Here is a 121,896-nt window from a genome sequence, read left to right as displayed (position 1 = left end):
GAGATAAGCAGAATAAAGGAACGACCCTGTGAAATGCCAGCATTACTATCTCTCCGGGGCAGGGGAAGCAAAGAGGAATGAAGTTACAGCCCCGAGAAACGGCTGCAGTGATCGTGATCAGGAGCAGCACAGCTCCAGCCCAAACCGGAGAACCCTCCGCCGCTCTCGCCTTAATGCGCCCGTCCCGCAGTGGGGGCCCCGGGCTGGCCCACCGCCTCCCCTTCCCCATCTCGATGGTGCCACCCTCTTCCTCCTCCTTGGTTTGCTGCTCCCCCATCTTCAAATGTGCGTTTGGTGATTTTAACTCCCGATGCATTAGCATATTATTAGGTTATTTCATCTGGAGTTAAAAAATATTAACTTGAGCGTTAGAAATATATTCTGGAAACCCAAGCACAGTTTTTCTAACGCTCAGATTATTGCACCAGCCCCTCTGCTTTTGGCTTGTTTTTTCTTTGCTGCAGACAGTCCCGCCAGCAGTCACAGAATGATGACGCGCATGAAAACATCAGCCTAGACAGCAGTCGCAGAGTAATGACGCATGTTAAGCAGCAGCCAATCAAGTGGCAAGAGGAGCAGGTCAATAGAAGGGGACGGTGGCTGCAGCCTGCAGAAGACGAAGATCTCTCCCACCTCGAGCTCATAACCAAGCAATTAACTTTTCTTATCGAGAAATAAGCGATTGCAGTGAAGCTCAGCCCCGGAGGGTAAGCGGTGCCTTTCCAGCCTGTTCTCTTCCCGGTGTCCCTGTGACATTTTCTAGCAGAAGCAGCAGCGCTGAGTGTGAGGAGCTCCAGGCAGGGGGCTCTGCACAGGGAGCAGGGGAGGGAAAGCAAAGCGGGCTCAGGTCTCTGATTCGGAATCTCAGCAGCCTCCCCGCCCTGCATTCAGCCCTCCTCATGAGCTGCTCTGATTGCTGCCCAGAGGTTTCCCATAAATTTGGATTTAAAAAACCTGAGCATTAAAATGTTAGGATTTAAGGGTAAAAGCTTTGCCAAGAAAAATCCCCACAAGACCAGGTGGCTTGAATAGGAGCTGAGTGAGGGGCTAAGCACCACCCCGGGAAAGAGAGAAGAGGGGAGTTAGCCCAGGAGAGGCTCCTCTCAAAGCTCACAATTTTACTTGACCTTTGTACTTTCTGTAACCTGTAATTTTACTTTAGTGTTAATAATTTCTAGTTTTTATTACGTTTTTCAGTTTTTATATTCCTTATTTGGTGAGGGTCTGTCTGTACATTCCATGTGTGATTCAGGTGAGGGATTCACCTAATGTGTAGTCTTTGTGTACGGATCTGTACCAGTCCTGCTTGTTTTGTTTTATTTATTTATTTAAAAACATTTATATACCGCTATTTGGATATAACCATCATACCGGTTTACAATTTTACAGATATCAAAAACAAACAAATAATGTCTCCAGTGATACGACAGATTTTTTTAAATATATTTAAAAACATTTCTAACTTACATATGAGAAAAGCTCATTGTATAGACGCTTTAGGGTAGTGGTTCTCAGCCATTTTTCTGTCGGGACATACCTGACAGATGGTTCTCATATGTGTGACACATTGAACACATGATTGTCATGGGGCTAAATGTAAACAAATACTCTGTATCTTACAGGATCCATCCTGACCCCCCAACAATGGCTACAGAACAGAACTAGGAAAATGTCGTCATGCCTCTGAATCGCTCCATGGTGAGACCGCACCTTGAATAGTGTGTACAATTCTGGTCGCTGCATCTCAAAAAAGATATAGTTGCGATGGAGAAGGTACAGAGAATGGTGACCAAAATGATAAAGGGAATGGAACAGCTCCCCTATGAGGAAAGACTAAAGAGGTTAGGACTTTTCAGCTTGGAGAAGAGACGGCTGAGGGGGGGATATGATAGAGGTGTTTAAAATCATGAGAGGTCTAGAACACGTAGATGTAGGGGGCACTCCATGAAGTTAGCATGTGGCACATTTAAAATTAATCGGAGAAATTCTTTTCTTTTTCACTCAACGCACAATTAAACTCTGGAATTTGTTGCCAGGGGATGTAGTTAGTGCAGTTAGTGTAGCTGTGTTTAAAAAAGGATTGGATACGTTCTTGGAGAAGTCCATTACCTGCTATTAATTAGGTGAGCCAGTTGATATAGTGTATTTGGATTTCCAGAAAGATTTGATGAATGTCCCTCATGAGATTCTTCTTAGGAAATTTAAAAAGCCATGGGATGGGGGCAGTATCCTATTGTGAATTGCCAACTGGTTAAAAGATAGAAAACAGAGAGTAGGGCGAAATGGTGAATTCTACCAATGGAAAAAGGTGAATGGTGGAGGGCCCCAGGGATCTGTTCTGGGATCACTGCTTTTTAATATATTTATAAATGACCTGGAAATGGGAACAACAAATGAGGTGATCAAAGTTGCCAATCACACAAAAATATTCAAAGTTGTTAAATCACAAGAAGACTGAGAAATTGTAAGAGGACATTGCAAAATTGGGAGACTGGGCATGCAAATGAAACTTAATGTGGACAAGGGCAAAGTGATGCACTTAGGCCAAATTACAGCTCCATAATTTAAGGTTCCACATTAGGAGTCAACAGTGAGGAAAAGAATCTAGGAGTTATTGTTGATAATTCATTGAAATCTTCTGCTCCGTGTGCAGCAGCAGCCAAGAAAGCAAACAGAATGCTGGGGATTATTAGGAAAGGAATGGAGAATAAAACAGAGAATATCATAATGCCTCTGTATTGCTGCAATACACGATCTCTTCTTGACTATTGTGTGCATTTCCAGACACCACATCTCAAAAAAGAGATAGCAGAATTAGAAAAGGTACAGAGAAGGGTGATCAGAATAATAAAGGGGATGGAACAATTCTATGAAGAAAGGCTAAAGAGGTTAGGACTTTCAGCTTGCAGAAGAGACGGCTGAGGTCTATAAAATAATGAGTGGAATGGCACGAGTAAACGTTAATCATTTGTTTACTGTTTTGAAAAGTACAAAGACCAGGGGGGACACAGTGAAGTTACTGGATAATAAATTTAAAATTAATAAGAGAAAACATGTTTTTTACTCAACACATGATTAAGCTGTAAAATTCATTGCCAGAGGATGTGTTGAAAGCTGTTAGTGAAGCGTTTAAAAAATTTTGACCAAGCTCCTGGAGGAAAAAGTCCATTAACCATTGCTAAAGTAGAGTTGCAGAAATCCCCTGCTTATTTTTTAGATAAGCAGCATGGACTCTATCTAATCCTTGGGATGCAGCCAGTTACTTGTGATCTGGCTTGGCTGCTAATGAAAACAGGGCCATTCTGGGCTTGATGGACCTTTGGTCTGACCCAGTATGGGAAGTATTATGTTCTTATGTTCCAGTGTTACTGTTTCAAGATTAGATTGTTGCTGTGTGAGTTTTGGGTGTTAGTGCTGTTTAAATGTGATGGGTTTGATAAAAAGGTGCTGAGAGTGTTTTCTGCAGGGTTTTGTGTTACTTCCCAGAGTGCCCGGTACAGCACGGAGTTAACTCTCCAGATTCTCTCTTTCTCTCATCCTCAGCCCGACCTGTCTCTGATGCCGACTACATTGAATAGAAAGGGAAAGTCTAAATCTCGCCTGTCTCCCATGGATGTTCCTGTCGGACTGATGGATGGTTTTATGGGTTCTGGGACTTCAGTGGAGCCCAGGAGGGGGGTTCTGCCTTCTCCAGAGCCAGATCCCTCCTCGGTGCAGCCTCTGGCAGAGCCCCCGGGGTCAGAGGAGGGGGCAGGGCTGGCTCTGGATCCACTGCAGCCCAGGACTTTGGGCTCTCTGTGGATGTTTCCGGTGCAGCTGGAAGCGACAATGAGCAGCAAGTTGGAAAGGATTCAAGGGGAAATCTCCTCGCTGGAGCTGCGCTCAGGGACCCAGGAGAAGAAAATCTCTGCTCATGCTAAGCGGCTGCAGGCGCTGGAGAACAAGGTGGGACATTTACTCTCAAAGTCTTCTGAGTAAGTTCTGGATAAGATTTCACTCAGAAGGAAAATTAAGAAGTTCCCTGTATGTACCCGGATCAGTCCAGACAGTGGGTTGAGCCTCCTTTCCAGCAGGTGGAGACAGATTAAAACTGAAAGGGTGTCCTGCATGAGGACAGAGCCTCTCCTGTAGCCCTTCAGTATTTGTCTGTCTCCAGCAGGTGCATCAGCTCACCCTTCGGTCTCCTGATTTCGGCTGTTAGCCGGCTATCCTTCTTATTTCTTGGATCAAGCAAGTTCTTTTAGTGTGATTGGCTCTTCTTTCTTTCCAAAATTAAATTAGATCACATAGTTAGTCTTTTTTCTTGTGCAGGAGACGGTACTGTCTCCTGGCTCTTGCTGGACTCAGGGGGGCTTCGTCCCTTGTACGGAGCATAGCCTGAGTCCGTGGGTGCTTCTAGGTGTGGGGACCGAGGCTGGTGGTCCAGTTCTCGCCTCCCCCTCCTCTGGCTGCCGAAGATGGCTACAGCCCCAGTGCTGTGCTCAGTTTAAAAAAAAACCAACCAAACAACAGTTTTTCAAAGTTTAAAAGTTATTTATTTAACTTTCACAGCACTTGCAAAATATTTTTTATATTTTTGTTCTTTTGCTTTCAGGGGGCTTGAACCGGCAGCCAGACAGGCAGGAGTCAGCAGGTCTGTCCCCTGCTTCACTCCTGCTGGCGGGCTGCCAATCATTTTTATTTTTAGACCTTTTTTCTTCTCAGAGCGGCTCCTTCAATGCCGCGGCCTGCAGTCTGCCTTGCCTGTGGGCTGCCTCGCGAGAGGGACTTTGCTCTGCCTGTCTGCCGGGTGGGGAAGGCCCCTCCTCGGCAGGGCAGGCAAATTTAGCCCTGGAACGGCGGCCATATTGGATTTTTCGTCAGCTCCTGTTTCGGAGCTGCCTGGGGCTGGGGAGCTGGATTTTTTTGTTCTACCCCCCTGATTTAAGCCCCGAGGCCTCCCAGGACGTGGTCCCTGCCCCCCCCCCCCCCCCCCCCCCGGGAAATCCAGGGCCCGATTTTCTCCGGATTTTGTCCTCCTCCTGCACAAATCCTATCTAGCTAGCCTGCAGGAGGAGGGGGAAGACTGCCCCCCCCCCCCCCCCGGTAAAAATTTCTCGCTCCGCGCCGTTGACTGCTTGCCCGGTGGCGGAACCCCAGGGGTCTCTTCGGGTGCGGGTGGTCCCGGGTGTGCCCCCCCCGACCCCCCCCCCCCCAGTGGATCCGGTACTTCCGGACCCTGATCCTTTTGCGGATTCCGCTGCTACCCTCCCTCCCCTGGAGGGGGACGATCCCAGGGTCCTCCGCATGTTTCAAAGGGAGGAGTTGGAGCCCCTCATCCCCTTTGTCCTCCAGGAATTGGGGTTGGAGGGGACCCCCGCGGATACCCTTACGGCCTCCTTACCCAAAAATATGGACCCGGCCCTGGCGGGGCTCAGGGCTCTGGCAAGCGCTTTTCCATTTCATCCCATGCACAAGCTATTGCTCCTGTGGGAATGGGAGGCTTCTGAAGCGGGACTCCGGGTGGGGCGTGCTATGGGCAAGCTCTACCCCCTACCGGAGGAAGGTCTGGAAATATTGAGAAATCCTTCAGTGGACTCCTACGTCTCCGCAGTCACCAAACACACTACTATCCCTGTGGAGGGATCGACGGCCCTGAAAGACGGCCAGGACCGCAAGCTTGAGGCGCATATGAAGCGCATCTTTGATGACCTAGATCTGGGGGTCTGCGCGACTGCCTGCAGCAGTCTTATGTTGCGGGCAGGTCTTAGGGGGACCCACCAGTTACTCGGTGCCCAGGACCTTCCGTCGGCAGAGGCGGAGCAGGCAGAACATTTGGAAGCCGTCATCGCCTATGGGGCTGATGCGCTCTATGACCTCCTCCGCGTCCAGGCGAAAGCGATGGCCTCGGCGGTGTCCGCTAGGGGACTCCTCTGGCTGCGCAATTGGTCGGCTGACCCATCCTCCAAGGCACGGCTGGGCTCGCTGCCCTTCAAAGGTAAGTTGCTGTTTGGAGAGGACGTTGAGAAGCTTATGGATTCCTTGGGGGAAAATAGGGTCCTTAAGCTTCCAGAGGATCGACCGAAGCAGTCGCGCTCCTTTATACCCTCCCGTCCTCGTTTCCGGGGACAGAGACGGTCTTAGAGGCCTGGTGTACTGCTAGTGGAGTGCAGCCTATTTTAACCACGGTGTCACATATTTTGGCTTTTCTGCAGGAAGGCTTGGCTAATGGTCTGGCCTTTAACTCTCTGAGGGTGCAAGAAGTGCCCTTGTGCTGTCCTTTGTCCGTGCATTCAGATGTGGTGCGTTTTCTTCGGGGAGTGATGAATTTGCATCCTCCGGTGAGAAAGATCTGTCATCCATGGAATCTTAATCTGGTTCTTAGAGGAATGTGCGAGGCTCCGTTTGAACCTCTGAGGAGGGCAGCCATTAAGGATTTAACTCTGAAGGTGGTTTTTCTGGTGGTTATTTGCTCAGCCAGGAGAATCTCAGAGCTTCAAGCTTTGTCGTGTCGAGACCCTTTTTGGAGCTTTCACTGTCTGGGGTGTCTGTGCACCTGGTGCCTTCCTTTCTGCCAAAGTTGGTTTCGGCGTTCCTTCTTAGTCAGACTGTGAACTTTGGCCTTTCCAGATTTGGATTTGTCTGTGCCTCTCCCAAAAGAGCTTCGAGTCTTGGATGTCGGGCGAGCATTATTGAGGTATCTTAAAGCTACTAATAATTTCAGGAAAGCAGATCACCTCTTTGTGCTGCGGAGGGCTCACTCGACAACTCCTCAGGTGACCTCTCTGGCCGTGTCGCAATACGTGTTCCCTCAAGAGATTAGCAGGACCGGCTACTTGGAAATTGTTACACACTTTCACCAGACATTATAGATTGGACATCCAGGCTCCGGATTCCGTGTGTTTTGGTGAGAGTGTTCTAGGAGCAGGACTGTTGGGGGTCCCAGCCGGTTAAGGGAGCATAGGTACATCGCAGGAGTCTGGACTGGTCTGGGGTATGAACAGGAAAGGAAAATTGGTTCTTACCACAGATCAGTCCAGAGACCACCTGTTGGTGAGAGAGAGTCCGCTCGTACTGATGTTTTGTATATAATGCAGAGTTGTTGGGGGATTCAAGGCTGTTTCCCTTTTGTTTCTTGGAAAGAATTTCCATATTGTGGTGAATTCACCTTCCTCCTGCTTGTTGTGGGAGTTTGGGTTCAGGATATTTAGTGTTGGTTTAATAGTTATCATCTTGGCTTGGGTACAGGTCCATACTAAGGGACTGCAAGTGGCACACTAGGTTATCTGGCAGTGTCAGTAAAACTTTCTCTGTTTCCATCTGCTGGCATGGAGGCAAATCCCAGGAGTTTGGACTGATCTGTGGTATTCCAGGAATGAAAATTAGCTTTCCTATTCTGCCTGTAAATGGGCTTTTGAGCATTGCCCTCGGGTTGTGCGTGTAACAGTAAGAGAGAGGTGTGTGCTGGGGCGGGGATACTATTTACGTTCAAGCAGTGTAAATGCGTCTGCAGCGGGAGATCAGCAAGGACCAAGTTACAGAAGTCTAAGCAGGAGGAGATAAGAGAGGGGAGGAGGGTTTTGGCTCAGAGAGGAAGGGATAGATTTTAGCAGTGTTATGGAGGAGGAAGTGACTCACTTTAGCAATGTTTTGGATGTGCAGAAGGAGGGAGAGGCATCAAAGATGACCCAAGGTTAGGGGCCGGGCAAACCAGGAGGATGAGAGCACAGTGAGCCCTCCTGATGTGACAGAATCAGATGTTCCTGATGTTCTGGATAATGCTCTGTTAGATCTGGGGTTTTATTATTCACTGATTTATCCAGGCAGAGACGTTTGATATTCTGGGTCTCTGGGATTAGACTTGTAAACCCCGAGGTCCAGAAAGGAAACTGAGTCCAGGGGAACAAGTCTGGCAGTTCCTGGGGATGAGGGCTCCTGGTGTCCCCTCTCCCATGATAAAATGTTATGAGATTAAAGCCAGCTGAGCCCCTCCACGTGTCCCTGAGTGTTTCTGGTTTGTGTTTCAGGTGCCGGTGACGTTTGAGGACATCGCTGTCTCTTTTTCCCAGGAGGAGTGGGGGTATTTAGATGAAAGGCAGAAGCAGCTTTACAGGGAGGTGATGAAGGAGAATTATGAGATCCTGAGCTCTCTAGGTCTAGGTAAGGATTACATTATTTCTACTTTTATTAAATACATGGAATGTTTTACTAAAAGTCATTTTTACCTCGGTCAACTCCACTCCAGAAATGTGCACACAGGCCTTTATATACCAATACGTGCACTAGGCCTGCTCCTCTCTCCCTCTCCTCCCCCCCATGCCTGGTCCTCTCTCTCTCTCCCCTCCCCCCATGCCTGGTCCTCTCTCCCTTTTTTTCCCCCATACCTGAGATCTCCTCTCTGTGCCGATACTTGAGATCACTTTTCCTCAATAAAAAGAAAATAGATTTATAGACACAAACAAGGTTGAAAAACGACTTTATTTATATAATGTTATAGAAAAGATGGAAATGTTAGGGGTGTGAGTGATCTGTACTTTAGGTATATATATGTTATTGTAGGTATATTAAATGTGGTTTATTTTAACTTGTTATTGTAATCTGTTTATTATGGCAGGTCAATTATAAGCAGATAATAAATGTATATAAATAAATAGTAGATAAGCCCAGAGGAACCAGACCCTCAGGAATCCTAGTGACTGGTATCTATGAGCCCAACTCCTGTATCACTCTTAGGTGAAACTGAAGTCTTCTAAGTTAGGAGGTTATGAGCCACCGATATCATTGATGGCTGAAGGGACAGGGATGCTTCTGTTCCCTCTGCTCGTGAGTACTGATTGCTACTAACATGTAAGGGAGCCTTTCCTTCCTCAGCATCTTTTATGTGGAAAGCTTCTTCAGTGTGATTTAAAACAATTCATAGAAACATAGAAATGACGGCAGAAGAAGACCAAACGGCCCATCAAGTCTGCCCAGCAAGCTACGCACTTTATCCATTTTTTTTTCCCTTTTTCTCTCTCCCACCTGTTACTATTGGCTTCCAGTACCCTCCAGCCCTAATTCCCCTCTACCCAATTTAGAGAGCAGCTTTGAATCTGCATCCAAGTGACATCTAGCTCAATTGGGGATAGCAACCGCTGTAACAAGCAGGCCACCCCCTTGCCCCATGCTCTTACCCAACCCTGTTTTTATTTTTTTGTTTTGTTTTATTTATTTATTTTTTTTGGAAATAGCAGCCCTCCATCCTTCCGCTCCGTGAAGGTGGAACAACAACTACTGGCCACTGGCATCCCGCTCCGTGAATGCCTCTGTGGCTACTGCCGCTCCGTGCAGTGTTTGAATGCCTCTGTGGCTACTGCCGCTCTGTGCAGTGTTTGAATGCCGCTGTGGCTACTGCCGCTCCGTGCAGTGTTTGAATGCCTCCACTTTATTCATGCCCTCTAGACTTGATGGATCCACAGTGTTTATCCCACGCCCCTTTGAAGTCGTTCACAGTTTTAGACTTCACCACTTCCTCCGGAAGGGCATTCCAGGCATCCACCACCCTTTCCATGAAGAAATGGTTTGAAAACTTTGTGTAAAGATGTTTTTAATTTATACATTTTATGTAATGTTGTTTTATTTGTGATTGTGTGTATATATTTGTAATCCTCCCTGAACAATTGCATTGGTGGAGGCAGGGTATACGTTTCATAAATATATATATAAAATAAACCACAAGAGCTCTATAAAGATATCATACAGGAGTTTTCATAGGCGTCTCCTAAAGCTTCTGCTAAGTTATAGAATTCTCTAATATCAGAGATCCCATGTGCTCATTGTATGCTCCTTCAAAATGTCCGATCCCAGGTCATTGATAGCTTTCCATTCCATTGTCACTGACACATGACTAATTCCTTTTTTTTTATATCCAGCAAGCAATGAGGTCATACAGGAAGAAAAGAGGGAGGAGAATCAAGAAACATACCCTATAGTACTGGTACTTACACCAAGACAATCAGGAAATGTTTCTGAGAATCTGTCTCAGAGAACTGAGGGGGGAGACACGAGCCAAAGTAATCAGGAATTGGAGAAGAAGAATCAACGAGACCCTGCAGAAGAGTCACCGGATGGAGTTGCTGCATGTGAGAGAAGTGACAGGGAGCTTACAGATATCCCTGAGCACCAGAGACACCTGAGAACAGAGAGATCTTTCCAGAGTAATAACAGTGTTCAAATGACTTCTGACCTCCACCAGAAGCACCTGATAGCAGAGAGATGCTTCCAGATTAATATTGGTGATCAAATGACTTCTGCTGTGCACCAGAAAGAGGAGGGAGGGAAGAAATCCTTTTATTGTGACACCTGTGGGGAAATCTTTGACAGGAAATGTCATCTTCTATTGCACCAACAAACACACAAAGGAGAGAGACCTTTTCCATGTTCTCAGTGTGGAAAATGTTTCAAGCAGAAGTTAACCCTAAAATTACACCAGAGAATCCACACTGAAGGGAGCACTTTCACTTGTATCGAATGCAAGAAAACCTTTTCTTGCAGGGAATCCTTAGTAATACACCAAAGAACGCACACAGGTAAGAGACCCTCTCATTGCCTTCAAGATGGGGAATCTTACAGTTCTGAGTTCTTTATGTTAAATCTTCAGAAAATGGAGACAGAAGAGAGAACATTTTCATGTTCTGAAAGTAGAGAAAACATCATTCAAAAGGAAGACCTAATCATAAACCAAACACAGAGAGAAGAAATATTATTCATGGGTACTGATGAAAAAAACTTTTATCAGAAAAAAAACTTCACAGCACAATTAAAATTCCAATTAGGAGAGAAAGCAATTTCAAGTAATGAATGCGATAAAAGCTTATGTGAGGGTAAAGTCTTTTCAGGAGACACAAAAAAATTTACTGGTGAGAGATCAATGTCTTGTATTCAGTCTGAAAAAAGCTTCAGTACAGACATCTCACAACAGAAAACAATTCCCATGGAAGAAAGTCAATTTATAAATACTGAATGTGGTGGAAACTTCAAAAGCCACCAGAGAATGCAAACTGGAGTGAAACGATTTATATGTACTGAGTGTGGTAAAAGTTTCAGTCAGAAAGGCAACTTCATAAAGCACCAGAGAATACATACTGGAGTGAAACCATTTACATGTAGTAAGTGTGGTAAAAGCTTCAGCCTGAAAGGAAACTTCAAAAGCCACCAGAGAATCCATACTGGAGAGAAACCATTTACATGTAGTAAGTGTGGTAAAAGCTTCAGGCTGAAAGGAAACTTCAAATGCCACCAGAGAATCCATACTGGAGTGAAACCATTTACATGTAGTGAATGTGATAAATGTTTCTGGCAGAAGAGCAAACTCATAAACCATCAGAGAATTCACACAGGAGTGAAACCGTATACATGTAGTGAGTGTGGTAAAAGTTTCAGTACGAGAGGACATTTCAACTACCACCAGCAAACCCACATTGGGGTGAAACCATTTACATGTAGTGAATGTGGTAAAAGCTTCTTGCAGAAGTACACACTCATAAGCCACCAGAAAATACACACTGGGGTGAAACCGTATACATGTAGTGAGTGTGGTAAGAGTTTCAGTCACAGAGGAGACTGCAAACGCCACCAGAGAATACACACTGGAGTGAAACCATTTCCATGTATTGAATGTGGTAAAGATTTCAGTCACAAGAGTTCTCTTATATGGCATCAGGGAATTCACACTGGTGTGAAACCATTTACATGCAGTGAGTGTGGTAAATGTTTTAGTCGCAGCGGAAACTGCAAACGCCACCAGAGAATCCACACTGGAGTGAAACCATTTAAATGTAGTGAATGTGGTAAAGATTTCAGTCAGAAGGAATCTCTCATATGGCATCAGAGAATCCACACTGAAGTGAAACCGTTTACATGTTGTGAATGTGATAAAAGTTTCAGTCACAAGAGTTCTCTCATATGGCATCAGAGAATTCACACTGGTGTGAAACCATTTACATGCAGTGAGTGTGGTAAATGTTTTAGTCGCAGCGGAAACTGCAAACGCCACCAGAGAATCCACACTGGAGTGAAACCATTTAAATGTAGTGAATGTGGTAAAGATTTCATTCAGAAGGGATCTCTCATATGGCATCAGAGAATCTACACTGGAGTGAAACCAAATCCTTGTACTGTGTGGTAAAAGCTTCTGATTAAAGGATGAACTTGCAAGCCACCAGAGAAACTACACAGGCGTCAAATGTAATTCATATGCTCTCCTATAGCTTTTGGAATTTTAGAATGGCCTCATAAAGATATTAATTGGATGCAAGAACAATAAAACTTCTCTATATCTATCAAGTAATCTGTAAGAGTCAGTGTATGCTGAAATTGTGCATTCCAACAGCTGAAGGTGGTGTGGGCCTTACATATGCAAATACCAAAATAGTGCTGAAGTACCAAATTGAATGGCCAAAATTGGTCTCCATTCTAAGCTTGGATGATTATTACAAGGAGTGGAAGGAATAAGTGAGAATCTACCAGTCCATGAGGGCAAAGAAGCAATGGCATTTGGAAAACAATAGAAAATGTTTTGTAAAGAATCAGGCTAGCAAACATGGAAAAATCAATTGACAAAAGCACAAATATAGTGGGAAACACAGAGTTATTCCAGAAACCACTCGTAGATCAAAACTTGACACAGGAGCCAAAAGATCTTCATTCGGAGGTAGGGAGATCCAAGATGGCCGACTGTTAGGAGGTCAGCGTCGGTCGTCCTTTCTTGCGTTCTCGTTCCAGATCAGCATTCTGATACTGGACGCACTTACCAGAAAGTTTCCTGCATATGGGGAGGAAAAGAAAACCTAGGGCGCCTTTCCCCGCGACTCCCTTGGGGCAGACTTTTTCCGGTCCTATGGACGCCCATATCGCCCGCAGCAGCCCGATACCGGGGAGACAGCCGCTGGATGGAGGGGGAGGAGAATGTGAGCTCCTTCTATCCTTGGCTCTGTGTCACCACTGAGCCCGGTAAGAGGAACGCCTCCTAGTAATCCGGCAGCTGAAAGAACCGCCCCAGAAGCTGTGGAGTCGCCGAGGACCCAGGACGGTGAGTCAGTGAGTCCTGTGGGGAACAGCGGGGCGGAGAAGGAAGCTGCAAGCCTGGTGGCCATCTCGAGAGGCACGGATGGGAGGAATATTCAAGACAGAGATGGGGGAAATACAGAGAGAGCAAAGCAGGAGTTATCGTGGTCTGATATACCAATTCCAGGGCTGCCTCCAGTGCAAAGATCGGGTGAGATCTCTTTGATATCTATATGGGAGGCAATTGCTGAGTTGCGGAGCTCTATAATACAGCAGTTATCACCTATTGTAAAGAAGTATAATGAGATGGGTCAGAAAATCTCCATTATGGAAAATACTTCAGCAGATATGACTCAACAAGTTTCAGATCTTCGGGTTCAAATGAACTCCATGCAGCAGTCTCCACATTTGCTGGTTAAAGATAATGCTAATTTAGCATTAAAAGTGGAAGCTCTGGAGAATGTTACCAGAAATAAGAACTTGAGGATTATAACTTCCCTACAGTCCCGTAGTCCCTCCAAAGGATATGTTCAAAAGGTACTTAATAGAAATATTAAAGATACCTGAGAATGCTATACCTCCAACTTCTAAAGTATTTTATTTGCCACCTTATAGAAGGGCAACGGGTACTCAGAGAGAAGGAATGGATAGTCTGCAGCCTATTGAAACACCAGTAATGGATTTAACAGCAATTATTGAGACTTTGGATTCGGACATTGCAGTTCCTGCTACATTGATTGTCTCACTAGTCTTAGAGCCTGATAGAGACTGGCTATTGAAATTGTTTTTCAGGCATAGATTAGAAATGTTTATGCAATTTAGAGTAAATATGTTCCAGATGTATCGCGTCAGACGCAAAAAAGACTAAAACAATTCCTATTAATGAGAACTAGGGTACAACAGATTGGGGGTCTTTTTATTTTAAAATTTCCGTGCAAATGTTTGGTAAAATACCAAAATGTTTCCTATATTTTTTTTGACCCACCTCAGTTGTCCCAGTTCCTTGTGGGGAAAACTCCTGTGTCTAACTCTGGTGAAATTCCCCCACCTGTGGATACTTGAAAACAAAAGGTTCCTTAGTGTTTAAATTGCTTCTGCACCCTAACAGCCATATATGCCATTTCTTTTTTGAATATATGTGGAAGTTACCTAGAATTGTGTTTTGGTTCTCCTCCATATTGCGGACTTAAGTGTGCAATGCTTATTGGATTTGTTTGGTTTTTTTCCTGCTGTATTTAACTTGTGGATTAGAAATATTATATAAGCATTACTGATTTCAATCAAGAGTTTTCTTGTAAATGCATTAAAATTCAATAAATAAAAAATGAAAAAAAAAAAAAAAGTGACACAGGAATAGTCCTGGAATGATGAGTTTAAACATAGAGATTAGAGACTGATAAGTGCAGCACAGGATTATTGGATAGGTCACAGCCAGCAGAGAAATAAACTGGTAAAACAGACAAATGCGGGTCCTGTAAGACAGAATTAGAAATAGTTACACAGCTTGCTGCTGGACATCAGGTGCTGATGTGAAAAGACCAGGATATATTCCTTTACTGAAATTCTAGTAGAGGAAACTGCCCATCTTCTCTCCTTCTCCAAACTCACTACTTCAGGGGTGGCCAACTCCAGTCCATCAGAGCCACCAACAGGCCAGGTTTTCAGGATATCCACAATTAATATGGGTGAGATAAATTTGCATGCACTGCATCCATTGTATGCAGATCTATCTCATGTATATTGACTGTGTATATTCTGAAAACCTGGCCTGTTTGTGGGTCTCGAGGACTAGAAATAGCCAACCCTGCACTACTTGCACCTCTAACCCTTTAGCTACCCAGCTGCTCAGCTGTATCTGTCACATCCTCAGTCTAGCACTTTCCACTGGTGAGGCCTTAAAAAGCAGCAGGATGGCAGCACTCAAGGTTGTCATTGTTGTCGTCATCTTTAGCCCATTGTTACCCATCAAAGAGAGATGCTCATCCGCGCACTCTTGGAGGAGAAGTCAATTACCTGCTATTAATTAAGTTGACTTAGTTTTTGGATACTTGCCAGGTTCTTATGGCCTGGATTGGCCACTGTTGGAAACAGGATGCTGGGCTTGATGGACCCTTGGTCTGACCCAGTATGGCATGTTATATTCTTATTCTTGCCTCCCCTGGCCGAGCTCCACGCACCCGCTGCGCAGAGAAGGACTGGTTCCCTCCATTAGATCCCGGAGTGAAGGGGCTGAGTGCCACTGTGAAGCCCTTCTTAGTTCTGGACATCCTTGCTCAGAAGTCCAGCCCACAGGGGGGCGGTGATGTCACGGCTAGAGATGGCTACCTAACTCGTGAGCTCCCGCCACAGCCCTAAACATCAGACTCCATCCGAGCGTATTTTGCAAGCCAAACCTCACAAAAATATACTCAAACAAAGGTGAGTATAACAATGACGAAAAAAACAAAATCCTGATTTCCAGCGCTTCTCATTCAGCAAAGAAGGCCGTCGCGGAATCGAAGGCCTGGAAGCCAAGATGGCAGCCCAAGATGGCACCCGATCATGTACCCCGAGCCCTGATAAAATCCTGCTGGTAACTGATTCAGCAGGGCCAAATTTGTCTGAACACCCCACTCGCGACGAGTTAGAGTGGTTCGCGATTATACGGGCAGATATAAAAACATACCACCAGGAATTAATGGCGCGTGTAGAAGAGGTAAAAGAAGGGGGGCTGATGACGTCAGCGACTCGAGTGGCTGCCTAACCCGGAGCTCCTGGCTATGCCGGTTTGCATCCATTGAATATCTTAACCATCCTCCTCTTTTTTACAACGAAAAGCATATCTAGACCTTCCCTACAGGCTCTAGATGTCGATTCGGGCTTCAAAACCCGATTTTCATCAGTTTTCCTATAAGAAATTGGATCGGGAAGATTCAGCTGTAAAAAACAAAATGGCCGCCGCAACGGGAGATATGCTGTCGGAGGACACGACTGAGCAGGAGGCGCTCCCTGATTCGGAGGTACCCTCCCGGGGTGAGTTCAAAGCCTGGTTTGGTGCCCTGAGCCGGGATCTCACCTCTTTTAAGACAGAAATTAGAGAAATCGTGGGAGACATGAAAGAGGAGCTGAGTGACATGGGGAGGAGAATTTTTGAATATGAAACACTCACAGAAGCTCACACTGATAAACTGTGCTCTCTCCAACATAATCAGAAGGAAATGGCTACTGAAATCACACAGCTCTCCTCAAAACTGGAAGACTTAGAAAATAGGAGCAGGAGAGCTAATCTTCGTTTTAGGGGTATCCCTGAGTCTCCAGAGTTTGCTGACTGTATGCAAGTCATTACCACGCTTTGCACTGAGTTACTGCACCCAGAGCCTGAAAAGGAGACTGATAGCGCTGGGGCGATCCCCAAGGTAAAGCTGGAAAGGGCCCACAGAGTGCAGGGACAGCGGGCCCTTAATAGATCTAAAGATGTGATAGCCTGCTTCCACGACTTCCCTGTGAAGGAGCAAGTTTTATCTTTGGCAAGAAAGAGGGGGAAGCTGCAGCTGCAGGGGCATGAAGTGCAAGTGTATGCTGACATTTCTCCTATTACTATTAAAAAACGCCAGGACATGAAACCCATTACTAATGTATTGATCAGGGAAAACATCAGATACCGCTGGCTTTTTCCATTTGGCATCAGTTTTTCCCTGCAAGGGAAATCGTACAAGGCACAATCGGTGCAGGAAGCAGCTGGAATCCTCAAGGACCTTGGCTATAGCGTAGCGGACCTGCCGTCATCGTCTTCTCCACGTGCCGACCGCAGGGAGGAACCACGTTGGCAGCGGACGGGAAAGGGGGGCAAGAGACTGAGGAGAACCCCTGACCCGGAAATCGTGCAAGGAGCTCCTACTTGATCTGGATCTTCATGTTTTGCAGACTTGCTTTTTGTTTCTCCTTTTATGCTGATCCAGCAGAACAGGAGGGTTGGTTAAAGGTTGTTTTCTTGTACTATATGGATGCTACCGGGTGGGATAGCGACTGGAAAGCTGTCATCATTTACCCGTGCTGGGTGGCGGAACCCAAGAGATGATTGTGGTTCCTATAGGGGTGGGGGGAGGGGGGTGGGAGTGGGGTTTATGGGGGATCTCATATCTTTGAGTGTTTTGATTTGGGATATATCGGAAGGGGCTGTAAGGGTTATCTTTAGATTTAAGTGGAGTCTCCGTGTATGCTCTCTGTTCCGGGGACTTTTCCTCATTTACACCTATCTTGATGGCTACCTTTAAGGTTATGTCCTTTAATGTTAAAGGGCTCAACACGCCGCGTAAGCGTAAGTTGCTCTATAAAGATCTAAGAAGAGCTGGCATAGCCATTGCTTTTATACAGGAGACCCACTTAAAGAGGCGTTATGAACACCTAATGCGTTCTGATCTTTATCCGCATCAGTTCTGGGCGCCTAGTTCTAAATTGGCTAAATATGCAGGTGTGGGGATTCTGTTCCAAAAAGATTTTGCATTTGAGCTGCATGAATGTATTGCTGAGTCTATGGGTAGATACCTAATGCTTCTCCTTACTATTGCAGGGGAAAAGTATACATTACTTAATCTTTATGCACCTAATGTACACCAAGGTAAATTCGTTGACTCCCTAGCGGAGCTGGTCCAAACGAAACACGAAGGTCAACTAATAGTCATGGGTGATTGTAATTTACCTTTAGATTCTTCCCAAGATACGTCAGGCGGTAGGAGTTCCACCTCAAAAAAAGATCGTACTAGTTTGCTTAAATTCCTCTCACAATTTCAGTTGGTAGATGCGTGGCGATTCCTGCATCCCACGGTAAAGGATTATACCTTTTTTTTCGAACCCCCATAATTTATATACAAGGATAGATTATATTTTTGTTGATAAGGGGGTACTACACAAGGTGCGTAAAGGAGTTATCGACCCGATAACGTGGTCTGATCACTCGCCAGTATGGGCTGAGATCTCCGTCCCTAAGTACGACCAGGGCCAACGTTTTTGGAGATTAAATGATAGCCTTCTTGATAGTGAACCTTTTGTAGAGCAGTGCAGACAAGTTCTTGCAGACTATACCACACATAATAAAATGCCAGACCAATCTCCAATACTTTTTTGGGACTGCTTAAAAGCGGTGATTAGGGGGACCTTTATTGCTCGTGCCGCCTTTGTTAAAAAACGTGATACGCGAGAGCGTATCTCCTTAACAACCAAATTATTGGAGTTAGAGCGACAACATAAGAAATCACCTACAGCATCTCTTAAAGTGGCTGTGGATGATTGCAGGTCCCAAATTGGGGCGTTGGACGCGGCTAAAATTGCCCATGAGTTGGAACAAGCCCAGCAAGTTTTCTTTGAGGGGGGCAATAAAGCTGGGAAACTGCTCGCGAATAAGCTGAGAGCCAAGCGCTTACAAAATCTTATCCCAAAAATTACAGATGACCAGGGCGTTATGCTCACCTCTAACGATGCTATTCGTGAGCGTTTCCTTCAATTCTACTCTGGGTTATACTCTCATAACAAAGATATAGACATACGGGATATTCAGGCCTTTTTACAGGGCATCCCCCTACCCACTTTATCAGAGTCAGCTCGTATGGTACTTGATCAAGAAATCTCGGAAGCTGAAGTGCTCTATGCCATTAAGCAGCTTAAAGTTAATAAATCACCAGGGTTAGACGGCTTTACGGCCAGATTTTATCAGTGTTTTGTCACTGATTTAACCGCTCCGCTCACTGCTATGTTTAATGCACTCCGATCCGAGGGCACCCTAAATCCTAACTCTAATGTGGCCGGTATCACGGTTATCGCCAAGCCGGGGAGAGACCCCACCAATTGTGGCTCCTATAGGCATATATCATTGTTGAATATAGACCTCAAGCTCCTAGCCAAAATTTTGGCAAACAGGCTTAATGGCTATATAGCACAGATCATTCACCCGGATCAGGCCGGTTTTATCCCGGGCCGTATGGCATCTGACAATGTCAGGAAGTTATTGGATTCCCTCTGGTGGGTGAGACGTCACAATATCCCTTTTCTGTTTATGGCCATGGACGCAGAAAAAGCTTTTGATTTGGTACATTGGCCCTTTTTATTTCAGGTACTGCGTAACATGGGTTTTGGGAATTTTTTTATTCAATGGATCCGCAAATTATATGATAAGCCGCGGGCTTGTATTAAAGTTAATGGGGGTTATTCCCCGTTCTTTAATGTGGGGCGGGGCACCAGGCAGGGTTGCCCGCTCTCACCACTGCTCTTTGCCCTGTTTATTGAACCATTGGCCCAGAGGATCCGAGACTCCGGGGAGGTTACGGGGGTAACTGTGGGCTCATACTCCTCCAAATTGGCCATGTTTGCCGATGATGTCATCCTGACCTTAACTGACCCTGTGAGATCTTTGCCAGCCGTGGTAGATATCATCAAATCTTACAGCCAAGTGTCCGGGTATTCAATTAATTGGGACAAAACTGAAATTTTAAACATTACTCTACAGGAGGCACATGTCCGAGACCTGAAAGCTCGCTTTGCCTTTAGGTGGGCGAAAGACAAAATTAAATACCTTGGTATCTATATAGGGGCACGCAAGGATATTTTCAGCCTCAATTATCCACCTCTTCTTACAAAATTATATCGGGAGATGGAAGAATGGAACCGTTACCATATCTCCTGGTTGGGCCGTATAGCCACCTTCAAAATGAATCTACTGCCTAGGATAAGCTACTTATTCCAAACAATCCCTTGTATGATCCCCGCTGTGACACTCCTGAAGTGGCAGCGCAGGATCATGAAGTTTCTGTGGCAGGGGAAGCAACCGAGAGTGGCTCAAAAGGTTCTGTATCAACCAAAGGTAAAGGGGGGCCTCGCAGTACCCAACCTCACACGATATTATGTGGCTGCTCAACTTCGAGCGGTAGTAGATTGGCACAGAATAAACACACGCAAATCCTGGATTACTTTAGAGCAGGAATTGATGAGGCCCTTTCTGTTGACTAACTTGCTATGGCAACCTAGCCGCCTGTGCCCTAAATTGGAGGGTTTACCTACTCCCATACAATGTACTCTACAACTATGGCATCAATGGAAGCCTTTGGTAGTGGGGGATAAGACAGGATCTATCCTCTTCTCTCCCTTTTACTCCAGAACTTTTCTGGAGGGAAAGGCTCACCAGGTGTTCCAGGGTTGGATAGATAAGGGTATCAATAACTATGGTCACCTCTGGGAGAACTCTTCGTGGGTGGAGTTTTCAACCTTGCAATCCAGACATGATTTGCCACAGGGTGAAATATATCGCTATATGCAGTTAGCTAGCTATGCCCGAGCCTCCAATATTTCGCCGGACTTGATGAAACCGATCTCTCTATTTGAGAATTTCTGCAGGTCCGCTGATAAAGTTACAAGCTTAATGTCCAAAATTTATAGACTACTCATACAGGGCATGCATACAAAGCCCTCCTTTATTACCTCCTGGGAGATCGATCTTGGGGCTCCCCAGGGTGAGGATTTTTGGGACAACATCTTTGCCTCTGGCGGCAAGGGAGTAATCTCGGCCTCGTTTATGGAAAATAGCTACAAGCTTCTTTATAGATGGCATTATACCCCCTCTAAGCTGCATAAAATCTACCCTACTACTTCCGATAGATGCTGGAGGGGCTGTGGGGAAAGAGGATCTTTTTACCATATGTGGTGGGACTGTGCGGTTATCTCAAAGTTGTGGCAGAGTCTAGAAACTTGGTTATCGGATATTCTACATCAGCCTATCACTCTGACTCCCTCAGTGGCTCTCCTTAATGCAGAGTATGCTCAGGGCGATGCAGCGCTACACCGCTTCATTAGATTGGTGGTCATTTCAGCTCGCTGTGGGATTGCATTTCACTGGAAGGCAGAGGGGGTTCCTACTTTGCTGCAGGTCCAATCCTGGGTATCTAAATTATGTGCCCTTAGCAAGATTACCGCACATAGGCGGAAGCAGATGGGAGTCTATCAGCGTACTTGGACTCCATACTTAATATGGAAACAACAACAGATGCAGTCATGACCCATTTCTCTGGACCTCTTTTGACATTTTTCCCTTCATTTTGAGATCCCATGTATTGCTGGGGGGAGGGGTGGGAGTGGTGGGGGGGGGTTAAAAAACAGGAAACGCAGAGACAGATTGAAAGTTTTCATTGTATTTCTTTTATTGTCCATATTCTAATTGTACTTTCAATGCAGATTATTGATGATTTGTATCCTTTGTATTACATTTCTCGAATAAAACTTAAATTAAAAAAAAAAAAAAAGAAGAGGTAAAAGAAGAGATCAGTTCCCTGGGGCATCAGGTTGACGAATTAGATACCCGTGTGGACGGCCAAGTAGAGCTCGTTAAAGAAAATAAATCGGCCTGTATTACACTTCAAACTGATACACAGCAGCTACAAGCCAAAATCGCTGATCTTGAAAATACGGCTCGCCAAGGAAATCTGAGATTTCGTGGTTTTCAAGAGTCCCAGACACAAGAAGACTGCCATGAGCTTGTCAGAGGGTTTTGCCTACATCTGCTCTCAGAAACTAACCCAGGGCCCGACTATCATGCTCCGGATATAAAATTTGATAGAGCACACAGGGCAATAAGATCCCCTATGCCCAATCGCAGTCGAGATATTATAGTTTGTTTCTCTGACTACTCTACCAAAGAACAAGTAGCGCAGGCAGCCAGATCACAGCCTATCTGGAAATGGAATGGGCAAGATATTTCTGTCTACCCTGATCTCTCCACCGCTAGGCTACAAAACAGACAATCGCTGCGAGAAGCCACTACTTTCCTCCGAAATAACAGCACTAAATACCGCTGGTTGCACCCATTCGGGCTTTCAGTTACCCTGGACGGGATTACACACAAAATAATGTCTCCAGCCGAAGCCCATCTTGTCCTTGCTCCACGTGGTTATATCAGCACTCAACCTCCGACCAAAAAACACAGAATGCAGACTACTACTACACCCTACCCCTCCTGGCAAAGGGCAGGAAAACAACCAGGACGGCTCCATAGACAATCTGGAGGATCCTCACACAGCCACGGATCCATCTGAGCATTCTTTACTTCGCTATAAGTTCCAGTGTCATGATAAAATTTGACTGAGTATTCTTTTATAGTTACATTATTATAATCTCTGCATATGCTTGTTTCTGTATCTTGACTCAAGTCTCGGATACCATGTAAAGGTCCCCATTGGACCAAACTTTGTTTATTGAGGTCTGGGGGAGTGGAGGCCATCTCTGTCCATTAATACCTCACACCCCCCAGAGAAGGGATGGTGATAGCCTGCATGGAGGGAAAGCAAGTCCATTTCAAATACGTGAGGACAGCATCAGTCCTCGTGGTTTCATGATATGCTTATTCATACTTATTCTGGTAGTTGCATCCATACTACTCCCATCCGAATGTCAGGGTTAAACCCTCGTAGCTTGTGGATTAGGCTTGGGTTACTACTGAATGTTTTTAATCAATACTCTCATGCTATGATGATTATTAAGTTGTATAATACCTATGAACACTGTATTGGCATCCTGTTTCCAACAGTGGCCAATCCAGGCCATAAGAACCTGGCAAGTACCCAAAAACTAAGTCTATTCCATGTTACTGTGGCTAGTAATAGCAGTGGGTATTTTCTAAGTCAACTCAATTAATAGCAGGTAATGGACTTCTCCTCCAATAATTTATCCAATCCTTTTTTTAACACAGCTATACTAACTGCACTAACCACATCTATCCGGACCCTTGGTCTGACCCAGCATGGCATGTTCTTATGTTCTTAAGATGATGTCAGCTTGAAATCTGACTCCGTCTCCCATCTGCTAGCAGAAGAGCACATACCCATTGGTCCTGAGTCCATCTAGCTACACACTAGGAAAATAAAATTAAAGAAACGTTGGGTTTATGAGGTGTTTTTCTCCTCGGGAGCCACTAAAAAGAAAGGGGTAGCAATCCTAATGCACAAGCAAGGGTCTGGAAACCTTGGAGAGATGATGATGGGGGAATTATTTGGGAAAGATATCATTTTGGTTTCTGCGTATGTGCCCAATCAGTAAGATCACACTTTTTTTTACAAACATTATTGCAGGTTACTCAATACTGGGTGGAGGTGATAAACTGTGTGTTGGATCCAGATTTAGAAAGGAGTTCTTCCACTCCTATCTCCAGGATGGGGAAGGGTAAAGGTATTCATTTTCTATGAGATAATTTGTCTTTGATTGATATTTGGAGAGTTCTTCATTCAGAAGAACGTGACTTTACCCATCATGGATAACACATTGAAATCATCGGCTCAGTGTGCTGCGGCAGTCAAAAAAGCAAACAGAATGTTGGGAATTATTAGGAAGGGAATGGTGAATAAAACGGAAAATGTCATAATGCCTCTGTATCGCTCCATGGTGAGACCGCACCTTGAATACTGTGTACAATTCTGGTTGCTGCTTCTCAAAAAAGATATAATTGTGATGGAGAAGGTACAGAGAAGGGCGAGCAAAATTATAAAGGGGATGGAACAGCTCCCCTATGAGGAAAGGCTGAAGAGGTTAGGGCTGTTCAGATTGGAGAAGAGATGATCACTGGTGCTAAGGTCGGCACCCATCCAGACATTAGAGACATTATCCCCGTTAGTAAGCACTAGGTCGAGTATCACGCCCTCCCTCGTGGGTTCCATTATCATTTGTTTGAACAGAGCCCCTTGCAGGGCATCCATTAACTTTCTACATCTGGAAGATTCCACAGAAAGGATTTTCCAGTCTACATCCGGCAGATTAAAATCTCCAACAAGCAACATTTCTCCCTTCTTTCCCACCTTTTGGATGTCTTCGACCAGATCTCTGTCCAGTTTTTCTGTTTCAGTCGGAGGCCTGCAGACCACATCAGTAAAAATAAATAAATAAATAAATAAATGGAAGCGACATCTTCTTTTTATAGGATGGTCCTTAATGCTTCTTCTCTACCCCACATCCCTTGCAATTGAATTGCTTGGCTATTGTTTTTGACGTAAAGAGCTGCTCCTCCCCCTTTTCTGTCCTCTCTCTCCTTCCTTATCGCGTTATCACCAGAGATGGCTGTATCCCAATCATGAGACTCAGTGAACCAGATTTCTGTAACAACTCTGTCAAAGACCATTTCCACCATTAAAGCCTGCGGGTCTGGGATTTTATTGCCCAGACTATGAACATTTGTGGTCATAACTTTCCAACTCGTCTCCCTCAGATTGCTGCTCTTTCTAGTCATCTTTTCTGCTATTTTGAGTTGATTGATTTTATTGTTTTCTTCTCCCAATTCCAGTATTTCTTAGGGGTTTACAAGTCAATTTCATTGGCCATCTCTTGCCACCCCCGCCTTCTAGTTTAAATGTCTGATAATGGTTGCTCTGAATTTTTCCCTTAGGATCCGGTATTTATCCAGCTATCTAGTGGGGTCACCACTACATCGCTGCTACTTGTAGAAATGGCCCAACACTGTAAGCTCTCCAGGGCAGGGGGGAGCAAAGCAAAATAAAGGAACGACCCCGTGAAATGCTGGCAGGGGGAGCAAAATGGAATAAAGGCACGGCCCCATAAAAAGCCTGTAGTAACTGAGGTCAGGAGCAGCAAAACTCCAGCCAAACCACCGAGAACCCTCCACTGCTATTGCCTTAATGCGTCCATCCCTGCGGAATCCCTGGACCAGGACCACCTCTCCTTACTGATGCCCTCTTTCTCCTCCTCGGCCTGCTGCTTTCCCCCTCTCAGGAAATGCAATAAAGTGTGTTCAGCTGAACACAGGGTTTTATCCACACTTAGGTGTGCTTTTTCTGAGGGCAAAACTTACTCCTGATGCAGGAAATGTGCATGCTTCAAGAAGAGTCATACTTGCAATGGAGAAGGTAGAGAGAAGGGCGACCAAAATGATAAGGGGAATGGAACAGCTCCCCTATGAGGAAAGACTAAAGAGGTTAGGACTTTTCAGCTTGGAGAAGAGACGGCTGAGGGGGGATATGATAGAGGTGTTTAAAATCAAGAGAGGTCTAGAATGGGTAGATGTGAATCAGTTATTTACTCTTTCGGATAACAGAAAGACTAGGGGGCACTCCATGAAGTTAGCATGTGGCACATTTAAAACTTTTTCACTCAACACACAATTAAACTCTGGAATTTGTTGCCAGAGGATGTGGTTAGTGTTTAAAAAAGGATTGGATAAGTTCTTGGAGGAGAAGTCCATTACCTGCTATTAATTAAGTTGACTTAGAAAATAGCCGTTGCTATTACTAGCAACGGTAATATGGAATAGACTTAGTTTTGGGGTATTTGCCAGGTTCTTATGGCCTGGATTGGCCACTGTTGGAAACAGGATGCTGGGCTTGATGGACCCTTGGTCTGATCCAGTATGGCATGTTAGAAACATAGAAACATAGAAATGACGGCAGAAGAAGACCAACCGGTCCATCCAGTCTGCCCAGCAAGCCTTACACTTATTTTTTCTCATACTTAACTGTTTCTCTTGGCTCTTAGTAACCTTATGTTCTAATTCCCTTTTCACCCCCACTATTAATGTAGAGAGCAGTGATGGAGCTGCTTCCAAGTGAAATATTAAGTTTGATTAGTTGGGTAAGCGGCAGCATAGCTCTCTGCCATGAAGCAGAGGGCAATGCTGGAAATGTGTGAAGTATCAGTTTTTCTTTTCCCCTGTCATTGAAGCAGGGAGTCATGCCGGACATGCACCGAAAGTGAAGCATGCCTTGAAAGTCACATTAACTATCATCAAATATTGAAAAGCCTAATAATTGGTAATACCTATAGCCCATGAACCCATCCCTGTTTTTTTCTTTTTTTTTTTTTAATTGGGAGATGGATGCCCTTCGTCCTTCTACTCTGTGAAGGTGGACACCTACCACTGGTATCCCGCTCCGTTAATGCCTCTGTGGCTACTGCCGCTCCATGCAGTGTTTTACTACCTGCTCTTTATATGCGTCCTCTAGAACTGATGGATCCCATCCCTGTTTTTTTTTTATTATTATTTATTTAATTGGGAGATGACAGCCCTCCATCCTTCCGCTCCGTGAAGGTGGACACCTATCACTGGCCACCGGCATCCCGCTCCGTGAATGCCTCTGTGGCTACTGCCGCTCTGTGCAGTATTTTATTACCTGCTCTTTATATGGACACCTACCACTGGCCACTGGCATCCTGCTCCGTGAATGCCTCTGTGGCTACTGCTGCTCCGTGCAGTATTTTACTACCTGCTCTTTATATGTGTCCTCTAGACCTGATGGATCCCATCCCTGTTTTGTTTTCTGTTTTTTTTTATTTAATTGGGAGATGACAGCCCTACATCCTTCCGCTCCATGAAGGTGGACACCTACCACTGGCCACTGGCATCCCGCTCTGTGAATGCCTCTGTGGCTACTGCCACTCTGTGCAGTATTTTACTACCTGCTCTTTATATGCGTCCTCTAGACCTGATGGATCCCATCCCTGTTTTGTTTTCTGTTTTTTTTTATTTAATTGGGAGATGACAGCCCTACATCCTTCCGCTCCATGAAGGTGGACACCTACCACTGGCCACTGGCATCCCGCTCTGTGAATGCCTCTGTGGCTACTGCCACTCTGTGCAGTATTTTACTACCTGCTCTTTATATGCGTCCTCTAGACCTGATGGATCCCATCCCTGTTTTGTTTTCTGTTTTTTTTTATTTAATTGGGAGATGACAGCCCTACATCCTTCCGCTCCATGAAGGTGGACACCTACCACTGGCCACTGGCATCCCGCTCCGTGAATGCCTCTGTGGCTACTGCCACTCTGTGCAGTATTTTACTACCTGCTCTTTATATGCGTCCTCTAGACCTGATGGATCCCATCCCTGTTTTGTTTTTTGTTTTTTTTTAATTTAATTGGGAGATGACAGCCCTCCATCCTTCCGCTCCGTGAAGGTGGACACCTACCACTGGCCACTGGCATCCCGCTCCGTGAATGCCTCTGTGGCTACTGCCGCTCCGTGCAGTGTTTTGCTACCTGCTATTTTATACGTGTCCTCTGGACCTGATGGATCCACAATGTTTATCTTATGGAAATTCCATGCAAATCATTCCTTTAAGTATTACCTCCCAGCGTACCTTCTTTAGTGTTGGAAATTTAATTCCTGTGTTCAGTACTATAGAAAAAAATTACTGGGTGGGTAAGTGGTGGCAGCCGCTGCCACCACCTAGCCTGATAAATACTGATTTATCCGTATATTGGGCAGTGGGAAGGCACTGCCATATACGTCAGTACATGCCTATCTGGCGTGGTTACCACTACATAGCTCACATTTGTAGAAACGGCCCTGTGAAATGCCAACACTGCAAGCTCTCTGGGGCAGGGGGAGCAAAGCGGAATAAAGGAACAGCCCCGTGCGACACCTGCAGCCCAAACCCAAGAACCCTCCGCCGCTCTCGCCTTAATGCGCCCGTCCCGCAGCGGGGTCCCCGGGCTGGCCCACCACCTCCCCTTACCCATCTCGATGGTGTCTCCCTCTTCCTTGGTTTGCTACTCCCCCCTCTCTGCCTTAAAATGTGTGTTTGGTATTTTTAACTCCCGATGCATTAGCATATTATTAGCTTATTGTATCTGGAATTAAACAAAAAATTAACCTGAGCGTTAGAAATGTGCGCTGGAAACCCAAACACAGTTTTTTAACGTTCAGATTATTGCATCGGCTCCTTTGCTTTTGGCTCCTTTTTTTCTTTCCTGCACAGTCCCTCCAGCAGTCGCAGAATGATGACGCGCATGAAACAGCAGCCCCGCCGGTAGTCGCAGCGTAATGACTCAATGGCAGCAGCAGCCAATCAGAAGAGGCAAGAGGAGCAGGTCAATAGAAGGGGGCGGTGTCTGCAGCCTTCAGAAGACGAAGATCTCTCTCCCACCTCGAGCTCATAACCAGGAATGAGCGATTGCAGTGAAGCTCAGCCCCGGAGGGTAAGTGGTGCCTTTCCAGCCTGTTCTCTTCCCGGTGTCCCTGTGACATTTTCCAGCAGAAGCAGCAGCGCTGAGTGTGAGGAGCTCCAGGCAGGGGGCTCTGCACAGGGAGCAGGGGAGGGAAAGCAAAGCGGGCTCAGGTCTCTGATTCGGAATCTCAGCAGCCTCCCCGCCCTGCATTCAGACCTCCTCATGAGCTGCTCTGATTGCTGCCCTGAGGTTTCCCATACATTTGGATTTTAAAAACCTGAGCATTAAAATTTTAGAATATAGGGGCAAAAGCTTTGCCAAGAAAAATCCCCACATGACCAGGTGGCTTGAATAGGAGCTGTAATTTTACTTTAAGTGCTATTAATTTGTAGTTTTTATTACTTTTTTTCAATTTGTTATTCCTAATATGATGAAGGTCTGTCTGTACATTACATGTCTGGCTCAGGTGGGGGATTCATCTAATTGCAGACCTGCTATTGGAAATTGTAAACTATCAGTAAACATCAGCTATGGTAACTGAAGACTGGAGGGTTGTCAGTGTAACTCCAGTTTTTGAAAGGGATCAAGAGGTGATCCAGGAAACTGCAGACCAGTGAGTCTGACAACTGTGTCAAGCAAAATGATAGAAATTGCTGAACTTATAGATAAGCATTGTTTAAAGGGGCAGTGCCAACAAATTTGCTGCATTTTTTTAGGGCATAAGCAGACGTGGATAAAGGTGAATCAGTTGATACAGTTTATCTGGATTTCCAGAAAGCATTTGACAAAGTTTCTCAGGAGAGACTTCTTAAGAAATTAAAAAGTCATGGGATGGGGGGAATTATCTTATTGTGGATTGCCAACTGGTTAAAAGATAGAAAACAAAGAGTAGGGCTAAATGGTAAATTTTCACAGTGGAAAAAAGTGAATAGCGGAGTGCCTCCAGGGATCTGTTCTGGGACCACTGCTTTTTATTATATTTATAAATGACCTGGAAATGGGAAGAACAAGTGAGGTGATTAGATTTGCTGATGACACAAAATTATTCAAAGTTGTTAAATTGTAAGAATATGAGATATTGCAACATGGCATTGCAAAACTGGGACACTGGGCATGCAAATGAAACTGAATGTGGACAAGTGCAAAGTGATGCACTTAGGGAAGAATAACCCAAATTATAGCTACATAATGCAAGGTTCTACATTAGAAGTCACCAGTGAGGAAAAGAATCTAGTTATCATTATTGATCATACATTGAAATCTTCTGCTCAGTATGCAGCAACAGCCAAGAAAGCAAGTGGAATGCTAGGGATTATTAGGAAAGGAATGGAGAATAAAACAGAGAATATCAAAATACCTCTCTATCGCTTCATGGTGTGACCTCATATTGAGTATTGTGTGCAGTTCTGGTCACCACATTTCAAGAAAGTTATAGCAGAATTAGAAAAGGTACAGAGAAGGGCGATCAGAATAATAAAAGGGATGGAACAATTCCCCTATGATGAAAGGCTAAAGAAGTTAGGACTCTTCAGCTTGGAGAAGAGAAGGTTGAGGAGAGAGATGATGGAGGTCTATAAAATGAGTGGAATGGAATGAGTAATCGTTAATCAGTTGTTTACTCTTTCAAAAAGTACGAAGACCAGGGGACGTACAATGAAGTTACTAGGTAATACATTTAAAACTAATAAGAGAAAATATGTTTGTACTCAATGCATAATTAAGCCCTGGGATTCCTTGCCAGATAATGTGGTGAAAGCTATTAGTGTAGCTGCGTTTAAAAAAAGTTTGGACAAATTCCTGGAGGAAAAGTCCATTAACCATTATTAAGGGAGAGTTGCAGAAATCCACTGCTTTATTTTTGGGATAAGCATCATGGACAACTATCTAATCATTGAGATGCAGCCAGTTACTTGTGACCTGGCTTGGCTGCTGTTGGAAACAGGATACTGGGCTTGATGGATCTTTGGTCTGACCCAGTATGGCAGGTTTTATGTTCTTATGTTCCAGTATTACCATTTCATAGATTAGATTGTTGCTGTGTGAGTTTTGGGTGTTAGTGCTGTTTAGGTGTGATGGGTTTGATACAAAAGTACTGAGTTTATTTTCTGCAGGATTTTGTGTTACTTCTCAAAGTTCCTGGTACAGGAGGGAGTTACCGGTAACTCTCCAGATTTTCTTTTTCTCTTTCCTCAGCCCAACCTATCTCTGCTGATTAAATTGAATAGAAAGGGAAAATCTCACCTGTCTCTTACAGATGTTCCTGTTGGACCGATGGATGGCTTTGTTGGCTCTGAGACTTCAGTGATGGGATCCAGACCTGCCAGGGTACAGGGGTCCCAGTCTGTAGTTCAGACGCCTCGCCTGGAGCAGGACAGGAAGGATATGAAGACGGCACTGGGAGTTCTGCCTTCTCCAGAGCCAGATCCCTCCTCGGTGCAGCCTCTGGCAGAGCCCCCAAAATCAGAAAATGTTACAGGTGTGGCCGCGTCCCCCTTCCCAGATTCACTGCAGCCCAAAACTTTGGACTCTTTGTGGATGTTTCTGGAGCGGCTGGAAGCGACAATTAGCAGCAAGTTGGAAAGGATTCAAAGGCAAATCTCCTCGCTGGAGCTGCGTTCATTGACCCAGGAGAAGACAATCTCTACTTTTGCTAAACAGCTGCAGGCGCTGGAGAACAAGGTGGGACATTTATTCTCAAATTATTCAGCCTCCGTTCAAGATCGTGTTTCACTCAGAAGGAACATTAAGAAGTTAGAAAATGTTGTGAGAAGAAAAATAGTTTAGAATTATTCCTTGGGAAAGTTAATATTTCACCTGGGGAGATGCTAAATAGTTACTTAAGGGAGGCTTTGCAAATATCCAAGGAATCTCTTCCTCCAGTTAACCAAATTTCTTTTCCAATGAAATTTACATTTATAATTTATTTATTTCTTCATTTTTATATACCGACCTTCCTCAAAAGATATCAAGTCGGTTAACAATACGACAAATACATCTCAGTACAGTACAGTTACATCTCAATTGAATCACAATAAAATATACCTAAAATATGCAAACACTAAAATAATAAAGCAAGCATAAAATTAATTCCTAACACAATGCTACGCGTTTATGCACAATATTTCGTCAGCTAATTCTAACATTAATCCCTCAGAATTTTGCAGAATTACTTGGCTCTGAGGATTCTACCCTCACCTTCCTAACCCTATATTATGGAATTTATCCTCTTACTAATAAAGCTAGAAACTAAAACTTGCTAAAAGTTTGTATCTTAATAAGCTGTAGAAGTTGTCAACTATTGACTCCATTTACTTCCTTAAACGCCTGCTCAAATAGCCAGGTCTTTATTCATTTTTTAAACTTCTGAATACTTGGTTCTGTTCTAATGTCAAGTGGTAGTGCATTCCAGCCAGGGAGATGGTCCTCCCTCTGACTGAACTCAAATGTGCTATTTTTTTGGTGATGGAATCGTAAGCAGTGCTTTTCCCCGAAGATCTTAAATTACGGGCTGGGGTATGAATACGAAGAGATGCGTTTAGCCATTCGGTATTGCTGCCATATACTGTTTTATGTATTAATAGTAGACATTTGTATTGAATTCTTGACTGGATTGGCAGCCAGTGCAGCTCTCTCAAAAACAGGTGAAATGTGGTCATATTTCCTCTTATTGGTTAATAAGCGCGCTGCTGCATTTTATAATAGTTGTAAAGGGGGCGTAAAGATGAATTTGGAACTTCCTACAAAAGGGCGTTGCAATAGTCCAACTCCGGTGAAATAAGTGCCTCTAACACTGTACGGAAATCCCCTGTATGTAAAAAAAAAAAAAAAAAGGTCTCAATTTTTTCAAAATTTGCAGTTTATGGCTTTTATTGAGGCTTTCATATTTAATTCAGCATCCAAGATAGGGCCTAAGTCTCTTGCTTCATACTTGATCTTATAAGATGGTAGATTCAGAAATTAAATCCCTTCTATCTTCTCTGTTACTTTATTGCTCATGTATAATATTTCTGTTTTAGAACTGTTTAGTGACAGAGACATATGGGACAAGAGTTGTTTTATGGATGTGAAATATACTTCCCATAGTTTCAGAGTAGATTGAAGTGAATCATTTATGGGTAATAAAATTTGGACATCGTCCGCATTTATAAAGGTTTTCTGTCTTTTGTTGTTGATCCACAAATTGAGGAATAAGAAGTTGAACCCAAAAACTAATTTTCTAAACCTCGGTCATTTTTAGTCTTGAGTTCCCAGCCAGGTCACCTCTACACACCCTCCCTTCCCCCGCCACCCTCTATTCCTTTACTGAAGTCACAGTGACGGGGGCTGCCCATCTTCTCTCCTCCTCCAAACTCACTGCTTCAGGGGTGGCCAATTCCAGTCCTCGAGAGCAACAAACGGGCCTGGTTTTCAGGATATCCACCATGAATATGCATGGGATAGATTTGTATGCACTGCATCCATTGTATGCAGATCTATCTCATACTTTCTTTTGGTCCTGCAGACCAGTCCACACCTGCAGGGATTCCCCTGCTTGCCAGTAGGTGGAGACAGAGAACGTTTTTCCACATTTTTTTTTTTTGCTTACGTCACTGGGATAGCTGGGAAGTTCCTCAGTTCTCTGCCTCCGGTTAGTTGGGGGTATACTGGGATAGTAGGAACTATCAAAAAAAAAAAAGAGAAGTAATAAATAGTAATAGGGCAAGGTAGTTCCCTGTACCTACCTGGATCAGTCCAGACTCCTGTGTTTATTCATCCCTGCCAGCAGATGGAGACAGAGAATGTTTCACTGACACTGCTTGATAAACCCTGGTGCCACCTGCAGTTCCTCAGTATTTCTCTGTCTCCAGCAGATGGTGGCTGGTACATAAATCTGCAGGAAGGTCGACTCTGAAAGGAGCAGCTGAGCGATAAGGCTCTGAGGTTTTTTCCCTCCTCCCTTCTCCGTGCGGTTTTCTGGCATTTATTTTGCTTTTCTGTCAGCGGGGAGGAAATGGTTCGCGATTCAGTTTTCCGCATATGTGGTGCGGTCCTGGCACATCTCAACCGGGCCGCCTTTGCTTGGTGTGTATCTTGGTGGGGGGCCCTCTCTCCTCCCGATGTCGGTACATCTTAAAAGGGATGAAGCATCTTTGTCCTCCCTAGCGGTAACTGGTGCCTTTGTGGAGTCTTAATCTGGTTTTGGATTTTTTTTTGGCGTGGCCCACCTTTCGACTGCTACGGAGCCTCTCATTGAGGTTACTTACCTTGAAAACTGTGTTCCCTGTACGTACCCGGGTCAGTCCAGACCATGGGTTATGCCTCCCTTCCAGCAGGTGGAGACAGAGAAAAACTTGAAAGGCACCCTCACTTAACCTGGTATGCCTCCTGCATCCCTTCAGTATTTCTCTGTCTCCAGCAGATGGAGGTGGTGCAAACACTGCAGTCTTGTCCTCTTTCTGGGGTGTAGGCTATCCCTTGAAATAATTAAGAGTTAACTAGCTATAAAGTTTTGAATCAAGTTTTGAATCAAACAAGTATCTGGGATAGGAGGCGATGTCCTTTCGTGGATAACAAACTGGTTAAAAGACAGGAAACAGAATAGGATTAAATGGTCAATTTTCTCAGTGGAAAAGGGTAAACAGTGGAGTGCCTCAGGGATCTGTACTTGGACCAGTGCTTTTCAATATATATATAAATGATCTGGAAAGGAATACGACGAGTGAGGTTATCAAATTTGTGGATGATACAAAATTATTCAGATTAGTTAAATCATAAGCGGATTGTGATACATTACAGGAGGACCTCCAAGACTTGGAAGATTGGGCATCCAAATGGCAGATGAAATTTAATGTGGACAAGTGCAAGATGTTGCATATAGGGAAAAATAACCCTTGCTGTAGTTACACAATGTTAGGTTCCATATTAGGAACTACCACCCAGGAAAAAGATCTCGGCATCATAGTGGATAATACTTTAAAATCGTCGGTTCAGTGTGCTGCAGCAGTCAAAAAAGCAAACAGAATGTTGGGAATTATTAGAAAAGGAATGGTGAATAAAACGGAAAATATCATAATGCCTCTGTATCGCTCCATGGTGAGACCGCACCTTGAATACTGTGTACAATTCTGGTTGCTGCATCTCAAAAAAGATATAGTTGCGATGGAGAAGGTACAGAGAAGGGCAACCAAAATGATAAGGGGAATGGAACAACTCCCCTATGAGGAAAGACTGAAGAGGTTAGGGCTGTTCAGCTTGGAGACGAGACGGCTGAGGGGGGGATATGATAGAGGTCTTTAAGATCATGAGAGGTCTTGAACGAGTAGATGTGACTCGGTTATTTAAACTTTCGAATAATAGAAGAACTAGGGGGCACTCCATGAAGTTAGCATGTGGCACATTTAAGACTAATCGGAGAAAATTCTTTTTCACTCAACACACAATAAAGCTCTGGAATTTGTTGCCAGAGGATGTGGTTAGTGCAGTTAGTGTAGCTGGGTTCAAAAAAGGTTTGGATAAGTTCTTGGAGGAGAAGTCCATTAATGGTTATTAATCAATTTTACTTAGGGAATAGCCACTGCTATTAATTGCATCAGTAGCATGGGATCTTCTTAGTGTTTGGGTAATTGCCAGGTTCTTGTGGCCTGGTTTGGCCTCTGTTGGAAACAGGATGCTGGGCTCGATGGATCCTTGGTCTGACCCATGGCAATTTCTTATGTTCTTATGAGATGCTTCTGCAGCAGGGAGTGTTTCCCAATCCTCCCAGGGGGTTTTAGATCTTGCAGGGTCAACTCCTCTGGTGGCAGGTTATTGGAGCTGGAGTTGGTAACCCCGCAGGGCTCCAGCCAGGTAAGGAGCTGGGGAAGAGATTACCGGTGGTCTGGTCCCTCTCTTACCCAGTGCGATCCTCAGCGTTGGCGGGAAAAAAAAAAAAAAATCGAAATTTTTGAAAATGTTTTCTTTTTTGGTCGGCTGCACTCCAGGAAGCCTCCCCGTCTGAATCGCTGCATTTTTGACTAATTGCGCCGCGTTTTGGGCTGTGTGTCGTCCCTCCCCCGCCGCTATGATGCCGCGGCCATCTTTGTGTGTGGCGTGTGGCTTTCCCGGCCGGTATTTGCTCCCGCTGCCTTCCTGGAGGGGAAGGCAGCTCCTTTTCTGGGTCTGCAGCGTTAGCTAAGCCCCGAGGGGCTCCAAAAAGGTCTGCTCCGCGGGAACCTCGGGCTGACCCGTTTCCCCTCGGTGCAGGCACGGCAGCCATCTTAAACACCTTTCCTGAAGCTCAGGCAAGGGCTGTGGGGGCGGGGGAGCTTCCCCCAGCGTTGTCTCCGGTCCCTGCCACTCCTGATGATACTTTTGATGAGGACCAGGATTTTTTCCAGGAGGACCCTGATGTCTCAGGGGGAGATGAGGTTGATTCTAATTCTTTTTCTTTAGGTTTTGTCCTCCTTATGCATAAAGCCTTCTTGGTTTCCAAGTCTCCGCAAGGTGGTGCTTTGCCAGCGAGACCTGCGCAGGGACCGCCCCCCAAGGTAGCCAAGGGCACAGATGTGCCTGCGGCTCTACGGGTTGCGAAGTTAAAAGGCGCTTTGGCTTCAGGAGGAGCAGCCGCCCCAGAGGTTCCGGGCAATGTGGCTTCAGATGCGGGGGCCTTTCCTCCCCCGTGGGTGGGGGATTGGACGAAGAGCAGGGGAAACAGACCCCCCCTGGATGGGGATGATCCTAAGGTGGTCCATCTGTTCCAGAGAGAGGAATTAGAACCTCTCATTCCTTCAGTTCTTTCTGAGCTCGGAGTGGAGCTCCCCTTGCATGCACCGCCGCAGGACTTGGTGGACCCAGTCCTGGCGGGATTACGAACGCTGACCTAGGCTTTTCCTTTCCATCCCATGCTTCAGCAGCTGATGACCAGGGAGTGGGAGGCTCCAGATGCTGGTTTACGGGTGGGAAGGGCCATGGATAAGCTTTATCCGTTATTAGATCAATCTTTGGAGCTCCTGCTTCAGTTTTGGCTGTTGTCAAGCGGACCACTATTCCAGTCGCAGGGTTGGCGGCTCTCAAGGATCTTCAGGACCGCAAGCTGGAAGTCCTGCTTAAGTGCATCTTCGAAGTATCGGCCCTGGGTATCCAGGCGGCAGTATGTAGCAGTTACTTGCTGCGGGCAAGCCTGCGCTGGGTCCAGCAATTGCTGACATCTAGAGACCTTCCTCCGGGAGAGTCTGAGTGGTAGTTGCATATGGAGTGGACGCACTGTATGACCTGCTCCGCACTTCCTCTCGCACCATGTCGTTGTTGGTATCGGCGAGGCAGCTTTTGTGGCTCTATAACTGGTCTTCCAAGGCTCAGCTTGGGGCTATCCCGTTTAAAGGTGGTTTCTTATTCGGGGATGATTTGGAGCAGTTGATAAAGTCCCTGGGGGAGAACAAAGTTCACAAGTTAGCAGAGGTCAGGCCAAAACCCTCCAGAGGATTTCCATCTTCCCGCTCTCGTTTTCCAAGGCAACGTAGGTTCCGGCAGACAGGCCGCCTGCAGCTGGGCAGTGACAGCCGTTGGCCAGAAACCAGTCCTGGACCTCGTCCTTTTGAGGCTGCAGAACCTCCTGGGAGGAGTGGTTCTTCCTCCTCTCTCGCCTCCAAGGCTACACAGTGAGATGGAACCAGTCCATCCCTCAGGTTGGGAGTCACCTCTCCCGGTTTTACGAGGCATACGCCAGGATTAATTCCGATCAGTGGGTGCTAAGCATAATAAAATGAGGCTACGCTCTGGAATTTGCTCGACCTCTCCGAGATTTCTTCTTAGTTTCCCCATGCGGTCCTCCGGTCAAGCGGCAGATCGTTCATCAGACACTTGAATGTCTCCTGGCCCTCAGTGTGGTAAAGCCAGTTCCTCCAGAACACTGGAGGACAGGGAGGGTACTCCATTTACTTTGTGGTTCCAAAGAAGGAGGGTTCCTTTCGACCAATTTTGGATCTCAAGAAGGTAAACAAGTCCCTCAAGGTGCCGCACTTTCGCATGGAGACTGTGCGCTCTGTCATCACGGCAGTACGCAAGGGAGAATTCCTGGCCTCTCTGGATCTGATGGAGGCATATTTATACATTCCCATTTGCGAGGACCACCAAAAGTTCCTTCGCTTTATGGTTCTGGGAATGCATTATCAATTTTGCGTTCTTCTGTTCGGTCTTGCGACCACTCCCCGTACATTCACCAAAGTCATAGTGGTTGTGGCAGCATCGCTACAGAGACAAGGCCTTCTCATTCATCCCTACCTGGACGATTGGCTCATCAGGGTGAAATCGAGAGATTGTTGTGTAGAAACGATCCACAAGGTGACTGCTCTCTTGGAATCCCTCAGCTGGGTAATCAATCAGGCCAAGAGCAACCTTGTCCTCTCTCAGATATTGGAATTTCTGGGAGCTCTGTTCGACACTATGGTCGGGAAAGTTTTCCTCCCGACGAACCGAATGCACAAACTAATGGGGCAGGTTCGTCACTTGTTGGCCCTCCCATTGCCCAAGGCCTGGGACTACCTTCAAGTTCTCTGATCGATGGCATTTACGCTGGAGGTGGTTCCCTGGGCTTTTGTGCATATGAGACCATTACAGAGTGCGTTACTTTCCCGGTGGGATCCCAAGTCGGAGAATTTCCAATTTCCTCTGCCACTAACCGATCATGCCAGGTCCAGTCTTGGGTGGTGGCTTTGCCCATACAACCTGTCTCAAGGGGTGGACTTGGAAGTCCCAAACTGGATAGTGGTGACCACAGATGCCAGTCTCTCCGGCTGGGGAGCTGTTTGCCAGCATCTGTCGGTGCAGGGCACCTGGTTCCCAGAGGAGTCCGGATGGTCGATCAATCACCTGGAGACCAGGGCAGTTCGCTTGGCCCTGCAGCATTTTCTCCCCTGGTTGCACCATCAGGCAGTTCGTGTTCTATCCGAAAATGCGACGACGGAGGCCTACATCAACCGTCAAGGAGGCACCAGAAGTCAAGCCGTAGCAGACGAGGCGGAGCTACTCATGGCTTGGGCGGAGGAAAATCTGGCGATGCTAGCGGCATCTCACATTGCCGGAAAGGACAACATACAAGCAGACTTTCTAAGTTGCCGGCGCATCGATCCCTCAGAGTGGGAGCTCTGGGACCGAGCAATGGATCTCATTGCTCACAGGGGAGGGACTTCCCACATGGACCTGATGGCGATGTGAGACAATGCCAAGGCTCATCTTTTCTTCAGTCGCAGAAGGGAACATGGCGCGGAGGGGGTCAATGTGCTAGTACTTCCCTAGCCAACGTCGGTGCTTCTTTATGTGTTTCCTCCTTGGCCTGTGGTGGGCAAGGTTCTTCGCAGGATAGAGGTCCACCCGGGGACCGTAATCCTAGTAGCTCCCGAATGGCCCCGACGTCCTTGGTTCGCGGATTTAATCAATCTAGCTGTGGACAGGCCTCTACGACTCTGACATCTTCCACATCTTTTTCACCAAGGTCCTATATATTTCCGACCAGGAATAACCAGTTAGAAAATGTGATGCCCTTGTACAGGTCCTTGGTGAGGCCTCACCTGGAGTATTGTGTTCAGTACTGGAGACCGTTTCTCAAAAGGAACAGAGTTAGGGTGGAGGCAGTCCAGAGAAGAGTGACCAAAATGGTGGGAGGTCAGTATCCAAAAACCTGAGGAGAGATGAAGAATATGAATATGTATACCCTGGAAGAGAGGAGGTGCAGGAGTGATATGATACAGACCTACCTGAAAGGTTTTAATGATGTGCAAAGTCAAACCTTTTCCATTGGAAACAAATCAGCAGAACTAGGGGTCACAACAAGAAACTCCAAGGAGGACGCCTCACAGCCAACATCAGAAAATATTTCTTCACAGAGAGTGTGGTAGATGCCTGGAATGCCCTTCCGGAGGAGGTGGTGAAAACCAAAACAGTGAAAGAATTCGAAAGGGCATGGGATAAACACTGTGGATTGCCAAAGGATGAAAACGAAAAAAAAGAGTGCACAGAGTAACTTGATGGTGCGGCGGTTATTACCCTTCACCAATAAGCCTTTATGCTGTTGATGCAAGTCCATCATTGCTTTCTGCTTCAACAGCAAGGAGAAAAGGGGAAATGGAGTCAGACAGCAAACCAACGAAGGCCCCGACTTTTACTATGGGGTTAACTGATGAGCAAAGGGGGTAACGGAGAATTGGATTCAAACAGCAACCAACGAGGCCCTGACTTTTATGGTCTGGGAAACTGATAAGCAAGGGGTAACTTACAAGACACAGCAGATACCATTTGCTTACTGGGCAGACTGGATGGACTCTTTGGTTCTCTTCTGCCATCATTTCTATGTTTCTATGTGGGAGTAAACAGGACGAGTTGGCGTCGTGGACTGCAGTAGCCCGCTGCATTAAGAAGGAAGTCACGGCCACATATGTGGATGCTGAGCAGCCGTTGCCTAGTCAGGTTAGAACTCATTACACTAGGGCTCAGGCAGTGTCATGGGCAGAGATTAGATTATTGTCTCCTGTCGAGATTTGCCGAGCTGCGACATGGTCCTCCTTACACACATTTTCCGGGCATTACCACCTGGATGTGCAAGCCCAGGATGCAGCCTTCGCGCATGTGGTGGTGTTTGGACCGTGAGCAGCCTCCTGCCTGTTCGTGAGTAACTTTGGTACATCCCACTGGTGTGGATCCACTTATCTGAATGCTAGGAAATCAGAAATTACTACTTAGCTGATAATTTCCCTTTCTTTAATGATTATAGGTGGATCTACCTACCCATCCTTGACTGCCGGCGGGTTGTGCTATTGTCCTCCTGCGTGGCCGCATGTTGCAGGGGTTACAGGTAAGTGTCAATCCAGCCCCTAGATCAGTGTTATTACCCTCCTTGTCTGAGGTCAGTGTTTCCTGTTGGCTAAGTGCTGGAATGGTAATCAACTTTTGTTAGTTTGTCCACAGTTGGCATTTGCAGAGAATACTGGCAGGCTGATGTCAGTGTAGGGGTATATATATATATATACTGTGAGGTCAGCTTTGCTCTGTCTCCATCTGCTGGTAGAGTTGCATAACCCACTGATGTGGATCCAGCTATCTTCATTATAGAAAAATACATTATCAGGTAAGAAGTAATTTCTCCTCATACACGACAAACAAGAATCTGGAAGAAGTGTCTTATATAGAGAAGTACTTAGGATTTAAAAGCAGCATCAATAAGGTGAGTTTTTAAACTGGATTCACTTATGGCCAGAGAAGGAAACAAGACCCAAGGACTCAGGAAGTCTCTTCCAGGCACTCGGCAGAGCGAGGCAGAAAGCAGGGAATCGGAAGGTGGTGGTGGAGGAGAAAGGCACAGATAAGAGGAACAGCATTCACGAGGAAGGGAGAGAGAAGAGAAGAAAGGCAGTGAGGAGCTGCAGAGTGAGTGCATTTGTAGGGGAGGGAGAGAAGCTTGAACTGTAGGTGGAAGTGGACAGAGAGCCAATGTAGCGACCTGAGAAGAGGGGTTACATGATCATAGCGAGGTTAAAGACAGAGAAGTCATGCAGCTAAATGTTGAAGAGATTGCAGGGGAGAAAAACGATTCAGCAGGAGGTCAGCACAGAGCAAGTTACAGAAGTCTAAGCAGGAGGAGATAAGAGAGGGGAGGAGGGTTTTGGCTCAGAGAGGAAGGGATAGATTTTAGCAGTGTTATAGAGGAGGAACTGACTCACTTTAGCAGTGTTTTGGATGTGCAGAAGGAGGGAGAGGCATCAAAGATGACCCAAGGTTAGGGACTGAGCAAACCAGGAGGATGAGAGCACAGTGAGCCCTCCTGATGTGACAGAATCAGATGTTCCTGATGTTCTGGATAATGCTCTGTTAGATCTGGGGTTTTATTATTCACTGATTTATCCAGGCAGAGACGATTGATATTCTGGGTCTCTGGGATTAGACTTGTAAACCCCGAGGTCCAGAAAGGAAACTGAGTCCAGGGGAACAAGTCTGGCAGTTCCTGGGGATGAGGGGTCCTGGTGTCCCCTCTTCCATGATAAAATGTTATGAGATTAAACCCAGCTGAGCCCCTCCACGCGTCCCTGAGTGTTTCTGGTTTGTGTTTCAGGTGCCAGTGACGTTTGAGGACCTCACTGTCTCTTTCTCCCAAGAGGAAGGAGGTTGTTTAGATGAAGGACAGAAGGAGCTTTACAGGGATGTGAAGGAGAATTATGAGACCCCGAGCTCTGTAGGTAAGGATTGCATTATCTCCATTTTTAATAAATACAGGGGATGTTTTACTAAAAGTCATTTTTTTCCTGGGTCATCTCTACACCAGAGATGTGCAGACAGGGCTGGATTTAGCAATAGGTGCATGAGGTCTGTCCTCTCTCCTCTCCTCTCCCCTCCCCATGCCTGCTCCACTCATCCTCTTTTTTTCCCATCCCTGAAATCTCCTCTTTCTGATACTTGAGATCACTTTATTTATTTAAATTTTTTTATATACCGACATTCGATCTGAGATATCACATCGGTTTACATTCAGGTACTGTAGGTATTTCCCTATCCCCGGAGGGCTTACAATCTAAGTTTTTGTACCTGAGGCAATGTAGGGTGTTTATTCCCTTGAGTTTCCATTCCAAAAAAGAAAAGGGAAGAATCCCATCCCGGGGGGGGGAATTTCATATTATGGAACAAGTAGGCAGTGAAAAAGTATTTCCGCGTACCTATCAAGAAGTGTCTCCACCGCGTCCAGAGGCGAAGCGCGGTTCGTAGGGATGGGGAGAGGACGCCCCCGAACCCCTCCACGTCTCTCAAGGTTGCCAGGTAAGAGCCTCAATCAGCATGTCTCCCAACAGATCTTGTTCAGTGGTAGCCCACGGTGGGGTCTCACCTCGTTTTGTGCCAGGACAAGATAGCACTGAGCCGGGCAGCCTCATAATGCCAGCGGAGCTGGGGGGGGACTCTCATGCCGCCCCTCAGTTTATGTCTATAGAGTACACGATTGGCCACCCGTGGGGGGGGGGGGGGGGGGGGTCTCCTTTTCCAAAATAAATGCGAACAAACGTTTCTGCCAGCATTTCAACATTGCCATGGGGGATGTGTATCGGTAGAGACTGCAGTAGGTAATTAAATTTGGGGTAAGGCATTCATTTTTATCGTTGCTCTTCTCCCTGTCCGGGCGATGGGAGACTTTGCCCAGTTGTCCAAAAACACGAAATATTTTGGCTGTCCAAGGGAGTGAAATTTAGCTTAAATAAATCTTCCAACTGGTTTCTGATCAGGATTCCCAGATATTTTTATATCCTTCCCAGCCCATTTGAATGGAAATTGTGTTTTTTCAAGGGGACAGTCTGCTCATCTGATAAAGAGACGTTGAGCACTTCTGATTTGTCGAGATTGAGGCGAAAACCCGACACAGAGCTAAACTCTGTCAGCATGTCCACCACTCCAGCCAAAGACCGCTGCGTCTCAGACAGGGTGAACGGCACATCGTCCGCAAACAATGACGTCTTATAATCTCTACTTCCAACCTGTATACCAGTGATAGACGCTTCCCCTCTAATTCTGGTTGTAAATGGCTCGAGAAACAGGGCGAACAGCAATGGGGATAAGGGGCAGCCTTGCCTGGTCCCCCGATGTATTTGAAAAGGGTCCGAGTAGACCCCATTTACTTTGACCCTGGCTTTCGGGTCTTCATATAGCTTAGACAACCATTTCCGGAATTTAGGTGATCTGTGCTTTAGATATAGCTATGCTATTGTATATTAAATGTGGTTTATTATTTTAATTTATTGTAATCTGCTTAGAAGGGCAGGGCCACTGTAAGTGGATAATAATAAACGATTTAAAAATATAATAGTAGATAAGCCCAGAGGATCCAGACCCACAGGAATCCTAAAGGGAGGGCCCTGTGTGATCTCCAGCGTTCCTGTATTGCCACAGCTTTATTGCTGCTCAGATAAAAATGTCACAGGGGTAGGTAGGATCCCAACTCCTGTGTTAAAAGATCTTCACTGGCTCCCTGTGCAGAGTCGCTCTTAGGTGAAACTGATGGTGATATTCAGAAATAAAGTGTTTCCTAGCGTGTAGCCAGATGGACTCAGGACCAATGGGTTATGTGCTCCCCTGCTAGCAGATAGAGACAGAGTCAGGTTTCAAAGCTGACATCACCCTAGATCCACCCCTGCAGTGACCTCAGCCATTCAGTATCCCTCCGTCTCCTAGCAGATGTGGATTTTGCCTTCCCTATTAGGATCGCCGTACTCTTTAGAAGAGGAAATTTTACCTTTAAATTGGAGGAAGATCGAGCCCCGTTCTCCTGTGGTGATACTTACAGACCCTTCCCCAGTTTATTTATTTATTTATTCCTGAGGTGATTTCCGAGATCCCTCAGAGGTTGCCTTGGTCTGGTAGCCGGTTCCTGGCGTGGACTTTGCTGCTGAAGTAGCTGAAAGGCAGCGGATGCAGGAAGCCGAGCGCAGCGATGACGGCCTAAGCCCTCTCCCCCCCGCAGCTGGAGACAGTCTCTGACTCAGCCGGTAAGCGCTGAGCCCAGGTAAGTAAAAGAACTCCTTCAATTCAGAGATGTGGAAGGGCTCCGGTAACTCTTTTTTTCGGACTCTTGCTTGGCACGCTTTACCGACGACGTTCCTGATGCCATTGGAGCAAGGGAAGGGGGGTTTCAGAGTGGGTTGAGCGGCCCTCCAATGGGCCAGGCCCTGCTTCAAGCTTGGTGAGGCACTCCACGTGCCTGGCCATGGCTGCGCCATCTTGCATGCAGTTTTGTTCGGTGCCATTTTTCCCCATAGACTGACAGTACGTGCAGTGCTGGCTCGCCCTACTGTGTGCATAAGTGAGCATATAACCGCGCACATACCTACGTGTGTAAGTACACGCATGCATTCGCACACAGCTGGACGCTTACATTTACGCGCGTCGGGGCAGATTTGTGTGCGCTCTAGTTCAAGCGCTAGCCGGCTGAATGCACAAGCTGCACTGAACTATGGCTTCAGCAGCAAAGAAACACAATCGACACTCCCTTTGTGCTGCCTGACATATTAGAGCTTTACAGTCTGACCTTTAATCCTTCCTGTGTCAGCACTGTGAGGAGGCCCAGGGAGGGCTGGACTCTCAGAACTTTTCCAAGCCCGGCCCTTCCCAGTCAGAGGACTGGTCAGCCATGACCTTATCCGGTAGTACCCTGGATTTGATCAATCCAGGGACTGCGTCCTCCCCGGGAGAGGGGTAGTTCATGGGTGTTTACCCCAGTTCCTCCTGGCCTAGGCATGGACCCAGTGACCTTCTCTTGGGTGGAATTCTTTCAGGGCCTTCAAGCCTTTGCTCAGGCGCAGTCAGCTGCTTACCCCTGCCCGGTCTGAGCCCCAGTTGGGAAGGCCTCGTCCTCCCAGCCCTATCTGCAGGCTTACCAAGGGTATCCCTGACAGGGATCCAGACACCACGGACGACAAAGAGGATGCAGGCTCATTGAAGGACAGGGAAATCCTTCCAGGCCTGGAGCCATACCAGACCATCTTACAGTTTTTCCACAGAGATGAATTGCCGCCACTGGTGTCCCAGACCCTGAAGACTTTGGGAGCTCCAGGCATGGACCTTATGTCAGAGCCAAAGAAGAACCCCATCCTGGTGTCTCTACGGAAAGCCACTTGCTACTTCCAGATGCCGGAAGCCATCCAGGAGTTGATTGACCTGGAGTGGGATGCCTCGGAAGCCAGTTCTAAAGGAGGTTGGGCATTGAAGGCCTTGTACCCTCTGGACCCGGCAGCCAAAGAACACCTGTGTTTCCCGAGAGTGGACGCCCTGGTTTGCGCTGTTTCAAAGTGAACAACTATCCCAGTAGAGGGAGGAGTTGCCTTGAAGGATGCGCACGATAGGCGGCTGGAGTCCATCCTTAAGCAAGCCTTTGATGTGACAGCAATGAAGCTGCAGTTCACTTCTGTTCTGGCCTGGTGGCTTGCTTGTGTCTGCTTCTCCCAAGAGGCAGATAGCTAAGGGACACATTCCAGAGAGGCGATGGAATCCACCGCCTTCCTAGCCGGATGCAAGCTCTGACCTAGTGCGGTCCTTGGCCAGAGGGGTAGCCTCAGTGGTGGTGGCCAGAAGATAGCTATGACTGCAAAATTGGTCAGCGGATGCGATCTCTAAGGCAAACCTCACAAAGATGCCCTTTTTGGGGTCCCTCCTATTGGAAGTGAATTGGAAAAGTTGGGCAGTAAATGGGGTGAATCTCCAGGGTCACGGCTACTGGAAGATAAGAAAAAGAGGCTGCAGCGCCCCTCATCTATGAAGGGTCGGACCAGGGGCTTCCAGCTTTTTCGGCCCTACAGAAACTCGTCATTTCAGACATCTCGACCTTCGGGAAGGTCTCAGTCCTTTCGGAGCTGTCAACCAAAAAGAGGAACTGGTTCGGGCTCAGGTTTGACCCAAACTCCCAATGAAGTTTGGACGACCAATCCACAGGACGAGGGGATAGGGAGCTGACTATCCCTCTTCTCTCAGCGGTGGATCGAGATCACGTCGGACAAATGGGTTCTGGACATCATTCGAGAAGGATACGCTCTGGAATTTCGCAGCATACCTCATTCATCAACCTACTGACCACATCCCACAATGCGAATTTCCCTGATTCTTTAGTCGCAGAAGAGATCTGCACTCCCAAGGGATCGATGTGCTGGTCCAGACCTGGCCAGAGGAGGACTTATTGTACGCCTTCCCTCCGTGGCCTCTGCTGGGCAAGATCATTCGCAAGATAGAACGCCATAGAGGATTAGGCCTTCTGGTGGCCCAGATGCCCGTGGTATGCAGATGTGGAGGCTTCTGGTGGAGAACCCCCTATACCTCCATCCGCACAGGGACCTTCTCCAATAAGGTCTGATCCTTCCCGAGGACCTAACTCAGTTTTGTCTTACGGTCTGGCCCTTGAGAGGGCTTGCCTGACTAAGCGTGGATATTCAGTAGCAGTAATTGCCACCTTACTCTGTGTGTGGAAGTTCTCGACATTATTTATTATTATTATTTAAAATTTTATATACCGGCATTCATGTTGCAAACACATCATGCCGGTTTACATATAACAGGGGTGTACAGTAAACAATTCAATAACCTATTAGTGTAGAAGGAAGCAGTTACAAATAACAAGGTAATAGAACTGGGAGAAGAGAAGAAAAGGGAGAGAATTAGGTATAGGTATTTACATTAGTAATAACATTTTTACATGTGGAAGTGGTAGATCTGGCTGAATAGAATTAATCGGTGTCCGGGAACATTCTTGATGTACCTGAGGATCTGGAGAATATTTGAGGCCTGGTGCAAGGAACGCGAGCTCTCTCCTCAGTTGATAAAGATCCCCATGATTCTGGAATTCTTACAGGATGGCCTGAACAAAGGACTGACCCTCAACTCTTTGAAGGCCAGGTGAGTTTAATTGTGCGTTGAGTGAAAAAGAACTTTCTCCGATTAGTCTTAAATGTGCTACTTGCTAACTTCATGGAATGCCCCCTAGTCCTTCTATTATTCGAAAGTGTAAATAACCGATTCACATCTACTCGTTCAAGACCTCTCATGATCTTAAAGACCTCTATCATATCCCCTCTCAGCCGTCTCTTCTCCAAGTTGAACAGCCCTAACCTGAATGTGCAGGTATCTTTGTAATCCACCCTGAACGATTGCATTGGAGGAGGTGGGGTATAAGGTGTATAAATAAATAAAACAAACCATAGGAGCTCTATAAAGACATCACACAGGAGTTCTCACAGCCGTCTCCTGAAGCTTCTACTATGTCACAGAATTCTGTAATACACTAACATCTATATGATCCCAATTTGTCATTTCCTAAGTGGTCTCGGACTAACCCATTACATATACGCTGATAACATCCAAATCCTAATTCCAATAAACTCTTCAATCGAATCTGCACTCAAATTGACAGCAATGTATTTATCTTTGATCAAGAAACTGATAACTAATATGAAATTAATGTTAAATATGGAAAAAAACCGAGATTATATTACTAGACCAGAGAGCTGGACACATTGAACCTCTAAATATTATTCTGGAAGATAATATAACTAAGCTTCAAGTAAATAATAGCGTACGGGATTTAGGAGTTATCATTGACTCTGAGCTGACATTAAAGAATCATATTGCTAATAAACTGAAAGATGGATATAGCAAATTGCACACGCTAAAGTGATTAAAACCTTTGCTGGAGGGAGGAGTTCTCAGGGTTTACAGAAGCTTTCGGAGGGGAGGGGGATATACCTAACAGCGGGAATAGAGGGAATTGACGCAGGGTTCTTGGAACAGACCGGGACGGTGGTCCAGGCTGGGGGGACCACCTGCCTGTTGGTGGACTCAATGCATAGATAGAGGAACCTTTCCAACCTAAACGCTCGAAGCGACTCACCAGAGCCTCGAAGAAAGGAACTCTCCATGTACCCGCCCTAAAACACGCTCACCTCTCTTCTACTAGGGAACGAGCTATATCTATAGCTGGACCTATTCATTACCCTCTAATTCAGTGCTCGAAACATGTCCCGCCAAATTCGGAACTAACATGAAGACCTGGCTATTTAAACAAGCCTACCCCCCCTACAACTCCAGATCCACCCCGCCTACCTACTTAACATGCCAGATTTCTGCTCTACCCTGTACATATACACTCTTACATATTGAAAGAACTATTACATACTTTCTCCCATAAGTATTTATATGCTTTAGTTTTATAAATTAAAACTTACTAGGTTTTAATTTTCCTTTGTATCCCAGTTTAGCCCCCTCCTGTTGATTGTAATTTCCTACTGCTGTTATACTGTAAACCGATATGATGTTGCCACGAATATCGGTATAGAAAAGTTTATAAATAAATAAATAGATCATTATGCTACTTCTTTAGTTACAGGATAGGGACACTACGCTATATTTCCTGGAATGTGGGAGGTATTGGAACGCCCGTTAAGCAGCAAAAAGTATTGAGCGCTCTTCAGAGACAGAAGGTGGGGATAGCCGCACTTCAGGAAACTCATCTGTCAGCAGCAGAAAGCCTCAAATTGAAAAGGCAGTGGGTAGGCCATTGCTTCTCTGCTCCAGCAGTGGGGCGTAAGGCGGGAGTAACAATCTTAATACATAAGAACATAAAGTTTGAAGTGATGCAACAGGTATCTGATGAACGAGGTAGATATCTCATATTGGTTGGTAAAGTTCAAGGCAGGGAAGTCACATTATGTGACGTGTACGCCCTGAATTCCTATTCTCATGTTTTCTTCCAGGGCTTGGTGGGCCGAATCCTTCCGATTTTTGAAAGGCCCATTAATCTTGTTGGGCGATTTCAATTGTGTGAATGACCTGACGGTTGACAGATCGCACCCAGCTTCTATGTTGCCCAATTTATCCGGTAAAGGGATCTCCTACCTCTGTGCAGAGCTCCATTTACTTGATATATGGCATACTTTAAATCCGACTGAAAGAGACTATACCCACGTCTCAAAACCCCACTCTATTCTGTCAAGAACTGATTATGTTTTGGTATCCGCCTTATTGTTCCCCAGGGTTGCCCAGGTGAAAATTGACCCTATAGAAATATCAGACCATACGATAATATGGGTAGAAATTGGGGATGGTATAGGCAAGAGCACACCTAGCCTTTGGAGATTCCCTAGTCATCTGAGTGGGGATCTTAAATTTTGAGACTTTCTCCAGAGTAAATGGAAGGAGTACGAACGACATAATTGGGAGCACAAGAAGGACCCTTGGCTATATTGGGCACCCAGTAAGGCAGTCATGAGGGGAGAAATTACATCCTATATAATTGCTAAATCCAAAGCGATGGTTAAAAATATATTAAGCTTGGAAAGACAGCTGAGGCAGGCTAAAAGGCGATTGGCGCAAAACAGCACACCCCCAGCACAAACCGAATATAATGAAATTCTAAGGACGCTAAATGCTCTATTACACAAGCAGACACAACGGTGGCTGCAGGGGGAGTGCGCATAAATTTTTCAGATACAGAAATGTCAGGCCGCTTATTAGCCAGTATGGTCCGTATGTCCAAAGGAAGTACTATTATAGACAAACTACGAGGGGGGGGATGGAAGACCTCTGGTGTCCGGGGAGGAAATATGCGCAGAATTTCGCAAATTCTATGAAAGACTATATACAGAAGATAGGGTAGGGGGGCCCATTCAAGAAGAGGAATTCTTTCAAGGGTTACACATTCCCACAATTACCGCTAAGCAGTTGGAAACCCTGAATCAGCCCATACAGCTAGAAGAGTTAAGAAGAGCCATTATGGCTAGCAAAGCCAATAAAGCACCAGGTCCAGATGGCCTTAGTGCCAAATATTATAAATGTTTAGTAACGCAAGCAATAGGGGACCTACATCTGTTTTATCAGGAAGCTCAAAAGCTGGGGCAACTCCCAGATGACACTACTCGGGCCTTTATTACAGTGTTAGAAAAACCTGGCAAAGATCTTTCCTCTCTGGCTGCATATAGGCCAATATCCCTGCTTAATTTTGAAGCTAAATTGTTTGCAAAAATTATGGCAGATCAGCTTAGCGTGGTCTTTCCATATATTATTATTAGCAACCAAGTGGTGTTTGTCAAGGGAAGAGCTATAAGTACCAACATGACCAAATTGATTATAGCTATGGAAGAATGTCAAAAACAAGGGACGGCAGCCATGGTAGTGGGCTTTGATTCTGAGAGAGCTTTCGACCGGGTGTCTTGGGCGTATCTTTTCTCAGTTTTAAAGCGCTACGGGTTCGAAGGTGAGATATTACAAAATAAACAGTTACTTTGCCGGAACCCCCAGTCAGTGATAAGGGCGACTGGACAGGTCTCGGCAGATTTCCAACTAACTCGGGGGTACAAGGCAAGGGTGCCCGCTTTCTCCCCTATTGCACATTCTTTCCATAGAGCCTCTTCTCAGGAAGATAGAGGCCGACCCTCTGGTTAAGGGGTTTACTTGGGGCCGTCAGGAATTTAAGGTATCTGCATTCGCGGACGATGTGCTTGTATTTCTAACTTCTCCCCAAAAATCCCTGGAGAGAGTGCTCCTGCATCAGAAACGTTTTGGGGCCTTTGCAGGCTTAAAAATTAATATTGATAAATCGGAGGCCATGGATCTAGGCATTTCCGTAAAATCAGGTTGGGAGGGGGAGTTCCCCCTACGATGGGTGGATCAGACCATGCGATTCTTAGGAATTATGCTGACTAGAAACACAACTAAAGTTCATGATGCGAATATACGTCCGTTACTCCAAAATATGACTAAGAAGCTGAAAACCTGGGGGGCACTTCCGTTATCTTTGAAGGGTAGGATAGCATTGCTCAAAATGCTTGAACTGCCCCGTTGGCTATATACTTTACAGCAGCTCCCCATATGGTTATCTAAGACGGAGCTTGCTGGTATCAATCGGATTGTATGCCAATATCTATGGGGGGGCCGTAAAGCCCGACTCCCGCTCAATACACTGCAGCTGGACAGCAAGCAGGGAGGTTTAGGTTGACCAAATTGGAGAGACTATAATCTAGCATATCTCCTGTGCCACATACAGGATTGGTTAGATGGTACGGGAAAATTTACACCCCTTTCTTTCCTACAAGAATGGCTACATCCATACCGGCCTGAAACGCTGATGCAAGTCCAGGGTGCGCAGGTGCCTGTCACATACAAGCAGCATATGTTAATTCTCTCGGGAAGGCAGGCTTGGCGGTTCTTATGTCTCCATAAATTATGCCTGGGGAGCTGTCTGACGCTGTATGTCACACTATGTGGGAATCCACAGTTCCCTATTGGGTTGACGGGACCGGCTTTTCAAGGGTGGAACATTAGAGGCCTGAGGAATGTATACCAGCTTTACGCTCCAGGGTCGGGAATTCTTTGGGCCTTTCAAGAGCTTAAAGAGTTATATGTGATCCCACGAGAGGAATTTTTCGCCTACGTAGAGGTGAGACACTATTCTAGAATGTTATTTGGGGCCCACATACCGGAGCCCTCGTGGGAGAAGTTGCGAGCGGTTTTCCTGCCAGGATCCCGGAAGGGTTACTCGTGTTCCACCTTTTCAAAAGCTTTCCGAGAAATACCTGAAAATTCGGCCAAACTAACTATTCAAAGCAAATGGGTACAACAAGCAGATACATACCTCGCCCTGTCGGACATTGAAGAAATACTGGTGAACTGTGTAAAAGTATCAGAAAATGTGACACTTCAAGAGCTGGGGTTTAAAATTATACATTGTATGTACATCTCCCAAACCAGTTTATATGCGGCAAAACTTTGTGAGTCAGATGTATGTATTAAATGTCAAAATGGGAAAGGGACATATCTACATGGGTTGTGGGAATGTGACCAGTTGGATCTATTTTGGGGAAAAGTGTTGGAGAGCCTGGGGAGGATATTGCAGCTACAGCTTCACAAGAACATAAAATTATGCTTTATTGCGCCTCCCTACGGAGGCTCTTATGGATATACTGGACTACGAGCTGATGTTTCTGAAAAAAAGCCCTGCTTGTAGCACTACAAACCATAATGTCCATGTGGATTACAAAAGAAAGGCCAACTGGAGGACAATGGCATGCTCGGTTGGTAACCTTGCTGCACCACGAGCTCCTGACGGCGAAATCACAACCCTCGGGCAAGACAGTCCATTTGTTTTTCAGTCTGGAATAAATTTTGGTGGTCACTCCCAGCTTACCAGAGAGACTTCATCACAAGCGCTACTAACTAGAATTACCAAGACTCTGCGCAGACATCACTGCCACCATAGCGGGTGAAGAACTTCTGTAGTTTCTCACCTTCGCACGTTACATTTGCATCTTTACCTTCTTATTCCTGCTGTGGAGGGGAAGGGGGGGGGAGTTGGGATATTTTCAGGTGTTTTTTCATTTTTATCTTCACTTTCATGTTTATTATCATTGTAACAATGATTGCTGTTGTTTATCATGTAACGTGCATTTAATAAAACCTTTAATAAAGGAAAGAAAAAAAAACCTTTGCTGGCCGAATATAATTTCAGAACAGTACTCCAATCGTTTGTTATTTTCTAATATTGATTATTGCAATGCTTTACTCTTAGGTCTTCCTCAAATCACTATTTACCCTCCTGCAAGTTTTCCAGAATGCGGCAGCAAGGGTCCTTTCAACCACAAGAAAATACGATCACATTACGCCCGTTTTAATTAATTTCCACTGGTTACCTATAAACCAACACATAGGGGCAGATTTTCAAAGGGGTACATGCGTAACCCCCAAAAAGCTGCCCCTTCCACCCCCTGCGTGCGTCGAGCCTATGTCCTGGGGCTTTCCTAGGGGGGCGTGTCACGGCCGGCGCATCATCAGGGGGCGTTCCGGGGGGTGTGGCCGCAGCCTCCGGACCAGAACATGGTGCGCCAGTTACACCTGCCTCGGGCAGGCGTAACTTTTGAAATAAAGGTAGGGGGGGAATTAGTTAAGGCCGGGGGACGGGTTAGTTAGGGGAAGGAAAGGGAAGGTGGGGGGCACCTGAACGGAGGCAGGCTTCCGATTTTGCGCAGCCTTGCGGGCGCCGACCCCGGATTTTAAAAGATACGCGCGGCTACGCGCGTATCTATTAAAATCCGGCATACTCTTGTTTGCGCCGGGTGCACGAACAAAAGTACGCACACGCATACTTTTTTAAAATCTGCCCCATAGAATATAAAACGCTATGCATCATTCATAAAATTTTATACGGAGAAGCAACAGAATGGCTCAATGCCACAATCTACACTATTTATTTAATATCTATATGCTCCCTTTATGCAAAATTCTATCAGGCCTCAGTCTAACACATTTTATCTATGCCGATGATGTTCAAATTTTAATGCCGATCCAAAAGTCCACTGACCAAACTCTAAAGCTCTGGGACATACCAATCCGCTATTGAAAAGGTATTAACCCAAATGAATCTTTCCCTAAATACTAAAAAAACTGAAATCCTATACATCTCCCCTAAATTAAGCAAGACAAAAGAGCTTGAAATTCAAGAAGTGGCCAAAAACTACCCCATCTCCCTAGAAGTACGAGATCTAGGGATTCTTATAGATTGCGAATTCTCCATGAAATCCTGCATTAAAAAAAATCATAACCGATGGTTACGTCAAATTAAACATACTCAGAAAATTAAAACCCCTCCTATTCCCTAAAGACTTTAGAACTGTCGTACAGGCACTACAGGTCTTATCAAGATTAGACTACTGTGACTCACTATTCTTAGGCCTTCCCGCAAATATCACAAGACCATTGCAACTTCTGCAGAACTCTGCAGCTCGACTCTTGACAGGTACTAGAAGATCCAAACATATCAGCCCATATCCCCCCCCTGAACTTTTTATTGTAAATAATTTACTTGTATATAATTTCTCATTGCTTATATTTAACCATGTTATTAAGCTTATATATTTGTACAGTATTTTCCATTCGTTTTTTCCCCCCCTTCTTCCCACTACCCAGTTCCCTTATCAGTTTCATTGTAAAGCCCTGTTGGCCAGTTTATGTTACATGGAAACCAATGTGATGTTTGCTTAACGAATGTCGGTATACAAAAATTTTAAATAAATAAATAAATAAATATTACAAGAACTTCATTGGCTGCCGGTCAAATACAGGGCCCAGCATAAAATCTTGTCACTAATACACAAAACCCTGTACAATGAAAACATTGAATGGCTAACCTCCTCACTTCACTTCCACACCCCCTCCAGAACCATCAGATCAACCGGAACAGGGATGCTGCCAATTCTTTCCCCCAAAATTGCCCACCTAAACAATGTAAGAGAAAGATCTGTCTCTACTGCTGGACCCCTTCTATGGAACTCTATCCCGCAGGAATTACGACTAGAAGCTGACACCAAATTATTTAAAAAGGGGATTAGAACCTGGCTTTTTAAACAAGCTTACCAAGAGCTGTTAGCATAATTATCTCACTCTTCTGATTTTATACCAAGGTAATGTATATTTTTATTTTTATTATATTATCTCTACCCTAACCATAATACCTCTCTAAGTGTTTAAATTTTGATTATTTTGTTGTGGTCCCGGTCGCTAATCTAGCGACCGTGTCCTTACCGGCTACCTCCCGTTGCGGGTCACGGTGAGGTGGGGAGTGTCCCGGGCCTGCCGGGCCTCTTCGCGGTGGTGTCTCCATGAGGGGGATGCTGCCGAGTCATGAGCAGCACTCTGCCCCTTCCCAGGGCGCGCGCGAGGGGGGTTCTCTCAACGGTCTGGCCACGGGGAGCTCCGTTCCGCCCCTTTGATGATGTCAGACGCCGGCGACTATTTAAGGCCGGCATCTGCCCTGTGAAGTTGCCTAGCAACAGGTTCATCAGACCCTGAGTGCCTCGTTGCTGTTTCTGTTAGTTTAAAGCCTACTGTTTTGATCCTGTCTGTTTTTGATCCTGCTGATTCTGATCCTGCTGTTCCTGAATCCACTCTTCTACCAGATTCTCCTCGGTTAGTTCCTTGATTTTTGACTTTGGCTCTGCTTCTGATTCTCCATGTCAGCCACCTGTCTTTACTGCTGGCTTGTCTTCTCGTCTCATCTCGTTCCTTCACCTAAGTCCCAGCGGTCCGGGTCCTTATGAGCTCCTCTCGGGGGGACCTTGGGCTTCCAGGGTGAAGACTCCACTTTCATCTCCGTCTTGGTTCCACCTCCCGGCTCTGTCATTTTCAAAGAATTCGCTCTTCTCATCAGCGCATTCTGCCAGGCTGGCTCAAGGGTCCACAATTCTGTCCGCAACATATTTAGCCTACTATTTAGTTTCTATGTTAATTATTTATATTATGAAACAATGTATTTACTTCCTTTCTTCTTTGGAAATGCAAATAATTTTAAATGATTAATTGCTAACTCCTGTAAACCGATTTGATATGCTTGCATGAAAAGTCGGTATATAAAAATTATTAAATAAATAAATGTAAAAAATCAGACTACATACACCTGCCATCAAGTAACAAGGGCCTGCTTACCATTCCCACGGTGCAAACAGCACACTTAACGCAAGTGAGAAACAGAGCAATTTCTGGAAAGAATTACCAGAACAGCTCAGACTTCAACAAAATATAAAAGAATTTAAAAGGGACCTCAAAACGTGGCTCTTTCACAGAGCACATAATGAGCATGAACAAAACCAGTAAGACCAAAATAGTTGATCAGGTTTCCAACCAATTTTAATGTGTTTCTGCTTCATTTATTTAAGTTCCTTATTATTGTATTTTTTATTATTTTATAGTTTTTCATCTTTTATACTGGAAGCTTCTATTATTTTTATGACTTTTATGAATTGTTGTTCCTGATAATGTGATTATTTTATTCTTTTTATTACTATTCTTTTAGTATATTGTAAACCGTTGTGATGGAATGTTTTCTAAATGACGGTATATAAAATCTGATAAATAAAATAAATAAATATCAGAAATCTCATGCGATCATTGTGTGATCTTTCAAAATGTCTGATCCCTGATCATTGATAGCTTTCCATGCCATTGTCACTGACACATGATTCATTCCTTTTTTTTTTTTATATCCAGCAGACAATGAGGTCATACAGGAAGAGAAGAGGGAGGAGAATAGAGAAGAACACCCTACAGTACTGGCACGTATACCAAGACAATCAAGAAATACCTGTGAGAATCATTCCCAGATTACTGATGGGGGAGACACTAGCCAAAGTCAGCAGGAATTGGAGAAGAAACAGCGAGATCCTGCAGGAGACTCACTGGATGGTGTCACTGCATATGAGAGAAGTGACAGGGAGCTCACAGCCATCCCTGAGCACCAGAGACACCTGAAAGCAGAGAGAGCCTTCCAAAGTAATAACAGTGATCAAATGACTTCTGACCTCCGGCAGAGAGATGAGGAAGGGAAGAAATCCTTTCATTGTGATACCTGTGGGAAAACCTTTGCTAGGAAATGTCATTTTGTATTGCACCAGAAAACCCATTCACGAGTGAGACCTTTTTCATGTTCTCAGTGTAGAAAATGTTTCAAACAGAAGTTAACCCTGAAATTACACCAGAGAATCCACACTCAAGGGAACACTTTCACTTGTATTGAATGTAAGAAAAACTTTTTTAGCAGGGAATCCTTACTAATACACCAAAGAACACACACAGGTAATAGACCATCTCATTGCCCTCAAGATGGGGAATCTTACAGCTCTGAGTTCTCTTTATTAAATCCCCATAAAATGGAGACAGAAGAGAGAACATTTTCATCTTCTGAAAGAGGAGAAAACATCCTTCAAAAGCAAGACCTAATAATAAATGAAAAATCACAGAGAGAGAAAAAATTATTCATGTGTAATGATGGTGACAGAAACTTTAATGAGAAAGAAAATTTCACAGGACAACTAAAATTCCAAAAAGGGGAGCGAGCAATTTCAAGTAGTGAACGCAATAAAATCTCATGTTATGAGAAAGTCTCTTCAAGAGATGGAAAAAAACATAATGATGAGAGACCATTGTCTTGCTTTCAGGCTGATAAATATTTCAGTAGGAAGGCAACTGTCCCACAACACAAGAAAATACCAAAAGCAGAAAGTCAATTTATATGTACTGAGTGCAGTAAAAGCTTCAGGCAGAAGCATAATCTCATAATCCACCAGAGAATCCACACTGGAGAGAAACCATTTACATGTCCTGAGTGTGGTAAAAGCTTTAGGGCAAAGGATGGACTCAAACTCCATCAGAGAATCCACACTGGAGTAAAACCATATACATGTGGTGAGTGTGGTAAAAGCTTCTTGCGGAATTGCAACCTCATACAGCACCAGAGAATCCACACTGGAGTAAAAGCATTTATATGTGTTGAGTGTGGTAAAAGCTATATGCAGAAGTGCAACCTCATAATCCACCAGAGAATCCACACTGGGGTGAGACCATTTCCATGCTCTGAGTGCGATAAAAGCTTTAAGACAAAGGCAGAACTCAGAATCCATCAGAGTATCCACACTGGACTAGAACCATTTACCTGTACTGATTGTGGTAAAAGCTTCAGGCAGAAGTGCAACCTCATAATCCACCAGAGAATCCACACTGGAGTGAGACCATTTCCATGCTCTGAGTGCAATAAAAGCTTTAGGGCAAAGGCAGAACTCAAAGTCCATCAGAGAATCCACACTGGAGTAAAACCATATACATGTTCTGAGTGTGGTAAAAGCTTCAGGCAGAAGTGCGAACTCACAATTCACAAGAGAATCCACACGGAGGTGAAACCATTTACATGTATTGAATGTGGTAAAAGGTTTAGTAGGAAGGGGTCTTTCAAACGCCACCAGAGAATTCACATTGGAGTCAAACCATTTACATGTAGTGAATGTGGTAAAGGTTTCAGTGCGAAAGAAACCTTCAGCTGCCACCAAAAAATCCACATTGGTGTCAAGCAATTTACATGTAGTGAATGTGGTAAAAGTTTCGGTTTAAAAGTAAACTTTAAACGCCACCAGAGAATCCACACTGGAGTCAAACCATATCCATGCTCTGAATGTGATAAGTGCTTTAGGACAAATGTAGCACTCAAAAATCATCAGAGAATCCACACAGGAGAGAAACCATTCACATGCTCTGAATGTGATAAGTGCTTTAGGACAAAGGGAGAAATTAAAATCCATCAGAGAATCCACACAGGAGAGAAACCATTTGCATGCTCTGAGTGTGATAAATGCTTTAAGACAAAGGGAGAAATCAAAATCCATCAGAGAATCCACACTGGAGAGAAACCATTTACATGCTCTGAGTGTGATAAATGCTTTAAGACAAAGGGAGAAATCAAAATCCATCAGAGAATCCACACAGGAGAGAAGCCATTTACATGTATTGAATGTGGTAAAAGTTTCAGTCAGAAGGGATATTTTAGAGATCATCAGAGAATTCACACAGGAGAGAAACCATTTACATGTAATGAGTGTGGGGAATCTTTTTGTCAGAAAAGAAACCTCACATGGCATCAGAGAGTCCACACTGGAATGAAACCACTTACATGCTCTTGAATGTGATAAATGCTTTAAGACAAAGGTAGACGTCAAAAACCATCAGAAAATCCACCCAGGAGCGAAGCTATTTACATGTAGTGAATGTGATAAAAGCTTCAGACAGAAAACATCTCTCATATGACATCAGAGAATCCACATTGGAGTGAAACCAAGTCCTTGTATTCCCGGATGTAGCGAAAATTACTCAAATGTGAAGAAAACATTTTTTGGTGTTTAAAGAGAGGGTATTATCTTTAGGTGGATTGTTTTTCCTTAAATGTCCCTGTAAGTGTTGTATTACAATACAGGGAAATAAATTTGTTTTCTATGATACCACTCAATTGGAAACTTTCCTTAGAGATAAAGAGCAGAAACCTGGATAAACTAGAGAATTGCTGAGGTATTGATGAAAATACAAATTTAAAATGTCTCTCAAGATTTGAACTCCTTTGTAGGAAATTTTTGCTTGTTATAGTGCTTCCCAAATATAATGTGGACTAGATTAGGTTGATGACATTTTGTCAAAATTACCTAAAGATTTTGGTTATTTTCCTGTGGTGTAATCCTGAATACCTATGTTTTATTAATGTTGAATTGATAAAATTCCAATAAAGTATTAATTAAAAAAAAAAAAGACAAAGGTAGAAGTCAAAAGCCATCAGAAAATCCACTTAGGAGAGAAGCTATTTACATGTAGTGAATATGATAAAAGCTTCAGACAGAAAACATCTCTCATGACATCAAAGAATCCACATTGGAGTGAAACCAAGTCCTTGTACTTTGTGAGGTAAAAGCTTCAGAATAAAGGACGAACTTTCAAGTCACCTGAGAAGCCATACATGTTTAAGAATTCATATATTAACCTTATGTTAAATGTATAACGCTCTGGCGTATGTTCCTGTTCTCTGTACACCGACGCGATATCTCTGATGAGCAGCGGTATATAAAAAACTTTAAATAAATAAATAAAGGAGTCAAATGAATTCACGCACTCTCCTATAGTTTTGAAATTTTAGACTGGACTGATAAGGATCTTAAATAGTTGGAAGCAAGATGAAAGAAACTTCCTCTGCACTCAGGCAGGCCGATCCGGTCGAGTGGGTTATGCACCTCTACCAGCAGATGGAGATGGATTAAAAGCTGACATCACAGACATATAGCCCTGCCCTGACATAAGCCCATCAGTATTCTCCATCTCCAGCAGATGTGGATGTCCGACTCCACAGTGTGCATGACTGCTCCAGTTCTTTACCTAATCTGACTGTGAGTTGATCTCGGCAACGTTACGTTGTTGTTTTTTATTATGCAATTCAACACAGGAATGTTCAACTTATGTTTCAAACATCTTTTTGTTTGATACTCTCCAGGCATCTGTCACTTTGTATTTAAGCCGGCTGTCAGATTCCTCTTTAAATCCCAAGCATACACTGTAAGATATTGTTCCTTGTTATTACTTTGCAGTGGGTAATGCCTTCTTGCCTTACCCATCTTGCTTGTGCCTGTTTTGTTGGTTTGCATTTTAATGCAGTTGTGTTTTATTTTGTTTCCAGAGATACCTGATACTTTCTGGTTTGAACTTGTTCCTCCTGATGCAGTCTTGCGAAACACGATCCTGATCCCATCCTGTCTCAGGGGACTGAAATTCCATGTGTACACTCATTATTGAGTAATTGTTTAACCAGTTCATTGCTGGCAGCTTCTTTGAGTATATGCCCAAAGTACTTTCTAAATTGTGTTTCAATCAGGATCTCTGATTCATAGGATGTTTTTCATTTATGCTGAGATGTATTCATCTCTTTGGAATTATTGAAGACTCTTTGGTTATAGACAGCCATGCTGAACATTAACGCAGCACACATTTACATAAGAACATAAGATGCACCATACTGGGTCAGACCAAGTGTTCATCAAGCCCAGTATTTTGTTTCCAGCAGTGGCCAATCCAAGCACAAGTACCTGGCAAGTACCCAAACATTAGATAGATTACAAGCTACTATTGCTTATTAATTACTGTCATAGCAGTATGGAGTTATGCTCTAGGAACTTATCCAAACCTTTTTTAAACCCAGTTATACTAACTGCTGTAATCACATCCTCTGGCAATGAATTCCAGAGCTTACGTATGTGCTGAGTGAAAAAGAATTTTCTTCAATTTGTTTTAAATGAGCGTTTAGTACTACATAGCCACCACTTGTAGAAAGAGTCCTGTGAAACGGCACTACACGCTCTCCGGGGCAGGGGGAGCAAAGCAGAATAAAGGAACAGCCCCGTGGTTCACCTGCAGTGACCGCGATCAGGAGCAGCACAGCTCCAGCCCAAACCCGAGAATCCTCCGCCGCTCTCGCCTTAATGCGCCCGTCCCACTGCAGGGTCCCCGGGCTGGGCCACCGCCTCTCCTTACCCATCTCGATGGTGCCTCCCTCTTCTTCCCCCTCCTCGGCCTGCTGCTCCCCCTCCCCCCTTGCCTTAAAATGTGAGTTCGGTGTTTTTAACTACCGGTTAGCATATTCTTAGCTTGATGTAAGGGGAGTTAAAAAAAATTAACTAAGCATTAAAAATGTGCACTGGAAATCAATGCAGAGTTTTTTAATGCTCAGATTATTACAACAGCCCCTTTACTTTTAGCTCCTTTTATCTTTGCCGCAGCAATCCCACTAACAGTCGAAGAGTGATGACGCACGAGAAGCAGCAGCCCTGCCAGCAGTCGCAGAGTGATGACTCGATGGCAGCCGCCGCCAATCAGAAGTGGCAAGAGGAGCACGTCACTAGAAGGGGACGGTGGCTGCAGCCTGCAGAAGGTGGAAGACGAAGATCTCTCCCTTACCTCGTGCTCACAATAAAGCAATTTACTTTTCTTAACCAGAAATAAGCGATTGCAGTGAAGCTCAGCCCCGGAGGGTAAGCGGTGTCTGTTCTCTTCCTGGTGTCCCTGTGACATTTTCTAGCAGAAGCAGCAGCGCTGAGTGTGAGGAGCTCCAGGCAGGGGAGGGAAAGCAAAGCGGGACCAGGTCTTTAAATCCCTGAATGCAAGCATCCTTATGAGCTGATCTGATTGCTGCCCCGAGGTTTCCCATAAATTTGGATTTTAAAAACCTGAGCATTAAAATGTTAAGATTTAGGGGTAAAAGCTTTGCCAAGAAAAATCCCCACAAGACCAGGTGGCTTGAATAGGAGCTGAGTGAGGGGCTAAGCATCAACCTGGTAAAGAGAGAAGAGGGGAGTTAGCCCAGGAGAGGCTCTTCTCAAAGCTCACAATTTTACTAATGTCGGTATTTAAAAGATATAAATAATATATTTATAAATGACCTGGAAATGGGGACAGCAAGTGAGGTTATCAAACTTGCTAATGACACACAATTAATCAAAGTTAAATCACAAGAGGATTGTGATAAATTGCAAGAGGACATTGCAAAATTGGGAGACTGGGCTTGCAAATGAAACTCACTGTGGACAAGTGCACATAATTTAAGGTTCCACATTAGAAGTCACCAGTGAGGACAAGAATCTAGGAGTTATTGTTGATAAAACATTGAAAACTGCCCAGTGTGCAGCAGCAGCCAAGAAAGCAAATAGAATGCTAGGGATTATTAGGAAAGGAATGGAGAATAAAACAGAGAATATCAAAATACCTCTCTATTGCTCCATGGTGCAACTTCATCTTGAGTATTGTGTGCAGTTCAGGTCACTACATTTCAAGAAAGAGATAGCAGAATTAGAAAAGGTACAGAGAAGGGCGATCAGAATGATAAAGGGGATAGAACAATTCTATTAAGAAAGGCTAAAGAGGTTAGGACTCTTCAGCTTGGAGAAGAGATGGCTGAGGAGAGATATGATAGAGGTCTATAAATGAATGAGTTAATCAGTTGTTTACTCTTTTGAAAAGTACAAAGGCCAGGGGACACACAATGAAGTTACTAGGTAATACATTTAAAACTAGTAAGAAAACATTTTTTTACTCAATGCATAATTAAGCTCTGGAATTAATTGCCAGAGGATGTGGTGAAAGCTATTAGTATAACTGCGTTTAAGAAAGGTTTGGACAAGTTCTTGGAGGAAAAGTCCATTAACCATTATTATGGTAGAGTTGCAGAAATCCCCTGCTTATTCTTGGGATAAGCATCTTGGAATCTATCTAATCCTTGGGATGCTGCCAGGTACTTGTGACTTGGCTTGGCTGCTGTTGGAAACAGGATACTGGGCTTGATGGACCTTTGCTCTGACCCAGTATGGCAGGTCTTATGTTCTTACGTTCCAGTGTTACCGTTTCATAGATTAGATTGTAGCTGTGTGAGTTTTGGGAGTTAGCGTTGTTTAAATGTGATGGGTTTGATACAAAGGTGCTGAGAGTGTTTTCTGCAGGGTTTTGTGTTACTTCCCAGAGTGCCCGGTACAGGAGGGAATTAACTCTCCAGATTCTCTCTTTCTCTCGTCCTCAGCCCAACCTGTCTCTGATGCCGACTACATCGAATAGAAAGGGAAAATCTCACCTGTCTCTTACGGATGTTCCTGTTGGACTGATGGATGGTTTTACTTATTCTGAGACTTCAGTGATGGGATCCAGACCTGCCAGGGTACAGTGGTCCCAGTCTGTAGTTCAGACTCCTTGCCTGGAGCAGTACAGGGAGATTATGAAGACGACATTGGGAGTTCTGCCTTCTCCAGAGCCAGATCCCTCCTCAGTGCAGCCTCTGGCAGAGCCCCTGGGATCAGAGGAGGGGGCAGGGCTGGCTCTGGATCCACTGCAGCCCAGGACTTTGGGCTCTCTGTGGATGGTTTTGGTGCGGCTGGAAGCGACAATGAGCAGCAAGTTGGAAAGGATTCAAGGGGAAATCTCCTCATTGGAGCTGCGCTCAGGGACCCAGGAGAAGAAAATCTCTGCTCATGCTAAGCGGCTGCAGGCGCTGGAGAACAAGGTGGGACGTTTAATCTCAAACTCTTCCGAGTACGTTCTGGATAAGATTTCATTCAAAAGGAAAATTAAGAAGTTAGAAAATGTTTCCAAAGGAAAAATATTTTAGAATTATCAGCTTTCCCGAGGGATAATATTTCACCTGGGGAGATGATTAATAATTATTAGGGGAGGCTTTGTAAATATCCAAGGAATCTCTTCCTCCAATTAACCAAATTTCTTTTCTAATGAAAATTAAATCTATAAAGGTTTTCTGTCTTTTGTTGCTGATCCACAAATTGAGGAATAAGAAGTTGAGCCCAAAAACTGATTTTCTAAACCTTGGTCATTTTTAGTCTTGAGTTCCCAGCCAGGTCACCTCTACCCCCTCCCTTCCCCCACCACCCTCTATTCCTTTACTGAAGTCACAGTGACGGGGGCTGCCCATCTTCTCTCCTCCTCCAAACTCACTACTTCAGGGGCGGCCAATTCCAGTCCTTGAGAGCCACAAACGGGCCTGGTTTTCAGGATATCCACCATGAATATGCATGGGATAGATTTGTATGCACTGCATCCATTGTATGCAGATCTATCTCATGCATATTCATGGTGGATATCCTGAAAACCTGGCCTGTTTGTGGCTCTCGGGGACCAGAGTTAGCCACCCCTGCAGTCCTTGCTCCTCTAACCCCATTGCCGCCAGCTCCTGAGCTGTATCTGTCCCATCCTCAATCTCTCACTTTCCACTGTTACTGTTCCTGCTGCTTTGAAACGCGCTGTGATCTCCCCACTCCTCAGAAACCCTCACTGCTCCTTACCTGTCCTGCCAAATATCATCCTAGCTTCCTCCTCCTTCCTCCCTTTCACTTCCAAACTACTTGAGCTTGCTGTTCACTGCCTCTACCTTGATTCCTTCATCTCAAGCCATTCCCAATCCACTCCAGTCTGGTTTTTGTCCTTTACATTCCCCAGAAACAGCTCCTGCCAAAGTCTCCAAGGACCTGTTCATGGCTAAACCCAAAGGCCTTCCCTCAGTCCTTATCCTCCTTGATCTGTCTCCTGCTCTGACACTGTTGATCACAATCTCCTCCTTGATGCTCTATCCTCTCTGGGATTTCAGGTCTCCCTCCTGTCTTGGTTCTCTTCTTACCTCTCTCATTGCACGTTTAATGTCTTCTGGTGGATCCTTCTCGGCTGCCATCCCTCTATCACTTGGTCACCTCGGGGCTCTGTCCTATGCCTGCTTCTCTTCTCTCTCTATACTAATTCCCTTGGTGCTCTGATCTCACAGAAATATAAGGCAGAAAAGGCCCGATAGGACTTTCTAGTCTGCCCATCCACCCAAATAACTTAGCTTTACAATTCCCATCGCTCCCTCAGAGATCCCATGTGCTTATTCCATGATTTCTTGAATTAAGATCATGTTTTTCCCTCCATCACTTCCACTGGGAGGCTGTTCCATGCATTCACCACCCTCTCTGTAACGAAATAGTTCCTAAGTTTACTCCTGAGTCTGCTCCCTTTCACCCTCATCACATGAGCCCTTGTTCTGGAGCCTCCTTTCCTTTGAACGAGGCTCACCTCCTGTGCATGGAAACCTTGCAGGTATTTAAATGTCTCTCTCATATCTCCCCTGTCTCACCTTTCCTCTAGGGTATTCATGTTTAGATCTTTAAGTCTATCCCTATATACTTGAGAATGACGACCACTGACCATTGTAGCAGCCTCCCTCTGGGCCGACTCCATCCTGTTTATATCCTTTTGAAGGTGCGGTCTCTAGAATTGTACACAGGATCCAAGTGAGGGCTCAACAGGAATCTATACAGGGGCAATATCACCTCCCTTTCTCTGCTGACCCTTCCTCTCCCTGTGCATCTTTCTGGCTTTTGCTGTTGCTTTATCCATCTATTTGGCCACTTTAATGTCATCAGGTACAATCACCCCCAGATCCTGCTCTTCTTTTGTGCTTAGAAGGATTTCACCTCCTGATACTTTACCTCCCCCTTGGGTTTTTGCATCCTAAATACATAACTCTGCATTTTCTAACGCATGCCAAGCACTATTAGACACTATGACAGCATTAGGCTTTTTGCTAATAACAAACAAACCAAGACATAAAGCTGGACATTCACTGGATCTCACCTTCATCAACCACAATTATTTAGAACACTGCAAATCTGAATACACACAAATTCCATGGTCAGACCATTTCCTTATTCATTCCGACATAAAATTCCTTAAACCCCAAATCAAACAAAATCATAAACCTTTAGAATTCAAATACAGACCACCTTTTAATATTGAAAAACTAAAAGACAAACTAGAAGATAAACTAACTGACATTGATTTCAACAACAGTAGTTCTGCCACAGAAACATGGTTAGAAACAAAAAAAAATAGCTGACGAAATAAACCCCATCAAATCGATACAGAAAAAAAAATGAAGCAAGACAAAATAACCCCTGGCATAATGCAAAAGTAAAAGATACAAAAAGGACTCTCAGAGCATTGGAAAGAAAATGGAGAAAACACAAAACACCCGAGAACCTAACTAAATACAGAAAGCATCTAGCTTTCTACAAACAGCTAATATTCAAAGTTAAGAGAGAATATTTCAGCAATAAATAGAAAAATTTGCAAATAATCCAAGAACACTATTCTCAATAGTTTCAAACCTAACCAGTGACAAACAGGAATCAAACCAAAACCTACCAGAAACAAAACGTAATGAAATTACCAAATTTTTCAGTGACAAAATTACTAAATTAAGAGACAAACTTCCAATCACTGCCAAACAAGAAATTAAAATGCAAAAAAGGGATGTCAACCCATGGACATCTTTCACTGAGATATCTGAAATGGAAGTGGAACAGATGCTAAAAAATAAAAACCCCGCCCCACACAAAATTGACACAATACCTACAACTGAACTGAAGAAATCAGCTAACATAGTCGCCCATACGCTGACTAAAATCATAAATCTATCCCTAGAAGAAGGAACAATGCCGGATATACTGAAAGGAGCAATAATAAAACCAATAATTAAGAAAAAAACCAGTGATCCCCTTACCCTAAACAACTACAGACCAGTATCAAATCTTCCTTTAATAGCTAAACTAATCGAAAAAACAGTGCAGAAACAGCTAGCTGAACACCTGGATAACAATAACATACTGTACCCCTCTCAACACGGATTTCGAAAACACTACAGCACTGAGACTCTTCTCCTCTCGCTAACAGATAACATTCTGAGAGGTTTTGATAGTGGTAAACACTATATTCTACTAATGCTTGACCTATCGGCAGCCTTTGACACAGTAAACCATAAAATACTACTAAATAGACTGGAAGAAATCGGATTACATGGCCTAACATTAAAATGGTTCAGTTCATATCTAAAAAAACAGGTTTTTCCAAGTTCAGATCAACAACTCATTATCAGAAAAAATTAATCTCAAAACAGGAATTCCACAGGGATCAGCCTTGTCTGCGACCCTTTTTAACATATACATGCTGCCATTATGCCACTTACTTGCAGGGCTAGGAATTATACACTACATTTACGCCGACGACATTCAGCTAATTCTACCCATAGAGGACACTTTAGAAAAAACATTAAACCTAGCCAACATGTACCTAAGCATTATAAAACAACTACTGACACAAATGGAACTTGTAATAAATATTGATAAAACAGAATTTCTACACTTAGAACGAAAAAATTCTGAAATCAGTCAAACCTCAATAATACTCAGACAACCAGAAAATTGAACTAGCTGGTAAAGTACGTAACCTGGGAATAATAATAGACCCTGAAATCAATCTGAAACAGCACATATCACTAAAAGTAAAGGAAGGTTATGCAAAGCTCATGGTACTCAGAAAACTTAAACCACTACTAACTCAAAATGACTTCCGAACAATACTACAGGCACTAATTTTCTCCAGCACGGACTACTGCAATGCCCTTATGCTTGGACTACCTAATACAACATTAAGACCACTGCAAATACTACAGAACACAGCAGCTAGAATACTAACAGGAAAAAGAAGGAGGGACCATATAACTGAATCTCTAGCAGAGTTACACTGGCTACCAATTGAACACAGAATTAAATACAAAACCCTATGTATCATTCACAAACTAATTTATGATGAGAAATCAGATTGGCTAAACACAGCATTATGGGTACACACTCCACACAGGAACCTCCGATCAGCAAATAAAGCACTGCTAAAAATTCCATCAGTTAAAACAGGAAGACTGACACAAGTGAGAGAAAGAGCCCTATCACTAGTAGGACCCATAATCTGGAACACAATGCCTCCAGAGATCAGACTACAAAGTGATCTCAAGGCATTCAAGAAAAGTTTAAAAACATGGCTTTTTAAACAAGCATTTTACAAAGAGACAGGGGAATAAGAACATAAGAAAATGCCATACTGGGTCAGACCAAGGGTCCATCAAGCCCAGCATCCTGTTTCCAACAGTGGCCAATCCAGGCCATAAGAACCTGGCAAGTACCCAAAAACTAAGTCTATTCCATGTAACCATTGCTAATGGCAGTGGCTATTCTCTAAGTGAACTTAATAGCAGGTAATGGACTTCTCCTCCAAGAACTTATCCAATCCTTTTTTAAACACAGCTATACTAACTGCACGAACCACATTCTCTGGCAACAAATTCCAGAGTTTAATTGTGCGTTGAGTAAAAAAGAACTTTCTCCGATTAGTTTTAAATGTGCCCCATGCTAACTTCATGGAGTGTCCCCTAGGCTTTCTACTATCCGAAAGAGTAAATAACCGATTCACATCTACCCGTTCTAGACCTCTCATGATTTTAAACACCTCTATCATATCCCCCCTCAGTCGTCTCTTCTCCAAGCTGAAAAGTCCTAACCTCTTTAGTCTTTCCTCATAGGGGAGTTGTTCCATTCCCCTTATCATTTTGGTAGCCCTTCTCTGTACCTTCTCCATCGCAATTATATCTTTTTTGAGATGCGGCGACCAGAATTGTACACAGTATTCAAGGTGCGGTCTCACCATGGAGCGATACAGAGGCATTATGACATTTTCCGTTTTATTCATCATTCCTTTTCTAATAATTCCCAACATTCTGTTTGCTTTTTTGACTGCCGCAGCACACTGAACCGACGATTTCAATGTGTTATCCACTATGACACCTAGATCTCTTTCTTGGGTTGTAGCACCTAATATGGAACCCAACATCGTGTAATTATAGCATGGGTTATTTTTCCCTATATGCATCACCTTGCACTTATCCACATTAAATTTCATCTGTCATTTGGATGCCCAATTTTCCAGTCTCACAAGGTCTTCCTGCAATTTATCACAATCTGCTTGTGATTTAACTACTCTGAACAATTTTGTGTCATCTGCAAATTTGATTATCTCACTCGTCGTATTTCTTTCCAGATCATTTATAAATATATTGAACAGTAAGGGTCCCAATACAGATCCCTGAGGCACTCCACTGTCCACTCTCTTCCACTGAGAAAATTGCCCATTTAATCCTACTCTCTGTTTCCTGTCTTTTAGCCAGTTTGCAAACCACGAAAGGACATCGCCACCTATCCCATGACTTTTTACTTTTCCTAGAAGCCTCTCATGAGGAACTTTGTCAAACGCCTTCTGAAAATCCAAGTATACTATATCTACCGGTTCACCTTTATCCACATGTTTATTAACTCCTTCAAAAAAGTGAAGCAGATTTGTGAGGCAAGACTTGCCCTAGGTAAAGCCATGCTGACTTTGTTCCATTAAACCATGTCTTTCTATATGTTCTGTGATTTTGATGTTTAGAACACTTTCCATTATTTTTCCTGGCACTGAAGTCAGGCTAACCGGTCTGTAGTTTCCCGGATCGCCCCTGGAGCCCTTTTTAAATATTGGGGTTACATTTGCTATCCTCCAGTCTTCAGGTACAATGGATGATTTTAATGATAAGTTACAAATTTTTACTAATAGGTCTGAAATTTCATTTTTTAGTTCCTTCAGAACTCTGGGGTGTATACCATCCGGTCCAGGTGATTTACTACTCTTCAGTTTGTCAATCAGGCCTACCACATCTTCTAGGTTCACCGTGATTTGATTCAGTCCATCTGAATCATTACCCATGAAAACCTTCTCCATTACGGGTACCTCCCCAACATCCTCTTCAGTAAACACCAAAGCAAAGAAATCATTTAATCTTTCCACGATGGCCTTATCTTCTCTAAGTACCCCTTTAACCCCTCGATCATCTAACGGTCCAACTGACTCCCTCACAGGCTTTCTGCTTCGGATATATTTTAAAAAGTTTTTACTGTGACAGAAAGGCACCGACACACAGTACTTAGGACTTTACAGTAGATTAGTCTATGAACTCTACACAATAAGCATAACTATAATACTATGTGTGATAAATCTACCCGTGTACGTACCTTGGTACAATTGGTCTTGAACTACTTTGCTAAATGACTATGTCTAATGATTTATTGTAACCGAACCTTTGATGGCACATTTCATTGTGTCCTAAAAGGAGAGTTTCTTTCATCCCATCCTGGATCTCAAAGGTATCAACCGTCATCTGAACGTGAACCATTTTCACATGGAAACCTTACACTCGGTGATAATGTCTGTGCAGTCAGGGAATTTTTTACCTATCTGGACCTGTCCGAGGCATGTCTTCACATTCCCAACTGATTAGATCATCAACACCTTCTGCAGTTTGCAGTTCTGGGACGCCAGTTTCAGTTTCGAGCACTGCTCTTTGGTCTGGCCACCGTTCCCAGGACCTTTTCCAAGGTAATGGTAGTAGTTGCTGCAGAGTTGAGAGAGGATGGGATCCAAGTACACCCATATTTGGACGACTGGATGATTTGAGCCAAGTTGCTGGAAGAGAGTTGCCTGGGAACTCACGAGGGGATTTCCCTGTTGCAAGAGCTCAGCTGTGTGGTGAACCTAGCCAAGTTTGCTCAGTCGTTGGAATACCTTGGGTTCGGTTCAACACGAAGCACGGCAAGGCTTTCCTGCTGCTGGCACAGCTTCATCTGTTGATGAACACTCTGCCTCCAACCATATGGTCCTACCTGTCAGTACTTGGCTTAATGGCGGCAACCCTGGAAGTGGTGCCGTGGGTGAGGCCGCATGTGTGTGCTCTTCAGCGCTTCCTGCTGTCTTGGTGGAACCTGCAGTCTCAGGACTCGTCAATTCGGCTCCATCTACCAATGGAGGTCTCGTCCCAACTGCAATGGTGCCTGCAGGCAGATCATCTCAGGTGGGAAGTTTCCCTAGCACCTCCGGACTATCTAGTATTGATAATAGTGGCAAGTCTCCTTGGTTGGGGAGCTCACTGTCGGGAGCTGATGGTGCAAAGGTGCTGGAATGCAGAAGAGTCTCTCTAGGACATCAATTGGCTGGAAGCGAGGGCGGTCCAGTTGGCATGTTTGCAGTTTGGTGACAAGCTGCAGGGACAATCGGTCCGGATAATGTTGGACAATGCAACAACTATGGCTTACATCAATTGCCAGGGTGGAACCAAGAGCCAACGAGTGTCACAGGAAATAGGTCAACCTATGGAATGGGCAGAAGTGCATGTCCAGGTGATCTCAGCCTTACACATAGCAGGAAAAGACAATGTAAGAGCAGACTTTCTCAGCAGGGAAAGTCTGGACCCAGGAGAATTGGTATTGTCATAGGAGGCTTTTCAGTTGATTCTGGATCGCTGGGGTCTCCATTCCTAGACCTGTTGGCGACTTCTCGCAATGCGAAAGTTGTGTGATTTTTCAGTCGTAGGAGAGATCCGAAGTCATTGGGGCTTGATGCCTTAGTGCATCAAGACAAGTTGCTGTATGTCTTTCTTCCATGGTCCATGTTGCGCAGATTGATTCGAAGAATCAAGTGCCACAGAGGAATGGTGCCCTTGGTTGCTCCAGATTGGCCCAGGAGAATGTGGTATGCGGAACTGCCCCTTTGGCTTCCAGCGCACAGGGATCTGTTGCGGCAGGGTCCTGTTCTTCACGAAGATCCGATTTGATTTTGTCTTATTTTAAGGCCTTTGAAATGGCTTGCTTGCTGAAGCATGGATACTCTGCGACAGTGATTTCCATCTTGCTAAGAGCTTGAAAGTTCTCCATTTCCTTGGCCTATGTGCGGGTTTGGTGAGTGCTTAAGGCCTGGTGTGAGGATTGAGGTGTTCTTCCTTGTTTGGTCAAGATGCTGCTCATTTTGGAATTTTTGTAGGATGGCTTGAATAAAGGCTTGGCTCTTAATTCTTTAAATGTACAGGTAGCGGCTCTCGCCTGTTTTAGGGGTCAGGTAAATGGCGGATCCTTGTTGGCTCATCCTGATGTTGCCCGTTTTCTGAAAGGAGTGAATGATCTTCTTCCTCCTTTGCGGTTTCCGGTGCCCTTATGGAATCTTAATTTGGTATTGGACTTCTTAGTGGGCCCTACATTTAGACCGATGCATAACCTGACCTTGCGGTTACTGAGCTTGAAAATGGTGTTTCTTGTGGCAATTTGTTCTGCGCTTAGGGTTTTCGAACCGCAGGCCTTGTTTTACTGGGAGCCATTCCTCCGGGTGACTCCAGGGGCGGTGCAGCTGCATACTGTTCCTTCTTTTTTACTGAAGGTGGTCACTTGAATCAGTCCATCTCCCTACCTGCTCTGGACAGAGAGAGAGATATGTAGGGGAGTATCATCTGTTGTGTCCCTTCGATGTCATAAACATATTGTCAGGTATCTGGAGGTTACTGAGCCTTTACGGAAGACGGATCACCTGTTTGTCCTTCACAGCGGTACCAGGCAGGGAGAACTGGCCTCGTGGGCTATAATAGCTTGCTGGATTAAGGAGGGAGTCACAGCTGGATATGTGGATGCTGAGAAGCTGTTACCTAGTTGGGATCAGGCCCATTCCACTCAAGCTCAGGCAGTGTCATGGGCGGAGGTTAGATTGTTGTCTCCTGTCGACATTGGCCGAGCTGCGACATGGACCTCCTTACACACCTTTCCAGGTATAATCTCCTGGATGTGCAAGCACAGGAGAATTCAGCCTTTGCACGTGCGGTGTTGACTGGACCGTGTCAGCCTCCTGCCCTATTCGGGAGTAGCTTGGGTACATCCCGCTTGTTCTGGATTCATCTAACTGGACGTTAAGAAATGAGAAATTACTACTTACCTGATCATTTCCTTTTCTTTAGGACGGTCAGATGACTCCAGCTTCCCTCCCTTGGCTGCTGAATGATTTTATTTTAGTCCTCCTGTGTGCCTACGTGTTACAGGAATTACTGCTAAGCGTTACTCCAGTCCTTAGACTAGTGTGAATACTTTCTTGTCTGAGCTCACTGTTACCTGTTGGCTGAGTATTGACATGGTTCTCTGTTTAATCGAGTTTTGCCAGCCTGTCCACAGTTGCTTTTGAAGAGAATACTGGGAGGCTGGGATCACTGCAGGGTTATATATACTGTGATGTCAGCTTCCTCCATCTCCATCTGCTGGTAGAGGTGCATAATCCTTTTGTTCTGGATTCATCTGACTGTCCTAAAGAAAACAAAATTATCAGGTAAGTAGTAACTTCTCAATGTTCTGGATAATTCTGTTAGATCCTGGGTTTTATTATTCACTGATTTATCCAGGCAGAGACGTTTGATATTCTGGGTCTCTGGGATTAGACTTGCAAACCCCGAGGTCCAGAAAGGAAACTGAGTCCAGGGGAACAAGTCTGGCAGTTCCTGGGGATGAGGGGTCCTGGTGTCTCCTCTTCCATGATAAAATGTTATGAGATTAAAGCCAGCTGAGCCCCTCCACGTGTCACTGAGTGTTTCTGGTTTGTGTTTCAGGTGCCGGTGACATTTGAGGACCTCACTGTCTCTTTCTCCCAGGAGGAAGGGGGTTGTTTAGATGAAGGACAGAAGGAGCTTTACAGGGATGAGAAGGAGAATTATGAGAGCCTGAGCTCTGTAGGTAAGGATTGCATTATCTCTAATTTTTATAAATATGGGGGATGTTTTACTAAAAGTCATTTTTTCCTGGGTCATCTCTACACCAGAGATGTCCAAACAGGGCTGGATTTAGCAATAGGTGCATGAGGGCTGTCCTCTCTCCTCTCCCCATGCTTGGTCCTCTCTCTCCTCCCCATGTCTGCTCCTCTCTCCCCCTCCCCTCCCCATGCCTGCTCCTTGTTGCATTCATGCCTCTTCTCGCCCCTCGCTCCACCCTCTTTACCTTGGGAGCGACTCCCTTTTGCTTTGATGGACAGTTGCAGCCGCGGCTTCTCTCTGCCTCTTGGTCCCGGTGTCTCCTGGCTGGCTTGATGCTACGGATCCACCATGTTCCTGATGACGTAAGAGCGAGTGCGCATGCGCGCTCCAGACTTTGTACCAGCAAGGGCGTGAACCTCGGGGGCGTCCTCCTGTAGTGACGTCATCCATTTCCACTTTAAAAGGTCTTTGTTTGCTAACCTCAGATGAGTTAGCAAGGAACTCCACTTGGACTTGCTTTGGCAGTCCACGATACTTGCAACAATGATCCGAGTCAGCTAAGGGAATCCTTCTCCACTGCTCGGCCTTTTCAAACTTACCAGGAGTACCCGCTCCACGGGGGCTCCGCTCTCTCTTCTTGATTTCAGATTGCCAAGACGGGATCCGGTACTCACTCCTCGAGGGCCTACGTCCCTGCATACTCGGAAGACTCCTCATTGCCTGGAAGTGATCGCAGACCTGAACACAGTGAGTTCTGTTGTAGATAGGAATCGATACTCGCTCCACGAGGGCCTACATTCCTATAGCTCTGAAGACCTCCTTCTGTCTAAGACGTTATCGCAGGTACAGAGATCAAGAGTTATATTGGCAAGACTGCAGATAGGAACCGGTACTCGCTCCACGAGGGCCCATGTTCCTAGAATCCTTTACAGACTCTCTTCTACTCTAGAAGCCATTTCATATACAGCTATTGTGAGTTCTTATTACAGACTGTTGTGGGAACCAGTGCTCGCCTACAGCTCCTGTTCCTGAATGTACTGAAGACTCTCTGTGGCATAGAGACCATTGCAGACAGCTACTATTGTGAGTGTACCATCTTGTATCCAGTATACCTTGTCTACTCACTACTTCTAGTCTCTCTCTACAGCTCAGTGACCCAGAGATTATATTCCAGTATCAGAAGGACTTCAGTCTTGCTGGATACATCAACTCACTACTGCCGCCACTGGTGGTCCAGCTTCCAGCCTAATAAAGAACTATTTGTGTTTATTTCATATTCTAGCCTAGCTGGTGGTTCCTCTCAGGATCTCCTCCTGGGGGCGCTGTCATCTACCATCAGGGATTCACCATTTCCTCTAAGTGGTCATTCCTTACACTACTATTTCTCTGTGGGAGCCAACCACTACAGACCACTAACACCGCTTACGGAAGTACTATATAGATAGCTACCTTCTCTCTCTTTGGGACTTGCCAGCAGCCTATATATAACAGATTGCTACTCCGTAGCGGAGGCATGATGGATTGCTATCTCTGTAGCGTAGTACAATACGTCTATTGTTAGCTCCTCTCCTCAGAAGAGTATCATTGAACAGATTGCCAGCTCCTCTTCCTTGGGGAGTTGATCCATCTCAGATTGCTACCTCTTTCCTTACGGGAGCATCTAACAGCAGTTCGCTAACAAGATTACTAACTCCGCCCTCCTGGTGGGTAAGCACTACAGATAGCTAACTCCTCCAAGAGCAGATCATGACAGATTGCTACTCCTCCCCCTTTAAGGAGAAAAGCAGAATAGATTGCTAACTCCTTCCCTCTGGAGGAGGAGAGTGTAACACTCCTCTCTCCCCCTCCCCTCCCCATGCCAGCTCCTCTCTCCTCCTCCCCTCCCCATGCCTGTCCTCTCTCCCTCTCCCCTCCCCTCCCCATGCCTGCTCCTCGCTGACTCTCCCCTCCCCATGCCTGCTCCTCTCTCCCTCTCCCCCTTCCCTCCCCATGCCTGCTCCTCTCATCCTCTTTTTCTCCCATCCCTGAGATCTCCTCTCTATGCTGATACTTGAGATCGCTTTTCCTCAGTAAACATAGACTAAATTTATACAGACACACACATTTGGAAAATGACTTTATTTATATAATGTAATAGAAAAGATGGAATTGTTAGGGATGTGAGAGATTTTTAAGTGATCTGTGCTTTAGATATAGACATGCTATTGTATATTAAATGTGGTTTCTTATTATTTTAATTTGTTATTGTAATCTGTCCACTATAAGCAGATGACAATAAATGATTTCAAAAAATATAATAGATAAGCCCAGAGGAACCAGACTCACAGGAATCCTAAAGGAGGGACCTGTGTGATCTCCAGCGTTCCTGTATTGCATCAGCTTTATTGCTGCTCGGATAAAAATGTCACATCATTAGTGGCAGGGGTAGATAGGATCCCAACTCCTGTGTTTAAAGGATCTTCACTGGCTCCCTGTGCAGAGTCGCTCTTAGGTGAAACTGATGGTGATATTCAGAAATAAAGTGTTTGATGTCTTCTAAGTTAGGAGGTTATGAGCCACCGATATCATTGAGGGCTGAAGGGACAGGGATGCTTCTGTTCCCTCTGCTCGTGAGTACTGATTGCTACTAACACGTAAGGGAGCCTTTTCTTCCTCTGCATCTTTTATGTGGAAAGCTTCTCCGGATGAATGTGAATAGAGGAAGTGACGTCAGCAGAGCTAACGGCAGCTTGACTGAGCAGCTCCTGATCCCCTCGAGCATAATTCCCGCTGCTGTCTCGTCATTGGAACTTCATAGCTGTTCATCGCTAACTGGATCGTTGTTGGAAGTAACCAGGATGGTGGCAAAGAAAAACATCTGTAAACTTAAAGTGCTTTTCTTAATGTGACAGCAGCGTTAGAGGGCGAGAGCGGGGCTGAAATGGAGGCGGGTCGCAAATCCCCCTGGATGTTCAAATGGAGGAGGAGGCTGAGACAATAAAAAAAAATTGTGTAACGCTTTGCTGACCCGTGAAGAGTTCTGCTCCTGGTTCAGCGATTCCCCGTAAAGATACAGGGCTCGGTGCGAGGATGGGGCAGTGAAGAGCAGGTGATATTAGATAAACTGGAGGACCGGGAGAACAGGTCCCGGAGACTTCTGAGTGTGCGGATTGCAGCTCTGTGGCCTCTGCTCTCAGTAAAGCTATCCTTGTTGAAGCTGGCTCCTCGGGGGCTGCGGCTGAGACTGAGATAGGATTGGAGCGTGCGCAAGGAGCTCCGGGCCCCCGAACTGCTAAGAGACCCCTGAGATATGGTGGTCCTGTTATCATGGTTTTGCACTGAAGGAGAAAATATTCTCTTTGGCCAGGGAGAACTTGTCATGGGAGTGGGCAGGGGCCTGCGATCTCGATCTTCGCGGATTTGGCTCCCGCCTCGCAGAAGGCAGGACTTAAGGGAAGTCACCAGAGTTATGCAGAAGGAGAACATCCGTTATCGGTGGCTTTCCCCGTTTTGGAATTGCGTTCTCCGTCACTGGCGTCGGTGCTAGGGCGAGATCTCGTGCCGAGGCTGAGACGGCCCTTAAGGAAGCAGATTTCTCGGTTCCAGAAAGACTGCCAGCGCCGACACTGGCCAAACAGCCTGCCAGCAGCACTCATTCGAAATGGCAGAGCGCTGGCAAGGCGGGGAAGCGGCTGGTTAGACAACCTGTTAGTCCCAGATTCCCCCCATTGGGCACAGAGGTTAGCATTTGAAGTTTCAGCTTCCTGGACAACTCCTAGTTTATTGGATCACAGCTGTCATAAAAGAGACAGCTGTTTAGGAGATATCTATATATTTTGCTATTTTCTATGTCTGCTACTCATGGCATGATGTTGTATTTGCTCTGAGATTAAACTGATGATAAGGTACAGGGGGCAGCTTTTAAGCTTTCAGATTTTCTTCTATTGTATGGAATGATTGGTCTGTTGGATTGATTTTTCATGTTTATTTGATGTTATCTTACTCTCTTGGTATAAGGAATGGTTTAGATGGGGAATCAGGGAGGAAGGTATCTCCCTCTCGGGGGGTTAGGGCTGTGAATGGAGTATCGCAGGCAGAACATTGTTCGGGAGTGAGGGGTAGGAAGTCAGTGGGATGAGAACTGGAAGAGGGGGAGCGGAACAGATGAGTAAGCTCTCTGGCGATGGGGAAGCTGGGATGATTGAGGGTTCTAGGAATTGCTTTGAAGTTTTTGTTGGGGGAATTGCCTGGGATCCGAGGCTGTGAAGGGACCTTATGGGTGACTGTTTTGGCTGATCGCTGCACAACGTGGGACTTTGGGATTTACAGAGGACAAAGATGGCGCAATTTAGAATTGTCTCTTTAAATGTGAAGGGGGTGAACACTCCACAGAAGCGTAAACCTTTGTTCCAAGAAGCCTCTTGGTTACAAGCGGCAATAATTCTGGTCCAGGAGACTCCCTTGAGGAAGTGCTTCGAGAGTTTAATTATGTCGGCACAGTATCCCAAGACGTTTTTAGCTGTAAGAACAGGCCAGGAGACATATGCTGGTGTGGGGGTTTTGTTTTCCAAAGCATTCCCAGGTGAAGTTATCTTTGTTTTTAGAGATCAGGGGGGGGGGCAGATATATTCTAGTGAACTTTTCAGTTGGAAAAGAGAACTATCCCATAGTTAACTTGTAGGCCCCACACAAAGACCAGGGGGTGTTCTTTGATTCTCTGTCTGAAGTCCTATTGACTAGGGTACAAGGGGGAGTTGATTATGGGTGGAGATTTTAATTTTTCACAGAACCCAAAACTAGATTGCTCTTCAAGGAAATAAAACTGTGCCTAATTTAGTACGAACCAAGTTTAAAAACCTGACTGAACACTGGACTTTACTAGATGTGTGGCGACTACATCCCCCCACCGGCAGGGATTATTCTTTTTATTCCCAATCCCATGCATCATACTCACGGATTGACTTTGTTTTGTTGGGAAAATAATTAGTGTCAGCAGTAATTATTGCAGAAATAGGTAGTATTACCTGGTCCTATCAGGCACCTGTGTGGTTAGATTTTCAAATTGGAGACCAAGATAGGGGGAATGGACTCTGGGGCCTTAATGATAAGCCTGTTAGATGATGATGATTTCCCTGCAAACCTGGAATTATTTTAATGACGTGGAAGGAATTTCTCCATTGGTCCTCTGGGACTGTTTAAAGGCTGCTGTTAGGGGTAGACTGATTGCGAAGGCGTCATACAAAAAAAGAGAAGAGGAAAAATGCAGGCTCTCCTTGCTTTAAAGAAATCGCTGAGCTAGAAGTCTTAAATAGAAATCTCTGTGCCCGAAGATCTATAAGAAGTTACTGGCCACTCGTCAGAATTAGAAGTTATTGCCCACCAATAAGACCTGACTAGACAACAGTATTTTGAGCTTGGGGGGGGGGAAAAAGGCCAGGGTGTCGGCCCTTTCCAGTTGAATGCATTGGCGGTCTCCAGCTGAAATTCAATTCAACCAAGTTAGCCAAGTTATTTTAACACACATATATCCAAAATTGCTTTTCGAGGAGAATACTGAAGAGCTAAGCCTTCGGCACAGGTATATGTAGGCTGACGTCAGATTTCAATCTGACTTAGTCTCCCAACTGCTGTTAGGAGCACACTATACCCATTGGTTCTGAGTCCATCTGTCTACACTAAGGAAAACGAAATTATCAGGTAAGTAATTTCTCCATTAATGACAGCTCCATTGACGCCTATTTAACAGAAGTAGAGTTGCCAAAGCTTTCATCAGAAGAACAGGCTTGGTTGAACAGGGAGCTAGAGAGAGTAGAGGTGCTTCAAGTGATAAAAAAGCTAGAAATGGGAAAATCCCCTGGTCTAGATGGCTTTACTCCAAAGTTTTATAAATATTTAGCTTCTAGTTTAGCAAGCCTGTTAAATTATTTAAGATCGGAGGGACATCTCTGCCGAGATGCTAATACAGCGGGGGTATCTGTGATTGCTAAACCAGGGAGGGATCCGGAATTATGTGGTTTATTTTGAGCGATTTTTTTTTTTTTCCCCTTATCAACATTGATTTGAAAATATTAGCCAAAGTTTTAGCAGACAGGTTAAACAGGATGATCCACTCTTTAACCCACAATGATCAGGCAGTTTTTTATCCTTGGCAGAATGGCCGCAGATAATGCTAAAAAATTGCATGATTTAATTTGGTGGATGCTGAGACAGAACATCCCCGACTGTGCTCCTTTCAATTGATGCTGAAAAGGCTTCTGATATGGTGCACTGGCCCTTTCTCTTTAAAACATTAGGGGAAAATGCAATTTGGGAGCCAGTTTTTACAAAAGTCCTTCGGCATGCGTTAAAGTGAATGGGAGCTACTCGGGAAGCTTTGAAGTACAGAGGGGAACATGTCTGAGTTGCCCACTGTCTCCTCTCTGCTTTGCAATTTTCCTCAAACTGTTTGCGACCAGGATTCATTCAGCTGCCAATATATCTGTGATTTCCGTGGGGCGTGAGAACTATAGGGTGTCCATGTTTGCAGAAGACATATTTATGCTTACAGACCCAATTAACACCTTAAGGGGTATTACAACTGAAATGACTAAATGTAGTAGTGTGTCAGGATTTAAAGTCAATGTGGAAAAATCAGAAATCCTAGATATATCTTTAACGAGTGAGCACATCGCATTGTTAAAAATTAACTTTACTTTCCAATGGGCAAATCAAAGATAAAATACCTCTGGATTTATATAGGGAAGGCTAATGCAACTCCATTCCAAGTAAATTGCTTCCCCTTACTACATGCTGTTAGAAAGAACCTGGATAAATGGGATAGATATGATCTGTCCTGCTTTGGAAGAATAACTTCCGTTAAAATGAATATTTCTTAGCGTGTAGCCAGATGGACTCAGGACCAGTGGGTTATGTGCTCCTCTGCTAGCAGATGGAGATGGAGTCAGGTTTCAAAGCTGACGTCAGCCCTAGATCCACCCCTGCAGTGACCTCAGCCATTCAGTATCTCTCCGTCTCCTAGCAGATGTGGATCGTGCCTTCCCTGTCGGGAACACAGTACTCTTTAGAAGAGGAAATTTTACCTTTAAATTGGAGAAAGATTGAGCCCCGCTCTCCTGCGGTATTACCTAAGGGTTCCTCCCCTAGTTGAGAATTCCTGAGGTGATTTCTGAGATACCTCAGAGGTTGCCTTGGTCCGTAACAGGTTCCTGGTGTGGACTTTGCTGCTGAAGCAGCTGAAAGGCAGCGGGAGCAGGAAGACGAGCTCAGTGGTGACAGCCAAAGTCCTCTCCCGCCCCCGTAGCCAGAGACCGTCTCTATACTCAGCCAGTAAGCGCTGAGCCCAGGTAAGTGAAAAAAGAAAAAAAAAAAAAGAAGAGGATTTCCCGTTCAGAGACTTTGGAGGGGTTTTAGTAAGACTTCCTCCGGTCTCCTTGCTTGACATGCTGTACTGACATTGTTCCCAATCCGTTGATGTAAAGGGACGTGGGCATCCGAGCAGGTTGACCGGCACCCCGGTGGGCTAGGCCCCGCTTCAGGCTTAGTTGGCACACCGCGTGGTAGGCTGTGTCGGCACCATCTTGCGCACAGTTTTGTGCGCCTTCAATTGCTCTCCATGCTGCGTCAGTACATGCGGTGCATGCTGCATCTATTCACAGTGGCACGCGCATATGCGCGCACACAACTCGCGCGCAGTCGTACGTGCAATCTACGCACACAACTACTTAGGCGCAGAGTTCCTGAGTGCTCGGACTGTGCGTGCGCCTCACCATAGCCTGCTTAGGTACCTGAAATCTGTGCACACAAAGTCTTCCAGCGCAAGCCGGCTGTATTCATAACTGCCTTCTCTAATGGCTCCAGCAGCAAAAAAAAACATAAGCACCATTCTCTCTGCGCTGCCTCTCATATTAGGGCTACTCAGCCTGACCTGGATTCTTAGTTATGTCAGTACTGTGAGGAAGCCCAGGGAGAGTTGACCTCCCAGACTTTACCAAGCCTGGTTTTTGTCATTCGGAGGATGGGTCAGCCACAGCCTTAACTGGAAGCACCCAGATCTGAATAATCCCGGGACTAGGTCTTGCGTAGGAGAGGGAAATTCAGGGGCACCTACTTCAGTTCTCCCTGGGCTAGGTAAGGTCCCGGCGGAATTCTTTCAAGGCCTTCAAGCCTTCGTACAGGCACAGTCTGCTACCTCACTTGCCCCTGTCCGGACAGAACCTCAGTTGGTAAGGCCTCCCTCTCCCCGTCCTATCAGCAGACCTTGAGGCATGCCTTGTCTCACCAAGGGTGCTCCTGGCAGGAACTTGGACAACACGGATGAAGAAGGGGATCCAGATTCCTTGGAAGATGGAGAACTCTCTCCAGGTTTAGAACCATATTGGATCATGTTATGTTTTTTCCATAGAGATGAATTGCCAGCCCTGGTTTCCCAGACTCTGAAGATGCTGGGAGTTCCTGGGGTGGACTCCATGATGGAACCTAAGAAGAATCCCATGCAGGTGTCTCTACAGAAAGCCTCTTGCTATTTTCTGGTACTGGAAGCCATCCAGGAGTTGATTGACCTAGAATGGGACGCCCCTGAAGTGAGTTTTAAAGGTAGTCGAACACTCGAAGCTCTATACCCACTGGATCCGGCGGCGAGAGAATGCCTGCACTTTCCTAAAATGGATGCGCTAGTCTGCGCTGTTTCAAAGCAAACAACTATCCTAGTGAAGGAAGGAGCGGCCTTAAAGGATGCGCATGATGGGTGGATGGAATCCATTCTTAAGCAGGCCTTTGATGACCTTTCAGTTTGCTTCCTGTTATGCCCTGGTGGCTTGCTCATGCCTGCTCCTCTCTAGAGAGGTGGATGACTCAGGGGCGTATTCTAGAGAAGCTATGGAGCCTGCCGCTGCCTTTTTAGCTGACGCAGGCTCTGACCTAGTCCATACTTCGGCCAGAGGAGTGGCCTCAGTGATAGCAGCCAGAAGTCAGCTATGGCTGCAAAACTGGTCAGCAGACACAACCTCTAAGGCAAACCTCACAAAGCTTTAAGGGATCACTCCTCTTTAGAAGCGAATTGGAAAAGCTGGCCAGTAAGTGGGGTGAATCTCTAGTGCCCCAGCTACCAGTTGATAAGAGAAAGCAGTAACAACGGCCCTCACCTATGAGGGATTGATCCAGGGGCACCCAACACTATCAGCCCTACAGAAACTCTGCATTTCAGAGGCCTCGGTTCTCGGGGAGGTCTCGGTCCTTTTGGAGCTGACAGCCCAAGAGAGGGGCTGGTTCGGGTTCAGGTTCGGCCCAAACTCCCCAATGAAGCTTTGCCGACCCATCCACGGAATGAAGAATTAGGGGGTCGACTACCCCTCTTCTACCAGTGGTGGGTTGAGATCACATCGGCCAAATGGGTACTGATGTCATACGAGAAGGATACATACTGGAGTTTCGCAGCGCTTCTTGGGACATGTTTCATGATGTCTCCTTGCCACTCCCAGCACAAGAAGCAGGCAGTAGAGTTTACCTTGATAAGTCTTCTAAAATTGAGGGTTATAATTCCAGTACCTGCGCCCCAGGAAAATACGGGCGTTTTTTCATTGTACCCAAGAAGGAGGGTTCGTTTTGCCCCATCCTGGACCTCAAGAATGTCAACAGACACGGGTAATTTATTTCTGCATGTAAACTCTGTGCTCTGTGATAATGACCATACAACTGAGAGAATTCCTAATCTCCCTGGACCTCTCCGAGGCCTACCTTCATTTTCCAATCTGGCAAAAACATCAGCATTTCCTACACTTTGTGGTACTGGGCCGCCATTATCAGTTTCAGGTGCTGCCCTTCGGCCTGGCCACCACCCCCAGAACATTTTCCAAGATTATGGTGGTCATAGTGGTGGCACTGAGGAAAGAGGGAATCCTGTATACCCGTACTTGGATGACTAGTTAACCTGGGCAAAGTCATTGGAAGAGAGTCTCCGGGTGACCAGCAGTGTGACATCCCTGCTCCAGGAGCTTGGTTGGGTCATATATATGGACAAAAGCAGCATCAAGCCCTCCCAATCCTTGGAATATCTGGGAATCCAGATCTACACCAAGCAGGGCAAGGTCTTCCTCTCGCCTTTGCAAATAAGGAAGTTGATATCCCAAGTGAGTCTGTTGACGAACATGATACGCCCCAAAGTGTGGAGCTATCTTCAGGTTCTCGGTTTGATAGTGTCAATCCTGGAGGTAGTACCATGGGCGAGAGCACACATGCGGCCACTTCAACGCTCCCTGCTGTCCCATTGGAACCCACTGTCTGAAGGCTATTCAATTCGCCTCCACCTACCAATGGAAGTATGATCTTGGCTCCAGTGGTGGCTTTAGGAAGCTCACCTAGGCAAGGGTGTAAACCTGTCCCTGCCGAACTGGTTGGTCCTATGACAGACGTGAGCCTTCGGGGTTGGGGAGCTCACTGTCAGGAACTAACAACCCAAGGACATTGGACCAAGGAAGAAGCGCTCTGGAACATAAACCGCCTGGAAGCCTGGGTGGTCAAATTGGCGTGTCTACAGTTCAGCCACTTACTCCAGGGTCAGACAACGCAACAACGGTAGCCTACATCAACCTTCAGGGAGCAACCAAGAGCCAGCAAGTGTCTCTGGAGATAGATCTCCTTATGGAATGGGCAGAATTGAATCTACAGATGATCTCTGCCTCCCACATCACAGGACAAGGCAACATCAGAGAAGACTTTCTAAGCAGAGAGAGTCTGGATCCAGGAGAATAGGCATTGTCAGCCAGAGCCTTTCAGCTGCTGGTAGATCACTGGGGCCTCCCATCCATTGACCTGCTGGCTGCATCTCACAATGCAAAGGTTTCCCAATTCTTCAGTCACAGAAGAGATCAGCGGTCCCTGGAGATTGACACCCTTGTTCAGACCTGGACAGAAGAGGACTTCCTATACGCCTTCCCTCTATGGCAACTGCTGGGCAGGGTCATTTGCAGGATCGAGCGCCACAGGGGATTGGCCCAGGCATCTGTGGTATGCAGACATGCAGAGACTCCTGTTGTAGACCCGTCTATGTCTCCCACCACACAGGGACTTGCTCCAGCAAGGTCCAGTCCTTCACGAGGATCCGACTCTATTCTGCCTTAAGGTTTGGCCCTTGAGAGGGCTCGCCTGATGAAGGGTGGATATTTGGTGGCAGTAATTACCACCTTGCTTCGCGTTCGGAAGTTCTCGACATCCTTAGAGTATGTGCGAGTCTGCAGAGCATTTGAGGCCTGGTACAAGGAACTCAGTGTTGCTCCTCGGACGGCCAAAATTCCTCTGGTTCTGGAATTTTTACAAGATGGCTTGAATAAAGGGGTTGCCCTCAACTCCTTGAAGGTCCAGGAGCGGCTCTCTCCTATTTCAAAGGCAAGGTGAATGGAACCTGCCTGTTGGCGCATCCAGACATGGCCCATTTTCTGAAAGGGGTAAGGCACCTCTGGCTACCTGTACGGTGGCCAGTTCCCTTGTGGAATCTTAATCTAGTATTGGAATTTTTGGTAGGGCACTCCTTTCGGCCATTGCGCAGTCTGTCCTTATGCCTGTTAACCCTGAAAACAGTGTTCCTGGTGGCAATATGCTCAGCTCATCGCTTCTCTGAACTACAGGCATTGACGTGTCAGGATTCATTCCTCCGGATGACCCCAGGAGCGTTACAACTTTGTACCGTTCCATCTTTCTTGATCAAGGTAGTCTCGGATTTTCATGTAAATCAGTCCATTGTGTTGCCGTCCCTAGATAGGCACAAGGATACAGAAGAATGCCACCTCCTCCTCCATTTAAATGTCAGTTGGTTTTTGATGCGGTATCTGGAACTTTCAAAACCGGTGCACGAGATGGACTGCTTGTTTGTTCTTCACGGTGGAAGGAGTCAGGGCAAACCAGCTTCGCGAGTTACCTTAGCTCACTGGATTAAGGAGGTGATCACGGGAGCTTATGTAGAAGCAGGAAAGCCATTACCCTTTCAGGTTATTTATTTATTTAAAGCTCATTCCACTAGGGCACAGGCAGTATCCTGGGCGGAAGCTAAGCTGCTGTCTCCCATCAACATCTGCCAAGCTGTGATATAGTCCACCTTGCACACTTTCTCCAGGTTCTTTCGCCTGGATGTTCAGGCCCGAGAGGACGCAGCCTTTGCAAGAGTGGTGCTAACCGAACCGCAGGCAGCCTCCCATTGTTACTGAGTCCATCTGGCTACACGCTAGGAAATGGAGAAATTACTTACCTGATAATTTCATTTTCCTTAGTGTAGACAGATGGACTCAGTATCCTGCCCACGGCTGCCCCAGAACGGTGCCAAGGAATCGTCCGTGAAGTGAAGCCGTTGCCCAATCCCCACCAAAGTTGGGCTACATCGTGTATATAATATAAATCTTTATTTTCCTAGCGTGTAGACAGATGGACTCAGGACCAATGAGTTTATGCTCCCCCTGCCAGCAGATGGAGACGGAGCAAGCTGATGTCACAGTACATTTATTTATTTTATTTATTTAGAGATTTTCTTATATACCGTGGCACGTTACAAACATCACTTCGGTTTACAATGAACCATAATTCAGCAACAAGCTTTACAATCAATTGAGAACTCGAACAAACATGTCTCATATGAAAAATGAAGAACAACGCATAAACATATAATGTAATTGAGTCAAGCCTAACAGAGGGATGTTATATTTATTTATTTTATTTTATTTAACAACTTTTAATATACCGACGTTCGTATGGCACATCACGCCGGTTTACAATTAACTCAAATAAAGGAGGAGTTACAATGAACAGGGAGCAGGGGATGGGAGCAGGCCAGAAATAATGGGAAGAACTATATATAACTTGGTGATAAGCAAATCGCCAGTTTAGTTTTGATCTGTGGATAAGTAATAAGCTTTACAAAACATATATAATGAGCAGATGTTTCAAGAATGAGTAGAAGGGGAAGAAATAGATTGAAATCTACTTGGGGTAGTGATATTATTGCATGGGTAACCTATATACATTAATATGATTTTATTACCAGAAGGGAGTGACCATTGAGGTCGGGTGGATATAAGGGGGGGGGGGGGATGTTGTTGTCCGTTATTGGTAGGCTTGTTTGAACAGCCAGGTTTTAAGGTTTTGTTTAAATTTCCTGTGGCAGGGTTCCTGGCGTAGGTCTGTGGGCATTTTATTCCAAATGTTGGTTCCTGCTATGGTAAATGAGCGTTCTCTTGTTGAAACATGTTTGAGTGTGGGAGTCTGGAGTTTGGCTTGGTGAATTGTTCGTGTTGGTCTATTTGATTTGTGGATTGTGAACTGATCAGAGAACCATTGCATATCTTGGTTGTAGATGGACTTGTGTATGAGGGCAAGGACTTTGTATAAAATCCTAGATGCTACAGGTAGCCAATGAAGGGATTGGAGTGCGGGTGTAATGTGTTCGTGGCGGTGTGCGTTGGTGAGTATGCGGGCAGCTGCATTTTGTAGCATCTGTAACGGCTGTGGCGAATTTTTTACATATCACCCTGCAGTGACCCCAGCCTGCCGATATTCTCCGTCTCCAGCAGATGATGGATGTGCATCTCCATAAGGGGATTGCTTTCAGCTTTTTGAAAGGAGAAATTTGAAATTCTAAATTCAGGGAAAAAAAAGCCTCACTCTCCTGCGGTGATACTTAAAGGTCTCTCCCCCAGAAGAGAATTCCTGAGGTGATTTCCGTGGTCCCTCAGAGGTGTGCCTTGGTCCGGTAGCTGGGTTTCTCGGCGTGGACTTAGCTGCTAGTTCAGCTGAAAGGCAGCAGGTGCAGGAGGCCAAGTGTGCTCTCTCCCCCCACATCCGTAGGCAGTCTCTGTACTCAGCCAGTAAGCACTGAGCTCAGGTAAGGTTTTAAAAAAAAAGCAAAAGTTTTACCTGAATCAGAGACAGAGGGATTTCAGGACTTCCTCTGGCCTCCATTTTTGGCGCACTGTTCCTATGTTCATTCCCTCTCCTGTTGGGGTTGGAGAACTGGGCAGCCTAGTGGGGTGAGCAGACTCTGATGGATTTTTTCCATTTTCCTGGCGTGTAGCCAGATGGACTCAGAACGAATGGGTATAGTGTGCTCGTGCTAGCAGTTGGAGACGGATCTGACGTCAGCACGGGTACATATACCCCCACAGGAAGCGTAGCAACTTAGTAATTTCTGTCTCCAAAGCAGTTTGGAGAGCCTGCACGCTCGCTGAGCGTGTTTTCCAAATCTACTTTCTATTTTCTACTTTCTTTTCACTAAAACTTCTACAACATCGAGCCCCGCACTCCTGCGGTGATACCCTAAGGTCCCTCCCCCAGTAGAGTTTCCCGGGGTGATTTCCGTGATCCCCCGGAGGTTTAAGTCCTCGGTCCGGTGGCCGAATCGCGGCAGGGATGTAGCCCCCAGGCGAGGTTCGGGTGAGGCATAAGAGGCGCCTCGGTCCCGGCGTGGACGAGGCAGCGGGTGCATATCCTCAAACGCGGCGGTGAAGGTACTTGCCCTCTCCCCCTCGCAGCCGGAGACTGCCCGGGTTCCAGCCGGGAAGCGCCGAGGATCAGGTAAGGCGTACATCTCTTACTTCTGGTCTCCGAGGAACCGAGGATCGGCGGCGTGGCCTGTAGGCGGCACGCCGTGGAGAGCGCCATTTTGTGGCCTTGTTCAGGTATTGAGCGCCCGTAATAGGCACAGGTCTATGACTAAGCGCATATTCTATTCCTCATTGAGCGTGTATTGCTAACCGCTTATTGCTGAGAGCATATTGAATACCATTGAGCGTGTATTCATGACCGCATATTGCTGAGAGCATATTGCATATCATTGAGCGTATATTGTTCGCCGCATATGGCTGAGCGCTTGTTGTCTTAAGCGTATATTGCTGCCGCATATTATTATTAAGCGCCTGTTCTATTAAGCGTATATTGCTGCCGCATATTATTATTAAGCGCCTGTTCTATTAAGCGTATATAGCTGCCGCATATTATTATTAAGCGCCTGTTCTATTAAGCGTATATTGCTGCCGCATATTATTATTAAGTGCCTGTTCTATTAAGCGTATATAGCTGCCGCATATTATTATTAAGCGCCTGTTCTATTAAGCGTATATTGCTGCCACATATTATTATTGTGCGCCTGTTGTATTAAGCGCATATTGTTGCCGCTTTTCATTCAGCGCATACTTTTCCATGGAACAGAACGCTTCAGCGGCGGCGCCGCCTGCCTCCGGCATTAAAGCCCTCGGTCTCTGCTCTGCATGCCAGCTTCGAGCCACGCACAGTGAAGAGCCAGACTCCCTATGTGCCCAATGTGAGGAGGCCGTGGGACCCTCAGGCCAGGACCGGTCTCAGCCACGATTTGCTGACAGTTCCCCAGGGGCTACCCCGGATTTAGCGGGCAGTCTCGACCAATCTGGAATCCCGGGGGATCTTGTACCCCGGCGATTAGAGGCTGCTTCAATTTCCTGGATGGATCTCTTTAAGGGGATTCATGCCTTTGTACAGATGCAAACGGCTTCTCGTCCAGGCCCTGAGGTTCCTGCTGTCCCTGTTGTTCCTGCGGTGGGTGCGACTGCGGCTGCGGCTGCCGCTGCGGTGGCGGCTCCTGCGGATCCTGTTCCTGGACCCTCACACCCTTATCGTGAGCGGGACCTCCCACCGCTGGACAGTCTAGATCAGTCAGACCAGGAGGTTTCACCGGACGAGTCCGAACTCCCAGAGGAGGGGGACCTTCCCCCAGGGATTGAGCCATATAGAACCATGAGGCGGTTCTTCCCTAAAGAGGATCTCTCCGACCTGGTGTCTCAGTGCCTGGCGGAGTTGGATATTACAGGTCCCAGCGCTACGGTACCCTCTGCGCAGAACCCCCTGCTGGAAGGTCTTCGTCCTACAGCCCGCCACTTTCCATTCTTGCAAGCGGCACAGCAATTGATAGATTTAGAATGGGCTGCACCAGCGGCCGCATTCAAAGGGGGTCGGGCCCTGACGGGCATGTACCCCCTGGCACCGGCTATCCAGGACCTGCTGGTGTGCCCTCAGGTGGACGCCTTGATTAGCGCTGTGGTCAAGCGCACTACCATTCCAGTTGAAGGGGGGACGGCCCTCAAGGAGCCTCATGACAGGCGACTGGACGCCATTCTGAAACAGACCTTCGAGGTGGCAGCTCTATCTTTGCGGATCACAACCTGCTGCACAGTGGTGACGCGTTCCTGTTTGTCACAGGTCAGGAACAACGCTCCAGCAGCAGACATGGAGTCAGCTCTCTTGTTCCTCACGGATGCCGCCTCCGACCTAGTCCGTACGACAGCCAAGGGGGTCTCATCCTCCGTAGCCGCCAGGAGGCAGCTCTGGATCCGGAAATGGTCAGCCAATGCTCCTTCGAAGACACGCCTCACCAGATTGCCCTTTAAGGGCTCTTTCCTGTTTGGCAGCGACCTTGATAAACTGGCCAGCACATGGGGCACCTCTCCAGTACCTCGACTGCCGGAAGATCGGTTCAGAAGGAACCAGCGCGCCTTTCCAAGGCCCTCCAGGGGTAGAAGCTCCCAGCGCTTCATTCCCTACAGGAGTCGCTACCAGGCACCTCGTCCTCAGGCCAGGAACCAGTCCTTTCGGCCCAAGCAGCGCAAGAGGGGAGCGGGCCCGGGCTCAGGTCCGGGCCGCGCCTCCCAATGAGATTCAGCCGATTCATCTGGGGACGGAGCCATAGGGGGCAGGTTAACCCTTTTCTACCCCAGATGGGTCGGGATTACGTCGGACCAGTGGGTCCTCGCCGTTATCCGGGAGGGCTATTATCTGGACTTTCATCGCCTCCCTCCGGACAGGTTTGTGGAATCTTCATGTCCCATACACAAGAAGGCAGCATTGAAAGCTACCCTGGCGAGGCTCCTGTCCCTGAAAGCCATCATCCCAGTACCTGCATGGGAAGTGAATTCTGGACACTATTCCATTTATTTCATGGTACCCAAGAAAGGGGGCACCTTTCGGCCCGTACTGGACCTCAAGTCAGTCAATCGATACTTAAGAGTCCCGAGGTTTCGATTGGAAACTCTGCGCTCCGTCAAGACCGCAGTACAGCCAGGAGAATTCCTCACGGCATTAGATTATCGGAAGCCTACCTGCACATTTTATTTAAAAATGTATTTTATTTAAAAAGTATTTATATACCGTTTTTTAAAAAAGAAATTTTATCAAAAACGGTTCACAGATTTAAAACCAAAAATAAAATAATCAAAATAAAATGGAATTTTTAAACTTTACATAAAAATTGGTAATAACTAGACAGAATGCTAGTATATAAGGTTATTAAAAATATAAAAAGTTTGGAACCATGGGCTTATTGTTTTGGGGGAAAAGGGGAAAAAGGGGGGGAAGGGGAACGGGAGGAGGAAGGGGAAGTGGGAGAAATAGAGCGTAAAAATTATATGAGATAAAGGGAAGAAGGGAGAAGGGTATGATAGTTGGAAACGTGTGAATGAGCAGGTATGTTGTAGTTATGTGTAGTATAAATGGGATTGTAATGGGTGTAACTATGTTTAAGAGGGTAATTTCGGTATTGATGATTAAGTTTAATTAGAAGACGTGTTGAATGCAAGTTGAAAAAGATATGTTTTGAGAGATTTTTTGAAATGTGCAGGGTTGGATATCGAGCGAAGATGGTTTGGTAAAGTGTTCCAAAGTGTTGGACCGGCTATTGAAAAGGCTCTTTTTCTAGTGAGGTCTAATCTGGCTTGTTTAGGAGAAGGGATATCTAGTAAATTTTGGTTAAGTGATCTTAAGTGTCGCGTCGGTTTGTATATGCGCAGTATTGAACAAAGCCAGGTAGAAGTATGATTATGGTTATGAATTAAACTATGGATAATAGAGAGAATTTTGTATTTTATTCTGAACTTTATGGGTAACCAGTGTAATGATTGTAGAATAGGGGTGATATGATGACGTAAAGATGTTCTGGTTAGTATCCGGGCTGCAGAGTTTTGGATCAGTTGAAGGGGGTATAGTGAAGAGTCTGACAATCCTAGGAAGAGAGCATTACAATAGTCTAAGCCAGAGAAGATTAAGGATTGAAGAATGGTTCTGTAATCTCGGTAAAATAGTAGAGGACGAAGATGTTTTAACAGACGTAGTTTGAAAAAACGATTTTTTTTGTAAGTGAGGATATGTGTTGTTTTAGAGAAGATCTGAATTAATGTTTACACCTAGGCTTATAGCAGAGCGTGTTATGGGGATAGTAACATTATTAATTGTAAGATGTGATGGTGGACCTAATGAAGAATCAGAGATGGAAGTTAAGTATACGAGCTCAGTTTTTGCTGGATTCAGTTTTAATCGATTGTGGGAGAGCCAAGAGTTGATTGTAGATAAGTATAGAGAAACTAAAGATAGAGTGTCTGACCAGGATGATTTATATGGGACAAAAAATTGGATGTCGTCTGCATAAATTTTGAACTGAAGATTAAGAGAGGATAGATCTATCCGGATCATCAGCGTTACCTACGCTTCAAGGTTCTAGGCCGCCACTTCCAATTCCGGGCTCTGCCCTTCGGGTTGGCCACGTCACCGCGGACCTTCACCAAGGTGGTCGTAGTGGTAGCAGTGGCACTCAGACAGGAAGGAATTCTGGTCCATCCCTACCTAGAAGACTGGCTGATCAGGGCGAAATCTCGAGAGGAGAGCCATCGGACAACCGACAGAGTGATCGCCCTTCTGGAAAGCTTGGGCTGGGTAATCAACCTCAGCAAGAGTTGCCTACAGCCTTCCCAGTCACTGGAATACCTGGGAGTACAGTTCGACACCCAGGCAGACAGTCAGTCTCACTGCCAAGAGAAGGTTGAAACTTCAGACGCGTATCCAGTACTTGATGGGAGCCAGTCGGCCTATAGCTTGGGATTATCTGCAGGTGCTCGGTCTCATGGCATCCACCCTGGAAGTGGTATCGTGGGCAAGGGCCCACATGAGACCTCTACAACACTCCCTGCTCTCTCGCTGGAGCCCCCGTCTACGGAACTATTCCACGCACCTACCTCTGCCGGCCAGAGTACGGACCCAGTTACGGTGGTGGTTGCAGTCCAACCACATGAGCAGGGGGTCGAAGATGTCCTCCCCCACGTGGACTCTGCTCACCACAGATGCCAGCCTGAGCGGCTGGGGAGCACACTGCGAAGGACTCACCGCACAAGGGCGGTAGAACAGAGAAGAGTCCGCGTGGAACATCAACCGTCTAGAGGCTCGGGCAGTCCGATTGGCATGTCTTCGATTTGCTCACAGACTGAAGAACAGAGCAGTCAGAGTGATGTCCGACAACGCCACCACGGTGGCATACATCAATCGTCAGGGCGGAACCAGAAGCCGACAGGTATCGCTGGAGATCGCCCTACTGATAGCTTGGGCAGAGGCGAATCTTCAGGACATCTCCGCCATCCACATTGCCGGGAAGGACAACACCACGGCAGACTTCCTCAGCAGAGGAAGCCTAAATCTGGGAGAGTGGCAGCTGTCACCCACAGCCTTCCAGATGATTGTGGATCACTGGGGGATTCCGGACATGGATTTACTGGCGGACAAGTCCAGTGCTCAAGTACCCAGATACTTCAGCCGCAAGCGCAACCCGTTCTCACACGGAATCGATGCCCTGGTTCAGCCATGGCCTCCAGGGAATCTGCTATACACTTTTCCTCCGTGGCCTCTGCTGGGCGCCATCATCCACAAGATTCAGAAACACCGAGGCCTAGTTCTTCTAGTAGCACCAGACTGGCCAAGAAGACCCTGGTACGCGGACATGAGAAGACTACTGGCAGGGGAGCCTCTTCCCCTGCCGCCTCTCCGGGACCTTCTACGTCAAGGTCCCATCCTCCATGAGGATCCAGCTCAATTCTCTCTTACGGTCTGGCCATTGAGAGGGCTAGACTGAAGAAAAGAGGTTACTCGGAGCCCGTGATAGATACGCTCCTCCGAGCTCGCAAGTTTTCCACATTCCTCACCTATGTACGGATCTGGAGAATATTTGAAGCATGGTGCGACACTCATGGCACCAATCCACATGCGACCACAATCCCTATTGTGTTAGATTTCCTGCAAGATGGACTTCAGAAAGGTCTCTCCCTCAGCTCCATCAAGGTTCAGGTGGCTGCGCTGTCTTGCTACGGTCCCAGGAGGGATGGCAAGACCATTGCCAAGCACCCAGATGTTTCTCGCTTCCTGAAAGGAGTCAAGCATATTCGTCTGCCACTGAAGTGGCCTGTGCCCTTATGGAACCTCAACCTTGTTTTGGATTTCCTCGCGGGTTCCACCTTCAGACCCCTTCGGGGCCTGTCTCTCCGTTCTCTAACCTTGAAGATGGTGTTCTTGCTGGCCGTATGTTCAGCACACCGCATCTCAGAGCTACAAGCACTGTCCTGCCTTGATCCCTTTCTCAGAATCACTCCTGAGGCTATCCATCTTCGGACGGTTCCCTCCTTTCTACCTAAAGTGGTTTCACAGTTTCATCTTAACCAAACCATATCCTTGCCTACCACGGCGGGTTTGAAGAAATCTGAAGAAGGGCGTTTATTACGCCATCTCGACATTGGCAGATTGCTGCCCAGATATCTGGAAGTGACACAAGAAGTACGAAAGACGGACCATCTGTTCGTCCTGCACAGCAGGAAGAAGCAAGGTGAAGTGGCCTCGCGGCCCACCATCGCCCGCTGGATTAAAGAAGTTATCAGAGCAGCTTACGTGGAGGCAGGGAAGTCTCCGCCTCTACAAGTCAAGGCTCATTCTACCAGAGCACAAGCAGCATCTTGGGCAGAATCCAGGATGCTGTCGCCTGCAGAAATATGTAAAGCGGCGACATGGTCCTCCCTCCATACCTTCTCCAGATTCTACCGTCTGGACGTCCAGGCCAGGGAGGACTCAGCATTTGCGAGGGCGGTACTACATGGTCCTCAGGCAGCCTCCCGCCCAGGCTGGGAGTAAAGCTTTTGTACATCCCATTCGTTCTGAGTCCATCTGGCTACACGCCAGGAAATGTTGAGATTACTTACCTGATAATCTCCTTTTCCTTAGTGTAGACAGATGGACTCAGCATCCCGCCCAGCTGCCTGTGTACATGAGTTTCACCGATTCAAGGTAAGCCATGTCATTTGTTTACATAAGAGCGTACACTCTACCAGGTGTCAACGCCTTCCGGTTGTGACTGCTGGCGGTCTCCAGCTACTATCAATCGGTCAGGGGAATCCTGTTTCACTATTTCACTGAGCATCAGTATACACATCCATAACAGCTTTTGCAAGGAAGATTACTAAGTTGCTACGCTTCCTGTGGGGGTATATATACCCGTGCTGACGTCAGATCTGTCTACAACTGCTAGCATGCAGATACTATACCCATTCGTTCTGAGTCCATCTGTCTACACTAAAGAAAAGGAGATTATCAGGTAAGTAATCTCAACATTTCGCGTGCTCTTGTGCTTTTCTGCTGCCCTCTATAGGCCGTTAGTATGCACAGTATGTTGGCTTGTCATGCATTGTGCGCTTGTTTTTTGGGCGCGCTTTTTATGCGCACAAACTTTTTTATGCACTTAACTTGGCACACAGATCGGGCGTGCGCCTTGCCGCGCTTTCTTGTAGGCACTTATTTTCTGGGCACATTTCATTTTTGAGCACGAGCTGTTCTGATGCACGTTTACTTCAGCGATGGCGCCTGTAAGCAAGAAGCCTAAGCGTCTTCCTGTTTGTGTTGCCTGTCATATTAGGGCTTCTCAGCCTGACCTGGCTTCTAACCTGTGTCAGCTCTGCTCAGACGCTCAGGGAGAGTTGTCTTCCTTGGATTGATGATGATGATAGTCTGGTTATGGTTTTGGCTGGAAGTGCACCAGATCTTGGTTCTCCCTTTGCTGGCTCCTTCGCAGGCGAGGGCAGTTCTGTGGGACCAGCTCCATTTCCTTCTGGGCTTGGTCTGAACCCAGCTGCTTTTTCTTGGGTGGGATTTTTTCAAGGCTTACAAGCCTTTCCTCAGGCACAGTCCTCCACTTTCCCCATTTCTGTCCGGACTGGAAGAGGGAGGAGCCAGTGGCTCCTCCCTCTTCCAGTCTTATGCTTAAGCGCTGAGGCTCACCACAACTCCCTGCGGGTGTTCCCAACAGTAATCTGGATGAAACTGATGATGAGGTTGATCCGGATTCCCTGGAAGATGGGGAAATTCCTCCAGGGCTGGAACCGTATCAAATCATGTTGCGGTTCTTTCATAGAGATGAACTGCCGGCCCTGATTTCCCAGACCTTAAAACAGCTGGGTGTTCCTGGTTTGGATGCTATGTCAGAATCCCATTTTGGTTTCCTTACGTAAAGCCTCTTGTTTTTTTTTCCTGTGATGGATGCTATCCAGGAATTGATTGATCTGGAATGAGATGCCCCAGAGGCAAATTTTAAAGAGGGTCGAACATTGGAAGGCCTATACCCCTTGGATTCAGCTGTGAGAGAGCGTTTGCGTTTTCCCAAAGTGGATGCTCTGCCATGTGCCACGTCTAAGCGGATGACTTTCCCTGTAAAGGGAGGAGTGGCCTTGAAGGATGTTCATGATCGAAGAATTGAGGCTATGCTTAAGGAAGCCTTTGAAGCAGTGGCGATGAATTTACAGGTTGCCTCCTATTGCGCTTAATGGCGAGATCTTGTCTGCTTCTCTCTCAGGAGGTTGATGAGTCGGGAGGGAATTCCAGAGTGGTTGTGGAGCCTGCTGCCGCTTTATTAGCAAATGCAGGGTGTGATTTGGTCCGGACCTCGGCCAGAGGAGTGGCTTCGGTGATAACAGCCAGGTGTCAACTCTGATTGTGAAATTGGTCAGCTGACACAGCTTCCAAAACCAATCCTACCAAGATGCCCTTTAAAGGCTCACTCTTATTCGGAAGCAAGTTTGAGAAACTGGCTAGTAAGTGGGGCAAGTCTCCGATGCTTCGGTTTGAAAGGATAAGAAAAAGTTACAGCGCCCCTCTGGTGTGAGGGGTCATTTCCGGAGATCCAGGCATTTTCATCCCTACAGAGGGAAGACATTTCAGCGGATTCGGCCTTTCCATAGGTCTCGGTCCTTTCGTCCCCAGCAGCCCAAAAGAGGAGCGGGCTTGGGTGGTAGACTTTCCCGAGCTTTCCATTAAGGTTTGCTGACCCACCTTCCACAACAGGAAATAGGGGGACATCTCTCTCTCTTTTATCGGAAGTGGGTCGAGATCATGTCAGACCAGTGTGTCCTGGAGGTGATCCGCAAAGAATATGCACTGGAATTTTGCAGTATTCCCCAGAATGCGATCATGTGTCCTCTTGCCACTCCCCCCAGAAGAAGCAGGCAGTGGAGTTCACGCTTCAAAGGCTCCTCAGACTGAGGGCTGTGGTTCCGGTGCCCACATCTCAAGAAAGTATGGGGAAATATTCCATTTATTTTGTTGTGCCCAAGAAGGTAGGTTCCTTTCGTCCCATCCTGGATCTCAATAGGGTCAACTGTTACTTCCTTGTTCCTTCTCATTCTGGATTTTCTGCAGGATGGATTAAATAAAGGCTTGGCCCTTAATTCTTTGAAGGTGCAGGTTATGGCTCTTGCCTGTTTTAGAGGCCTGGTGAATTTATTTATTTATTTTATTTATTTAAAAACTTTTTTTATACCGGCATTCGTAGGACACATCATGTCGGTTTACAAATAACTGAGAAGGAAAGGAAATTACAATGAACAGGGGAGGGGGTTAACTGGATGATATACCAAAGTACAGGAGAGGAGAGTCAACAGGCAGCGTTACAACTATTTGCATTCGGTTAGGATTGGATCTGCAAAATGAACTAATTACAGGCAGCGTTACAACTATTGCATTCGGTTAGGATTAGAGATGCAAAATGAATTAATATACAAAGTTCATTGGCATGTGCACTTGATACACTTAGCGTATGAAACTTATTTACAGTAAGACACAGCACTTGATACACTTAGCATATGAAACTTATTTACAGTAATACAGGGGCAAGTGCACGTGAGTACGATTGGAATCTGGTGGGGGGGTAGGGAAAGGGGGTGAGGGGTAAGGAGAGGAGGGGGTAGAGGGAACCGGGTACATGGGGTGAGAGTATTTTCAGGGAGAGACTGTTAGTGGGGTGGGGGGCGAGGGTAGGGGGAGGCTGGGGGCACTAGGGGAGGGAGCAGGGGGGGTGTAGGGATGGTAGGAGGGGGTGGAGAGATGGGGAAAAAGGGAGGGAGCGGGGGGGGTCAGGGGAAAGGAAATAGGCTAGATTGGGAAACATGTGGTTCAAGGAGGACAATGGTTAGGATTGGGTGGAGTTGGGGTATGCTTGTTTAAAGAGCCATGTCTTGATTCCTTTTTTGAAATGGTGCATGGTGCTCCCTTGTCGTCTCATCCTGATGTGGCCTGTTTTTTGAAGGGAATGAAGCACCTTCGACCTCCCTTGAGGTTACCAATTCCATTGTGGAGTCTTAATTTGCTGCTGGACATTTTGGCAGGCCCTACGTTCCAACCACTGTATAGCCTTTTCTTACGGTTGTTGACTTTGAAGACTGTGTTCTTGGTGGCTATGTGTTCTGCACGTTGGATTTTTGAGCTGCAAGCATTGTCTTGCCGGGAGCCATTCCTTCGGGTAACTCCGTGGGCATTACAGCTGCATACTGTTCCATCCTTCTTGCCCAAGATAGTCTTGGACTTTCATTTGAATCAGTCCATCTGCTTGCCATCCCTGGATAAGGTCAGGGATGGCGAGCAGTTTTGCCTTTTGCGCTCCTTGGACATTGAGCGTCTTGTCATGTGGTATCTGGAGGTCTCTCAGTCTTTTCGAAAGACAGATCACCTGTTTGTTCTCCATGGCGAGAGTAAGCAGGGTGCTCCGTCTTCGCGGGCTACCATAGCTCAGTTAAGGAGGTGGTCACGGACGCATATGTGATTCCTGGAAAGCAGTTGCCTACTCAGGTTAGGGCTCATTCCACTAGGGCTCAGGCAGTCTCATGAGCGGAGGTTAGTTTGTTGTCTCCCGTCGATATCTGCTGAGCTGCGATGTAGTCCTCTTTATACATTTTTTTCCAGGATTTATCGTCTGGATGTGCAGACCCGGGAGGATGCAGCCTTTGCACGTGCGGTGCTGACTGGACCCTTCCCAACCTGTTGGGGAGTAGCTTTTGTACATCCCACTGTTTCTGAGTCCATCTGACTTCCTGCTAGGAAATGGAGAAATTACTACTTGCCTGATAATTTTGTTTTCCTTAGTGTAGACATATGGACTCAGCTTCCCGCCCTTGGCTGCCAAATGATTGTGTTAATAGTCCTGTGGGGCTCTGGGTCCCAAGGGATTACTGGTCAGTGTTCAGTCCCTAGCTTGGGGTACCTAGGATCTTACGTGAGTTCAATGTTTATGGTTGATTGAGTACAGTTCTGGTTACCTGTTTTTAATCATGTTTTTTGCTAGTCTGGCCACAGTTGCTTTTGAAGGGAATACTGGCAGGCTGGGGTCACTGCAGAGATATATATGTACTGTGATGTCAGCTTTGCTTCGTCTTAATCTGCTGACAGGGGAACATAACCCATTGGTCCTGAGTCCATCTGTCTACACTCATAATGAATAAAACGGAAAATGTCATAATGCCTCTATATCGCTCCATGGTGAGACCGCACCTTAAGAACATAAGAACATAAGAAAATGCCATACTGGGTCAGACCAAGGGTCCATCAAGCCCAGCATCCTGTTTCCAACAGTGGCCAATCCAGGCCATAAGAACCTGGCAAGTACCCAAAAACTAAGTCTATTCCATGTTACCATTGCTAGTAATAGCGGTGGTTATTATCTAAGTCAACTTAATTAATAGCAGGTAATGGACTTCTCCTCCAAGAACTTATCCAATCCTTTTTTAAACACAGCTATACTAACTATACTAACCACATCCTCTGGCAACAAATTCCCAGAGTTTAATTGGATGCGTTGAGTAAAAAAGAACTTTCTCCGATTAGTTTTAAATGTGCCCCTTGAATACTGTGTACAATTCTGGTCGCCGCATCTCAAAAAAGATATAATTGCGATGGAGAAGGTACAGGGAAGGGCTATTAAGTTCACTTAAAGAATAGCCACTGCCATTAGCAATGGTGTAACATGGAATAGACTCTAGTTTTTGGGTACTTACCAGGTTTCTTATGGCCTGGATTGGCCACTGTTGGAAACAGGATGCTGGGCTTGATGGACCCTTGGTCTGACCCAGTATGGCATTTTCTTATGTTCTTATGTTCTTAAGGTGCGGTCTCACCATGGAGCGATATAGAGGCATTATGACATTTTCCGTTTTATTCACCATTCCCTTTCTAATAATTCCCAACATTCTGTTTGCTTTTTTGACTGCCCGCAGCACACTTTACCGACGATTTCAATGTGTTATCCACTATGACACCTAGATCTCTTTCTTGGGTTGTAGCACCCTAATATGGAACCCAACATTGTGTAATTATAGCATGGGTTTATTTTTTCCCTATATGCATCACCTTGCACTTATCCACATTAAATTTCATCTGCCATTTGGATGCCCAATTTTCCAGTCTCACAAGGTCTTCCTGCAATTTATCACAATCTGCTTGTGATTTAACTACTCTGAACAATTTTGTGTCATCTGCAAATTTGATTATCTCACTCGTCGTATTTCTTTCCAGATCATTTATAAATATATTGAACAGTAAGGGTCCCAATACAGATCCCTGAGGCACTCCACTGTCCACTCCCTTCCACTGAGAAAATTGCCCATTTAATCCTACTCTCTGTTTCCTGTCTTTTAGCCAGTTTGCAATCCACGAAAGGACATGGCCACCTATCCCATGACTTTTTACTTTTCCTAGAAGCCTCTCATGAGGAACTTTGTCAAACGCCTTCTGAAAATCCAAGTATACTACATCTACCGGTTCACCTTTATCCACATGTTTATCAACTCCTTCAAAAAAGTGAAGCAGATTTGTGAGGCAAGACTTTCCCTGGGTAAAGCCATGCTGACTTTGTTCCATTAAACCATTGTCTTCTATATGTTCTGTGATTTTGATGTTTAGAACACTTTCCACTATTTTTTCCTGGCACTGAAGTCAGGCTAACCGGTCTGTAGTTTCCCGGATCGCCCCTGGAGCCCTTTTTAAATATTGGGGTTACATTTGCTATCCTCCAGTCTTCAGGTACAATGGATGATTTTAATGATAAGTTACAAATTTTTACTAATAGGTCTGAAATTTCATTTTTAGTTCTTCAGAACTCTGGGGTGTATACCATCTGGTCCAGGTACTTACTACTCCTTCAGGCCTACACATCTTCTAGGTTCACCGTGTGATTTGATTCAGTTACATCTGAATCATTACCCATGAAAACCTTTCTCCATTACGGGTACCTCCCCAACATCCTCTTCAGTAAACACTGAAGCAAAGAATCATTTAATCTTTCCGCGATGGCCTTATCTTCTCTAAGTGCCCCTTTAACCCCTCGATCATCTAACGGTCCAACTGTGAGTTTTTGCCTCTGCAGACAACTTCTTTTCAAATTCTCTCTTAGCCTGTCTATCAATGACTTACATTTAACTTGCCAATGTTTATGCTTTATCCTATTTTCTTTCTGTTGGATCCTTCTTCCAATTTTTTGAATGAAGATCTTTTGGCTAAAATAGCTTCTTTCACCTCCCCTTTTAACCATGCCGGTAATTGTTTTGCCTTCTTTCCACCTTTCTTAATGTGTGGAATACATCTGGACTGTGCTTCTAGAATGGTAGTAGTTTTTTAACAATGACCACGACTCTTGGACATTTTTTACTTTTGTAGCTGCTCCTTTCAGTTTTTTTCTAACAATTTTTCTCATTTTATCAAAGTTTCCCTTTTGAAAGTTTAGCACGAGAGCCTTGGATTTGCACACTGTTCCTTTTCCAGTCATTAAATCAAATTTGATCATATTATGATCACTATTGCCAAGCGGCCCCACCACCGTTATCTCTCTCACCAAGTTCCTGTTGCTCCACTGAGAATTAGATCTAAAATTGCTCCCTTTCTCGTCTGTTCCTGAACCAATTGCTCCATAAAGCTATCATTTATTCCATCCAGGAACGTTATCTCTCTAGCGTGACCCGATGATACATTTACCCAGTCTATATTGGGGTAATTGAAGTCTCCCATTATTACTGCACTACCAATTTGGTTAGCTTCCCTAATTTCTCTTAGCATTTCACTGTCCATCTCACCATCTTGACCAGGTGGATGGTAGTATACCCCTATCACTATAGTCTTCCCTGACACACAAGGGATATTATATTTGACTAAATGTATGTCTGACGGTTATGTTATGTTATTTTATGTTCATACTTTATTTTTTACTGATTTTAATTTGTGCTATTTCTTGTTATTTTTAAAGTTAATATTAGATTTTATACTGTTCTGATTTTAAATTGTTATTGTATTTTAAGGTTGTTTTAATTTTTCCAATATATCTTATTATAGTTTATTTTAATATGTTTAAATTTTAAAGTGGCTTAACCCGATCGCTATGTACACCATCTTGATTGTTTGTCAGACAGACAGTATATACATTAGATAAATAAATACATTTCCAGTCACCCTGAGTTTGAAAATTAGGGGGCTAGAGGGACAACCAAACTTTATCCTCTCTCACTCACACATACACTCGCATGTTCATTCTCTCTCCTACATACACATACTTACATGCTCTCATACATTCCCACACACTCTCGTACATATCTACACACTCTCATAAAAAGGCTCTAAGACCCTCTCCCCCCCAACCCATACAAAAGCTCTTACTCCCCCAGATTACCTAATACATGTACTGGCTTTCCCCTAGGCAGGCACCCATTCATTCTGTCTCTCTCTCACACACACACAGACTGATCCCCACACAGGCATTCATTCTGTCTCATCACACACTCCCTCCCCCAAACACACACTCCCACACAGGCATTCATTCTGTCTGATCCCCACACAGGCATTCTTTCTCACACACACACACACATTTATTCTTTCTTTCTCACACACACACACACACACCCATGTATTCTTTTTTTCTCACACACACACACACACACAAACCTCTCTCTCTGTTTTTCAGCCTCCAGTGGGATTGGGTCCACTGGCGGCCACATGCCACAACATTCTACTAGACCCCAGGCAGAGGTGGGCATTCTTGTCTTTTTGTCCCAGTTGCTGGCGGCCGCCTGGAAGCTTTTTCATGGCCTCTTGGGGGTGCCCCCCCCCCCCCCCGTTTGCACACCCTTGGCCTAGGCAAACATGGAGCCCTATTACAGAATGCTCTCCTTGTCTGTAGAGAAATGAAGGCAAGCTCGATTAGTAGGTACCAGAGAATATTTTTTTAGCTCTGCCTGGCTGCATAGTCTGGAGGTTCCTCTAGGTTTGGGGAATGGGTCCAGATGGGCAGAGAAAGATCTGTTTATACTGATCAGAGCAACCCTGGGAGTGGATGTAAAATGTGTTCTACAGAGACATTGCTCAATATATTTGAGGGAGACTTAAAGGCTTCTCATCGGCAACCGGCCCTACAATTTTGCTTGACTGCTAGATGCGAGATAGCTAAATTCTGGAGGAATTGGGCTGCTCCAACCAGGAAGGATATCCAGCAGTGTAAGGGAAGATTATACCACTTTAACAAGCTGAAAGCAATTAGATGAAAGAAGCTGCTAAATCTGAAGCGTTGTGGCAACTGGTTACCCAATAATTATTCCCTAAGTCGGGAAAGGTTGATGGGGATGATTTATGTGAAAAAGAATGATGAGTTTTCCCTCCTTATTAGCTATTCTGTTCTCAATTTATAGGTATTGTTTATTTACTCCATTGAATTGTTATCCTTGCTTGTATTCATTTGTTTATTCATTTGTCTATTTAGCCATTTCGGTATTCTGTCATTCATTCCATCATTTGTATGATCAGGTCCTCGTTTACTTAATGTTCCGGGGTGGGTGGGAGAGGGGCAGTTATTTCTCTTACATATTGGACACTACTCACTAATTTTTGCTGATGTTGTGGATATTGCTTGTTTCTTTATTTACTTATTGCTGCGAATGGACAGTCTGTTATATGGTTTGAAAAGTTTATGGTGTAAAGGTGTGTGTTTAATGTATCCATTTTATGTGATGCTGTTTTATCTGTTTCTGAATGTATTTGTAATTCACCCTGAAAAATTCCATTGGAGGAGGTGGGGGTGTAAGTTTTATTAATATATGAATAAATAAATTAAATCCTATACAGTATGGTAAAGAAACCACAGGAGCTCTATAAAGACATCACACAGGAGTTTTCACAGGCCATCTCCTGAAGCTTCTGCTAAATTATAGATTTAGTATCAGAGAGCCATTGGGGTCATTGTGTGTTCTTCAAAAGTCTGATCCATGTCATTGTCACTGACATATGATTAATGCTTCTTTTTATATCCAGCAGAGAATGAGGTCATACAGGAAGAGAAGAGGGAGGAGAATAGAGAAGAACACCCTATAGTACTGGCACTTACACCAAGACAATCAGGAAATGTTTGTGAGAATCTTTCCCAGAGGACTAAGGGGGGAGACAGTAGCCAAAGTCAACAGGAGTTGGAGAAGCAGCAGCGAGACCCTGTAGGAGACTCACTGGATGGAGTCACTGCATTCGAGAGAAGTGTCAGGGAGCTCACAGACATCCCTGAGCACCTGAGAGCAGAGGATCCTTCCAAATAATGTTGATCACATGACTTCTGACCTCCACCAAAAAGGAGAGGAAGGGAAGAAATCCTTTTACTGTGACACCTGTGGGAAAACCTATGATCGGAAATGTCATTTTTGTATTGCACCAGAAAACCCACACAGGACGAGAACTTTTCCATGTTCTCACTGTGGAAAATGTTTCAAACAGAAAGTAACTCTGAAATTACACCAGAGAATCCACACTCAAGGAACACTTTCCACTTGTATTGAATGTAAGAAAAACTTTCTAGCAGGGAATCCTTATTAATACACCAAAGAACACATACAGGTAAGAGATCCTCATATTGCCCTCAAGATGGGGGAATCTTACATCTCTGAGTTCTCTTTATTAAATCACCAGAAAATGGAGAGAGAAGAGAGAACATTTTCACGTTCTGATAGTGGAGAAAACATCTTTCAAAAGCAAGACTTAACGATAAACCAAGAAACACAGAGAGAGAAAAAATTATTCACATGTACTGATGGTAACAAACATTTTTATCAGAAAGAAAACTTTACAGGACAACTAAAATTCCAACCAGGAGCAAGAGCCAATTTTCAAGTAATGAGTGCAATGAAATCTTATCTGAGGGAAAGTCATTTCAGGGGATACAAAAAAAACTTACTGGTGAGAGACCATTGTCTTGCAATTCAGGCTTGAAAAATGTTTTCAGTAGGAAGGTAGATGTCTCAAACAGAAGAAATTCCCCAAAGTTAGAAAGTCAATTTATATGTACTGAGTGTGGTAAAATCTTCAAGCACAAGCGCAACCTCATAAATCACCACAAAATCCACACTGGGTTCAAACCATTTATCTGTAGTGAATGTGGTAAAGGTTTCAGGCTGAAGGAATCCCTCAAATACCACCAGACAACCCACACTGGGGTCAAACTATTTACATGTAGCGAGTGTGGTTAAAGGTTTCAGGCTGAAGGAATCCTTCAATGCCACCAGACAACCCCACACTGGGGTCAAACCATTTATCTGTAGTGAGTGTGGTAAAGATTTCAGGCTGAAGGAATCCCTCAAATGCCACCAGAGAATCCACACAGGAGAGAAACCATATACATGTAGCGAGTGTGGTAAATGTTTCAGTGAGAGAGGATCCGTCAAACGCCACCAGAGAATCCATACAGGTGAGAAGCCGTTTACATGTAATGAGTGTGGTAAAAGTTTCATTGATACAGGAACCTTCAAACGCCACCAGAGAATCCATACAGGAGAGAAACCATTTACATGTCATGAGTGTGGTAAAGGTTTTAGTCAGAAAACAAATCTCATATTGCATCAGAGAGTCCACACTGGAATGAAACCAACAAGCCACCAGAGAAGCCACACAGGAGTCAACTGTAATTCACTTACTCTCCTATAGTTTTTGGAATTGTAGCCTGGTCTGATAAGTTTCTTAAATAGCTGGATGCAAGAACCATAAATCTCCATATCCATCAAGTATCCTATAACAGTTCGTGTACACTGAGATTGTACTTTCCAACCACTGAAGGAGGCGTGGGCCTTACAGATGCAAATACTCCTATAATGCTAAAATTTGAAAATGAAAGACCAAAACTGGTCTCCATCTTTAAGTTTGGACATTTGTTACAATGAGTGGAAGGAATAAATGAGACTCTACCAGTACATGAGGGGAAAGAAGCAATGGAATTTGCAAAACAACAGAAGAATCTTCGCAAAGAATCAGACCAGCAAACAAAGAAAATCAATAGCCAAAAACACAAATATAGTGGGAAATACAAAAAGTTACTTCAGAAACCCCACATGGATCAAAACCTGACACAGGAATGGCCCTGGAATGGTGAGTTTAAACATAGAGATGAGAGATTGATAATTGCAGCACAGGGTAGTGGATGGGTCATAGTCAGCAGGGGAAAATCTGGTAAAACAGACAAATGCAGGTTCTGAAAAACAGAACTAGAAATAATTACATAGCTTGCTGCTGGAGGTCAGGTGCTGATGTCAGAAGGCCTGAATACAGAAAGAAAAATAAGGTGGCCCGGCTCATCCTCTGGAAATTGTGTAAACTTTATAACATCACTTTGCTAGGAAAGCACTGGGATCCTGATCCTGAGAGAAAAATAGACATTTCAGTAAAGGAAAATAACATGAGGTGCCAATAGCAAGTGCATACTCTATGGATCATACGGAGAGATCAAAGATCCTTAAGTACCATAAGCTGGAATCGGAGACCAAGAAAATGTGGCAGAAAAAAACAGAACTGGTCCAGATGTATTGGGTGCCACTGGCCTGATTAAGAAGAATTTTCTGGCACAGCTGGAGATGTTGCCTCTGTATATAACATCTTATGAACTTCAGAAGGAGGCTCTCTTTGGCACAATTCAAGTATTATGAAGGGCCAATGAATTTGAGAGTTTGAGATCTTATGCCACATACCCTGACTTACCTGTTTGGCGCAAACTTACCTGTTTGGCGCAAACACCACTCCCCTGCAGCCAAGACCAACTATTACCAGCGCATGCACGAATATAGAAATGCCATCCTCCATACTAAGCGCGAATACTATGCCAAAAAAATACACGGTCTTCAACATAACCCCAAGGCCCTTTTCACTATGGTTTCAGACCTTACCACTCCCTCTCACACCCAACAACGAACAACCCCCTCCAAGAACCGATGCAACGATTTAGCACACTTCTTCAGAGATAAAGCTGCATCCATCATGGCACACTTCTCCCACAATAACAACAATGTTTCTCTTCCCAGTATCAGCACTGCAGCAACTCTTTCCTCTTTTGACTCGTCTTCCTCCTTAGAAATTGAGAATATCCTAAAAAAGATGAAACCCTCCTCTCATCCCTCTGAAACCATCCCCTCTAAGCTTCTACTATCTATACCCAAAGTTATTGCTAAACCGCTATCCAACATTTTCAACTGCTCCCTAGAGCAAGGCACAGTCCCTAACTTTCTCAAAACAAGCAGTTAGTGAAGCCGCTACTCAAAAAACCCAATCTGGATCCTGCCACATTGTCCATTACAGACCAGTTTCCCAACCTACCCCTACTAGCCAAAATTCTTGAAAAACTAGTGTTAACTCTCGCCTTTCTCTCCACCTAGAACAACATAACATTCTCCCATCAACCCAACATGGTTTCAGGAAGCATTAAGTACAGAAACCCTGCTACTCTCTCTTTCTGACACCCTTATCAGAGGAATAGACTCAGGATCCTCCTATCTGATTGCCATGCTAGGACATTTCTGTTGCGTTTGACACTGTAAATCACTCTATTCTCCTCAATATCCTCAGTAGTATTGGGATCTCTGGAAACGCACTCTCCTGGATACGATCCTATCTCCAAAATCGCTTTTTCACTGTCCTAATTGATAACAATGATCTGAACCTATCAATCTCCCGCAAGGTGTTCCCAGGGCTCTTCCCTCTCCTCTACTCTCTTTAATATCTACATGCTTCCCCTTACCACCCTTCTCTCAAACCTTCACATCAAGCATTTCATCTATGCAGACAATGTGCAAATTCTCTTCCCCTTTACTGACTCCCTCCAAACTGCCCTACAAAACTGGGAATCCTGCCTTGCAGCCATTAACCAACTCCTCACAGACATGCACTTGGCTCTAAATCCCAACAAAACCGAACTTCTAATCATCTCTAATAAGCATCCTCTCCCAGCTATTCCACCCTCACACGCATCTACATCCTTTTCCGCACACACTCGCAACCTAGGTGTCCTCATTGATAACCATCTCACTATCAAACCATTTATTAACTCTATCATAAAGGACTGCTACTTTAAGCTACAAACGATAAAAAAACTCAGACCATTACTTCACTTTTCTGACTTTCGCACAGTTCTCCAGTCTATTATCCTGTCTAAAATAGACTACTGTAACGCACTCCTCCTTGGCATCCCTTCAACACATACCAAACCATTACAACTTTTACAAAACGCCGCAGCTCGTATACTGACAAACTCGAGAAAAAGAGACCACATTACTCCCACACTTATCGAGCTTCACTGGCTCCCTATACCCTCTCGAATACTTTACAAGCGCTCTCTCCCTCATCCATAAAAGTTTGTTAAATGATAACCTCAGCTGGATCAAACCCCCCCATCTCCCCCGTACTTCTAAGAGACCCACTCGCCCAGCTCTACAAGGAACCCTCTGCAATCAATCAATCAAATCTATCAAACTCTTCATTCTACCATGAGCAGAGCATTTTCCCTAGCTGGCCCCACTATATGGAACTGCTTGCCGCCTGAATTACGCATTGAGACCTCTACCCCTAAATTAAAAAAAAAAACTCAAAACGTGGCTGTTCCAACAAGCTTACCCCCCCTTTCCCCCCTCCCACACAGAAAAATATCCAACAGCAGCGAATAACAAGTTGAGTAGCTGACCTTGTACCCCCTCGCCGAATATGATTAAGAATGCTGTAAATATACTGTACATTGTAGTTATGTTTATTATATAAATGCACATTGTAGTTATTTTATGATAGTTCTATTTATTATATTTACTCAGTTGTTTCATACTATCCAGTCTCAACAATATTTACTGTTACTGTAATTGCATATGATACCCCTATTTTAGTTACTTTGTTATTAACTAATTATCTCCAACTGTTACTGTAAGGGCCCTGCCCAAAAGTTATTTGTTCGATGTAAACCGATACGATGTGTGAACGGCTCTCGGTATAGAAGAGACGTTAAATAAATAAATAAATAAATAAATTGGGTAACAATAGTCCAGGAGAAATAGCAGCGATTGAAGTTGATTTTCACTGCCATTCACTTGAAATTGTGCACTTAAGTAATACACTAGGGAGGAGGTTGGAGGTTAATGATTATAAGATATGATCAATTATTGCCATGGGGCAATTACAGCTATATGAAACCTACAACCCCTGCCTTATTATGAAGGTGCTTTAAGTATGGGTTATAAGTTTTGATAAATCTTTGGAAGCATACAACACAGTGAGTAGTGCAAGTAAAATTATTTTTGTTAACGTGAGGTGATTGGACTTTGTCCAGTTCAATGTTACATATCCTGACTTAGCATTTGTCTGTACTGAATGAGACAAGAGTTTCTCTGCTCTACGCCTTAAAATACACCAAGTAAGTACTCCATTCACATCTGAGGGACAGAAAATATTGGAACAGGGTAACTCTTGGAATTCCTTGCTCATTACTTTCACTGAAAGGAAGTGGCAGATGAATAGATCTGCGAGTAATCTAAATGTATTTAGAGATTTCTTGAAAGATTATCAGCAACACTTTGAGGAAGCAAAAATGTGATTCACCTCTTGAGTCAAGCGGCAGGAAATAACACAAAGATACTGTTCCGTATTGTCAAAAACTTAACAACTGCTGGACTTAGATCTCAAGAAGAGCACAATAGGGCTGCTCAAGTGATCGATGGGAATATATTTATGCAATTCTTGGCTTTAAAGCTAGCTAAAATGTCTGTATCACTAGTTAGTGATACTGTTCCTGTTGAGAGGAACCAAAACGAGAGAATAGTGAAATGGGATTCGTTTGAGCCATCCTCTACCATGGAGGTACCTAATACCATAATGGCGATTAATCCAGCCAACTGCCCATGGAACATTTGTAAGGTGAGTGCATTAAAAAGGGGCCAGAGATATCATTGCCCCTTCAATTAGCCATTTGATTAACCTGTTGCTATCAGAAGGTCATGTTCCCAAATCACTTAAATCAACTGCTATCTGACACTTCTCAAAAAGCCTAGCCTTGACCAGCATGACCTCTCAAACTATAGACCTATTTCCTCTTTGCCATTGTGGCTAAGATCCTTGAGTCTGCAGTACTGACCCAATTACAGGATTTGAGGAAGATCACAGGGTACTGAATCATTTTCAATATGACTTTTAAAAATCTCTAAATACAGAGATCCTGCTGGTTTCTTTGAATGACTCGCTCAAAGGCGGCTTTGATCAGGGACAGAACTACATTCTTATAATGCTGGACCTGTCGGCCACTTTTTGACACTGTTTGAGCACCAGGTTCGCCTGCAGGAGCTCGGTAATTAGTGGCCAAGTTTTAGACTGGTTCAGATCCTACATCACTGAGAGAAAACAACAGACCAGTATTAATGAGACTCTGTCAAAATGGTTTTCCAATGTTTTTCGGGAGTCCCACAGGGGTCAGCCTTATCGGCCTTATTTATTTTTTTTTAAATCTTTTCTATACTGTCATTAAGTTATTTACCATCATAACGGTTTACAAAAAGGCACATATAGTAAAAGATCCTTTATACTTAACAGAAGTGCCAATGAATATCCGGTAACATATAATTCCATATCAAGGATATTTGATTAATGTCATATATTGTCCTTTTAATACATGGTCTCATGGTAGAATACATGTAATTCATTCTGTACTTACAAGTTTTATCTTACATTTTCAGTGAGAGAAAAGTAATTACTATGTTAGCACATATGAATTAAGTGCTGGGTGCAGATTTGTTGATGCCCGCTTTACCTTACTTATTTTCTCCGTTCTCTTTGTAAAACACCTGTTTGAAAAGCCAAGTTTTCAGACTTACTTTTAACAGTTTGAAATTTCTCTGTAATCTTATTTCAAGAGGCATTGTATTCCATAAGATGGGTCCAGCCAGTGACGGTGCTCGCTCCCTGACCTGGGTTAGCCGTGCTGATTTAACCGTCAGAATAGTTAAGAGAGCTTTATTCGCTGATCTTAGATTTCTATGTGGTACATGTACACATAGTGCTGTGTTGAGCCATTCTGCTTTTTCATCATGAATCAGTTTATGTATTGTGCAAAGTGCTTTAAATTGTACTCTTTGTTCTATTGGTAGCCAGAGTAGTTTTGCTAGTGTGTCAGTAATGTGATCCCTTTTCTTTTTACCTGTGAGGATTCTTGCTGCGGAGTTCTGTAATATTTGAAGTGGTCTTATCGTCGCATAAGGTAATCCTAGTGGCAGTGTGTTGCAGTAATCCGTACTTGCAAATATTAGAGCTTGTAGAACTGTGCGAAAGTTTGATAGTGTCAGTAACTGTTTTAGCTTCCTAAAGATCATTAGTTTAGCATATCCTTCTATAAACTTTCAGTGATATGTGTGTTTGAAATTTAGTTCTGTGTCTATTATTACGCCAAGGTTATGCACCTTTTCGGCTAATTCAACTTTTTAATTACTTTGAGTGTTATTGGTGTTTGAATTATGTTTATATTTTTTCTTTCTAAGTGTAGGAATTCAGTTTATCGATATTTATCACTAGTTCCATTTGATTTAATAGCTGTTTGATTATGTCAAGGTAAATATTGGCTAAGCTTAATGTTTTTTCAATTGTGTCATCAATGGTAAGATTAGTTGTATGTCATCAGCATAAATGTAGTGTATGATTCCAAGACCTGCAAATAGATGGCATAGTGGTAACAGGTAAATATTAAAGAGTGTCGCTGACAGTACAGACCCCTGTGGTACTCCTGTTTGTAAGCTTACTTTTTCAGACATTGTGTTTTTAATCTGTACTTGAAAAAATCTATTACTTAGGTATGATCTAAACCATGTAATTGTGTTACTCTGTAGTCCTATTTCTTCTAGTCTCTTGATTAGTATTTCATGGTTCACTGTGTCAAATGCTGATGATAGATCTAATAATACAAGAATGTAGTGTGTTCCACTGTCCGAGCCTCTTAGAATATTATATGTCAGTGCAAGTAGTAGTGTTTCTGTGCTGTAATGTTTATGGAAGCTGTGTTGTGATGGATATAGGATGTTGTTGTTTTCTAAATGCTCTGATAATTGTTTTTGAACTGTTTTTTCTATTAATTTCGCAGTTAATGGTAAATTTGATACTGGTCTGTAATTTGTCAGTGTTAGGTGGTCCATGGTTTTTTTCTTTATGATTGGTTTAATTATTGCTCCTTTCAGTATATCGGGCATATATCCTTCTTCTAGTGAAAAGTTTATAATCTTTGCTAGTGTTGGGGCGGTGATATCTGATAACTTTTTTAAATCCATTATAGGTAAAGCATCTATTTTATGTGGAGCAGGATTTAATTATTTAGCATGTTTTCTACTTCAAGACTTGATATTTCAGTTAAACCTGGACCACTCTTTGACTTCTCTTGTACACATTTTAATCTCTTGGTTCTTAAGTTCTCAATTTTATCACTAAAAAATTATGCTATTTCATTGCAGCGGTTCTCGGGTAAATTTTCAGGAGAGTTGGTTTTATCCTTGGTGAGTTCATCAACTATGTTGAACAAGGTTCTTGAGTTATTTGTGAACTTTTCTATCTTTGAGCTGAAGTATTTATTTTTTGCTTCAAGAATTATTTTTTTGTAGTAGGCCAAATGTTTTCGATATTGGGCTAGGTTTTCAGCTGTTCTATTGTTTTTCCATTCTTTTTCTTTTTTTCTAAGCTTGCGCTTGACTTCTCTTTTGTATTCATTGTGCCAGGGATTTATTTGTTTTGATTCCTTTATGCATACATTTTTGGGAGGGGGTTTATGTCATCTGCTAGTTTATTTGTCATGCTCACCCATGCCATTGTTGCAGAGCTGCAATCAGGGTAATCAAAATTATGTAAGTTCTTGTAATTTGCTTTTAAGCATTTCTGTGTTGAAGGGGGGGGACGATATTTAATTTCAGTGGGTTCCTTTTTTTGTATTTCTGTCAGTCTTAGATGTGTAATAGTAGATTGAATGAGAAAGTGATCTGACCATGGAATTTGAGTATAGCTTGTGTTTGTGTTTTCAAGGTAGCTGTTGTTGATAAATGTCAAAACTAAGGAGTGTCCTGCTTTGTGTGTGGGTTTGTCTGTTATAATGAACGCACTTGGATTTAAAACTAATATAATTAGTGTCTGGCATGTATTTGATAAGGGAGTTATGTCCATGTGAAGGTTAAAGTCTCCTAAAACAATGGTGGGTTTTGCTGTATTTAGGTGAATTGTGAAGAATTCAATTAGTGGGGAAATGTTTAATTCAAATAGACTGCGTGGACAGTAAATAAGGCAGATTTGTAGATTACTTGTTTCAAAAATGGCAATTTCATGATTCATTGGGGGTGTGGTTGGGTAACAATTTGCATTTAGCTCCTATCTGTCTGATTTTGGCTGACCTCTGTGAGGGCTTTCAAATCTACACAGACGATATACAATTTTACATGCTAGTGAAGGGAACTTGGTTGGAAATGCAAACCAAGATTTCTGGAAGTACAGCTACAGTTAACTCCTGGCTAACGTCAAATAGATTAGCTTTGAATTTATCAAAGACAGAGATCTTGTTTTTTACAACACGTCCATCTGTTCCCGCTCCATTGTCAATGCGTATTGATGGGAATATGATAAAAAATTGTGGAACAAGCAAGGAGCCTAGGAGGAGGAGTTATTGATTCAGAACTGTTATTCATTCCTCAGATCAGAGCGGTAGTTAAATTCGGGTTTTATAAGCTACACTTACTGCACCCATTGAAAGTCCTGCAATTTACTGACTTTATCCTTGTGGCTCAGGCGTTTAAAGCACCTCTGATTGATTTATTGTAACAGCTTTTTCTCAGGTCTCCCTGCCCGTGCGATTAAGTCCTTGCAGCTTCTACAGAATGCTGCTGCCCGCCTCATATCTGGCCGCCCAGCTAGGCACCACGTAACCCCCGACTGGGTAAGCTTAATCAGGTGTACTTAATCAGGGTAGGCTTCCGACAAGCCTACCCTGATTAAGTACACCGACTTCTGCAAGTATCTCGCCTACGCCTTGTATATTCCTGTAAATAGTCCGTTGCAGTTTTTATTTATTGCTTTAATTCCTCCACCTCCTGCTCTTTGTATACTCCTCCTTGTTCGCCCTCCCTGTTCATTGTAATTTCTACCTTTAAAGTTACATTGTAAACCGGTATGATGTATGCATACTAATACCGGTATATAAAAGTTTTTAAATAAATAAATAAATACCTATTACTTCCAGAATTAAATGTAAGATGGCCTGCCTGGTGCACAAGATAAGAACTCGTGCAGCAACACGACGGATCTCTGCTATGATTCAGCCTTGCTGTCTTAACGAGATCTTTGTGCTCCAAGCAGGTTCAGTTATCTGAAATGCAAAAATCTGCATTCTCAGTTGCAGGCCCAGACCTTTGGTATAGTTTGCCAGACAAATTGAGGTCCGTGACTTGCTTTCCTAGCGTGTAGCCTGATGGACTCAGGACCAATGGGTATTCTCAGGACCAATGGGTATTGTGCTTCTCCTGATAGCAGATGGGAGATGGAGTAGGATTTCAAAGCTGACGTCACTCTACATATACCCGTGCAGGTAGCTTAGCTCTTCAGTATTTTCTCCGTCACATTTGCAGGTGCGGACACTATCCCACACACTAGAATAGTGTTAGAAATTACAAGGAAGAAAGAAAATTTACCTTAAGAAGATGAGCCCCGCTTTCTTGTGGTGATGCCTAATGGTCCCTCCCATAGTCGAGATTTCCTGAGGTGATTTTCGATATCCCTCAGAGGTGAGCCTTGGTCCGGTAGCCGGTTCCCGGTGTGGACTTGGCCCCCAGAGTGGCTGAAAGGCAGCGGGTGCAAAATCAAGCGCGACGATGAAGGTATTTCTCTCTTCCCCCCGCCGCAGCTGGAGACCACCCGGCACGCAACTGGTAAGCACCGAGACCAGGTAAGATAGAAATCCTTATATTTAAAGCTCCGGTCTCCAGAGCTCGAATCGCCATACCGATCGTTTTATTCTGACGAGCAGCCCGACCTGGGCTAGGCCCCGATCCAGTGCAAGGGTCCACACAAGTGGAGACCCCCGGAGGGCGCCATCTGGCGAGCGGGGTCGTCGGCGCCATATTCCCTCCTCGATCGGCAGTACTCACAGGGCAGGCCTGGCGGCCGAGGCGCCTAACTTGCGCGCGTCCATAAGGACACAAAAGACTTGTGCGCACAGCAGCATGCACAACTTGAGTCTTGCGCACAACTTTTCGATCCCGTGCGCATAACTGGGCACATGGGATCAACATGGATCCAGGGACCTTTTCCTGGGTGCAGTTTTTCAAAGGGCTGCAGACCTTCGTTCAGGAACACCCAGCCCCTGCTGCACATCAGGATCAACCCATGCCGGAAGCGCAAGAGCCTCCTGGCACTACTCGGATGCCTCGCCTAACCAAGTACTTCCCAACAGGGATCCAGACACCTCAGATGATGAGAGTGACTCCCTGGAAGAAGAGGAAATCTCCCCAGGGATGGAACCATACCAAACTGTGCTTCGTTTCTTCAGCAAGGAAGAATTACCAGCCCTTGTTTCCCAGACTCTGAAGACGCTGGGTATCCCGGGCACTGACCCGATGGCAGAACCAAAGAAGAATCCCATCTTGGTTTCTCTTCGAAAGGCCTCATGCTGTGGGGGGGCGCTCTAGCCGTGGAACAAAATGGTCGCTTGATCCGGAGCTCCCGCCAACCCCGGACCACAACTTGCAAAAAAACTTGTATATAATGATGCTAGCGCGGCTCAAAAGTTGGTGAAACGAAAGAGGCATCGAGCACCATGGCTCAAAAGAAAAAAGGGCCCAATTTTTGTCAGTTCTCATATGTGAAAGCATTGTTATCCGAAGAATGGCCTGCAGACGAGGAAGCCCCGACCTCGGGTGCGCATGAGGCCTCGGAAGGAGGCGATTCGGGGGAGCTGCAGCCCAGGCAGATACCATGCCGACCAGAGCAGAATTTCACCAATGGATTAACTTTAGAAGGGAGGTGAAAGAAAATAAAAAGGAACTGCTTAATCATATGGACACTTTGAAGGAGGAAATGGCAGAAATAGGTAGGAGAGTAGACGAATGCGATACGTGATTGGAAGCGCAGGCTGGGAAGATTGTAAGCCTCCAAATATCAGTTTCCCACAATAAAACTGTAAATGAAGAAATACTAACTAAATTGGAAGATCTTGAAAACAGGGGCAGGCGTAATAATCTGAGATTCCGTGGGATCCCAGAAACTGACGACTATGCAGATTGCAAAGAGACTATTAAAAAAGTATGCAGTTTTCTTCTAAAGCACAATCACACTTCTGGGGCAGACATGGAAATTCCTGCGGTAGAATTGGAGCGTGCTCCCAGATCCCTGGGACCCAAGGTATCTGGAAAACCGCGTGATATTATAGTCTGCTTCTCCAAATACTCAGTAAAATTTCGAGTCTATATGGTGGCCAGGAAACAGCAGAACTGGGACTGGGACACACACAATATCATGATTTTGGCAGATATTTCTCTTATCACATTAAAAAGGAGAATGGAGTTCAAAGATGTCACCCTATCTTTGCGGAAAGAAAATATTCGCTCCAGATGGCTCTTTCCATTTGGCATTGCCTTGACCATCCAAGGCATCACTTCCAGAGCGCACACCATAGAGGAAGCAGCGGCCATCCTGAAGGAGGCAGGCCGCGCTGTGAGAATCACGAGAGAAAAGAAGAATATCCCATACACAGCGCCGGCGGACACTCCAAGATGGCAATGGGTCAACAAAGGAGGAAAACGGCTCTGTAGAAATTCCGGGGACCCCAGATTGGAACATGACAAGGGCCCAGGACGATAGCCCTTACTGAGACCATTAATTGAGACAGTTTTGGTTCAAGTTTGGATGAAACATTACTGAACGGCAGTTCCGTTGAAGTGATATCCTTCACTATATACAAGGTTTTATACATGTTTTTCATAGTTGAGGTTTTTGTTACTGATGGTCCGGGGGAGGGGGGTGGCAGGTTCCATGGTTGGACCCGCCTTCATCAGCTCAAGCAGACATGGTTGGAAACCTAGGCTGCAGGGCTATGCAAGCACTGGGGGAGGGAGGGAGGGTCGGGCCAGGGAGGGGGGTTGGGGGATACAGATGGCATGGCATACTATATAATACTACAGGACAGCAACTTACTAGGAAGTCGGTCACAGTGTTTCTATAGATGGGTAAACCAAACAAAGGGAATATGGATGGAATGGGCAGTGGCCCCCTGGTTTTCTGGAGGTCGCACCATGGCACTTAAGATTGCAGACAGATTCGCATGTGTAACTGAGGAATGATGTCGCTCAAAATGTTGTCCCTTAATGTTAAGGGACTTAATAGCCCGCAGAAACGACATTTACTGAGAACTGAAGCCCAAACTTCAAGGGCAGATATTTTGTTTTTACAGGAAACTCACTTGAAACCTAGGTACGAACGGCTACTTCATTGGCCCCCTTTTTTCCCGTCAATACCATGCTGCGGCTTCCAAAACGGCGCGATACTCAGGGGTCAGCATTCTACTACACAAAGATTTACAATGCCAAGTCTCTAACTCTCTGGGCGACCCTAATGGAAGGTATTTATTACTACAGTTAGCTATGAACCAGGTTAAATACACTTTGTTGAATATCTAAATTGTAAATATCTAAATTGTTGATTGTAAAGCCTGTTGCTAAATTATTGTTCATTGTAAACCAAGGTGATGTTTTGAAACGTGCCGCGGTATATAAAAACCCTTTAAATAAATAAACAAATAAATCTATGCACCCATCTCTGACCATCAGGCTTTCTTCGATAGTTTGCAACACATGTTGGATAAGGTGGATGTGGGCCATCTGGTAATAGCCCGGGATTTTAACATTACTACTCAGCCTCGCATAGATAACTCATCTGGAGGAGGGGTGGGGTCCAAAGCGTGGCGTCTTCGTCTCAAAAAGCTTATTAAGGACAGGGGATTACAGGACATTTGGCGACATAGAAATCCTGCTGCCAGGGATTACACTTTTTTTTACACCCACACCATTCCTATTCTAGAATTTACTTTTTTTTTAATAGACAGGGAACGCGAGATAGATAAAGGCACCATTACATGGTCAGATCATGCACCGATCTGGCTGCAACTTACAAGATGGGCTCACAGGAATCAGATACTGGAGGCTGAATGACACCTTACTAGGGGATAAATCTTTCTGCCAGTCAAATCCGCACAGCCATTGCAGAGTACCAGAGGTTCAATGGGGAATCCACGGAGTCCAAAAATGTGTTTTGGGAATGTTTGAAGACGGTTCTTAGGGGTAATTTTATATCACAGGCCTCTCATCAGAAAAAGGTGAAATTAGAGAAGATTAAAAAATTGACTGCTGAGATTGCCTTACTGGAAAAGCAGCACAAAGTGTCCCTCTCTCCTAGTATCTATGCCCAATTACAAAAAACTAGAACCTCCTTGAGGGAGATACAGGCAAACGAACTTGCGTTTATACTACAGCAGGTAAAACAGGAACATTTTGAGTGGGGTAACACTGGATGGCTAATAGCACGTAAACTGAAAATGCAAATCGAATAACATCTCATCACGAGCATTAAGGCTGAGGATGGCACCATTTTAACTACACCCATAGAAATCCAACAGCGTTTCCAACGGTTTTATGGCGCCTTGTACGCTGCGGATTCTAACATTCACGCGGATAGTATAGCATCCTACCTTGCCACTGTTAAGTTGCCTCAGCTTACAGAGGAGGAAAAGCAATTTTTTGAAGCAGGAATCTCCCTCCTGGAAATTCAACAAGCAGTTACTGAGCTTATCTTTATGTGCCCAGTAATATATCTTTTCCTGGGGGTGAGGTAGTGGTTTGTTCCCTGAGGGCATATGTGCCCTTTGGGTGTGTTTGTGAGGTGGTGCTAAATATTTATTTACTCTATTCAGAGTACTAGATGGTATACAAATATACACATAGCTTCTGATCCTCACAATATTTTACAATGGATGGTTTAAAAGCAGTTTAAGGTACTTTCAAATAAGTACAATAAAAAAGAAGACATTTAAATGTAGTTTTGTTCTTTTTTATTTCTGTTATAAAATTGTAGAATTGTACCTTTTTAGACAGCATAATATCTAGATTAGTACTGTAATTCTCACTTTATGAACTGAATTATTTTTACAAATATTCCTGGGGCCTTATTAAACTTAAAATATATATTCTTTATTAAGGGAATTTAATGCTGTGGCAAAGCCGGAATTTGGGTTATCCACTAACTATTTGCTTCTTTCTCTTATGTTTATTATTTTGCATCTGTAGGTAATAAACACAGGTCATGTACTTCCTCAACCAATAAAGCTTTCAGTTAAATAAATTTGATATCAAGTCTTAGTATAAACACTTATGCAACCATTAGGTTAGGACTTTTTCAGCTTGGAGAAAAGACGGCTGAGGGGGGATATGATAGAGGTGTTTAAAATCATGAGAGGTCTAGAACGGGTAGATGTGAATCGGTTATTTACTCTTTCAGATAATAGAAAGACTAGGGGGCCACTCCATGAAATTAGCATGTGGCACATTTAAAACTAATCGGAGAAAGTTCTTTTTTTACTCAATGCACAATTAAACTCTGGAATTTGTTGCCAGAGGATGTGGTTAGTGCAGTTAGTGTAGCTGCGTTTAAAAAAGGTTTGGATAATTCTTGGAGGAGAAGTCCATTACCTGCTATTAATTAAGTTGACTTAGAAAATAGCCACTGCTATTACTAACAACAGTAACGTGGAATAGACTTAGTTTTTGGGAACTTGCCAGGTTCTTATGGCCTGGATTGGCCACTGTTGGCAACAGGATGCTGGGCTTGATGGACCTTTGGTCTGACCCAGTGTGAAATGTTCTTAAAGCCCACAAGGCCCCAGGACTTGATGGGTACACGGGTTCTTTCTATAAAAAGTTCCGATACCAACTAGCTCCTCACCTTATCGCGGCATATAATGCTCTACAGGAAGGTGACTCGCTCTCAGCAGGCGCGAACGTGGCAGGAATCACCATTTTAGCAAAGCCAGGCCAAGACCCTATGGAGTGCGAGTCATACAGACCCATCTCCTTAATTAACATCGACCTTAAAATCTTAGCAAAAATTTTGGCGAACCGCCTTAATAGGGTGATGGCGAAGTTGACCCACCCTGATCAGGCGGGTTTTATACCTGGTAGAAAAGCTGCGGATAATGTCAGGAAAACTATAGTTCTCGTGTGGTGGGCTAAACAACATCAAACTCCTGCGGTTTTATTCGCTGTAGACGCGGAAAAGGCCTTTGACATGGTCCACTGGCCTTTTCTTTTCCAAACCTTGACAATTGCTAAGTTATATGAAAGACCGGAGGCCCGTGTTAAAGTTAATGGAGTATATTCGGAACCATTTCCCATCTGTAGGGCATTTCCCATCTGTAGGGCACGAGACAAGGCTGTCCGTTGTCACCTTTGTTGTTTGCGCTATTTTTAGAACCATTCATTACAAGTGTTAGAAGTGATCCCTCTGTCACTGGAATACAGGTAGGGGGACGTAGGTTATAAAATGTCTCGGTTTGCAGATGTCGTGTTATTTATGTTATCTGAACCGCAAACATCACTAGCCAGGGTAGTCGAGCTGCTGAAAGCCTTCAGTTTGGTGTCTGGATTCAAGTTGAATCTGGATAAATCGGAAGTGCTAAATATTTCTTTACATTCTGACCAAGCTGACTCCCTGAAATCTAGATTCCCATTTAAATGGGCAAAGAATCATATTAAATACTTGGGCATTTTACTCAGCAGTCAATTAGATGAGTTGTACAAACTGAAATTTCCTAGCGTGTAGCAGATGGACTCAGGACCAATGGGTATAGTATACTCCTGATAGCAGTTGGAGACGGATCAGATTTCCGCTCCGTAATAAGAGCTATACAACCAGGAGAGTTTCTCACATCCCTGGATCTGTCGGAGGCATACCTACACATCCCGATCCATCAAGATCATCAGCGATTCCTACGCTTCAAAATCCTGGACTGTCACTACCAGTTCCGGGCACTACCCTTCGGGCTAGCCACAGCACCCTGGACATTCATCAAAATTGTAGTGGTGGTGGCAGCAACACTGAGGAAGGAAGGCATCCTCGTACACCCTTACCTAGACAATTAGCTGATCAGGGCAAAATCCCCAGAGGAAAGTCACCAGGCAACCAACAGAGTCAAAACTCTACTGGAGAGCCTCGGATGGGTGGTCAACACAAACAAAAGCTGTCTGCAACCATCACAGTTGCTAGAATACTTAGGAGTCCGCTTCGACACCAAAGAAGACAAGGTCATCCTAACACCGACAAGAAGGTCAAAACTGAGAAACCAGTTGCAAACCCTGCTGAGCGAACCTCGCCCCACGGCGTGGGATTACCTGCAAGTCCTCGGGCTCATGGCATCCACTCTGGAGGTAGTACCATGGGCACGAGCTCACATGAGACCCCTACAACGCTCCCTCCTATCGCGATGGAATCCACTGTCTCAGAACTACACCGTATGTCTACAGCTCCTGGGCAGAGTTCGGACCCAACTACGATGGTGGCTAAAGGACAGACACCTGAGCCAGGGAACAAGATTATCCTCACCGACCTGGACCCTGCTCACCACGGATGCCAGCCTACGAGGATGGGGCGCACACTGCGAAGAGCTAACCGCCCAAGGGCAGTGGAACGCAGAAGAGTCGGGATGGAACATCAATCGCCTAGAAGCCCGGACAGTCAGACTAGCCTGCCTACGGTTCGGTCATAGACTCCGAAACAAAGCGGTCAGAATCATGTCGGACAACACCACAACGGTGGCCTACATCAACTGCCAGGGAGGAACTAGAAGCCAACAGGTGCCCCTGGAAATAGACCCACTAATGTCGTGGGTGGAAGGGAACCTCCAGGAGATCTCGGCTGTCCACATCGCTGGGAAAGACAACATCACGGCAGACTACCTCAGCAGAGAAAATCTAGACCCAGGAGAATGAAAGCTATTGACCGCAGCATTCCAACTGATAGTGAACCGTTGGGGAACACCAACCATGGACCTCCTGGCAAACTAGTCCAACGCCCAAGTACCCAGTTACTTCAGTCGCAGGGCGGAAACCTCAGTCCCAGGGGATCGACACCCCTGGTGCAGACCTGGCCACAGGAGACTCTGTTGTACGTCTTCCCGCCGTGGCCCCTATTAGGCGCAATCATTCACAAGATTGGACTACACAGGGGACCGGTACTTCTTGTGGCCCTGGACTGGCCAGAAGACCGTGGTACGCAGACATGCGAAGACTACTGACAGGAACACCCCTGCCACTTACCTCCACACAGAGACCTGCTACAACAAGGATCAATCTTACACGAGGATCCAGCTCGGTTCTCTCTTACGGTCTGGCCATTGAAAGGGCTCGCTTGAGCAGAGCGGATACTCGGGGGCTGTAATTGACACCCTACTCGCAAGTTCTCTACATCTCTAACATACATAAGGATTTGAAGAATCTTCGAAGCCTGGTGCGAGGACCACAACATCTTACCCCACGTTCAGTCAAAATTCCTGCGCTATTGGAATTCCTATAGAATGGCCTACAGAAGGGGATTGTCCCTCAACTCCATCAAGGTGCAGGTGGCCGCACTGTCATGCTACAGATCCAAGCGCGAGGGCGACACCATAGCCTTCTCACTCGGATGTTTCACACTTCCTAAAAGGAGTCAAGTTCATCCGACCCCCTCTAAAAGTGGCTGGTACCGTAGTTCT

At 45.0% G+C, this 121,896-nt stretch overlaps 4 protein-coding genes across 7 annotated transcripts; all 4 read left to right on the top strand.

Moving 5' to 3' along the window:
• Positions 1-381: 381 nt before the first annotated feature.
• LOC115083675 (zinc finger protein 585A-like) lies at positions 382-14,339 on the top strand. Its single transcript, XM_029587630.1, has 5 exons — positions 382-707; positions 1,623-1,698; positions 3,544-3,945; positions 8,007-8,139; positions 9,891-14,339. The coding sequence occupies exons 2-5, from the start codon at positions 1,678-1,680 to the stop codon at positions 12,143-12,145; spliced, it is 2,811 nt and encodes a 936-aa protein (XP_029443490.1). The 5' UTR covers positions 382-707; positions 1,623-1,677; the 3' UTR covers positions 12,146-14,339.
• Positions 14,340-27,851: 13,512 nt separating this feature from the next.
• LOC115083672 (zinc finger protein 271-like) lies at positions 27,852-58,518 on the top strand. 4 transcript variants are annotated; one of them, XM_029587625.1, is made up of 4 exons: positions 27,852-27,958; positions 30,183-30,607; positions 40,986-41,109; positions 55,424-58,518. In XM_029587625.1, the coding sequence occupies exons 2-4, from the start codon at positions 30,200-30,202 to the stop codon at positions 57,880-57,882; spliced, it is 2,991 nt and encodes a 996-aa protein (XP_029443485.1). In that variant the 5' UTR covers positions 27,852-27,958; positions 30,183-30,199; the 3' UTR covers positions 57,883-58,518. The 4 variants fall into 4 exon arrangements, with proteins under 4 accessions (XP_029443485.1, XP_029443484.1, XP_029443483.1 ...); XM_029587624.1 differs by having other exon boundaries at positions 27,867-27,958; positions 30,122-30,607; positions 55,427-58,518; XM_029587623.1 differs by having other exon boundaries at positions 27,867-27,958; positions 30,122-30,607.
• A 1,570-nt stretch (positions 58,519-60,088) lies between these two features.
• LOC115083687 lies at positions 60,089-72,850 on the top strand. Its single transcript, XM_029587650.1, has 3 exons — positions 60,089-60,762; positions 62,301-62,777; positions 72,594-72,850. Exons 2-3 carry the CDS (start codon positions 62,316-62,318, stop codon positions 72,840-72,842), a joined length of 711 nt encoding a protein of 236 aa, XP_029443510.1. The 5' UTR covers positions 60,089-60,762; positions 62,301-62,315; the 3' UTR covers positions 72,843-72,850.
• A 23,918-nt stretch (positions 72,851-96,768) lies between these two features.
• On the top strand, positions 96,769-106,342 carry LOC115083150 (gastrula zinc finger protein XlCGF49.1-like). Its single transcript, XM_029586958.1, has 2 exons — positions 96,769-96,773; positions 104,255-106,342. The coding sequence occupies exons 1-2, from the start codon at positions 96,769-96,771 to the stop codon at positions 104,775-104,777; spliced, it is 528 nt and encodes a 175-aa protein (XP_029442818.1). The 3' UTR covers positions 104,778-106,342.
• Positions 106,343-121,896: the final 15,554 nt, after the last annotated feature.

Source organism: Rhinatrema bivittatum, chromosome 2, assembly GCF_901001135.1.
Source record: "Rhinatrema bivittatum chromosome 2, aRhiBiv1.1, whole genome shotgun sequence".
Taxonomy (NCBI): Eukaryota; Metazoa; Chordata; class Amphibia; order Gymnophiona; family Rhinatrematidae; genus Rhinatrema; species Rhinatrema bivittatum.
Note: the sequence above shows the minus strand (reverse complement) of the source record. Positions and strands in the feature narration are given on the sequence as shown.

Coding starts and splice junctions, on each gene's coding strand:
- LOC115083675 (XM_029587630.1), top strand. CDS start 1,678: ATGCCTCTGAATCGCTCCATG. Junction 3,946..8,006: donor TGCAGGCGCTGGAGAACAAG/GTGGGACATTTA, acceptor TTTGTGTTTCAG/GTGCCGGTGACGTTTGAGGA. Junction 8,140..9,890: donor CCTGAGCTCTCTAGGTCTAG/GTAAGGATTACA, acceptor TTTTATATCCAG/CAAGCAATGAGGTCATACAG.
- LOC115083672 (XM_029587623.1), top strand. CDS start 27,926: ATGAGCGATTGCAGTGAAGCTCAGCCCCGGAGG. Junction 27,959..30,121: donor GTGAAGCTCAGCCCCGGAGG/GTAAGTGGTGCC, acceptor CTCTTTCCTCAG/CCCAACCTATCTCTGCTGAT. Junction 41,110..55,423: donor TGAGACCCCGAGCTCTGTAG/GTAAGGATTGCA, acceptor TTTTATATCCAG/CAGACAATGAGGTCATACAG.
- LOC115083687 (XM_029587650.1), top strand. CDS start 62,316: ATGCCGACTACATCGAATAGAAAGGGAAAATCTCACCTGTCTCTTACG. Junction 62,778..72,593: donor TGCAGGCGCTGGAGAACAAG/GTGGGACGTTTA, acceptor TTTGTGTTTCAG/GTGCCGGTGACATTTGAGGA.